Source organism: Molothrus aeneus, chromosome 18 (assembly GCF_037042795.1).
Source record: "Molothrus aeneus isolate 106 chromosome 18, BPBGC_Maene_1.0, whole genome shotgun sequence".
Taxonomy (NCBI): domain Eukaryota; kingdom Metazoa; phylum Chordata; class Aves; order Passeriformes; family Icteridae; genus Molothrus; species Molothrus aeneus.
In genome coordinates this window covers 5,638,245-5,781,883 of record NC_089663.1, presented here as the reverse complement: position 1 = coordinate 5,781,883, position 143,639 = coordinate 5,638,245, and the positions used below count along the sequence as shown (strand labels likewise).

The 143,639-nt window shown below is 41.5% G+C and overlaps 4 protein-coding genes across 6 annotated transcripts; 3 read left to right on the top strand and 1 right to left on the bottom strand.

Annotated features, from left to right (window-relative positions):
- Positions 1-30,227: 30,227 nt before the first annotated feature.
- Positions 30,228-84,687, bottom strand: PI4KA (phosphatidylinositol 4-kinase alpha). 2 transcript variants are annotated; one of them, XM_066562344.1, is made up of 55 exons: positions 84,466-84,687; positions 82,314-82,430; positions 81,124-81,217; positions 80,374-80,462; positions 79,824-79,896; positions 79,242-79,501; positions 78,509-78,578; positions 76,419-76,567; positions 75,766-75,831; positions 74,667-74,763; positions 74,038-74,229; positions 73,222-73,322; positions 72,334-72,463; positions 71,457-71,589; positions 70,675-70,770; positions 69,787-69,970; positions 68,925-69,028; positions 67,841-68,009; positions 65,858-65,908; positions 52,683-52,791; positions 52,074-52,210; positions 51,058-51,191; positions 50,808-50,890; positions 50,464-50,534; positions 50,222-50,346; positions 49,709-49,790; positions 49,012-49,095; positions 48,566-48,655; positions 47,968-48,087; positions 47,298-47,390; positions 46,773-46,929; positions 46,371-46,498; positions 45,005-45,163; positions 44,629-44,780; positions 44,019-44,126; positions 43,185-43,312; positions 42,989-43,108; positions 42,261-42,340; positions 41,930-42,123; positions 41,107-41,197; positions 40,144-40,311; positions 39,539-39,592; positions 38,211-38,331; positions 37,781-37,910; positions 37,593-37,663; positions 36,671-36,743; positions 36,435-36,505; positions 35,721-35,830; positions 35,017-35,121; positions 34,448-34,573; positions 34,010-34,130; positions 33,203-33,362; positions 32,286-32,375; positions 32,006-32,089; positions 30,228-30,929 (listed from the first exon to the last, which is right to left on the bottom strand). In XM_066562344.1, the coding sequence occupies exons 1-55, from the start codon at positions 84,685-84,687 to the stop codon at positions 30,878-30,880; spliced, it is 6,378 nt and encodes a 2,125-aa protein (XP_066418441.1). In that variant the 3' UTR covers positions 30,228-30,877. The 2 variants fall into 2 exon arrangements, with proteins under 2 accessions (XP_066418441.1, XP_066418442.1); XM_066562345.1 differs by having other exon boundaries at positions 71,457-71,586; positions 84,466-84,569.
- On the top strand, positions 54,189-62,917 carry SERPIND1 (serpin family D member 1). The gene is made up of 5 exons (XM_066562127.1): positions 54,189-54,282; positions 56,275-57,143; positions 60,706-60,979; positions 61,900-62,044; positions 62,413-62,917. The coding sequence occupies exons 2-5, from the start codon at positions 56,291-56,293 to the stop codon at positions 62,602-62,604; spliced, it is 1,464 nt and encodes a 487-aa protein (XP_066418224.1). The 5' UTR covers positions 54,189-54,282; positions 56,275-56,290; the 3' UTR covers positions 62,605-62,917.
- Positions 84,688-85,019: 332 nt separating the features above from the next.
- SNAP29 (synaptosome associated protein 29) lies at positions 85,020-93,393 on the top strand. The gene is made up of 5 exons (XM_066562346.1): positions 85,020-85,313; positions 86,720-86,916; positions 87,183-87,268; positions 88,226-88,330; positions 89,378-93,393. Exons 1-5 carry the CDS (start codon positions 85,104-85,106, stop codon positions 89,533-89,535), a joined length of 756 nt encoding a protein of 251 aa, XP_066418443.1. The 5' UTR covers positions 85,020-85,103; the 3' UTR covers positions 89,536-93,393.
- A 10,045-nt stretch (positions 93,394-103,438) lies between these two features.
- CLTCL1 (clathrin heavy chain like 1) lies at positions 103,439-138,110 on the top strand. 2 transcript variants are annotated; one of them, XM_066562524.1, is made up of 33 exons: positions 103,439-103,567; positions 111,818-112,025; positions 116,040-116,308; positions 116,576-116,737; positions 117,189-117,302; positions 118,437-118,610; positions 118,887-119,084; positions 119,400-119,600; positions 119,723-119,875; positions 120,415-120,537; positions 121,349-121,486; positions 121,687-121,851; positions 122,227-122,407; positions 122,799-122,962; positions 123,119-123,244; positions 123,515-123,657; positions 124,260-124,494; positions 126,315-126,437; positions 126,868-127,013; positions 127,405-127,588; positions 127,770-127,962; positions 128,457-128,614; positions 128,710-128,874; positions 129,010-129,117; positions 129,426-129,593; positions 129,676-129,825; positions 130,662-130,793; positions 131,136-131,246; positions 131,787-131,957; positions 132,522-132,743; positions 133,452-133,472; positions 135,690-135,765; positions 136,774-138,110. In XM_066562524.1, exons 1-33 carry the CDS (start codon positions 103,526-103,528, stop codon positions 136,887-136,889), a joined length of 5,040 nt encoding a protein of 1,679 aa, XP_066418621.1. In that variant the 5' UTR covers positions 103,439-103,525; the 3' UTR covers positions 136,890-138,110. The 2 variants fall into 2 exon arrangements, with proteins under 2 accessions (XP_066418621.1, XP_066418622.1); XM_066562525.1 differs by lacking the exon at positions 133,452-133,472.
- Positions 138,111-143,639: the final 5,529 nt, after the last annotated feature.

Sequence of the window (143,639 nt, the reverse complement as noted above, 5' to 3'; positions counted from 1 at the left end):
AGCCAAAACAAAATGGGAAATAATAACTAGTACTTCAAGAGCTGAATATGTAAATAAGTTTAGGGTCAGCAAAGAGGGCTTATGAAAATAACATGAAAGCAGCAAGACCACAAAAAAGTCTGTTAATACAAAAAGGCTGGCGTGTCAGAAAAGATCTCTAATGTTGGAGAAAACTATTTTTGTGATTGTTTCCAACTCCACACAACAAACACAAAACCCACAAACACTGGCTTTTATGGCTAAGTTAAATCAGAGATTGGTGCTATGGCTTGTTTCCTTTGTCTGTTAAATAAAGTACCAATAAAACCCTGTTTCTTGCTGATATCTCAAACTCAGGGAGCAGGAAAACATACTCCAAATGTGATGGGATTCTATATACTTACTTGGGTAGAACTTTATTTATCAAAGAGCAACCAGTTACATATGGATAAGGACAAGTCAGATCCTGCAAACTTCAGCAATATAAAGAATGTCTTCTGCAAAGTCTGTTGAAATCAAGAACAGCCAAAACCACTGGATGCAGTGTAGGATGATGCATTTGAAGAGACCGTGCTTTCATCAGCAATGAAACAAAGCAAGAAAGGGAAGAAAAACTGATTTTTCAAGAAGTCATGAAAATAAGAGAGGCCAGTTTATAAAACTGTGACATGCGAGACTCCAGCACTGGTACTAACACAAGCATCAGAGCTTGGTACTGGTACTAACACTTCTCACCAGATTTTAGTGCCTTGAGGTACTGATCTACATGGAAATGATTAGCCCTGATCATTGGTGTCATGCAGAGCACATCGGTATCATGAAGGAAGCAAATGCCCCAGCAGCTTGTGGTTCCCCATATCTCTAAAGCAAGTCACACCACGTCAAACAGGAACACGACAGCTCCTGTCTGGAGCTGTGCCTGGGGCTCAGTCTGTGCTGGAGAGCTGCACTTCTTTGTTATACCAAGATACATACAAAGCTCCCCAGCCAAGCAGACCTTGGCTTAAAGGCATTCTATGCAGATTTCCCTATTCCTTTAGGGAACATGGGACAGTCACCTCTTGCAGCACTGCCTAAAGCACAGTGATATGCAGAGGCAGGTTCCCCTTCCTTTTTCCCCCTTTGCAACATTGCTATGCCATCCCTCCCCTCTTTTTAGTCAGACAGCTGCATGTGAAATGCCTGGAAGGACCTCCCAGGGGCTGCAGTTTCACACAGAAGCAAAGCACCACCCATCAGCTGCAGGAAGTCAGAGCCCAGAGGCAGGAGCTGAGCAGCTGCTCATTGGAAGCAGCTGATGGCAAAATCCTGCCTCCCTGCAGGGCAATTCTTCCTGGCTCTTCTTGAGCTCAAGCAGGATCCTCACCTCCTTCTGCCTGGCTTGGAACACCATCCTGTTAATAACCATTGTCACTGTACCTGCTTTTGTGCTATGACTTCTTAGCACTGCAGTTGTACCTACTAAAAGTCATATTGCCTAAACACAATTAGTTAAATCATTAAAATTGCAAGCCCTTCAAGTTGAAACCATTTTAAAAACCCCCCAAAAATAACCAGAAACAGATACTTCCAATCATCATGTTTTAACAGTGTAACATAGCCTTATCTGATGATTTACACAAACACAATTCACACCAGAATACTTGCAATACTTCCTGGAATACCTTACTTATCTGGAATACTTGCCAACAACTTGCCACAACTTTCAGTGGTTTTTGTTGAATTTATTATCTGCCCAGTGTGACTAATCTGTACACCATGTTTCTGGAGTTCCTGCTTGACTAGTAACCCCCTAGAACCAAAATCAGTCTTCATAGTAGCTGTTAACCAGTTCAGTGTGAATATTTCTGTATGTCTGTAACTCTTGGAAGCACCTGCAAGGGTCTTCTTTTCCCAGCATCTCATGAACTAAACGATGTTGGTCAGAATAACCAGGGAAAGCCAGCAGAGGAAGCCAGCAATATCATGGGGATGATATTGTGATAATTCATACCAGATTATGTAATGAAACTGGGTCAGGACAATGAAAACCATCAATTATCCATCCGTGGCTATTGTCAGCAGCCATTTAAGCTCTATATGGCACAGGGCAGTGTCCCACCAGTTCTCTTAGGCTCCTTGTCCGATTCAAGCTCTGCACTAAAACTATGTTTTACATTGTTTAAACACAAACCAACATTTATACACTTGTATAAATGATACACAAGCAGCTCTGCCCCCTGCATCCTGGAAAAGGCAACCCTGAACATAACCACGAGACCTGAGAGCTATGAGGACCTGAGGCTAAAACCCAACTCTTGCTTTATACTTTTAATTGTCCAACAATATTCATTCATTGCAACAGTCTGCTGTCTCATGTATGCAAGACTGCAAGAGCTTCAGGGCAGAGGCCATCATCACTTTTTGTATGTTTGTACAGTGCCTACAACAACACAGTAGCAACCGGAAATCTAATAATTAAGTTATTATAGTAACAATGACAGAGCTGAGCAGCAGTCATTCTGGCTGTGTCAAAGCTGCATAAATCCATTTAATGCTCACACAGATATTCTAACCTCCCTGGCCTGTCACAGAGCCCAGCTCTTGAGAGCAGAAAATCGGGAGAGAAACGAATGCACTGAAGGTTAGCAGTCCTAGTACACAGCTGCTAGTCAGGGTAAAACAATGGGTCAGTCAAGGAAGTAAACGAGTCTGCTTCCAAATCCCTAATCTGAATGCTGTGGGTTAAATTCCTGTAGCCCACAGAGTGTAGAAATGAGAATGAGAAAGATGAATGGGATTTTCTTTTCATGAATGGAGGATCTAGTCACAGAAACTCCTCAGACCTGCAAGCAAAATCAGCCTTGGTACCTTCATCACTGCCATTGCACAACAGCTTTCCTCTCTATGATGTTAAAGCCTTAACACTTCCTTGGGGGGCTCCTTCTATTCTGTTAAAATCAATAGCATTGGGCTCCACATTGCTGTCCTCCAGAACCAGAGTGTAAACACAATTAATTTTCAGACCAAGTCAGTGAGGCAAACTCAGCCACATGGTTATCTCTGACTCTGACTGGTGCTTTAATAAAAGATCCTTCAGTCTAATGTACCACAAGTCTGTGACCCCATCACTCTCAGTGGGACTCAGGCCCGAGAGGACAGACCCTATAATCTATCTGCTCATAATTTTTAAGCAGAGCACAGCCCAGATTCATAGATAATGCAGAGATGAGAAGAGAGAGTAAAAACTTCTGTTGCTTCTTTTAGCTAGTATTGTCAATAAAAGTAGTAATATGCTGCCTGTTATGCCAGAAATTCTACAAACATTTATGTCTGCTTTTTAAACAACAACTGCTCTGAAGTGATGTACTCTCAGTTAATGACAGGCACAACAGTGGGTGGAACAGAAGGAGATAAACAATGACTAAAATAAGAACATTTTGCATTCTAAGCAGTTATCACATTTCTCTACCTCTCAAGAGTTAAGGCATCCTTTCTGCAGTGCTCCTCTGAGACCTGTTCATCATTTGTATGACAACACCTGCAGACATGTTAGAGAACTGCTTGCTGCAACATTTGGCACTGCAAGAGATATGGACTCACAGGATATGGTATTTTAAAACAAACCAGAGAGGGCACCAAACACTGGTCCCATTTGCACCTGACCTAAAAAGTCCAAAGACTAAAGCCCTACCTACCCCATTAGATGTCATACTATCCTGTTACTGTCTTTGGCTCTGAAATCTTAAAATGTCACTAGACAGGTAGGGAACAAGGCATACAATGGAGGAGTTAAGGCAATAGAACAGATGAAATATGTCTGGGAAAGAGCTTCAGCCTCCTTTGTTCTAGCTCAGGGTTTTGCCAAGACACCACACAAGGGTAAGATCATACTGTGCTTGCCTGCACTGTTTTCTCCAACCAGTCCAGTGTTTTGGCATTGAGTGCCTCTAGCAAATGGAAAAGAAGGCAAGTCTTCTCCTTTATGAAGCACCAGGGAACATTAAGCATAAATTATCAGGTCTGTGACTGTTGTTTCAATACTGGTCACCTATGGGAGGAGCAACTTCCCAGGAAGAATCAGCAACTTACACAATCCTGAAATTCAAAGACCAAAAGATCACAAAGCTCAAAGAAAGACTGTCTCCTGAAGGGGTCAGATACAGGGCCCAGTAGCCATCCAATTAAATTCTGGTACATTCATTATGGAATCATTAGTCAGTGGCTGTTGGCCAACCTGGCCTACCACAGTGCAAAAAAACCCAAGGCAGGATGCAGCCAGAGGTACAAAACCCATGTGCAAAAGTGCTTCTGGGCAGGTGACAGGACCCTGGATACAGGTTTACACCCTGGGCACCGGTTTAGACCCTGGACACAGGTTTAGCAGGGCCTTTACTTGTTCCTCTGTGTGCCCCAGCTTCCCACTCTGCCACCCACGCTGCCAGGGGGTGCCAAGAGAGGCACTGGTTCCTGGCTCCTTCCACTCAGGGAGGCAAAGCACTTAGCAGAGCTGGAGGACAACAGGGCAAAGGTTGCTCCCCCTTGCAACATCTGTCTGTTCCACACCCTTACCATGAGCCTCCCTGCAACATTTGCTGTGGAAGAGAACTGCAAGGTCAGGTGGAAGGTGTGAGAAGAAAATTGGCATTCCTCCTTGAATGAACAAGCATGAAAATCCTGCAGCCATCCAGAGTGGCTGCAGGTGAAGCTGGCATACCCCTGCCACTCAGAGCTGCTTTAGCAGCTGCAAATTTGACAAGAGTAGCATTAAAATAACCTTGCTCATTTATTTAAGCAGGCAGGCTGAGCGACATTTCTATTCCAGAGCACACAGCACCGGGAGATTCCCTGACGCTGCAGCACAGCAATGTCATGTGCATTACGATGCACTATTCTCTCTGCAGCACACACAGCCTGGCTGTGCTCTCCTCCTCTAGAGCTGGGGGAAGGTTTGTTACAGGCTTTGGTGGTAGTAAGATCAAGTACTAAATCCATGAGTAACCACTGATGTTACTTGTATTCACTACAGCCTATTAATCTTGAATAATCAGCATTATATATCTTGTGCATGATTCTGTCTCTGCAATCCTGCATCAGGCTCACAGCTCAGTCAGAAATGGGGGCATTTTCTCTCAATTATTCGATAAAATTGAATTATAACATCATTTTTACTTTACACTGTATGGCTGAGATGTTCAAACACTTGAACATGGGATAAGTAAAGTGAAGGAAAGGCTCACATTAGTTATTTGGACTCCTTCAAAAATCTTAGCAATGTATTGGAATCTCTTTTATAATTTCCTGTCCTACCCACTGCAAAGACTTCTGCTGTAAAGTATCGTGTGTATTAACAAACATAACAAAACAACGAGGTCAGATGCCCTTAATTACACCAGTTTAAATCCAGAGTTACTTTGATAAAATCAATTGGATTATTGATGTTTACAATGCTATACTGGGGAGCAGAATTTGACACTTAATCTCTCTCACATGGGTTGCTGCCCTGCAGCAAACTGCAGGTCCTAGTAATCTGTTCAGATGCCCTCAATGTAATCTGTAGCAACTGCTCTGCATCTAGCAAATTAGTATAATGATCTAACACTGAGCACTAACAACAATTAAGCCAAGGCATGCACTGTTCTCTATAGCAGTACAACATGCACAGATCCTCTGCAGTACATTGCACAAACCAGCTGTATACATCAACAGAAGCATCAAAAGCAAGATCCTGTCCCTGCAATCCCACTGGCTTTATTCTGCCTCCCAAGCATTCACTGGGCCTGATTCTGCCTGTCTCATCCAAGGTATGGCCATGATGATGCACTCACTTCTGTCCAGCTGGACAATCAGAGCTGTCCTGGAACACACTGCTACCCATGGCTGCAGAATCATGCACATGAATGGAAATTGTGAAATGCATTTATTCACCTTTCGTGTCCTTTTCTAGTAATGTCATTTACCAAACTTTCTGAAATGTTCCTTAAATGTACATAGGCTTCATCTGTACCAAAACTTCTTTTTTTCACAATGACTATAGATTTTGAAACATAACACTTTCTTGCCTTTTTCTAAAAACAAATTCTCAAAAACTCCAGTCTTTTCACTGTGATTCAAGAGAGAAAAAATTGTAAATCAAAGCCATAAAGAAAAAAAGTACATTCTAATAAAGACACTGAGTTCTACTTTAGATGCCTATGGCTTCTGATTGTCCCCATACCACTACAAAGATGGCAGCAACACGTGTTCAACCAGAGCATACTTTAAAGCCATTCTGTGCCACAGTAAAAAGGAATACATGGTGTAAATCATAATCCCAAAGACTGATGCTAAAATTGCCTCAGATGTCTCACAACTGGATATAGCTCAGCTATTACATATTAATTTGGCTAAAAAAGCCCTGCTTTTCTAGTATTCAAACTGCAGGCAAGATGCAGGGGGATGACTTTTATGCAGGTAGGTGGGCTCCTTTTTCATCCTGGACCTCTGCTGAGTTAAAGGTTTATAAGCCACAGCAAGCTTGCCACTATCACTATTCAAAACTGATGCCATCTAAAATAGCACAAAGGCAGATCTCAAAGAAAATAGCACTGTTTCCTTTCCTACAGTCAGCTGTGTATATGCCATCCTCATGTTACACAGATGGACTGAACAACGCTCTTGTCATTTCTCTACAGATACCAATGCTGTACCTAAGTGCTGTCACTGCTTGGCTGCAGTGCCTCCATCATAACAGTTATCTTTTCAGCCCTTACTCATCATAAATTACCTCCTAAATGAGAATATGTTTATTTAGCTTGTATGCAAGAGGCTTGTGCTTTGACTCTAAGATATTTAGGTACTGGAAAAGGCTGCTCCGGGTCAGTGCAGATCTGTTTCACTAACTATTGGAGAAGAAAAGCTTCCAGATATTCAAGTATTTATCACAAAACATAAAAAATTAACATCAACATTCTAGCAAGTTCAGAAAAATAATTTCTCCTTCAAGTACTCTCAGTTTTCCTTCCCATTCCAAATCCAAGTCAGAGTGCCAGGTGGGAGTGCCACAGACAGTGCAGCACAGCTCCACCTGCATGCACAGTGGTGCCTTTGCCACACTTCTGAACAAGTCAAATTCTGTTCAGCAGCCCAGGATTTCATTCATTCCAGGATTTCAGTGCCTCATAGACTGGATTTTTGTTTGTTTGCTTGTTTTCCTTTTTGCTAAACAATCCCTTGCAAAGCTGTAGATGTGTGGAGCTTCACAGTGGGCAAATTACAAACTCCTTGCTAGCAGGCACAAGGCAGAGGTTGATGCCTTGACATACGTGGTTCTTGTAGCTTTATCATTATATTTCACTTCGTCCTTTTTTATCCAGCTCTTGATGTTCCCAGCATTTAAAGACAACGAGCTGGTACCAAGTACTGCAGCTTCAACATTCAATTGACTTACACAGGGAATTTGATGCCCACCTTGGTTTTCCTGCCTTAGAAACTTCTCTTTACTTTGGATCCCGCTGAATTCCTTGCCAAGTGCTACATTTTGTCAAGATGTTCTGCAACACGTGACTCTAGAATATTTTCTTTAGCTGTTTTAAAGATGTTACCTATCAAACATAGGTTTATAATTAGCATTTCTAATTCATTATCTCCTTCCTCTTCTACTGTAAAGTGCAGAGAGGGGAGGTTCCTTACCATCACCATGCTAGTCCTCATTTCACATGCTTCTGGATTTTTTAAAAAATTCTCTGGAATTGAAGTAATTCTCCATTATTGCCCCCCTCTCCAACTTAAATAATCTTTTTTTAATGATTTTGTGAACACAGAATGACTGAGAACAGACCCAGAACCCCATGTGAAGGCTGGAGAGGAAATGTCCAGATCTTAACCAGGAGCAGCCCTGGCTGCTGAGACTGCTGACACTCTAAATCAACAGTTAGCAACCTTTTCCAGGTTGCAGATGCAAAGAAATTCCCATTGGCTGTCCTAGGCTTTTTATAGCAAATCTAAGCACACTGTCAACAGGCTCACTTTCCTTTTGGCGCTTTCAGAAGAACCTCTGGGAGCCTCCAGACCGCAGATTATAAATCATTAAATCAATTGTCTTAAAAAGAGGTGCAAATTTCTCATTCAGCTCAACAAGGTGTTAACAGCACGGTGCAGCAACAGCAACCCAGGTGTCAGCACTCCCAAACTGCCTGACAGAATGATGACCAACAGAGACATTAGATAATTCTGCCATTGTGCAAGGATTTGAGGAACACAGCTGGTATCAACATCTGTATTTTTCAGCCCAACATCTGACACTGGTGTCCTAATTCAAAGCAAAAAGTTTAGCGAAATTCTGTTTCTCTTCCTATGTCCCTGATTAGCATTAATATATGTAAATTTTTATGCAAATACATGACATTTAAAGGTAAAAAACTCTGCTCTATATAATAATTATATACACTTTTAAAAGAGGATTTAAAGACCTATAATTATGAGATAAAAGAGAGAGCATATAACTGTTATACTTACACGTCCTACATAAGTTCAAATGGATATTGTAGCTAAGATAAGAAAAGATTTATCTTCTTAAGTTCTGATTCAGCAAGACACTTTAACATGTAAGTAATTTTAAACACATAAATAAAACTGAGAAATACTGGTTCCTTTTCTAAAGAAATTTTTGGGGAAGTTTTTAATTTCCAATAAAAAACTTTATTTCACTAACGATAAATCAGATATTTAAACAAAGAATTTTCAAAACGATCAAATTTCTTTCCCCCAAAAGGAAATTTTTTTTCATTTTTTGCCTTCAAAAGGGAAGAGACAGATCAGAAAGTTTCAGCTAATAAAAATACAATACAAAATTCTACTTTTTCTATTTTCCCTCTGCAAGCACTGCAGTAAACGTGAAGCTTAACCATGCTTAAATGCTCTGCTGAAACAAAGGCTGGATGGGTTTCCTCAGATCGGCGTGTTCGGGCAGCTCCCCGCGGCCTCTGCTCTGACACTGCGGGCTGGCTCGCGGTCTGCAGCACAGCATCCCCGGGGCCCTCGGGGATTGCCGAGAGCTGCAGCGCAGCCCCTGCGCGGGGTCCCAGCTGTTCCCCTCCAATTCATTCGTGCCTGAGCGAACCCGCGCTGCCGAGCGGGGCTCGCTCCCTTCTCCGGGCCGTGCCGGAGCCAATGCCCCGTGCTTGGTGTCACACGGGTAACGGGGGCAGACACGGGGCGCACACCAGGCCCAGCCCAGCTGCAGATAACTTCTGTTTACCTAAAAGGATGAGTAAATCCATGGACAAATCACCAAATAATATCTGAACAAGAAGAGAATGATGATGAGATGGACGTGCTAAAGGCAGTGGAGAGTGTGACCGGCCTTGCCCCCATCGGCCCCAATGAGCCTCTGTCTATATTGGGGCACCACAGCTGGGGCAGCAGGCAGCCACAGAGCCGGCAGGCTGCAGAGGCTTCAGTCAGGTCGCTCATCTCCCCCCTTCCTGGTTTAACACCTACCAGGCTGCTCAGTTTTGCTTTAAACTTGAGCAGAGAATTAGGCCATCCTCTCCTCAAGAAACAGTGAGGGAAAGAATATGAAAAACGTACACAAAATTAATCCAGGCCAGTGACAACCTGAGGATGGGGGGGAGGGAGAAGGATTTATTTTCATGACAATAACCATAGAGAAAAGAAATGCTCTCTTGCCTCTCCCCAGGGACTTGAATTGAATTCCCAGGGCTGCCAATCAGATCAAGAATTTAACACGATTTATTCTGTGGGGAGCCTGTCTGGAGCCAGTGTGTCAGCATCTGGATGATGCCCTGAGCCTGCACAAGCAGAGCAGCCAGAATCATGGATCTGTCTGGCTTGACATACAGAGAGAGATTCTGGACACATGCACAGAGAAACAGCTTCTCCCTCATTTATGGCAACATAAAGCTGGAGAGTCAGGGAAGCCTGCATTATTTAATTAAAACTCAAACGGTAGAACACAAGTTTCAGACCAGAAATCATTGCTATTGCTGTAGATGACACTCCCACAACCCAGGATCTTGGCTCAGGCTCAATGACTGGCAATAGGCAATAGACTGCTCGAAGTGGTTCCCACTTGGAATAGTGGATTGGTACCAATGAGGGCAGGAGAAGAGACCCAGCACATTATGAGGCCGACTTTTCTTCTGGGACAGTTTGCAAAGAGTTAAACTGCAGCTTATGTGACTTTTAGCCACAGCTTGCAAAATTAATTCATGTTTAAGGCTGCAGAGCACCATGAACCACTCAGAGTGCCATGGGGATGATAAGCTCTTAGGTCAATTACTGCACAGATGTGCCCCAGTTTGGCTGTCTCTCATTTTAGTAATAATGCTACATATATATTCCTATATATTTAGCCTATACAGATTCATTGCAGAGAAAGCTGCAATCTATGACCCAAATATTCCCAAGTTTGTATATTTATTATACAAAGTTTGCATGGCTGTTTCTACAGAAACAAACAGGACCATATGGGTATTTCTGTCACTATCAGTTCAATCTTTCCCTCACTGCAGTTTCATTTCTTCTACTGTGGTTAAATGCTCAACAAGAAAACATAACACTGCAAAGAATGTCAAGTCCCCTTTTGTTCTTTCCTTGGGCATTTCTAACTGTGGCATTTTCAGATGTTCCTTAAAGCATGGCACAGCAAATGCAAGACAGTATATTCTACCAAAAATCCTGGAAGGACTTCCTGCCAGTAAGAGACTGTTCCAAATTTCCTCAGAAACTGAAGAGTTGTGGGAAAGGATCTCCCACTGCAAACATGGAACCCAGTCTTAGACTGAAAAACACTCAGCAGAATTTCAGAGACAATTGGTTATCAAGAACTGGCAACTACAGCACACAGTGAATGACAGATGTATCATGTGCAAAGGTACCATTGGTGCTGCCTCATCTTTCCAGTGCATCAACAAAAATATAAGAAGACTTTTTATAGACCTATTCTATCTGGTGCAGGAAACATTTCAGCTACTACCAAGGACTCCAGCGAGTAGCACAAATGATGAGAATAGATGCCATCACTTATGTTGCTCATTTGCCTATATTGAGCTCAAATTATTTTGATAACATCTATAAATGGATGCATACCATCCATTGGGAAATCCAAATCTTTCTTTTTTAAGAAAAGAATGTTTCTCTATAGAAATTAAGAGTTGGAGGGGCAATGTTTCATTGAAAGCACCATGGAAAAGATTATGCAAATAACTGCCAGAAAGGCAGGCTGTATTTTCCTTCAACTTACAGATTGATCCAAACTGAGAACTCTGTATTATTGTTATTCACCCATTTAAGGTCCTATTTTCACTTCAGTTTCCATAGAAACCTGTTGTCCTAAATCTGCAGCACTTATAGCCTTTTAGTGTCATGGTTTCTTTCTTTACAGCTCTAATTACACCATCATCCACAAGGGGAAATGGCTGGGATGCTTTTCCCACCACAGAAACATTCAGGAAGTGCTGCTCTGTAGACAGAGGGAATACAAAACCTAATCATAAACCTTCAGACATCGTCCTTTTTGGACAATTCCCCTATGTCACAGCTGTATGTTTTATTGTTTGGATTTTGAACATGGGCCATGGCAGAAATAAGAATTGAGTTGGCAGAGAAAAAAAAAGATTTGGGTTTTTGCCTTTTTTCTGTCTTTTCTGGTCTATATTAAAGTGCAATTATATACAACTGAAGAAAATGGGAAAAAAATACTTGTAAATTAACTACACTGGTGTCACATGGATATTAAATACATAAGGTTGAACAAAGCTGTCAAGGCATATGGTCCAGAAAGACCTCCCACTGCCAAAGGAATGAAGCTCTGCCCTTTTAATTTACTTCAGCTCTCAGGTCTGCATATAATTTTCTTCTCAGCATATGAGGGGTTAAGGTTCCCACCTATGCATTCCAGATAGACTCAATAAGAGTTTTTCACTGTGCTAATATAAAACACACAGAGACCTTTGTCTTCCTGCATGCTGGTAAAATGCCCGTTGTGCTATGCAGATTATTATTGTTATTATTATTTCTGGCACTGTCACTTCCAGCTATGGTGCTTCAAAGCAATGATATTAAAAACATAAAGGCAGGCAGCCCTTTGGAAATACGGAATTGCAACAGCAATGCAAAGAACTTTTTATAGCACCCCTTATTGAAACATCTGGAGGAAGTATCATCTAATGGTTAGTGAAGAGAGCTAAAGAGCCAGGACTCCTATGCTCTGTTTCTAGGTCTGACACTGTCACTGATTTCCCATAACCCTGGGCAGGAATCTTATAAAGTTCTATAAAAGTGGTATCTACCCAACCTTGCTCCTTTATGAGAGGTAAAGAAGTAATCCAAGATCTGCTGAAACTTTCCTTTATTAGCAGTAACAAAAGATGTGTCTACCTGCAGTCAGTTTTCTGCTATCACTGCAGTGGTGCTGCAGAGGACACAGCGGCCATCATCACCCAAAGCAGCTCTCACCTCCCACATCTGCTGCTTACTCCTCCCTTACTCTTCTGTCTTTACTGGGGCTGTGTTTACCTTAGTTTGCAAAAGGAACACTTCTTGTGAGCATTCCCCAGTTTTATCAAAGCCAACAATTTTGCTGTGACCAACAACTGAAACTGTTTAAACAGACACTCAGCTCAGCCTGGGGCTCTTCCAGTGACCAGTGTAGGGAGTAACATCAGTGGTGAGGTATTATCTTTTACTAGAACAGCTAAGTTTGGGGTTTTTTGTATTTAGGAGGTGCTCCATGCTCAGAGTGTGCCTACTTCAGGTGAAAAGCAGGAAAGAAAACAGTAGACAAAAAAAAAGACATCTGTGGCATTCCTGACATCAAAAATAGTAGCATCATGTATGGGGCAATTGCAGTTCTGTTCACTGGCTCCATAGCAATCAGAAAACTACCTAGATTTCCAAATCTCGTTCACATGGCATCTCAAATAAAATTGTTTTAAAATAGAAGCTGTTGAGACAAAGGTAATCCTAAGGTGGCAGGTGGAGAGGATACAAAACACAACCCTGGTTTTTTGCTCAATTCATAACACAGTGTGGTCCTCACTTACAGTTTATCACTATACAGAGCTCAAGGCAAAATAGCAGAAACACAAAAATCATGACATCCTGGCCATACACACACTGCTCCAAGCAAATGCAGCAAAAGAAACATCAGGAATATTTATTTGGCTCTTCTTGTCATTGCTGTGCTCTTGCCATAATTTCTGTGAATAATGAAGCTTCATGCTTTCCATGCTTGTCTACATCAGCAAAAAGCCACTTGCCTAAGATTTTTACAGAAACAGAACAACAAAACTAATCCCAGCAAAATCTGCACCACAACTATTTTCAGTGTTAGGGAATGTACAATGTACAACATTAGTCATTTAACCACAGTGGCTGCAGTTTACCAAGTGCAGGCAGCTGTTTAAAAGACAACCTACAACAAAACAAAAAAATCATTCCCTACCCTTCAAAATGGTACAGAAATTCAACTTTAGAAAAATGAGCAAATTCAAGAAATTTACATGGAATAGAGTTACATTTGTCAAGTAAATTATCTTTTTGTTTGGTATTCTACATCCTGACACTCTCCAGAAGCAAGGAGCTGCCATGTTTTACCAATATTTCCTGGACAAAAGGAGCTTCCAAGCCAAACCAGAGGTCATGCTGACCCCACTAGCTAAGGCTTTTAATCCTCATGAGCCGTGTGCAGTCTGATACAACTTTGCCCCCATCAAACTGTTACCTGTTCCAAGTGTTTGCAGATGTTTTCCAGCTGTGTCAGAGGCTACCATTATGACTTTGTTGTTAATGACACTTGAATGGTTTCTTTTAAAAATAGTTCAGGCCCACTTACACTCCAGCTCTGGGGGTGAAGCAGAATGCAGGCTCAGCGCTCCAAGCCTGCTCTGCCAGTTGTTGCCATGCAAAACAAGAGCAGGTCTCACATAGGATGAGCAGGATGTGGGAACCAAATCACTGCTTGGGCACTGGCAGCCCTTGCAAAGATATTTCCAAGCTATGCCTGGCAAGAAGAAGAGGCCACCAAATAGCTTGTTTCCAATCAGCTTATGCTTCAACACTGAAGCAGCCTGTGCTGTGGGGTACATGAGGATACATTTACAGGGATAAAACAATGGCTGGAAACCACTCAGGAACAAAAGAAGAAAACATGCCTGTTTTCTGTTGGGAAAAGCAAGAATACAGTAGTAACATTTAATGCAGGAGAGGTAATAAAGCAGGTACTACAGGTATAGGCAGTAGCTCATCCTATAGAGAAAGAAAGAGTGTGGGGGAACCCCTTGTTTCTTGTTGCTGGAGGGACAATTAACAAAACTGTTTTCCTTGGGGTCAATAAATTCTGGTTTTACCCATGCTGGGTGGGGACATTAATCCCAGAATTAACACAAGCATGGGAGAGTTCTCTCCACTTCCTTGGTCAACAAGTCAGACTGAGCCTGAGCTCTGCACTGTACTGCAGATCTTAGTACTGCATTCAGTGCCTGTGCTCAGGCAATAGGCAAAAGACCAGTCACAAAGACTCAGTCTTCCTTTCATTTGGTCCCATTTCCTGACATGACACACTGTGGAGAACATGGCCATGGACAGGGGTTAGAGCATACAGGAGGGGCTGTGCTGTGTGTTAGAAGTGTGTGTGAAAACATCTAAGCTCACAAGAGAAACTCAGCAGCACCAAGATGGAGTTTCTCCTCAGTATTCAAGTTAATTATGGCTTACCTCACTTCTCCCCTCAGAAATCCCCTTTGTCCTTTCCACTGCCATGCTATTAAGTGTATCGTGCTCAGCACTGACAGGTGACAAATGAAGCCTAAGTTGGTTCACCACACTGACCCTTCTTGGCAGGGTTTACCCAGCTGGGCCTGACCTTTTCTTGCCAGCTAAGCAAATTTCCCTTCTCTGAAATTCTGCTCACAGGGTGCTGCTTTGTGGCAAAGAACCAGAGTATAAGCTACTCACTTCCCACTATGGGGTTCAGAGGAGTCCTCTTCTAGCACCTCAGTTAAAATCATCAAGAAAGCAGATACAGCAGAATGTGAAGAATATTCTTTTGATAAATGAATTATAATGATAAGATTTCTTTCCAGGAGAAAGAGCCTGAGGGGAAAATGGACAATTGCTGCAATGCCATCCATCCCTCCAAGCAAAGGTAGTATGTCTCATTAAAATACTGAATTTTCTGTACAGCTGTCAGCAAGCACAAGTTTTCCAAATGAACTGGTCAGCAATAACCTGCTTTCATGACAATGTGCAAAGAAGGGAGCAGGAGGGGTGATTTGTGCCCAGTACAAAAATAAACCACAAAGACATCCCATGCAGCAGACACACAAAGCTGAGCTCTGCACATCAGAATGCTCCCCAGAGAAGGAGTCAAAGAATCAAAGCAAAGAAGCAGTGATACAAATAGCCTGACTTTTTCAAACACATCAAAGGCCAGAAAACAAGCCCCTCTCAACCCCAGGGACCAAGACAGAAAAGATCTAATAAAGAATTCAAATGCTATAATCACATAATCCAATAAGCTACAGTTAAACCAAAACACCTCTTTAGCAAACATCTGTAAGTGGGACAGGAAAGGCCCTGAAATGCTCGGCATGGATGGCTCCCTTCGCTTCTCCCTGTTAACACATCACCTCCTGTCACTGAGACAAATGCGAAAGGTTCATTCTTGGTTTCAAATCCCCACACAGGAAAATGGGAAAAGGGAGAAGATCATCTCAACAAAAACAGCCAGCACAGATTGACCAGTCACTGTGAGCAGAGCAGTATAGAATGTGTGCTGGACTGACTTGCCACGGTGAAAGATGGTTAAAACATCTGTGTGGGAAGGATGAGAAGGGGTAGAGGTTGAGACAGACTAAGAGGAAAAAAAACCATGCCCTCCAGATTTCTGGAGAGGTAAGTCCCTTTTCTCTATCTTCCAACATTATTCCACCCCTTGTTTTCATTTTATTCTGGATATGTTCCCTCCTCTCTTCCAGTCCCACATTGTATTTTCTTCCTTGTAATCTCTGAATATCTCTGAATCTCTCCCTCTTGTATTATCTAGGACTCCATCAGTCATTCAGCCCAAGTACCTGCTTCCCCAGGTGCATCTCTTCCATCACCTCCCTGCCAAGTCTGGCAAACAGGGAAATGGCTCACGTCACCATTGTACAGCAGTGGCAGCTGCACTGATTCTTGTGAGTGTCTGAGGCAGGCTGACTCTGATGCTCTCATACAGCAATCACACATCACAGAAAGAAGCTTTCCATTCCACTTTGACATCAGTCAGGAACTTTGTCCCTCCGCTGACATGCTGGGTAGGACTATCCCCTTCTCCTTCCACGCTCAACGTGTGGACAGGAGTAGACTTAGGGGACAATTCTGACCTCATCTGAATAAGCAGATCCAGACTTACAAACCTTCCTTTAACAGAAGGGCCATCCTTGGCCTGACTGGAGTAATCAGGAAGAACAAGTTTAGCTGACGTATGCATCCCTTAGGTATTTGCTCTTATACCAACTCCTGAGTACAGTCAGTGAGCAGAGAGCAGTAAATCTCTCTGAAACACAGCAGGGGATGGCAGCACCAGAAAGGGTCATTTCCTCTTGCAGAGACTAGAGCAGGCAAGTGCTGTTCAGTGGGGATAAAGGCAAAGGAAAGGGGCCCCCAGCTCCTCTGATACACTTGTATGTACGGATGCTTCTGCAGAATCCTAATATTGTCCGGTGAATCTGTACTTAAGTAGTAGAACTAACATTTGCAAACACATCAACCTTTTACTGGAAGAATTCCACTCTTAGGACTTTCTTTCCTGTGCAGCCTCCTGTCATTAGCCTCTCTTCTACTGCACAAGCCATGTGCTAATCCCTGTTTTTTCTGAGTACAGTATTCCTATGTGATACCTTACAAAGTGCTTTGCTGAAATCTAGCTAGATGATGTCTGCTGATAAATCAAGACAGTTAAGCTTTCTTATTAAAAAAATACATTAAATCAATTGTAGACATGTGAACAATATAGAACTGGTAGACTCAAATGTTGCTGTAGAGTCTTAGAACACAACATGTATGCTCATACCAGCAGCAGTTTTGGATATGATGCCTCAGGTTTCACAGCAAGTATAAAGTGGAGGCACCTACACAAAATTCTGGCAAGGCATGGGGAAGAATGCTGGAGTTCAGTGTAAAAGCACTTTTTCTTTTCTATAAGTAATCATTATGGAGAGGAGCACAACTCAATGTAGCCATTACAATTTGAAGAGTGGGAATTAACTTACTGGAAAAGGTTGGGCAGTAACCCAGACACGACTCCCATCTGGAACTAGGCCAAAAAGGGTCATCAGCTCTTCTGAACTCCTTGCTTTATGCTATATGAAATCACTTTTTGTTGATGCAAAACATAACAGGACTTGCTAGGGTATTCAAGAAAAATCCATTACTTTGATGTGCCACATACACATCTCTGCAACAGAGCAGAATGTGTGAGCACGCTCGCACCAATTGTACAGTGAATTTCAGAAAGAGGGTTGTAGCAGAAATGGGAGGGAAGTGCTGAATTGTTGTATATGATCTTTTACATGGTGAGTTATCAGTTGATTTATATAGCAAGCGCAACAGAATTAGTTCATGATAAATTCATGAGGCATGTGCTTTTGATCATGCTGTGCTCTTCTCATTGCCATTTTCAGCTCCCTCTATATTCACCTTCTGGAGACATTATTCTACCTCATGTGGTGAACTAGTGCTATAGACAATAAGGACTAGTCTGCATTGGTTGCCTCTGCTGAAATGTCACATTCTGGAAGGGAAGAGGTACTTTAAGGTCAGAAGTCCAGGAGATGTAAGTGCAAGCAGGCTGCTTGGAAGGGCTAAATCTCTCCTAACATGCTCAAGCATGTACATTCATACAAGGAAAAAAGAGCTGATGGGGACAAGTTTTCAATCAGCTGGCTTTAGTCAAAGGTGCTCTGTACTCTACATGCACAGAAGTACTCCCAGCTTCACAAGGCACTTCATGGACAGATGATCTTCCCTGCTAAACTGGGAGAACTCTTTCTTGAAAGAGAGAAGTCTATAGGTTTAAAAGCTCTTGTTTAAGCCTCAGATGCCATAAATTCTTCAATCTACATTCATTCCCAGTTCATAATTACTCTAAATAAGTATGGCTATACCTAAGGAGTAACCAGAGGCATTGCAGCCATGGCTTCCTGCACAGGTGAGCCACCAGATACCAACCAAACTTTGGAAAGGTTGTGCAGCCCACATACTGGTACTGTACTGCTTTGAATATACACCTTTGGATCAGCATTAAAGATTACTTGGAACACACTGGGGCATTCCCCATTCTCAGCCTTAGATCTGCTCCCACTGAAGCCAGCAGTAATTCTGGTGAACATGACATGTGAGCCCCATGGAAACAGGGAAGAAAACTCTATTCAAACCAAATAATGCTTTATAGTTTACAATTGCTCAGTATCCAGAAATAATGTTCCATAGCTGGTTTTAGGGCACAAATGCATCCTTGGGTTATTTTTATTGAGACAACTGCACAGTAGGAATAGTCAGGGTGGCATTACTACAGTGGCATGACAGTAACAGTTGCATGACAAAGCGATGCAACCTAGAGAGCAGCCCAAACCAGCATATCTACAAATCACAGTCTGCTTCTTCACCTCAGCAAATAGTGACCTCTGGGAAGATTGCTGCTTTTCAGCACAAACAGAACTCAAAAGGAAGAACAGAGTCATGGAAAGATCTCTGGCATCTGATCCAACTGCTGTGGTCTGAAGAACTGTCATGAGAGCATGTTTCAGAATCAAAAGGCTGTGTCCACTATGGGGTAAGGAGCACTGGCTTGGAGCAAGCAACCACACTGGAGCATGCATGCTTTAGTGAGAGTTCCCAGATCTGATATGTCACAGAAAGATCTATGTCTCATTTTCCCCATCTGTAAGACTAAACAGCTGAGACACATAGTCAGGCAAGGAATTGCATGAGCTAAGGATTGTGTGTTAAGCTTGCACATTCTTGCTGGAAGGGATATGCCAAACAGGAGGCATTTCCCGACATCAAATATATGGAACACCTCCATTTGGTAAAGTGAGTCCAGGTACTCAGGTCTGATTTAGTGTGCATAGTATAAGAATCCCTGTACTTTTAAACATCCTCAGTAACGAAGACACAATAATTAGCATAATTGTCAATTCAGCCTCTAATAATGTACAATGCGCTCATTAACCCAATTAACCCCACACAGCACAACAACCATCACAAACAACACAACTGATGCGGTGAAGGGGGATGGATGCTTGACAGCCCTGCCACATCCCAGCAGGTTGAGATGACAGTGGCAAGGGCTGAAGGCAACTCCCAGAGGCAGGACCCTCACCCAGCTTGGAGATGGGGCACGCTGCCACCTGAGCTGGTGCGTCAGCCATGTGCTCTGCTCCCTTCAGCCCTGTCCCAGGGCAATAGAGGAGTTTCTCCTCCCACAAGGTTTTTCCTGGTACATTTAATTAAGCACTATGTATCAACACCCACACATGCACACCCCACTTCTCAACCCCCCCTCTTGCTGAAAGAGTCTCAGGTGGGATTCACTCGCCTGCTTTTGCTGCTGCTTAATTCAGTCAGGTTGGTAAATAATTCAGCAAGCACTCAGCCAACAAACAAACAGGCAGGCAGCACAAATGGCCAGACAGGGAGATGAAAGAATGAGAGACAGAAAGAAAAACCAAATGGGAGAGTGACAGCTTTTGCTGGAGCTTCTTTTCTACAGGCAGTACTTCAAGCTGTGCCTACTTCATTCTCTGTGCTTACACTCTCATCCCATAAAGAATCAGGAAAGTTTGTCCAACAGACACTGCCATTACCTACTCACTGCTCACTGGTTGGGGCCCCACTAAATGACCACACAACCTTTTGATTAAAGTTCAGGAAAGGCTTCAGTACCTTGCTTATGCTCTTCAGCTTTGAAACCCTTCAAGAAGGGGACCAGCAGCTCTTGGGCTACAGCTGGGCATGTAGGAGTCTGCATCACTGATTCAAGAAAGACATTTTAGGCCTCTGTTTTCCCAGCTGTAGAAAAGAAGATGAAAATCCTTCCCTACTGGCATCCCAGCAGGCCTAACAAACAGCAGCAATGCTAGGGGCCTGAGAGTCCTTCAGATGAAATGCCAAGGCTTGGCAAAACCTTTAGAATTCTTTGACTGCATCAGTGAATATATCAAAAGACAGTATTATCAAGCACCAAAAATATTAATTCCAGCCTTTCATAAAAACTGATAACCATAAAATATATCCCAATCACAGCAAAGGTTTGGGATGATTCAAGGTAAACACTCCACTATCTGTCTATAAAAAACAAACAGTAAACCAAAACATTTGGAGTAGAATTTTCTGTGATGCTTAACCTTACAATAATAAGGAAGCTTTAACAAATGGTATTTTGAAAATGTTTTCTACACACATAATAAATTAGCATAAGACAACCTTATTAACACAGCTAGTTTGTTTGAGCTAGCTATGTGAGCATTCTGTGAGAAAATCATTTTATGAAGTGAATAAGGAAATGTCTATGCACCACAAGTTCACTAAAGCAGAATCCAAATCAGCAAGCACTATTGGGAGCCACAGTTATAACAAACCACCCGTCTCTCAAACTGCTGGGACACCTCTAGGCCAGGACTAGTAAGAGACACAATGACAACCAGGATTTAGGAGTAGCTTGCACACAATGTGCTCATTAGGTAAATGCCCTGAGTCTTGCTGACTCCTTGCTATAAGGTATTTAACAAGTTTGCATGTGAGGATTGTCCTGAAGTGGTAGTGGAAGGACATGAATTTCAAAGGAGACAAAGCATTGTACAAACATCTCTTAGATTATCAATTCCCTCAATCTATCCTTGGAGCCACATAATTACATGATAGTTGCCATATTTCAGTATGCAGAAATGCCCTTTGCAAGAGCATAAGACAAGCAGGTTGGTTTATTAACATGCTTCATGTGAACATACTCTGACTCTCATGGAAAGGGACAAAAAAGAGCAACAGAAGGATAACCTCAGTAGGTGTACATAGAAAATAATTACAGCAGAATGAAATTTTTTTCAGGCTGTGGAATAAAAAAGCACTTCCTCTGCCAAAACAGAGAATGAGGTAGCAAGCAAGAGCCACAGGTCAATGACCAGCTGCAGAGATTTACCTGCTAGACCCTGTGCAATTTAGGGTGAGAGCCCCGAAGGATGACCCAGAGAGAAACAGGTCCCTTCTGCTTGTGGGTAAGAGTAGTCAGTCAGATGGTCAGAAAGCCACATGCTCCTGGAAAGAAGGCTGCCCAAATAGTGGCTGAGCCACCATTACACTGTGGTGACTGTTAAGCCAGGTATGACAGCAGCATAGCAATGTGTGCCAGCCAGCTCCTTGGCAGCTCTTTAGTTACCTACCAGCCACAGAGAAAATGGGTTAAAAGAGAAGTGGGGCTGCTGCTGACCAGGTCTGGGTACTGTTCTGGAGTTCATGCCCAGATCCACTTGGGGTAAGCAGTGAAGTCATGTGAAACCTTCTTATAGCAGTTCTGCACAGGGTTAGGCAAACCCCTTCTGGTTTTGGCTCGAGGATGCTCCTATTGCCCAAATCTTGCTCTGACATTTTGTTTTAAATACATACAGGTCCACCAAGCGTAACCATGGTCAGCCTGGTTGCAAGTCAAATGTTCAGATGGTTTCCACCCAAATCATAAATCCCATCTGTGATCTGGAAATGAGCCCATTCTGCTCAAACCTCAGCTTGCAGGGAAAAGTTGACTCCAGTTCACGGAAAGGTTCACAAATCCAGCCGGTGTTCTGGGTTTGTAACAAACCCCCCAAAACAAGCAAAATGGCCTTGGCTTTAGGGCCCATCTGGACCTTGTTGCCAGAGTCATGGTGTCATCTAGTGGTGACAGCTTGTATGGGCACACACACGGTACCCACCTCCACAAACATCCCCACAGAGAGTAGTGCAATTGCAGGTCCGGTAAATGTCTTCCAAAGTACGCCACCTTTTTCAAAGGCAGAACAGCTCCATCACTTCAGTAAAAGCCATTCTCACCTCCAGGAGAGCTTTTTTGCAAAGGCTCCCAAATAAAGTGAAGGACAAACTTTGCATCACTTCTACACAACTAGAAGACAACCTCCTGGGTAAAGGTCAAGCTACAGTAACGTTGAGGGACAACAGTCAGCAGCAAACTCAGTTGTGAATATGTTTTATATTCAAAAGTCATTTTCGGTAGAGAACTTGAATCTCTTGAAATGCCCCTTTTACCTACATTGTAATAATGCTCAAAAATCATAGTAATAGATACAAGAGGAAAAAGGGCTCCAATTTCAATTTTTACTTTGAGAGCTCTCTTGCACAGGCACCCATACCCAGGTCTCAACAAAGGGCAGCTGATTTTTGGGCTCCAAGTTTATGTCATACTGGGGGCAAGCTCAAGAACAGTGCAGCTGAAGCAGCTCCCAAAGTCACAGAACATCTTTTGCAAGAGGTCAAGTGCCTTAGGTCTCACTTCAAGCATTTCTAGAGGGATTTGATCCACCATATATTCTGTGTGAGAATTCTGGCAACATGAGTTCCTTCTCCTTGGTGAAGCTTGGAATTGATGTACCTGCTCTTAAACATAGTCTTGTTTTAATTCAATGAAATTTAAGCTTAGGAGTTTTACCTTTCAGGTAAAACAAAGTAAGAACACAAACATGATTGGTTTTCCAGGCTCAGCTGATGAGTAGGAACAGAGACACCATCAGCCCCTGAGTTCCCATAACCTCAGGCACTGCACTGAGTCACCTGTCCCACAAGCTGATAAGAGCTGCATCTCAAAGGAAAGAAAGCTCTGTTCAAATTGGAAGAAGGATCACAGTGTCAGCAGAGAGGCAAGAAAAAATTGCCAATTTCAGCACTGTCCTGGAAATGAAGTGAGTTTTCAGGTTCCTGAGGTCTATCTGAGGTTTCATCATGGATCCAGCTCAAGTGCTTCCTTGGTATGTTTGTCTTCTTACCTAGAGCTTAATCCTTCCCTCTGATCTAGTCTTTCTGTCTGCAAGATAATGAGCTTGAATTTACTGTATATTTATGTGTCCCTCTGAGCTCTGATCTGTGACACAACCATAGCTACAGCTGGATTTGCTTCTTTCTTTATTGTCTAGAGTTGCAGCCTAAAGGACAGGCTTGATGCTAAAAACAATGACATTCAAATCACAGTTACATGTAGGGTAAGAGGGAGAAAGCACTTTTCAGAACCCTGGTTTCTTTTGGGATCTATCCTGAGACACTGAATTTTAAGCCTGGTAACAGCACAGACCAGGGCTATCTTCATGGCAGAGGATTCCACACACCCCATTCCACCTTGGTCACACACAGCACAGGGAAGAGTTTTAACTACTACTTGCCTGGACTCAAAATGACCACAGGAATTATCCAAAACCAATGAACTCTTTATAGCTGCACCAAAGTGCTTTCTTCTCTTGGATCTGTTTTCTTCCCCCATCCTATCACCTGTGTTCCACCTAATCTATGAAGCTGGAAGACTTCATTGTGCCATCTACCCACTAGGTCTACCATGAAGGTGAAGCCCAAGGCGAGTTTCTCAAAGGTAAGAGAGAATGCTCAGCTACTGTTATGTGGGGCAGGTTTTAATTTTTAGTAAGTACACAAACCTAGAAATAACATAATTTATATCACAGCCTGCATATAGAGTACCTTTCACCCCAGAGCTTTCCAAAATTGTGCATGCACAGCAACACAGAAATGTAGCCACCTCTGGAGCTGATTATAGCTGCTGCTCATCCGATACAGTGTGATAGCATCAAGGAGAGCTACCACAATAAACCACTGGGTTTTTGGTAAATATACTATGGATTTCTGCACACTTGCTAGACCAGAGGACACCCATATATTTAAAGGCTTCACCTGACAACAATGCAGAGCCAGCAAAACACGTTTCCTTTTTGTCCCTTGGAAGGTCAAAAACCTCCCCAGCAGAATATGCTGGAATACAAACAGCGAGGCTCTTGAGCAATTTCATATCTGATATTCAGGTACTCGCTAGCTCTACCACTCAGTGCGTGCCGTGACAGATATGTCACAAGGAAAGGTCACGGCAAGGTTTTTCCTGCCAGACTTGCCCGCTTTACAGGAACGGCAGATTTGTGCCTGCTCGGTTGCTCTGTCCTGTGTCCCAGGAACGGTGGCTTGTTTTGGAGTGCCCTCTGCCGCCCGGCCCGCAGACCTGCGAGCCTGCAGGGACCGTGAGCGGGATCTCGGCTAAGGACGGACAGCAGACAGCGCCATTCAGCTTCACGTGTGCCCAGCAGAGGCCCTCGCTAGAGCCGGGCCCTGAGTTCAGCATCTGGGTCTGACTGCCTGAGCTCTACAAGTTTGCAAAGCATTGTCACCCACCCGGGCTGCAGAGACAATTGATTTTTCAGGTCAACTCTACCTCAGCTCATCTCCCACACTTGACAAAGTTCTTGCCCAGTTCTTCTCATCTGGGATCTGAGGCAGAAAAAGCAGCATATGCCCCTTGCACTGGCAGTGCTGGGATTCTTCCTTTGCAGCCATGGAGGCAGCTTACTCTTCACTTCCACCCAGCCCACCTCATCTAAGTAACAGGTAACTCCTGTCTCCAAAGGAAAATAGGAAAGCTGACTAGTCCAAGATCTGGGGAGCCAGAAATCCATTTGGGGGTCAGCAGGCCTCTGAAAACTGCACAGGAGTTTCTAATTAAGTGGTAAGATATCAGGTATTCTAGAAGGTTCTATTAATTTACAACCAATAGTACCAGGCAAAATTCTTCAGTCACTCCATCATCCTCACAATTCCAAAAATCCTGATCCTACCCTTACCCCTTTCTGTTCAAGCTGGGGCAAGCAGCCAAACCTGGCACCAAGACTGAAGTTTCTGACTCCCAATGCCAGAACATAATGTGATTGTCTACTTACCTAGGTTAAACAGTTCTTTCAATAAAGTTCTTTGAAGCACAACACCCATAAATATCTTTATTAGATCACTCACTCATGTCTAATCAGCTGCCACACAGGCTCAAGGAATAACACTGCAGCATGTACAGGATCCTCTGTGCAGTGAGGGCAGGTACTGCAAAGCTCTTTGGTCTGTGCTCCAGAGTCCTGTGAAGTTCTCAGCAAGGGAATGGTTTGCAGGTGTGCATGCCAGGATGCACACATACAGCCTTCACCTGTGTGCTAACAGCAAGCATCTTAAAACTTTTGAGATGTTGCAGTCAAAATGTAACTTGCACTGGGGAAGAGAACTACACAGAAGTAATATATGGTTTTACCTCTTATTTTTGTCATCCAGAATCAGATTCTTCTGTGAGATACTGCTCCTATACCTCTACAAGGATAGAATTCCATAACTCTTCCCTTCTTACATCTGGATAGAAGTTATCACTCCAAGTTTTCACTCCTAATCAATACATACAGCTAGAATTGTCTCCTAGATTTGCTACAATTCAGACATTTTCTCCTCTCTAATAGCAGAGCACAATTTATTTTGTCAGGCTTGTCACTGCAAAGCTGGGACTATTTGCTTAAGAACAGACTAAGACAATCCTAGCTCTGCCTGTTACCCATGAAGGGTTTTTAATTCCAAAAGGTATGTGGACCATCAGGGTATGTAGCAGTCTTTGTGTGGGCACTTATTATTATAACTTCCAATTCCCTTCCCCTTTTGGCTGCCATGCTTTCCTTGGGAAGAGATACCCGAATACAGTCAGGTAACCTCTCCCTTCAGTGAACTGCCAGCCTTTGTTGTTTGCCTGTGTGATTACTGTGATTACTTATCTGTGTCACTGTGTCACCCTCCTGTTCTGCTCTCCCCTGTCAGACAGCAGAGCCACGTGGAACATTTCTCACTGCCACAGTAAGCACTGAGGCTTCCCATGGCTCTGCTGACCCTGGAGAGGTCTGTGTTAGAGTAACATGACTCCCAGCAACACTATCACTGCTATTAGGCCACTGATATTGTACCAGAAATAAACACAAAGGCATCACCTATAACTCCAAAGCTTTAGACACAGGGCTGCTGCAGTGGCAAGGGCCCAGCAGAAACCCAGTTCTTCTGGAGAGGCTGTGCTGGTTACTAAACCACCTGGTGCCAGGGCTGCAGGTTACCAGAGCTCATCTGCTCCTGCCAGCCTAGCAGCTTATCTAATAATTACACCATGTCACCTTACCCATCTTGCTTCTTTGGGAGTGTAACTGCTGTGGCCTCCCAAATGCAGAATCCTTACAGAAACAGATGAGGCACCAAAAAACTCAAACAAACCAACCCCCAAACTCTAGGTAACAGTGTGAGGCAGAGATCCTTTGCATCCTTTGCACATGTCAGTAACAAGGTTCTATCAGAGATCCTTTATCTGGAGCGGATATCTGTGCATGCTCTCATTTCAGCAGATTTTAGTCCTTGTTATATGAAACAAGCAAAACTGCCAGGTCCTAACACCAAATGGCACAGGCAAAATATTTTTCAAAAAGTCAAAGAATTAGTCATGCTTGAATCTGTATGTACATTCAGGACAAATTGTTTTGTTTGCTGCCATGTTTGTTTGGTTGGTTTGGTTTTTTGTTGGGTTTTTTGTTTGTTTGTTTTTGGTGGGGTTTGGTTTTTTTGGTTTTCATTTCTTTCTTTGTTTTGGATAGCATTCATGTGGAAGCAAAGGGAAAGATGGATATTTATGATACAAAGGAAAAAAAAAAGAAAACTCTCATCCAAACCATTCCGTTGGCCACAATCCCTTCCCCCCTCTCCAGCATTTTTCCAAAAAGAACTGTGGCTTCTCTTCCTCTGTTGACTCATTCCATTGGCTCCTCCACCGAGCTCCCATTCCCACATCAGCCCTGATGCTATGCAGCGTGTGCTGGGTGCCTGCAGGGGGTACCGCGACCCCGCGTACCAGCCAGAACATCACACAGGCACGTTGTGCTAACGGAGGTGGATTGCTGAGCTTCAGTCTCTAACACACATAATGAGATTAGCATTTGAATAGTGCTGATCAAGTTACCGGTGGCTCTGAACCCCGGGTCCATCAGATGCAAATGAATCACTATAAATTTTGCTCCTCTCTTAGAAGCTCTTTATATGCGTGGCCAATGCAGAAAGAACTGCAGTGGGTATTGGCCCAGGAAGCCTGTCTCCCACCATGAACGGGAATTTCTGAGAGTGGAGAAACCACAGGAGCATCTTTCCCTAGATATTAAAATATTCTTTTTTAATGAGCAGTTCCCCCCCGCCCCTTTTTTTTTTTTTATATGTCTTTTCTCCCAAGGCTGCACAGGCATCAGGACATATTCTGGCATAAAGTTCAGAGACAAAATCCTTCACAGTACCTTCATGTAGGTCTTAATTCTATCTGTTTTAATTACCTGAGTAACTTCTGAAAGTCCTTCCAGCCTCCATGTGTCAAGGACATATCCTTCCCTGGTGGGAGGATGAAGGTGAGGTAAGTCTGTGGTGTCTCCAACTGCATTGATTCAGTATCTCAGAAGCACTTGCAGTATTGTGGGGTGTCTCAGTATTCTCGCCTCCTCAGTCTCCCTGGAGGAAGATACAGCACACAACCCACTTAGGAGGAATCTTCAGGGTACTGCCTTGCATGATTAAATGTAAACAGCCAAATCCCCTCCATATCTCAGTGGACACTCAGTTACAGGGGAGTTCTCCCATGTCTGTGCTGCAGGAAGGAACCCTGAGGGGAGGGGAAGGGAAGAAGGCGCAGTCAAATTAAATCTGCCGATGTCAGGTGTGCACTTGACACTGCAGTGAGAACAGAAGTCACAGGAGCCTATAATTTCTGCTAATGCGGAGATTCAACACATTCACAACATTCTGCAAGATTCATAGCTGTACAAAATGATGCATCCATATCTCAAATGCAGCCATTTGAAGTTTTAGGACCATACTGCAAACAAGTTTGTACTTACAGTAACTATACTCAGTTGTCTTCAGTAGCTTTCATTTGTCTGAACAAACTTAAAAGAAACTAAGACAACATCAGCTTTCCAGACAGCCTGACTGAAGCAAGCAAGCACTGTGACGTATACTCAAACTCATTCACTTCCTGATACAAAACCCTGGATGGCTTTAATTGTATTCTGGCAAATTCTGGGCATTCTATGCTAGAATACACACAAATTGCTATGTGGTTTGAGATTTGCAGCTAGGAGTGACCTTCTGATTACCAAAGCTCCATTTATTATTTCTAATATTATTATTCACCAGCTAATTACTCACTTCTAGCCCTAGATATTTTTAACATGGTACATTGATTTTGAGGTACAGGAAAGTACATGTACATAAGCACTGACTTGAATTAACAAAATATTAGATCTCCTCACCACATCCCCTGAGAAGAAGCCTTCACATCTCCTCACTCCACCTGCTCCTCGTTAAAGAAAGGTGTGAGAAAGTTTAACACATTTGTAGTGTCAATCAGCTCCTTTCCTATGGAGCATAAATAGGTTCAAGTAGCCGCAGGCACAGAGCACCAAAATTACTCCATGTCCCAGTTGGTTATATAATAAATTTGAATTAAATCAATAATTAAAGCAGTCCTTGCATGCTACTTCTCCCTGATGAGCCTCCAAACCTTTTTAGAAAGCCAGTGGCACCTCCCCATAATGAGAAAAGGGGCTCAGAGCCCACTTTGCTGTGAGCCACCCATTGCACGGGCAAGAGACAAGACCCACTTTAACACCCATGGCAAAAGCAGGTGTAAATTTTGAATGCAGCCCTCAATGGAAAAGGGACAGGCCCTCCACTGCACACACACAGGATGCACCCTGAAGGCAGAGCAAAAACACTGCCCTGGCTGTCCCCTCTGAGGCTCGCTGAGCTGCGACTCAGTGACGCTCCCTTCTCTGTAGGGATCTCCTCAGTCACTCCGGCTTCGGACTGAGGAGTTCCCCACAGCAGCTCCTTCTGCCTGGGCCCCAGGGACACACCGGGAGACTAAAAGCTGACTTAGAGGTGCTCAGAAATGCACACTCCCAAGGGGAAGCCGTGGGCACAGCCATATCATTGACCTACCATCCCCTCAAACAGACACCACCCTGATCTGCCGCAACAGCCCAGCATCTGATGAATGGAACTGGGCGTTCCTCACACCACAGAACCTCATCTCAGGGCTGCGCCCACCCCAGGACAGAGCCCCGCCTCAGGGCTGGGCCCACCCCACTGCAAGGCCCCGCCTCAGGGCTGGGTCTCCCTCACGATACCTCCGCCCCTCAGCGCTGAGCCGTCCTCGGGGCGCTGACCCGTGACCCGCTTACACTTTGTGCTTCGGGACCGTGTGTCGCGTCCCCTTCAGCCCTCAGTGCTCGTTCTCCCTCGCGACGCCTCCATCCTTCACCCCTGGAGGCTGTGTCCCCCTCAGCCCTCGGGGCCATAGCCTGTGTCGCCCTCGCCCCTCAGGGGTGGGTACCCCTCAGGGCTGGCTGCCCCTCAGGGCCGGGTGCCCGTCAGGGCTGTGTCCCTCAGGGCTGGGTGTCCCTCAGGGCCGGGTTCCCCTCAGAGCTGTGCTCCTCAGGGCCGGGTTCCCCTCAGGGCTAGCGGTCCCTCAGGGCCAGGTTCCCCTCAGGGCCGGGTTCCCCTCAGGGCTGTGCTCCTCAGGGCCGGGTTCTCCTCAGGGCTGGCGGTCCCTCAGGGCCAGGTTCCCCTCAGGGCTGGCGGTCCCTCAGGGCTGTGTCCCCCTCAGAGCTGGCTGTCCCTCAGGGCTGTGTCCCTCAGGGCTGGCTGTCCCGTGCCCCCCGCGCCCCTCGCGCTGGTGCTCGCGCTCGCGCAGCGGCCACCAGGGGGCGCCCCGGGGCCCTGCCCAGGCTGGGCACCCCCTTCCTTCCCTTGAGGGCACGATCCGGACACTCGGGAAAAGCACCCAAAAGGGAAAAATCCCCCTAAAGAGAGGGAAAAAATCCCCTAAAGAGGGGACAGCCCCTGTGTTAAAGAGCCCATGTAGAAGGACAAGCATGTAGATAGGGAAAAAAAACCCAAAAGACCTATGTCCCAGCCCAGGACAGAGGCCCTTAGTCAGCAACACTGGGGAGCTTTACCTTAGTCCTACATTCCAGCTCTTGCACCAAACATTTATTTTACGAATAAAAAATGTCACTTGAGATGGACAAAGAGCTGAAGAATAAATTAGATTTCTCTATTAGAAAGAAACAGCGTAATATAATGAACAGTACACAAGCGTGCAGAGTGATGTATATACACTAAAAACAGCGCAGGGTAAAACATTTGCAACAGACACGAAGTCTAAGGTATTTTATTATATTTTATAGATTAAATATATCTTCAGTAGAGTCTCTTTTTAAAACACACAAAAGGAAAAAATACATTCTTCATGTACATATGAAATACTGACCATGTAGCAGGGACCATGTACAGTGCAAAATATGAACACAGCTACACAGACATCACCATCCTGGATGATTATCAAGCTCTTTCTACAGTAAAACTGGAACGAGTTAACATTTCTGTTTCCAAAAAGAAATCCATACCCTTCCCTTCCATGGCATTTTGTGCAATTGTGCAGGAAAGGGTTTAATTTACTTTTTAAAGACATTATAAAATCCTTGCATTGCTTGAAAAATTATTGAACTCCTCAAGCTTTACCACTTTCACACATTCACAACTGTAATACAATTTTTATTGTGATTGCAACCCAACTCCAAAAATCCAGGGAATAACAGTAATATGTATAACCTGGTATAGAGAAAGGAATGAATCAGAACTGATTGTTGCAATGGTCAGGATGTACCCAACATGTACACACACATACACAGAGGGTAGATAGCCAGGTGTGACAGAGCATCTCCTGTTTGTCACGAGTTTAGAGTGAGGGCACGGGGTTGCACGTTTCACTTGGGCAGTGGATCTCTAGTGTCTAGTAGGGGATGTCATTCTGGTAGTACTGGATCATGTCATATGTTCTACTCCTAGAGAAGGAAAGCAAACCAGAGGTAAGGAAAAGTTTAAAAAAACACTACACCCATTGTCAAGAAACATGCATCAGGATCTCACAGAGACAAAACACGGGTGAAGGAAATCAGCTGCTAATCAAAACTAGCTCTCCATTCTTTGAAGGCATTGTGAAGGCCCAGTTACTGTTATGGACAGCACAAAACATCCTGCTCTTGTTTAAACTAGTTTTAAAATGTATTTCCACACTTCCCAGTGTGGCAACAGCATCAGCAGCTTGGATCCTGTGTTTGGATAAGCCACAAGCACATTACATGGCATTTGCAGCTTGTTTTAGGAGAAGGAAATGCATAATGAATCAATCAAGATCATCAGGGCTGCATGGAGACAGGATTATATGGAAATAAAAGTCATCTTAATTAAGGAGAATGCTAATTAATGAAAATAAAAGTGCAGGGAAATAAGAGCATTAACAGCAGCATCTCTGATGAGTGACTGAGCAAACAGATCTCAGCTTGTTACAGATAACTCAATTATCCATGGGTAGAGCTTATTCAGGTCACAGATTAACCATGCCACAGGTAGAAAAGCTCAGGCTTGTCAGAACTAAGCTGGTTCTGGCCATTCACACACACCAGTGTCACTGCCTTCACCCCCCAATATTAATCTGAGATTCTGAGCAGGTGCACTAGGGAGCACTGGAACCTCCATTCTAATGGGGCTGTATCTGAGCCAGTGAGTGGCACTGGTCTCAATCTGACCCCATATGGAACGACACAAGAGTTTGTATTAGACTCTCCAATATATCCCACAAAGTCTGTATTATCTATCCTAATAAAACATGCATTTAAGATGTTTAATTATTACATTTATTCTTTAGTCTAACCAGCCATGCTATTTGACCACCCTAGGTCTTCCTTCCCAGCACAAAACAGAGGAAATGCAGCACATTCAGAAACAAAGCTGCTATCCTGCACTATCAATGACTCAAAAAATTTTGGCATCTGACTGATAAAACTCTACTTTTCAGCTCTGTTGAAAGCCTGATGGCCTTCCTTTAGCCATAGGGAGAAAACATGCATAGAAGCCAAACCTGTTGCTGAGGAAACAATTCTGGATGATCTTGATGATGAAAGTTGCAGCCTCCCTTTCAGTCATATTGGGGCTGAACCTATGTCTATATACAGAAAATCACAAATAAGAGAAAATTAGTGAGGTTTCCTTTGAACATGGTACAAATGTGTCTTTGCACAAGCTCAGCCAGGTGTGATTTCACTTCCTGCAAGTAGCTACTTCTTGTGAAACCGCTTGGTACAAATGACATAACATTTTAATAAAAATCATTTTCCAGTTCACACATATTGCTGACTTACTTCAACAGCTTGATTGTCTGCCCTCGGAAACAGGGCAGCCCCGTATCCAACATCAGGGTAACCAGTGAGACCACAGCATCCATGTAAGGCCTAGAGAAAAAGAGGACAAAACCAGAGCATTCAGACTCCTGCAGCCTTAGCAGGTAAAGCAGACAAGCTGAGGAGTTCAATGAGCTGGATCCCACCTTTTTCTGTAATTAAATCAACACAGATAATGCTCTTACATTTGCTGGTGAAGCTACACCATTGCTTGCAATCTGTCACTTTAATTAAATGTCACTCCTTTATGCTGGACTGTCAGAATGCTGCAAGATGAAGTCTCAAGAAGGATTATGCAAAGTAATGCTTTAGCAAACAACATTTCTTTGGCATCAGAAAGGTGAAGCAGTGCACCAAAACAGTTCAAAAGGCTGAAACCAGCAACACCACACAGAAACATACTATCTTTTAATCTTAATTACTCTGGGTAATTCTTTGCTACATCAGCCCAGTTTCCCTTCCCTTTCCTGTCCTCTTGCTCAGAACATTTATTATCTACCAGGCTATTATTCTGCTACTTGAGTGACACATTTGCTTTGTCACAAGAACTTTGTCCAGACTGTTTCCCCTCAAGGAACCAAAATGATCTTGATTCCAAGACAGTAGTTTCTAATTGTATTAACAGTGCACTAAATTGTGTGAGGAAATGTGTGAAACATCCCATTTATATATTGACTATATAAAATTTTAAAATATAACATAAGGACAGAAAAATACAACAAAGATAAGATGTAAAATAGCAGGATTATTACATTGTTTCAAAGTTTGCAAGACTACCCGGCACAGATTCCCTACAAATCATCATTTGTTATAATTTTTTTCTCATCTGGCTTTGGGCATGCAAGAACTTCCACTCTGAGCAGCTAAGAACACCTTACCTGACTGCCAGATAGCCTCTGACACACATCTCCATAAACCATTTGAATGGTGTTGCCTCCATTTTCCCTCCCATTATCATCACCATCTCATCAGTCAGTTTAATGTCAGGCTCCCAGCCCAGGTTTCCACCAGGTGAACTTTCAAACATGAATCCAAAATCTGTGCACAAAAGATAAACTGCCTCATAAACTTTGTTGGTTAATTCTGTACTCTTAAAGCTAACAGAAGCAGGAGATGTGGATTGCATGTATTAATGTAAACATTTTAACTGCAACTAGAAAAAAGCTTTGGTGAAGTGTAAGAATACCAACAAAAGCATCATCACCATGATATGAGAATAGATGTAAGAATGGTGATATCAAATAAACTGCTGAAATATTTGTGCAGTTCCAGAAAAGCAAAGCTAAAGCAGAGGTTACAACCTCACACAACTATATAAATCTACTTGTCAAGTTTAATTCATACTCTTTCAGTGATGAAAGGAATCCAAAGACACATTTCTATCATTAAACACATACACACAAGTATCCATGCATGAGTACATAAACGTGTCATCCATACATATGTGTGTATACACTCTCCTGAACCTGACAAAACTTTACAGAGCTAAATTGACACAGAATCAGCCAACACAAACACAAACCACTTGGCACGAAGGCATGAAAACCTGCCATGAATGTTTACAAACAATGAAACCAGTATACAGATGGATCTCAAAGGGGAAATGGCTTATTGTCTGTTATCAGCAGTACTTAAGAGCAGAAAGCAAAGGTAATAAATGACATTCAGAGGTGCGTATGACTGACCAATATGAATGATGTGTCCCTGTTTGTCCAGCATGATGTTGCCATTGTGCCTGTCTTTAATCTGGAGCAGGAACAGGAGCAGACTATAGGCAGCCATGCTGCGGATGAAATTATAGCGGGCCTGTACAAACAACAAGTTAAAACAAATCAGAACAACTGACAGAATTTAATAACTCCCCATCAGGAGATGAGAAAGACAAACAAAGCTTTTTTTCTTCCATTCATGATTAGTTTGAAGCAATATCCAATGACATTCTCCATACATCTATAGCTGCAATTACTTCCTTAGCTAACTCACTAATAGCTAAAAATGAATTATAAGCATCAGGAATTAGATACAGCATTCTAGTAATCATTATGCAATTATTTGTTATTATTCCTTAAAGGTAGAATGTTTCTCAGTTGATATTTTGCTGTGCTTGCCCACTGATATTTTACCTTCTGGAATGCAAGGGTAGACTCATCTCCATATTGCCTGGTAAAATAATCATACATCCCAAAGTCTGTCTGCCTGCCCAGCTGGTCACGGGACGTGCAGTCAGGAATGCACTCAATAACACCACACTGCAGGGGAAGAAGAGAAACAGGTTTGTGAAGCATGCTCCCAAATATATTTTGTTCATGGCTCTTGGCAGTCATACAGGTTCTCTAGGAAATGTGGGGAAGCCTATAGATCACCAAATAAAAATTTTCTAGTTTATTAATTTAAAAAAAAGTATATCCTCTCTTTTAGGATTTCCATGCAACTAAGCCAAACTCTGTGACTTTCCACTGCTTTGCACAACACAGTCCCAGAAATCAAACAACAGTGCAAGCAGCAAAATTTCAGAGCCAAAAGCTTTAGAAAGGCAGGAAGCAGGAGAGGAAAGACTCTTTCTATTGCTGGTACTCCAAATATTTGGCATAAGTGGTGTGAGCAGTACTCCCTTGTAGAATGGAATTTTTATGTATGCTGGAAGAAAGTATTTTTGAATTTTCTACAGCACAACAGTTAATTGCTCACTTACCCCAGGAGCTGTGGCCACCACTCTGTATGGAAACACAAAAAGATCCAGGCCTACAAGCTGAAATATATTCTTGAAGAGATCGATGATTTGTAAAGCTAACATGTCCTGTCAGACGAGAAAAAAAAAATTGCACAAACATTACAGGGGTTACAGGTCATAAACTGGATTATAAACATGCTCTGAAGAACTCTGAAGTGCACATTAAGTTAAGCAGGTGTGCAGATGTGTGCTTGTGTATGCACCAAGGGGGAAATCAAAACGGGAACTGATAAATGCTGTGTGAGTGGGCAGCAAGCAACACTGATGATTTAACTGCTGACCTAAGAATGAACTGCCTATCACCCTTTGATAAAAGGGCTATTAATAACTCCAGGGATAATAACCAGCATTCCCTCTTAATCAATCAAACTTCAATGTACAAGATCCCACCTTAGGAACTAAAGCTATATTGCCAATAGCTCAATTGAAAAATAAATTCTGTGAAAAAATTTTTAAGGCTTGGTAAACCTGTCTTGACAGAATGGCTTTTATTTCCAAACCAGAATTTCTCTAGGGGTACCACACAGTTCTCCCTCTCAGTCCATAACAAGCAGAGATTACCAAAGTTCCAAAGGAAAATATTTCTATATTAAAATTATTTCGTTTTTATGCATTATCACCTACAAATCTGCCTCCTCTAAGTGCAAAGCCCAAGAGCTTTGTACCTGTCTGCAGTCATCGCCCACTTTAAAGATTGCAGCCTGCCAGCAAACCTTCTGACTGTCCTCATCCTCCTCCTCGCTCTCATTGATGGAGTCAGAGCGACAACGCAGACCTGCAACAAGGGAACCAAGCAAAAAGCACACATGCAATTGAATTAGTCCATGGAATTTAAAAAATTTCAACTTTCTGTCACAACAAGCCCCCTGCACTCAAACCCACAGCATTGCACTGCAGGTGCACCACAGATATATCTGCTTTACAAGGTAATTATCATAAGACAGTTTCCTTTGTCTACTGGAATTAGAACATCTCAAACCAGTGTTTGTGATTTACCTGATAAATGCCTGCATTGCGTTGAGCTAGGCAGCTGGAAACTCCCACAAAATATCTTGTGAGAGAAAATCTGCCAAAATCTGGATTTTGCTACTGTCTAAAAACCCAGAAAAGGCCAGTGATTTCTGTTTTAGTCTAAAGTAACTGTTATAATTTCTTCAAGAGCCCTATGGGCTCTTGCTTCTTGGGACTTTAAAATATAAAAGTTTTCAGCATTTTCTTCTCTCTTCCTTTGATCCAGTTTAATTTCTCAGCTGAATCATGGCAGATAAAGTTCAACACAGAAATCCTTTTTCTGCAGTGGTACAGGTCACTAAAAGCAGGCAGTTTTAAAGGCATTGCTGACTATTAATTAGTAATATCAATGATTAAGTTGCAGTTACCTTCTTTTTCAAGCTCACTGACTCCACATCGTTTCACTTTGAATTTGGCAAGATAGGGTGCTTTTGCTGCACTAAATTGCAGAAGAAACAAAGATGATGATGAGTGCAATTAGCCAAACAAAATTTATAGAAAAATATTTGAATGTCATTAATTAATAAGCATATATATATATATATATATATATATATATATATATATATATATATAAAATAAAAATATAACAAGAGCCTGGTACCTCTGCATAGGAGTTCCTGATTTGTAATCAATATCCAGAACAATTGCTTCAGGATTGCTGGGCAAGTAACAGCCTGCAAAACAGCAGACAGCTGAGAACAAATCCACTGTGAGACAATGCAAGTTGGACAATAACTGATGTCAGTGTCTACAACTTCAATACATTGTTTTGAATTAGAGAGAAACTGGAGATTACAGTCTGTGAGCCATGAAGGATGTGGCATCCTTTGCATTAGTGAGAGATTTCCAGAAACTAATAAAATACAGTTTTGAGCCAATACTGCAGAACCTGTACCACAGAAAGGTACAGAGAGGACATCTCTTACAACAGTCCTGAATTAGATGTGGCAGCAGCCCCAGTGGGCAGTGCCCTCAGCCACCAACACATGGTACAAGGTGTGAGACCTGTTAGAGGTCAGGAAAAGCTTCCATTAAACTCCATTTTAAAGAGAAGATTCAGGCTGGGAAAAATATATGTTCAAGATTTGAGAGTATCCTCTGATAATGACATTTCAAGGGAATGCCTGATGGGAGAAAGGGGAGAAATTAAGGAACTGGACATGCTTCATTCTTGAGATAACAAAACCTCTCAAAAACACCATATATTTTAAAAATGGTGGTAGAAAGCAAAAGAGTTTATTTATCCTTCCTTTTCAGACACACGCTTCTACTTTTATCCACTATATGCATTATCTTACTTGCTTTTGGGTAAGTTTTGATGCACTATATAGATATTACTGGATGGACAAAAATATTTGAATTTTTTTCAAGAAAGAAATAATCAAACAAGAACAGCCACCAGCACCAAAACTGAAATCTCTACAAACTGCCACTCATAGGGGTTTCAAGATCTGCTTGCAGAAAATAAATAATCATGTTGAATGCAAAAGCCCACAATTTTATATGACTAAATGACATCTTACCAGGCTGCACTTTCACCTCAGACAGAGCACTCAAACAAGCTTTTTTTCTTTCATCTCCTTTAGGGAATGGCCTAGAAAGATGAATTACCTTTTAATTATCTGCATATTATACATTACTCTACACACTAGCCTCAAGTTTGTTTCAAACTTACACAAACTGAGCACAATTTCTGAAGTACAATTCTTACTTGATAATGGCTGAAACATTGGTGATTTTATTGAAGAAATCAAACTCCCGTTGGTAGAACTCCTTGGCTGGGCCAGACAATGAGCCAGTTATCTCCTCCACTAACTGCTCCAGAAGTTCCCCAATGTCAGCTGCAGGTGAAAAAAAGGATGCATCTGTGTCAGAAGCTTATTTCAGAAAGTAAAATGATATGGGTGATGGAAATCAGCACCTTTGGATATTATTCAGAAAAAGGTACTGAGGGAACCAGCACCCTGTCTCTCTTGACAGACTCTATCAGGCACTGATGCAGAATGGGCTCTACCTCTATAAGTAAAAGAGAATTTCCCAGCTAAAAGTATTCTTCCTGACAAGCAAGAAGCAGGAAGAAGATTTAGCTTGGACTGGGAAAAGGAAAGGAGCCAAGTCAAATTACATTTTAAAGCACTCACGATCTTTTTGATGTCCTTCTTCATCCAGGTAGATATTGGTTTTCATGTTCCAGATGAACTGGTGAGCCAGGAGCTGAGATTTGGAAGCTGCCCACAGGATGTATTCCCTAACGTAACCCATCTGCAACCACAGGCAGACCAGTAAGGATCAAAGTTCTACAACTCTTAGACTCACTATTACTGCTTCTAACAGCTATTCTTCAAACCCAGAAAGTTTAAATGGATGGAAAGAAGACCTCTGCACCCTCTCATTTTGCTAAAAAGATATGAATGACAGTGTATTTTAAAAGGTAGCAACCTGATCCTAAATTGTTTTCAGCTTTGTTACTGACCTATTCTGTTATTCTCATCAGCCTTTCCCCACCTCTAAGCCATTTTCCATCTGTTCTTTTTGGATTTCAAATCTCTTGGAGCTCAGAGCATCTTCTACTATGTCTACAAAGCACAGTGTAACAGGGACACTGGCGTTGCCTGGCATCACCACATGCTCCTGTAATACCAGCAATCTATACAGTGTCACAGGGACTGTACAGTTTGGTAAGAACTGCATGTGCTGGCACAGTTCCACTGAAACTCTGGAAAGTAAGAGGACACTTATGAAACTGAAGTGTCCAAGAAAATCCTACTCCTTCCAGCTGCCACATTCCCTTTCCTCTACCTGCAATTACTTTTGTAGTCTATAGGTGTTCCTAGAGGTGTTTGACTGATATTAACAGACAGGTGTCTGATGTTTGTGCTCTGCACTGCAGAGTTCTTAAAGAATAACTGCAGTCAGTCACCTACACTGTGGGATGGGAATATGTTCACCTGAAAATAAAGCACTGACCAGAGTTCACTGCCTCGCTGGCAGGTGGAATGATCTCACATTAATGAACTCTGAACTTGGCTGTCAAGCTTTACTTTGGCTTCTGCAAGATAAGGCTGAGATCTGATTTCATACATGTGATAAGCACAAGACACCCCGAGATGTCTTCTCTGGTTAACTCTACAGCAAAATGATTAAGGGTAATGATTTAACTTCATTTCTCGTTGTCTCATGCAGACCTCCAAAAGCTCTATTTAAACAGAGTCCTCACCTGGGGTTTCCCATAACAAAATCTCTTTCCTGACAGATGAGCTACACAGCCTTTGTCAAGTTTATGTGTTCATAAAAGAGGTGTATCCAAAACCAGCCAGCCCCTAGAGACAATTTTTCTTCTATGTATTAAAGATAGGATAATAATAAGCAGCATTAGATTATGCTTAATTTTTGGTTTATTTACTGTTTTAAATCTAAAAGCTGCATTAAAAATCTGTTTTCTTCACGTGCAGCTGATTCATAATCTCACCTTGTCATACCGCAGTGCCTGAACAATCTGTGGAATGTAGAATAAAATGGCATCCTGAAAGAGAAGGGATGGCAGGGCTTTACTGTTTTGTTTTAGTAGTCAGAAAGGAAGATGAGTCACATATACAGAGAAAAGCTCCTTTCAGTTAGGTGATAAACAAAATCCCACTGCCTCTTCATTTTAAACTATGCATGCAACTCTCTCAAATCTAAGTATTATTCTGTTTAGTTACTCCCTTCAAAAATATAATTAATAATCATGTACTTCATAGTCCTAATAGAAGTCTGACAAGTGCTAAAAAACAGCTTTCTGCTGCCTTAGAAGAAACAACTTTTTCTTTGAAAGAAGAGGCAAAAGAGATGATTTGAGAATGGCAGTCTGAAGAATTCAGCTTAGTGTCATTTACAACAAAGCTGCAAACACATGAGCCAGGTTTACATGTGAAAATCAACTTCAAGTTTCTATCCCACTGTGTGCACATTCTGCAGTGTGCTATGCCCATTTAGCACACGCCTCTCCATGGCATTAAAATGAAACTTGTGGCCACAGTGACCAGGGCCATAACTTCCCCTGGAGTGTTGAGGCTTTCCAGGGACTCTTCTTACCGGAGGGAAAGATCTCAGGACTTTAACTCCGTACTGGGCTGTCAGAGGATGGGGTGGATACATGCTGGAGAAGTAGGACAGGCCAGTTGGAGGATCTGTGGGTGCCCAGCACAGGACGTGGCTGAGCTCAGGTGCATCAGCATCGATGGTGTGCCAGGTAACCAGGTACTGAAAAAGCAGGTCAGACACATCAGGGGTTTGTAGCACTCCCTGATGTGTAGGTGCTACACATCAGACAGTAATGCTGTCATCTAGCTCCCTCCAGCAGGGCAAGTGAAATATAGAACATTCTTTTTTACAGAACTATAGCTGTTTTATCGAATGCATTTTTTTCCATGGAAACCTAGCTGTTGGAATCACCTCACCTCCCAAAACACCAAATGAAGTTACTAAAAGTACAATCCAGTTCTTGTACATGGAGAAAGAAGAAAGGATGAGCCATTTTGAAAGGGTCAAAAAAGGTTCAATTTTCTTGCCATCTATGTTACAGGTGATATAGACAGTTCTGACAAGACTGTCCCTCACAGGACTAAAGTGCTCTACAGCAGATCAGCATGATGAGCCTTCCTCACTTCCAGACCTTGGCCTCTGGATACACAGAAAAGGTTATGCTTAAAATAAGTTCAGCAGCACTCATCATGGCTTGGTCCATTGATCTTTTCACTTATTTTGCCAAAGGAACAGAACTGGTGGTTGTGCTGCAAGTGATGAGTTTTGAGCCATTTTGTGTACAGTGAGAATACCCAGAAGTAAAATGCAGCATTAGCTAACTGGCTACCTCCTCTTACTGCTGTGATTCTCCTCTCAGCATCCTATTTCCACAGCTATTCTGTTATTCTCTCCTATCAGAGATATGGGTAGCACTAGAACATACACCATAGTAAGTCAAGACTGTATTTTCCAATACATTTGAGTGAAATGGGCCTCCTGGGGCCCTGTAACAGTAAAAATATCCACAGGTACCTTTATTGCCTCAGGAACATCACTAACAGCTCCCGGGTCCAACCGGACCAGACGAGTCACTTCTGTTCCAATAGCTTCAGTGTTCTTAAACCTAAGTATAACCAGGAACACAATAACATTATTAGAAAATTTTGATGGCTTCTTCTATTTATGTGAAGATGAGAACAGCAGAAGGCAGAAAATTATATGCTCAATAAACATAGTCCAACTATGAAGTAACATACCCCAATATGCTTGTGGAAAGGGGATTCTGAAATAACTGGTCCTCATCCAGTGCTTTTGTATAAACCAGTTGTATTTCAGCCCACTTCCACTAGTGGATTCTTGGCTGAAATATTCTGTCTGGGATTCTACAGCAAGCAGTGTACAGAACTCTACTTGGCAAAAACTATCACTGTCGTAAGGGGGAAAGAATTTCCTTTCCCTTTCGGAGCCAACTATGCAAATTCTCCTATAATAGTAAAGGGCAAACCAATATCTAGCAAAAACACTGCATTCCAAGATACTTTTAGCACTGCTTAAATGCTATGCTTGCTAATGGGCTGAATGCTATTAAAAAACAAACCTGATTTCTTCTGAATCAAACACTGTCTAAGCACTGGCAAAGAGCAGATGGTAGGAAAGGCAGGTGGACTTCATTAGTGACTGAGCCAAATGAGTCTATTAAGTAATCTATTTCTTTTCAAAGGTCTCAAACAGTTGTGACAGTATGCAAGAGGCTGCAACCAGCAGCAAGTGCTATCAGTATTTACTGTAAATACTCATTCATTCAACTTCTAAGGCAGCAGTAATTGCATCAGTTGTTTCTTTTGAAATATCTCACCTGGTAGGCAGCTGCACAGCAAGATAAGGAGAAATGCTCCAAGCCAGATTCACATTATCCTTCCACTGCTTCTCACTGAGACTGATGTATTTAGACCTCCAGTTTGCCACACTGCTCTCTCCAGTTTGATCCAACTCTAGCTCAGGGGAAGACAGTGGATTGTACCATGTGATCAAGCGTTCGATCTCAGTAGCCTGAAGAAAACAAGAAAAATAAAGGGTTTTCTGGAAGAAGCAAAACACTCTCAATGTCATACTTTAGTTTATATATCCTGCAACAATAAGAGGGTCTTAGAAATTCATACAATTTGCCCATCCTTCTGATGACTCACCAGCAATGAGAGCAGCAATGTCCTGCGCTTCATGTAGTACTTGTGCAGCTGTGTCCCCCTGTTTGTTTTCTTGGACATTCCTGGAGAAAAGGATTTAAAAGTTTTCAGTGACTTTTGTTCAGCAGGTGAAACTGTACTTTCAAACTGTCCACAGCTGGAAACATGGACACAGAAGAACTGAATGACCACAGGACACCTGTAACTTAGATCAGAGTGGCAGAAGGAAGTCAGCATTGCAGCCACTCACCGTGCAAGTGTTCTTTGAATATATGGAGTACAACAGGCTACAGAGATATTATTGTAGCCAGCAGTGCATTCACTTTAGGAACACGACAGTCTTCTAAAAAGAAGAAGCACTAGCTTTAAAACTGTACAAAAATACAGTCCATGCTCTAATGTCACTCTGCCCCAAAAATCACTAGGGGCATGTTTCCATAAAGCAAAAAATTTCCTTACAGGATTTCAATACAACTTGATCTCTTCCAGTCTTATTTCTCCTACACAACAGAACTGAACAGTCTATCAAAAAACTCAGGTGATATCAGAACTTTCCTCCTTGTCACCGGTGAGACTTTTTCTGCCTTTGATTTTCAGAGTCTGGCACTGGTAGTTAAATAGCCTGCCAGAAGATGAGCCTGATGTTTAAAATAAATATTGACTTTAAATATCTGAACATAAACTATGCTGTAAAATTGGCTGTAATGAGCTGGTTACAATCAAAAAAATACCTGATTTTTTAGATATGGTTGACATGCCACTGGACAAAGGATAAGTATTTATCCATCCTTGTGTAGCCTGTTGCCGAGATCCAACATTGATATCCAGGTTGCTCCTGGTGTCTTGATTATCTAAGAACAGAGCACAGATCTGATGTAGAATCCAAAGAAACCAGACACTTTTAAAACAGCACTTAAAGGAACTCACCAGGTGGCACAAGTTGGCTGGCAGTCAGATACTTCTTGTCTGAGAACATTGCTGTCCAAAACTTGATCAATATGCTGATATCCTCACGGAGCCTCTTTTCTCCTTGTGTAGGGAACTTTGAAGGACAGCTTGAAGAAATCACACAAATAATGTAATATTGAATGCATTGGGGGAAAAAAACTCCCAGCAGTCAAAACCCCTCACCAGCCTAATCAAGTTGTACTTTTTATTCTGACTGAAATCTACAAGGATGAGACCTTCACTACATTTTATCCTCATGGCTTTATTATGTCTGACTGAAGAGCACAAACTTCCAATTGTTACTGAAAATTAGGGCAGCAGTCTGTCAGCATCCTAGATTCATTTGAAAGTTATTATTAGGATTGAGTGACCTCTGCACATTCAGACATTCCTATCAATTAAATTTTCTTTTGTGCCTGTGTCAAATGTTGAAATAATCAGATTCAGTGTGTCTGTACTTTGAAAACAATGAAACTGTATTTCAGCCACACATACTATAACAGCAATTCTTTAAACCATATAACTCTAGATACGATTCTGAGCATCGAATAAACTTAAATAAGAAAAAAGGGAAAAGAACAGAAACATTGCTGCTTTTTAAATCACACATAAAATCTGAAACTAATATCTAAGCCTCTTTGAGATAATTAATGAACCATACTTAAGCACAAGACAAGTTTCTGTTAAAGTGGATAAAAAGGAAAGGAAGAAAAATCACTAGAAGATAAAACCAGCTGCTGCTTTGAAGTATCACTGAAAGTCAAGGAAAAACACAAACACATTTTCAGTGAGTTGTTTCAAAATAAAGAGTACCTGAAATAATCAAAGGCAGTTGAATAAATTTTTTCTCTCAGAACATTTCGGATAGTTGCATTTGGAACCACATCAGCATGCAGCAAAGACAAACCCAGGGTCAGCAACCTAATAAGCAAAATAGAGAATGGAAATGTTGGCTCTCCTAAAATGGTGACCAATACCCCACCATGCAAACCACAACTACAGCTGTAAGTGCAGCCTTAGAAGTGTCTGTTTCAGAGCTCTTAGCAACCTGTTCACATTATCACCAGTCTGCTTTAAAGCTCTGACTGCTGAACCACAGAAAGTGAAAGCCTTCAAGTCACAAAAGCTGAAAATAACTGATGAAGCAAAGACTAGATTCATTACTAGATCCATGATGTGGACTATTCATTATATGAAATCATCTCATGAAATTTCCTGAAACACCAAAAAAAGTACTTTCAAGCTGAAGTGATCAACTTCTGCTTTGAAAACAGAGCTTAGACTGCATCACTGCAGGCTTTTAAAGCAATTCTCAGCACCTGAAGCCAAGTTAAACATGCAGTGTTTAGCTGTTTTCTTCCATCTCCCTATAACCTTATTTCTCATTTCTGTGATTGCAGAAGGAAAACCCAGGAGCACTCACTTGAATCGGGGCCCAATGGCTGCCACGTGCCGGTTCAAGCTGCCTTTGGCCCCCCCGATGTTCAGGGACAGGGAGCGCTGGAGGAGGCTGGAGAAGATCTCGATCTGGTCAGAACTGCAGTATTTGGCTATTTCAAACCTCTGCACCAAAAACTGAGAAAAAGAGACAGACATACCATGCCTCCTTTGACCTTTCTGAATTTCAAAGCCCACCCCTAGACTTCTCTGTTTCAAACGCCTTTCTCCCCCTCAATGTTTATGCTCATCTAAACAGAGTGGCTCTCCTGGCTGTGAGCACATGACTCCAGTCCTTCCCCAAATCACAGCAACAGGAAATACAGACTGCCACCGGTGGGACATTCAGAAAAAATACACACCTCTATCCAGATGTAATGTGGGGTCACCTCTGGTGGACAGGGCCTTGGCTGGCTCTCCTCTGAGGCTGCTAATGGATCTGCTTCTTTCTGCTCTGCAGAGAACAGCCCAACTTTCTGCTCCACTGTCATTTGCCAGGCTCCTGCCATTTCCCGCATGAACTGCAAAAAGGAAGGTGACAGAGCTTCTTGTTTCAAGAGCATCTTCTTACATGAAAAGCACAAACTTTCCCCACAGCACACACAAGAACCTACTACATCAATTAAAATTCACTGCAGACTGCAATGCTAACAGAGAGGCAGAGACAAGTCTATACATCCCATCTGAAAGAAAATGTTTCTTTCATATACTACATTACAAAAGGAAGAGAGACACTCCCAGAATCTCAGCTAGTAGCTGAGACTAAAGGCAGCAGCAGCCAGGCACTGCATTTTGTTGAGGACACTGAACTGTTAGATCAGCCCAAGCCATCCATCCTCCTGCTCCACTAAAGGTTGCTGCCTCCCACACGAGCCCAGCAGGGACAAGCACACACCAGGTTCCCGTGACCTGCAGGACATGGTTTGGGCCCTGTGAACACACTCTGGCTGATCAAGCACAACACAAGGATGGCACCTAATTCAGTTTTGCTGATCCTGCTCTCAGGAGCAGCATCCTTTGTAGTAAGGGGGCTGACAAACCAGGGGTGCTTCTCTCTTCTCCTCAACCAGATACAAAAAAAAAATGAAACTGATGCTTAAGAAGTCAACCACTGAAACCTGCAAGTAAACACAACTAAGTAAATTCAGATGGATGATTATCGCCAGCAAGTGAAACACTTGGTGCTCCCTAAGCAAAGCAATTACCAGAGGCAGCTTTCTCACAGCACCATGCTGAGTTGCTTTATTACCATTACATTGATCCCATCTCACAAAATACAGCCAGCTTAGCCTGTTACAGGATTAGGACATTTGCAAGCCTATGTTTTCATGTAATGGTGCAATACCAGATACCAGAGGGTGATTAATGAGCAGGGGCACTGATTTCTCTTTGTTTCAAAACACCAATTCTATAATTTGTGATAGTATAGAGTCAATTCATGAACAGTTCAGGCATCTCATCAGCAAAGTAAATTCTACAGCTGGGATTCTAACAGGTTTCTTTTGCTGTAACATTTATGTTGTTGAGAAAGGTCTGCTTCCCACAGTCCACCTCGTGGGGGTGCTCAGACTTCCAACAATACAGGAACAGAAACTTCCTGGCAGGCTACAGTGATTAACAGTGCATTTAAACATCCTGGACACAGATACACAGTATCTGTGAATCTCCCAAAATCTTCTCTCTTCCCTCTCACAGGGGCAGAGAATGAGTAATTAAATCACTTCCTACCGGCACTTCTATTCCATTCTTGGCAGCCAGCAGCCACTCCCAGCAAGCAATTGCTGTTTCCATGCCATGCTCATTGAACATTCGCAGGGGTCCCCAACACAGATGATGAAGGAGCTGGGGATCACAGTCTGAAAACAAGCATTCACTCAGATTTCTCCAACAGAACAACTGCTTTCCACATCAGCATGAAATTGGTGTGCACCATAGGTAATAATCAGTTCCTAATAATAAATAGCTTTTGGTTTAAGGAGGCTTTTCCCCAATATAAGCTTAATTGAAAAAATTCAAAACACAGTTTTGCTGCAAGTTGATACATACTGGGTTGGTATATGGATAGTTTTTGTAGTTTATTATTCTTGGCATTCACCATCAGAAAGCAGAACTCCATTTGGTTTTCATTACCTTTGCTGCTTATTAGCAGTGCAGTCAACTTAAACATGGCCTGGGTGTAGGATTCAGTATTGCTTGATTCAAGAGCAGCATTCAGGTCTTTGACCATAAGTTTATTCAGGTCAGATGTTCGTCCTGTGGCATTTGAGAACTGAATCATTCCAGAAACCTGTAAAATTGAGGGGGGTTTTCAACAAAGAACAGTATTTTTAGGCATCCAGTTAAGTATTGGTCACATGCTGTTTAGGGAACTCCACAAACAGAGGCATCTTTTATTACTACTTTACCAAATCTTTAGCTTTAACTGCAATCTAATCTTTAGCTTTATCTAATCTTTAGCTTTATCTGCAAGACTAACACTAAAATGATCTGTTTAATAAGCTAGGAAAACTATACTCTTTATCCTGAAAGGATTTATAGACTATGTTTCATGTAACATAGACCCATACTCCAGTATGGGTTGGAAGGACACCATCCTCTGAGAAGTGATGCCAGAGCTTCTGGACACCCCACATTCATAAGAAACTCTGTACTTACTTCTCCTGCGTAACGGTTGCGCAAGTTAAGAGAAGCCATGAAGTTGGAGTAGTCTTTCTTCACACAAGTTGGTCTTTCAGTTAGCTGGGTTGCCTATGGCCAGACCATAATAAGGTGTTTATACTGCTCATATCAAACCATTTGTCTCTTTATCTTTTTATTTCTTCACATACGTTTTAAATTTCCTTATGCTTATAATCATAGTAGTATCAGGACTGTTACATACAACAGCACCAGGACAGATCAAAATCAAGTAAGGACTATGTGTATTTCTTCCACAGATACAGGTTCACAGAATATCCTGAGTTGGAAGGGACCAATAAGGATCATTGAGCCCAACTGCGGGCCCTGCACAGGACAAACCCACTGGGAGCATTGTCCAAGCACCTCTTGAACTCTATCAGGCTTGGTGCTGTGACCACTCCCCTGGGAGGCCTGTGCCTGTGCCCAGCCATCCCCTGAATGAAAGAACCTTTTCCTAATACCCAGCCTTAAACCCCTCCCCTGCCATAGCTTCATGACATTGCCCCGTGTCACTGGTCCCCAGAGAGGAGATCAGTGCCTGCCCCTCTGCTGCCCCTTGGGAGGAAGTTGTAGGCAGCAATGAGGTTTCTCCTCAGCCCTCTAATTTGTCAAGGTCTCTCTGCACAAAGGAACAAACAATACTCACGCCCAGAGTGGTGTTCTGCCTGTTGTAGCCTGCAAAGTGCAAAACACTTTCTGTAGCCATGGCCAGCCCAGTGTGCTGCGACAACCCTGATACCCAGTTCTGGTGTTTGTTTAGGTACTCCTGAAAAAAAAAAACAAACCAAACTCCAGAATACTTCATTATCTTCAAAACAAGGCAGCTCATAAGCAAATGCTGCATCACTGCAAACCATGGGAAACTTAATTACACACAACTGTGACAAAAGACTGTCTCTACTCATCCCTTCCAGGCATTCTTCCCCTGGCAGTAAGATTTTCTGAATGTCCTCCTAATTATACAGAGTAAGACTCCTTCTATATTCAAAATGAATAAAGTTATCAAGATAAATGCTTGAAGGTTGTGATCTTCTCTTAAAAGAATCACTTCTGACAAAAAAAAACCCCTTATGAGATAAAGTGTTTTGGACTACATGGAAGAAGGGAAAGTAATTAGTTGTCCTTTCATACAAGGATAGAATCCCTTGAGGCTCCTTTTTTAGGAAAGGAAATATAAACCTCAGGTAGATTTGCAGTGTCCAAGATGTGCAAAAATCAAATTTTCACAGAAGCAGGCCCATTACCTGTAGATGAGATTTTGTAACAGAGGGAGCCCATTTCATTGCCTCTTGCAGAATCATCCCACAGCGTGCAGCAAAGTCCTTCACTATACTCTAGAATAAAAAGCATCAACACAATCAGTAAAATACAGGACACTTAACAAGAGGAACTGTTCTTAAGGGTGTAATAAGTAACATAGGGAGCAAGACAGTTGTAGCAACATGACATAGTTAGAATTTTCTGTAACAATTGAATGTGCCCTTGAATAAAAAAGAACTGTCATACTTTAAGTCAAGTAAAATAATTTTAATTTAGAAAAACATAAATACTGTGTCATACCCTATTAGAAAAATCTTACCTAGGGAAGTACTTTTACAAAATGACCATTCAGGGTAGCTCACTAATTTATCTCCAAGCTATGAAATGAGGGATTATTTCATTCTTTGATAAATCAGGGAGGGCCACCCACCTCTCTGGCTTCATGCGTGTCAGGGACTGTTATTCTGTAGGGAGCATCAGGAATGTCATAGTATGGTTGGTCCTTGTGAATGTCCTAAAAAGAAACAATTATCAACTCTCAGCAAGAGAAAATTCATCACCACCTGACATTAACACCACATTTAGCAAACAAGAGACCTGATTACCAAACCTTTTTTGCTGACATTTGCTCTCAATTCGAACATCTCTAAAAGAAACTGTTTGCATTCCACTTGATTTTTAGAATATATAATTTCAAAAATCCAAAGCACTTTCCTTAACATTTAGTATTAAAATAAAATTCTATAAAGCATTTCCATCTTCAAAAATTCTAGTATATAACAGATTCAGGAAATATGGATACACATACACAGACTGGAGAGAATACAATCTGAAAACCATAATTCACAGAAGACCAAACAAACCACAAACCAGAAAAACACCACCAAAATTTTATTTCAAATGAGACATTTCAACAATTGTAAACCACATCTGACAACAACTTTTTAGCACTGGTTTTACTACTTAAAATGAAATAGGGTTGCAAAGATAATTCTTGCTTCACAGAATTTAAAATGAAGATTTTATCAATCTTAGTAAAAGGAAAACCAAATTACAAACTCAATTAAGTATCAAATAAATGCAGAACAAAGTAAAAAAGAAAAGTTCTAGGAAAGAAAAGCACTTACTGCACTAAGAGACAGAGACAATGTCTGCAGAATATCTAGCATAGTCTTCAGCACAGTTCCACTCCACAGCAAGTGAGGAAATCTAGAGCAAGACAGAATTCAGAAACACAATAACCATGGAGAGCTGAAGAAGGCCATTATTCCATCAAGGGAGCTGCTCAAAGAGCCAGGTTATACATCCCTAGGTAAGCTCATACTCAACAGAAGCCACAGAGCCTCACAAGAGCCTGGCTTTATCCAGAGCCAAAAGCTGAGGAGAGCCATTGCACAGGAGCTGAGACTGCATTTCTATCATGGGCACTTTGCTTTGCTCCACCCATGGCAATACTAAGCAGACACACATTTTAACCAGGGGTTTCTGAGCTCAGGCTAAAAACACCACTGGATGTAATTTTTCAAGGAGATGTTTCAGCAGAAGAAGCAGCCAAGAAATCCACTTGACCAGTGTCACCAAGTGCCTAAGCAACCACTAAACAGTCATTGTGAAAAGAGAAACATGAAATCTATACTCACTTGTCTACCAGCCCAGATAAGTATTTGTCTGCAACTCTCCTGATCCTCTTGTGAATGTGGTTGAAATTCACCAGCAAGAACTGAGCATGTCTCTCCAGCTCTTCCTCATTCTCCTTAGTTTTAGGCTAAAAAACATGCCAAAGAGAAGTATGAAGCTCCTAAAGGAACAGACAAACTCACTTTCATAAACTGAAATGAGAACATTTATACAAATTCAAAATTTTAGCTGCCAGATAACCTACTTTATCAGCCATCATTGTCAGGAAAGCTTCAAAGACCTTATCAGCAACAGCTATCACACACTGCATCATGCCTGAGGAATGGAGAGAAGTGACAGGTTTCATGGTCAAAATTACATTTGTTTTATAAACCAGGCTTAACAGTTAAAAAGTGTTTATGTTTACTCAGCCAATATTGAACTTGTTTCAAAACAAAACCAGTGTTCTTGGCAAGAATAAAGCAGCAGCAATCTGGTGAACATGATTCATTTTGTTATATAGCTGCTTGATTTGTTTCAGCTTTGCAGGCCTGGAGATAATTGCCTCATACCTCAAGTTGAGAGGAAACCTAGACAGGTAAATCTTACCAGATTTGTCTTTCTGAATTGCTTTATCTTCAAAATAGCAAAACATGACTTGGAAGCGATCTTGGTCAGTTGAACGCAGCACCCTAGGGAAGGAGAGTTTTGTAAGTTGGCATGTTTGGGGTTTTGTTTATTTGTTTCAGGTTTTGTTCATTTCAGATTTTGTTTGTTTCAGGAACTTAATGATTGGGGTTTTTTTAGGGTTTTTTTGCTGTTTCATAAGTGAAAAAATGAAATATAGATAGACACAAACCTCATATACTCCAGGCGGTAAACAGAAAGGAGATAGGTGGACATGGCAAAATCCAATTTATTGATCAACGCTGACACCTCTGGAGGAGGATCCAAGAGATTGATGATGGTGCTCCGTAATTCATTCAATTCAGCCTAGAGATGAATACATGAACTTATGTGAAGTGGGAGTCTTCTATTAGAGTTTGTGTCCTCAAACATTCATTCACCTATTTGTTAACATTTCAACCTTCACAAACAATATGTCAGGATGCTTCTGCCTACAGACTCAGACCAACCTCCCCTGACTCAGCAAGTCACAATGCTCCAAATACAGAACAGAATTCAATCTGGAGTCAAGCTTCTGGCAGAAAAAAATGGTACTTCCCATGCAGTTATTCCAATGAAGAAATACAATTCCTACACTAAATGCATGCAAGTTTGACCAACATCAGCACTGTCCAGCTCCTGAAACTTCATGGACTTGTGCCAGTCTTTGGTGTCACAGAACTATGTATCCAGGCACAATGCAGATTTCTGTATTATTTGGGAGCCAAAGGGATTTTATAAGCCAAAAAGAGCCCTTGGGCAAAATCTGTCCTGTAAAATCTATCCTACAAATTCTAGGGAGAGAGAAGAATACCAGTATCAAGCCAGAGCAATCTCAACATTTCTTTGAAAGCCTGAATGTGTTTTTTCCTTTCAAACTTTGTTGATTTTCTTTTTTTAATCAATGCAAGTTTTGTCAGGTACAAAATGGATGAAAAAGCACTAAGAGGTTCCATCTCCACAAAAACTTGGTTTCTACACCTAATCAAGGTGGTGTGGCTACCCCTCTAAACACTTGTATTAATACTCCATAAAACTGACCCCAAGTCACTTATGCACCCTGATGTCAGAAGAATAGCATAACACAGCTGCTTTTCACTAATAGGAGGCAGGTTGAAGGGGTGTGCTATTTCAATATATCACAGGTACCATGTCATTTAACACTGGCAGACATAATGGAAGGAGGTAATAGAAGAAATGAATTCCTACAGAAGTCACGGTGTCATTCTTCATGGCAGAATTGTACTGCAGAACAGATCGGAGTGGCTCTTTGCTGGGAAAGGTGAGTAATGGAGACTTGGTGGCAATTTCACACACACCTTCATACCACTCTTCTGGCCAAAGACCTGGAACAGAAGTAGAAAGGTGGAATGAGGCATTAAAAAAAAATCAAGTTTCACAAAGTTACCTTTATCAAGCTTTGCACTACTTCTAGGGCAGATTTTTCATGCTCTTAAGCACAGACACTCAATGCACATGATCCATGTTCCAAACTTAGTAAGTGTACTTAGGTGAAGTTTCTACTTAATTAACATTGTACCCCATGTGTCTTATCTTCCATTTCAGGAATCTGGCTATCAAAACTCAGAACTAAGGCTATTAGGAATAAAACTAAGTACAAGTTGTACTGTGCTGAATCTGACAAAAAAAAACCACCTGCAGAGATTTAAAGAAATCCCACCAGAGAACTGTCATGTAAGTTGTTTCCTTTGAAGTCTCTATATGCCTGTAATTTTTCTTCCAGCTACTGGGAATGGTTTGCACAGAGTTGTACTTAGTTTCATCAAAAGTTGAAATGTGAGCAGCAATGCAGAGTACCTGATCCTTCCACAGCAAATCCCATCAGCACCGAATACAACCAGAAATCACGGAACAGCTTCTGCAGCCTGGGCTTGGCCTCCTTGATGGGTGGCAAGCGTCTAGTGAGCTACCAAAGAGATAAAAATTAACATCAGAAAATGCTGGGAGTTTGAATAAATTAACTCCACACTAAGAAATCAACTCATGTACCTTCTCTACTATGATTTACAAAGGTAATATTCTTTGTCACCTATGAAAACTAGCATTATATTGCTATTGTTATATTATAGAAATTAAGTTCCTTTTGGAGAGCTGAAAGGCTAACTTTGAGATGCCTGAAGTAAGAATTTCCTTTGTTTTACACAGGAATAACACCATGCTGATACAGGAACCTCTGAGGAGAATACATAATACTAGTATACTATCCACTGCAGGGAGGAAGAGACCACATGGTCCTTTAAACTGTCCCGAAGACAATGGCACGCAGCTTTGCTTTAGTGTAAAGGAACTCCAAACCAAATAAATATCAGTCAAAACCACTTCTGGTTGCTATTGTTTATCAGCTTTGTGGAAATACATTGAGGCACCAATTGGGGATCTTTCATTGTTTGCACCCACGCACAGAATGACATCAGTTCTGAAGAATTTACTATCTAAACAAGCAAGTAAAAGAGCATTATTTTCAACACACTTATTAAAATTCTCCGGTTCTTTTTGCACAACAGCTGCTACCATTGGAGGAGCAGTATATCCTCTCAGCCAATATGATTTACAATTTTAGATAAATTTATATAACAAAGATCATAGTGTGTTATCCTAAAAAGAGTTAAAGCACAGGCAGTGTAAAAAAAGTAAAAGAAATTGTCCATTAAACCACAAGCTTTATTCAATATGACTGTATATTACTACTGTAAACTTTATTAACAAAATGTTACATTCTAACCTAACTTGAAGAAGTTTTCTCTAACCACAATAATTCTCTCAAGATATGAGTGCCAGCAGTACTTCAGTGAAACCTTACATAAAGCCAACTTCAGATGCATTTGTAAATCATGAGGGAGATTAGTCATTTAAAAAGGAAAAGCATTAAAAAATCTCTCTATTATAATAAAATCAGTCTGAGTTTAAGCTGGTGAACAACACTATGGTAAAAAGCTGTTTGTGCAATGGAAATCTTTGCACCAATACAACACCAGCTGAAGAAACCCCATCACAACCAGAGAGGCCTCAAACACATTTGCACTAAGATGCTCCCCCCGTCCCCCATTTCAGCACAAACAGCAGCTACATGGCTTTTCCTGTCATTAACAGTCAAGTTTATGTGCATGCTTGACTTTGAAACTTTACATACACACTGATTTTTGCTCAAAGACCTTCCTCAAAAGGGAACAAGTACCTGCAAAGCTATAAAAGTAGTTCAACAAACAACAGAGAATTCAGCAGAGATCACTAAGCAAGGGAGGGATTTTGGCTGACGAAGTAAGTTTAGCAGTGTTTGGTTTAGAGAATGTTTACTTTGGGAGATACACAAAAAAGCAGCGTCAAAGTTCAGATTTAAACCCTGCTGTTCCCTTTACTTGAGCTTTTCAACACATCCTTCCCGTACAGTGGCTTAAAGGTAAGCTTCATTTACCTCTCCTGTGATTTTGGGTAGATCTCACCAAAGACATATATATTGCAGAGAAGGGAGAAGTTTTGCCTGTGTAAGTGCAGCTGAGCAATAACTGAAGTTTGGTGAAGATGAGAATGTAAAGTTGGGAATACAGACAGCAAATTCTGCTGTGCCAAGAGAGAAAATGTTTATCAATGGTTACTGGACAGAGTATCTCAGCCCTAAGGGCCTGACTTCTGGGGGCGGGGAAAAAACAAATGAATTTATGGAGAAACAATAAGAAAAAGACTGACTTGAGATGCTCAGTCACAGTGTAAAACAAATTCTTATTTGGATACTTTCTGCAAAACAATGTATTCTTTTATATGGGAGGATCACCTTAAATGGTTTTAGGATTTAAAGCAAATTAGTCTGGGGGAGAGTTTCAAAAACTAATCTGTCAGCTCAGTTATTTCAAGCCTGTTACAACATGTTTGAAAATATTTTCCTTCAAGGTTTTATTCACTGATATACAGGTCAGTGAACAGGTACAGGTATGTGAACCTTTATACTTTGCACAACAACTCTCTTTCCTAATTTAAAAAGCATTTTAATCAACACCTTAGTGAGATTTTAACTGTATTCAGTATTTTGTCCTGTATTATATTGTAAATAACTGTCTTTTACTCAAGAAAGTGTATCAATTGAGATTAACTTTATAAATTCATGAAAAAACTTTTTAGTTAAGTCTGAGCAAAACCCCTGGCCTGTCATTCAGACACCCATTCAGTTTCAGGTAACAGATCTATTGAACACCTGCATTTTGATCTCTGACTGTTGCAGAAGGCAATTACACTTTTTCATATATTTTTAAGATCACTTTACTGCACTCAATATTATTGTGAAAAGTCTCTCAGACCTACTTCTTGGTGGAGGGTTTTACAGCTGAGTAAGTCTGATGGAGTCTCTTAAAATATATACTGAAGAAAATTCTTGATTTAAAAAATAATTTTAAAATGCAGTAGTCAATCTCTTCAGTAGATGAAGAGATTGATTAAGTTTCCCTTAGAAAAATGCAGGTTCTACTTAAATGTATTCTCAAACAAAAAAAGTGAGGTTACAAATCTGCAACTGGGATCATAGTAACCCTAGAGAAACAAAGCTCTGAAGGGAGCCCAGAGAGACTTCACACCATGAAGAAAACAGAGAGCACTACGAGTTCTGCAGTGCTACAGAAAAGTGAAACAAAACATAACTAAGCCAAAAGCAGAATCAAGCCAATCCATTACAAAAGTGGCAGATGAGGACAGAGAGCTGCAGAAAGGGAGCACAGACATTGAGTAACCCGCCCCAGTAAGGCCCTGAGCAGGCCAGGAGAGACGTTTATGCCCAACTCTCCCCCCAGTGCAGTCCCACTAATGGTGCTCAGTGCAAACTCACATCTTTCTACATGCCCAGATCGCCCTTATTCACCAGATTGCTGCCTTGCTTTTCCAAAATACTCCCACAAAACTTCCATTTTTGTTGTAGCTACAGGATGTTTGTTTTTCAAATTTTTCAGTACATCTCAGCCTTCTGGTATGTTTCTGCAGGGGATTTGATCAGGAGTCCCTGTTCTTCCTACCAAGCTCAAATCTTCAAACTTAACTTCACATTGTATTTTCAGCACACACTACTCACACAGTTAGTGCACAGTTCAAGTGTAACAGTTTAAAATAAAGGGTCCCACATATTCTGGGTAATGAGTTTGTAACTGTTGAAATATGCCAGTAATGACCATTTGTATGGGAGGAGGTCAACCAATTCTTTGGCAGGCTGGAGGCATTGTGTAAGCAAAACCAATTACCAGTAAAACAGACTTACCCATCTAATTGACATCTGTTCCACTAAAATACAGTGCTGTCAAATAGGGTAACTATAGATCTGCTGCTGCCACAGAAATCAGCATGAACCTAAAATCAGGGAATAGATAACTAAAATTCAATTACCCTTGACTCTCTCAACTGTGTTGTTTTCCAGGCTTTCACCAGTCAGAATGAAGTTCCTATTTCAATTGCTTGCCTTCGCTCTCATCATAACCTCCACATTTTGTGGAGTCAAGGACGTCACTGAGCACTTTGAAAGCCTTAAAGGTGCACAGCCACATGAAAATGGGACTTACATGCCAAACCTACCACTCGAGTTCCACAGAGAAAACACCATCACTAATGACTTGATTCCTGAAGAGGAGGAGGAAGAGGACTACCTAGACCTTGACAGGATACTGAGTGAAGATGACTACAGTGATATTATTGATGCTGCCCCACACATGGTTTCTGAAGTTCAACAAGGAAATATTCTTGAACTATTCCAAGGCAAAACCAGAATCCAGCGCCTCAATATCCTCAATGCAAACTTTGGCTTCAACCTTTACCGCAGCGTGGCAGACAAGGCCAGCTCCTCAGACAATATTATCATGGCTCCTGTTGGTATTTCCACTGCAATGGCTATGATTTCCCTGGGCCTGAAGGATCAAACCCAGCAGGAAGTGTTATCAGTTCTCGGCTTTCAAGACTTCATTAATGCCAGCAGCAAATACGAGCTCATGACCGTTCACAACCTCTTCCGCAAACTCACCCATCGGCTCTTCAGGCGCAACTTCGGCTTCACGCTGAGGTCTGTCAATGACCTTTATATCCATAAAGACTTTTCTGTCCTCAGTGATTTCAAAACCAACATGAAAACATACTACTTTGCTGATGCCCAAGCAGCTGATTTCTCAGATCCCAGTTTCATAGCCAAAACCAACGAACGCATCTTGAAGCTGACCAAGGGATTAATAAAGGAAGCTCTTGTGAATATAAACCCTACAACACTGATGATGATTCTTAATTGTCTTTACTTTAAAGGTAAGACTCTATTATTTCATTCTCAGTGATGGATTTTCTCAGTTTGCAATGCACTGCCATATGTCATTAGAAATCCCAGACAGAATTAAAGTCTAATGTACACTACAAAAAACCTACAGACTCTCTCATTAGGAATCTGTATTATTACCCCAATTTTGCCTGTTTCTGTAGCACAACAATGCTCTGAAGTTATTGCATACATACAGCAAATGCTTACTACTTCCAAAACCTTAATGATTCACAGTGAGACAGAAAGACAACATATGAATGCAGAATAGCCCCAGAAAGCATAAGCTTGGTAGAAGTACCAGATGGGGAGGTATAGATGCATATGCAAGTCATTAGTCACATTTAGTCTTGGTGTCACTGGAATGCTACAGGTCGATTTCAGTTAAAGCACTTAACATCTCTGAAGCATTCAGGACTCATACAAATGACTACAAAGAATTTCAGCTTGAAGGAAGCAATTTTTTAATATGATCAGAGCGCGATCCTTGTTAACAAGTCCATACAGGGGACCTAAGAGAATAACCAAAACACTGCTCTTCTACAACTAAAACCAAAAAACATTCACTACATGGAATATCTCAGTTAATTCAGCACGAATGGTCTGCTGATATGGGCTCCTCCATGCATTAGTAAAGGCTGAAAAGTTAAAGAGGCTTAAAGTAGACTCTACAATATATTCTTATTATAAACCCTTATTTTCCGTGTCTTTACATTTAAACTAAGAGCCTGTGGTGAGATTTTCAAGCTAAGTTATCTGCCTCAGGTTGAAAGTCTGTTAGTTTTTCAACCAACTTTTAAAATTACATTAAATGAGCCAGAGGTGGGAGGTGTCAATGAAAGAAGAACTGAGGATAAAAGGAAATCTGTTTCTGACTGTTTAAGATGAAAATCAAGTGACTTAAAACACAGGTAAGAAAAGACAAATTAGCCCAAAAGGTAACAGTGTTTGCAAGTACAACACACTCCTTTCCATAATTCATAAAGGAGTTTATTTTTCCCCAGTTATGTTCCTGCTTCCAGGAAACAAAGGCCTCTCTTACACCTGCCATCTCAGCAGGTTATAGAAGCAACGTTCCTATAAATGTACCTTTTCCCACTCACTTGCAAGGAATTACATCCTAGAATAATGCCACTTAGCCCTAAAAGAATCTGAAGCAGTCATTAGCATTAAATCCAGTAATCTCCTATTCTCAGGTACCATCCAACAGGCACTCACTTGTATCCTTGATGACATCCCTGGTGATCATATCATATTAAATACAGGGCTTTACTGCTTGTTAAACCTTCCTAAGAAAAGGACTATACAAATTGAAAGAGATAGGTTTTTTTCATAATTAGGTGAAATTTGAAATACCCTTTTGTTTAATTCTGAAATTTTTACTTGTGCCATCTCAAAATAACAAAAAACCTCACAAAAATAGACAGTTATGTCATTGGAACTCTTGAGCCATCAAGATTAAAAAAAACTTCAGGGTTTTTCTTCTGTCCTTAGTCCAAATTACTGTGGTGCCATCTGCTGAAGGCTGTAATTTCTAACCCTCAAAATAGAGATCAATTCTGCTCCCATTCTTTTGTCTTACAGTGACAGTCACTTGGGAATTCTGCTTTGAGTGGAACTGAACTTTTTAAAAGCAAGTTCTGCTTCTAGGTTTCTTAGTTTCCACAATACTCCTTCTAACATGCCAAATTTTGTCGACACCTTTCCATTTGCACTGTTTGTACCACTGCAGAAAAGTTCTGTTAAGCCCTCAGGACTCACCTGTAAGCATTTCCAGATATACAGAGATGCTCAGTACAAGTGAGATTGAGTACTGGGATACTTGACAAACACTGTGAGGTTTCCATCTCCTTTTATATTAAAGACCATCAAGAAACTATTGGAAATTATTTATCTTGGTAAGAAGCACATTTTATCTTGTACAGATGTCCAGCCTGCTCCCCATCTGCACAGTTCTGAGTAATCATTTGAGATTCCTACCAAGTAGGACTTGGTTATTTTAGCCATGACAGTTCTGGTAACTGACAAATGGAGACAACAATGGACACAACATCTCAATGGAGACAACATCTGCCACCACAGATGGATCCAAAAGACATCTAGGGGGAAGATTCAAAACAGAAAGTCACAGAAGTCATGAAGTGCCAGCTGGTTTCAGCTGGCCACACAGCTCCTGCTAGAGATCAGTATTCTACCCCAAGACAAACACATTTGCAAAACTGAATCCAAGAAAAATGTTCCCCAGCTCCTCTCTTTCATCAGGAAGAGCTGAACATGTCTCCCACCCCTCAGTGGATGGCAGAGCTGCTGAGGCTTCCCTGGCCCACAGCAGCCCCATGTCTTTGGACAGCTGGAGTCCTTCACCTGTGACTTCTGCTCCCTGAAAAACAGCCAGATACTGGTTTGGGTTTTCCTTGGGTTTTCCTTGGAAGTGAGACTATTTGTTTGGGAATAGCATAATCCATTTTATACCCCATACCTTTCAGACTACTAACCACAGTCTGATCACTCCTCAAACTGGTCCCTATCAGCCTGACCTGTGCAGGAACTGTTCGAATGAAAGATAGACTTAAGGCTTTTCTTTTCTTATTCACAGTAAATCTGGCAAATTCAGACTAAGGAATCAATTAAGGTTATATTGCAGGCTCTCCACACAGCCACAGTCACATTGCTCACATGCTTGCCAATGATGATCTAAATTCCTGAGTTTTTACAGGAAATACTGGTAACCCTACTTCCACTATAATCTTCCAGCTTTGTCTCCCCCTTAAGAAATGATGTTTATTCCAGAGCCACAGTTCTATCAAACGACCAATAGAACACTGCATTTAAAAAACCTTCTTTCCAACAGTTAATAAATACTTCTGGTATCCAGAGTATGTCCACATAAATAGCTTAAAACCCCGATGGCAAAGCTTTCTGGGCTGCAAAATGTGTTGGACTGCATTATTTGGGCATAAACTTGTCAGATTTCAGCACATCTACAGGAGCCTGTTATCCCATCCAACTGGACCGTAGAATTGAGCAGTCAACACCCCAATTCTTCAGGTTAAGACAGAAAATGAACCATTCTGAATGGACTAAGGTAACATAATGCCTTTAGCATAGCATCTTTATGCAAAACAAATACAGCCCTTGCTTAGCTTGATACAGCACTAACATTCTCCAAAGAGGTGCCTTCAGAAATGGATTCCAGCATCACAACTCTCAGAAAACTCAGCTGGTCAGCTGTTCTGCTAGAGGCAAACCCATCTGTTTAAATTTCAAGGTTCCTCACAGGGAAAAATAATACACACCAATCAAATTCTTATTTCTGGTTTGTGTTCACCTGCTTTTGTAATTCAGAACACTCAAATCAGCCCAATGGTAAGTTGAAAGCCAGGAATTTCAAAGTCACTTTAAAACTTGTCTTCTAATTCAGGCTCCACTGAAATCAATAATCTCCTACAGTAAATCCCAATCCAACTGACTTAAAGCTTAGTGTAAATCTATTCTGGGAACATTTCATTAAACAGCCACCTAGGGGTTTATCTGTCTTCTGCCTTGTATGAACAGGAACTTGGGAGAACAAGTTTCCAGTGGAGATGACCATGAAGCGAAGTTTCCGGCTGAACGAGAAGCAGACGGTGAAGGTGCCCATGATGCAGACCAAGGGCACCTTCCTGGCTGCTGCCGACCCCGAGCTGGACTGCAGCATCATCCAGCTGCCCTTCGTGGGCAACATCAGCATGCTCGTGGTGCTCCCACACAAACTGGCTGGAATGAAAGCCCTCGAGAAGCAGATCACACCTCAAGTGGTAGAAAAGTGGCAGAAGAGCATGACAAACAGGTATCTGCTGAAAAGCACATCTTGGTAAAGTCTTTATGTATTTTCTTGATGAGACTCATGAGGGTAAGTAAAGCATGCAGAGGATAACATATTTTGATAAAAAATATGGAAAGAAACCCTCCAAAAATGGATTTATTGAATTAAAAAACAGGACTGGTGATCTCTGAAAAATAAAATACCATCAAGAAATCAAGGATGACTGAGGTAGAAAATTGTAATGAAGTTTCAAAATTCTTTCTATTAAGTATTTAATGATGTAGATTCAAAGAAAACATTCTTACTGATTAAGTTTACAATAAGGAAAAACAAGACTGTGAAAATAACATTATTCTGCACCAATAATCTCGGTCACATCAGCTTATGTTCCATTCAGCACGGAGCATTTCAACAGAGCTGGGTGTAAAAGGAACACATTCCATAATCAAAGGACATTGCAATTATGGGAGAGGAAAAACAATAAAGCCTCCCTTGAGAAAGATGACAGGTGTATCTGCCTTCAGACTTGATAAAAGGAGATTATTTGATGTGCTATCCAGGAATTCAACCTATTTCTGTTGTACACAATAAGTGACAAATCTCCAGTTTAGTACTTCAGAAAATCTGACAGCTCCACACTTGTTACAAGCATGCACTGAACTGCTCAAAGTCACATACCTTATACACATAAATAATGCAAATCATTATTAATGAAGTATCAAATTGGCAAACAAACAGTTTTCACAGGGGAATTAATTTGTTAAAGCACAGTTTAAAAAGTCATGATGCTGAAGTTTTGAAAGCAAAAGTATAGTTCTGTATATCTGTGTCCTGCTTGCTGAAAACAGCAAAAAATCCAAACCATACAAGGTCTGTAGAGCAAAGGAGTCATGCACATAAATATCTGCTAAGTGATTTTTCCTTTTTGTGTTTATTTTTACTAGAACAAGAGAAGTGGTTCTGCCTAAATTTAAGCTGGAGAAGACTTATAACTTGATTGATTATCTGAGATCCATGGGAATAGAAGAACTGTTCAATGGAAAAGGAGACTACTCTGGCATATCAGATGAGAAGATCACCATTGACAGGGTATTTACTCCTCACTTCACCTCCTCTCTGATTAAGCCCTATCTATGGCAGCTCAGTAATAATATTACACAGTAAGCTAAACCAAGATTTTTTTCCTCATCCTTTCTGGAGGATATAGCAGGGAGGATTGTGGGTTTGCCCTTGTCTATTTACATAATGAAGCACATGTTTAATCAGATGCAAAGGCACTAAGAGTGTTGTGGTCAGTCAGGAACAGGCTTCTCCCCAGAACAAACCACAAAGGTCTTGGTGCTGTGTAGGGTGACCAGGAGGGGTGTGGAGCAGGGAAGGCTGTGAGCACATCATTCATTTACTTAGGAGAGCCTCAATTTCTCTGATTTGTTTTCCTGTTTTGTTTGTCTGAACAGTTCAATCACCAAGGCACAATCACAGTGAATGAGGAGGGCACAGAGGCTGCAGCAATAACCACGGTGGGGTTCATGCCTCTCTCCACCCAGATCCGCTTTGTGGTGGATCGCCCGTTCCTGTTCCTGATCTACGAGCACCGCACCAGCTGCCTCCTGTTCATGGGCAGAGTGGCCAACCCAGCCACGTCTTAAAAACAGAGAACATCCTCCAACACTCTGTTACACATGGGCTGTGTAATTAATTATATGTTAAAATACCAGTATCATAAAGGAAAATTTATTGTCGCATTAGCCAATACAAAAGTCACTGGTATAAAAAGAAAACGTATTATCTACAGGTAGTTTCTCATGAGTGGACTCACAGCAGCAGATAATTTGTCTGCAATTAGTGCCATGTACTGATACAAGTGTATTACTAGCAAAAAAAATAAATCACAAAGTACCTTACACTTTGTGTTTTGCAAGTGTATAAAATGTAATCAATAAAGTGTTTAGACTATCTGGAGTCTTGAAATCTAGCTCTAAATTTGTGCTAGGATGTCTGTTTATAAATAGGAGTAAGGAAATCCTGAATACCTGACCAGCCATAGACACCTAATTCTCTCCTGGGCATTTTACACAACCTAACTTGAAACAGATCAAATTTCAGTCTCCATTCTTTCTTTTGCTTGCATCGTTTAATGTTCAGTGAATACATACAATGTGTATTAACATTCAGACTGATGCACACAGTGAGCCTCATGGACCAGTGTATGAAGTATGAGGAGACAGAAATGTCTTGGAGGAATGAAATACTAAGGGACCCACTGCTTTTCCCTGATCTAACTTGTATTGCTTCAATACTTCCTCTGATCTTCATTGGTTCAAGAGGTATCAGAATTATGCCAGCCTGATAAATGATATAAATATCTTCAGAATAGCCTTTAGAGGGAAAGCAGCCAGCAAAATGCTCTTTTCACTGGCTCAGTATCACCTAATCCTCTCTAGAAAAAAAGCCATTTATAGAAATCACTCTGTAAATATTCCAGTGCACTCTCCATGCTTGATTTAATGGACAAAATCTTTCAAGTCACTGCAAACTTTCTGAATTGTTCTGGTAACAACATAAATTCTGTTCAAATGTGTCACATTTGAAAATGAGAAGATTTACCTACACTCTGTAGAATATCACTGTCTACCTGGTACAAGGAACAGAGCTGCACCATACATTCAAATTATTAAAGACAATGAACATACTCACCTCTGCATACCTTACTTTACATCCTACCTTTTAAAAAATGTGTCTCATAATCCAGTGAGAGTATTTTTATTAGTTTCTGCAATATCAAATACTGTACCAATCTATCCATGTACATTATAAGTTTGTCTTATGTTAGCAAAAACACACAAGTAACCTTTAAACCAACCATTATTTTAAGAATTAGGAATTTTCTTAAAAAGGTGTTTTTCCAGTATTAAGTTTAACTTGTTGATTTAATATTGCTTTTATATATTGCTGTTTGTAATTTTGCATCTACTCCAGTTATATGCTCCATGCACAAAGCTTTTCAAGCTGCCAGCCAGTGAAATACTGGTATTTGACGATTATGAATGACAAAGAGCTGACACTGAACAGGAAACTCAGATGTTTTACCCTATTCCTGTCTTTTAAGTCCATCAGGTGATAGACAATTTTCAGTACTGGAAGGACACAACAGAAATTAACATTCATATACACATTTTATTGTTTTATCTGTATGCAAAAAGGAAAGCATATACAAAAAGAAAAGCATATGCAAAAGCTTAAATATTCATGCCCTAGGTTTAATTAGTCTCTCAATTATTGAATGAGCTGAAGCATCTGCAATATGGGTTTTGGGGGACTTAATTATTCAAGGCAAAGAGGTCAAGCAGAAAAGCAAATCAGCTACTGCTCAAAACTCATGATCTTCATACATTGTGCAAGAAAGTCAAATATTTGCTTCAACAACCATAATGTAACCATTAACTCTTGCTTCAGATTCTGGCACTATCTGACTGCATTTAAAGGTCACATTGGTTAAGAAAAATGCAGTTATCCCCAGCTATTCAGAACAAATATACCATCAACAAAAATTTGAAACAGAAAAGTAATTCCGTAAGTTACACATTAAGTCTCTAATAAGCACTAATCTTCTCTCAATATGCAGGGAATGGTCCTGCTTGCACTCAAATCAGCATCACTGACAGCTGAAAAATGCCACCCACGAGAACATCTCAATGCAGGACTAGCTGGCTCATGCAAAACCTGAGCAACTATTGAATAAGAGTGATCCAAGACATTTCTTTAAAGTTAGGAACTGGTCCTTGTGGTCACTGCTGAATTTGGGGAGGGCTGATGTACAAAACCAGTGGAAGAGATATGGGAAGGAAAGGAACAGTCCTCTGATCTTTAACTAGTGCTAATTTTAGACTCATCTCATTGACAAACTTCAGTGAAGGGGTTTGAGGGGGCAGAGTATGAAATTAATTCTTTTTTCCTGCCTGTTAATGGATGTGCAGTATGAACAAACTACAAGCAGACATCCCTACTGCAAGCATGGGATATGTTTTTCCCTTTTGTCCCAGCAGCTGTGCAGGAAAAGTTCCAGAGAATAATTCAGCTTCAAGAGGGAAACAAGCAGCATGATGCCTTTTGTCCTTCAGGAAGTTTGTCTATGGATCTTTCAGATGTGACTGTTTTTTGTAAAAGCTACAGCAGTTAGGCAAATAGACCAACTGACCTGGTAACAAGCCCTGGATGTATCAAATTTTCCATTGGAGATCCAGATCTACAATTTTTTCCTGAATTAGCACTTGCACTTTGTTAAAAGAAATGTTTTTTTCCCCAGAAAAAAATTATATCCAAGAGTGAACACAGATATGCTTTAGAATAAATGAGTCTGGCATGGACATCAGTGTCCTTGCACATTTCCTAAAATTCTTTCAGCCTGACAGTCAATTCTCATTTCAGAAGATGTGGGACACTTACCCCCTTCTTTATCAATGATTTTTTTTTTCCTTTTAAGAAGCAGAATTCACTTTGGTGCCAAATTATTATTTATTTTTTACTTTGTTTCTGTTAATTCTTGCTTTTCACTTCTCCTCAGGCTGCAGATATGTGCTATTTATTACACTGCAGGCCAAATATTAATCAAAGTAATATTCCCTGCAGTATTATTTAGCTCAAGAATCTCCTGAATTCATGGCTTGAAACAATCTAACCCTGAATCACAAAAGATTCTTTATTTTCAAGAGATTTGTCAGTATTAAATGAATGCTCCCCCCCCTTAGAGCTAGGTGTATTATTTTACAGTAGTACTACATTTCTCCTGGATGGTAACCTCTGCACTACAGTCAATCAAAGCATTTTGCTTGAAATAGGAGCAGTATTTCATAAATGCAAAAAAAATTATTGTTTGCAACAACTGATCCATTGGATACTCACCACAGCAATGACAGGAATAAGCACACCCAGGTTCCCTGCACTACTGGAGGCCTGAGAAGAAAAAGGAAATGCTCAAAACATCTACAAAAGCATTTCTAAAGTATTTGCTAAAAGACGTATTTCAAGCATCAAACATTGCAATTACAACTCTGTATCTTGCAAATAGATGTGCACAGGGTGGTCAGGAGAGCACCCATGAAATCCACAGGACTCAAAACACCCTGGAATCTTTTAACAAAGCTTTTCAGGTTTTCCTCATGGACTACTGAAGGGATTTTTTTTCCCCTGTTAGCACACAGTCTGCAGATATTCAATAACTGCTAGAAAAATGATCACATTAAATGGGTGGCCACAAACAAGTAATAAATGTTTACCAGAAGTTTCATTTTACTATCAAAATGAAGCCAAAAATAACAAGCCTGTAAAAAGACATAATTTTCAAGAATTTATTTAAGCAGGAGGAGCAGCCTTCTCCATTGAAACATAAGAAGCATACGGAAAACACCAATTTCCTTTGGCTTTTTAGGACTTTTTAAACTGCAGCTATACAAGTGTGTTTGCTCTTGGCCAAGTAGAGTATTAAATAATTGAAAACATTCACTGAGCACAGCACATCATTTCTCACCTTTTCTGATCAGGCAAACAGTGATGGCACAGACACCACACTGAGACATCTCTCTGAGGTATTTCCCACCTCCCATATCCCTCCACACTAGATTTGGGAAAGAGGGAATGCTCCAGTTCCCTCCTTACAAGAGAGCGCTGGCCCCACACAGATGAGGCAGGGAAGATGTGCTAACAGGGTACAGCTTTGCATGAAGTGGAATAAACCAAAAGGAAGCAATTTAAAAAAGCAAAAACAAATAAGAAAAGAAGAGAGCAATAGAGAAACAAAGCCAAATAGTCTTCAGATGAAACAATAACGGTACAACCCAACCAAAACATATTTCAGTTATCTTTCCTGGAGAGTCAAGATAAAGCAAACAAAAGATGGGTCTTAAAATATTTTTGAAGGGAATAAAATAATAGCACAGAAGATACTCTAAGGGGTAGGGACAACTGGGAAAAGTCACCATGGTTTTTTGTTAACTTCAGGACAATCCACTGCATGTGACTCACTGCTTCAGAGTCAGAGCAGAGACACAAACTAACTGCAATAGCCAGAACCCAGCAGAACTACACAGTTTCTGTAGAAAACCCACTTTTCTAGTAGCACTTTTTGTTAAAAAAATATCAGCAGATCAGCTTCTTTATGATAATACATGGCACTGAGGCTGAAAAAGATGGACTGACTTCCATTCTTGGGCATACTCAGAGAAATCCATGTCAACTATCAGCAATAGCAGAAGAAAAATAAGATTTTTTTTCTTCTTCTCACAGAAATCACTTTTGAGTGGTTGAAAATAGAACAAAAAATCACTGAACATTTTAATGGTTATCAAGCAATTTTTAGTGTGTTGAGAAGAAGAGACAAAGGCAAACTAATGAAGAAAACCTTGCTTTTGTTTGGGGAGCACAGCATGGGCAGTGTTTTACCCTCTTTACCTCTTCTTGAAAATGAAGTCTTCAGAATACCTTTCATAACTTGTACTCTGCATTGAGTAGAATGTTCTAGTGAGTACTGCTCTCAGGATCTTCACACTAAAGAAACAGTGCCTCCTAGCTCAATCCATTTGCACTCTGTCATTTCTCCATGGGCAGAGTTGCAGAGCTTTCAGTCAGTGCAGCAGGTTGTCTCCCATACTGACTCCAGAGCATCCCATGTTTCCCTTTGCAGCTCTGACACTCAGGCAGTCTCAGCTGAACTGCAGCTATTCCCTGTTTTATCTGGGACACTCCACACAGTCAGTCAGGCACCCCAGACCTGCACTCACACTCCACCACCAGAATGCACCCTCAGGCTTAGCACAGCCAGGGTGTGTTCAGCAGTGCCACCCACATAAAGCACAGCTGCACACAATTAAAAACCAGTGCATTTCTGACCTTCAGTGCTGGTCCTTTTTCACTTGCTCTCTCACTAGCTCTCTTTCCTTCCAGCCCGAGCTGAACAAAGAGCTCCAGCAAGTTCATCAGCAGCTCATCCACAAGGTGCTCCACCTGGATGTTGGCAGCGATGTTGGCCAGGGCATTAATGACTGCTAAGGAGCAGTGCCTGGGGAGAAAGAACAGTTATGAACAAGCAATTCCTCAGGTTTTATATTGTCAGTGTTTTCTTCATAATACTGACAGTAATTCTTGTAATAAGGCTACTGACATATTTCCACCCAGTTTTTTTTTGCTGTTTTTATGAGCAGCATATCATTTTACTGACAATTGAAATGCAATTGGTATTTAAGTGAAAAACTATTTTTAAGTTGTGCCTTTGGAAGATGTTCCATTTACGATGCTGTCATGGCCACAAGGAAAGGACTTTAAGTACTTTCCTGTAGCAGACAAAAAGCAGCCAAGGGCAGTGTTTCTGGTTTGGGAAAGCTCTTGAGCAGAAGAATCACAACTCATATCAGTTGCTGAAGCTGAGACTGCATTGTTAAAACACACTGACAGGAACAGTCCTCTCAGCTGCTCCCATTCTGCATTGAGAGGTATCCAGCCCATCCCAAGTACCAACCCAGCCAGTGATAATCTTTACTTCCAGTGGGGACAACAATGCATAACTTGCATACAAAGAATTAAATTGTTAATGGTTTGCATTTAATCCGTAACAAGCACCAGGATCACGTTAAAAAGAAAACAAACCACACTCTCAGCTTTTCTGGGCTAAGAGATTTAGTAATTAATTACTGTAATTACAGATAATGTAAGTCATCAATTATCTTTCACATTCACCAACTCCTCACAGAGATAAAAGTTATCAATGCTACCTGTAATGAAAAGCATTTTCAGGAAACCCTGCCTTTTGAAGGGCTATTATTTCTAAATTAATGTATTTCTTTTTAACATCAAAGAACAGTACAATTTACAACCTTGTAATAAAACTTGATAGTGGGAAAAAGCGAAAAACCCCAAAGCAGCACAAAGAATACTTGATATAGTTTTCACACATTTAAGGGACACAGCTAAGTGTTACCTGTATCCATGGTCCTTATAGTCTTTTGTGGCAGAGTAAACAACTGAGCTTGCTTTAACACTGATTTGCTGAAATAGATTCCACACCTCACCATAAATGTATTGCTGCAAAAAACCAAAACCAAATCATTAAGTAAAGCTTATTGAATACAATCTCTCTAAAGATCAGCCCTGTAAAATACTCCAAATAGTACCAAGTTCTTCAGATAGATGTGCAGCCACAGCCTGACAATGGTTTCAGCTTCCATGAAGCAAACAGTACAAGGGCTTTTGTGAATATTTTAATTTGATCAAATTTTAGCAAATTTATTATGTTCTTTAATTCTGCCTTCCTGATGGAAACCATTCTTTCAGGCTTCTGAGTTCTGGCAATTAATTTCTTGTTCAGATGCACAAATAACATTTGGAAAAAGTAAGTTAATCTTTATATGAGTAGAGAAGACAATCTTCCATACTTCTAAATGTATGAACCGACAAGACTTTGAAAGTTATTTACTGATACAAAAAGAAAATACCCTCCACTAATTTGTGATAGGCCAAGTTTAAAAAATTTGTGACAGGCCAAGATTTTTTTCTTAATAACCTTTGAAAACATTGAGTTTGGTGGGCTTTATAGTCTTTTTTTTATATAAAAGACTTATTTTCTATGGGGACTCATCTTCTTTACAGGGACAGCACTTTACACATTATCACAGCTTTTGTTGTCTGATATCACAAAGACTACAAAGAACAAGCGTCTACCTGTAGTGCAGAAAAGAGAAGCCTTAAAGGCCTTCTGCACATGCACTTCCTAAAATATATTTCCATTTAACTAAAGGAAAGGAATCATGAACTGGCATTCCATTGACCAATTCTTTTCTTACATTTCCAGTGATGACCAAACAGCCAAGCTGATCAATGATGAGTACATCAAGATGAGAAGGTGGCTGGCAAAACTTCTGCTGTAAGATTTGCAGGATGGGTTCCATCATTTTTGGGGTGTCCCTCAGTGCCACTGCAATGTGCCCTAGAGCACGAATTGTGTGGTCAGGAATTAAATGAGCTTCCCTGTTAGGAAAACAGACAAAAATCCCAACTTGATAAATGGAACTGTTCAACAAGTTATCAAGACCTCAGTTACATTTCAGATAAGTAACAGTTCCTATACTAAATTTAAACATCACCAGCAGCTTTAATACTGCCACTCTATACATCCCCAACATTAGAGGATATACTTGCACAAGCTGATTTTCAAAATAAAAAATAACCCCTCCCAAACTCATTATTGAGGAAGTCCACACTAACCCATGAACAAACTGTTCTAAAAACAACATTATAAAAGGCAAAAATGATGGGCAAAGTACTAAGACAGTCAGACCAGCAACTACAGAACCTCTCCAATAAGACTTCTTGGTTAGTGAGGCTCTTAAAAGCAGAGCAAAATGCCACAAAGTGACAAGATGTGTCTAGCCAAAAAGGACAGCTGAAGCTTGAAGAGAAAGCATCACTCAGCTGAGCACTCAAAATTGGGTAACATTCACCAAAGATTTGCTGATTCAATCAGCTAAAACTGAATATACCTCTCAATATGAAAACGGGCTCAGCTCTGCAAAGACTTGGCATGGGAAGATCTTGACCCCATGCACAAGCCCATTAATCTCAAGAGACATTTAATTCTAAAATAATGAATGCTGCCAGTACTTGTATCTTAGAAAAGTCTCAGATTCACTGAGTGAAGGAAAAATTGTTTTTATGACTGACTGACAACTCACTTATCATTCTCCTGAGAGATGTACAGACGGTTGGATAAACTGGCCAGAAAGGCCTCAACAATCACTGAATCTATGGTCAGGCCAGCTTTCAAGCACCTGCAGTAACAATGGACAGAAAAAACACAATGCATCAATAAAACATATCACTTTAACTACTGTAAATTCATGCTATCTATAAATGAGGGAAGCAGGTTTATACTGAAGAATAAGAACTGATTGCCAAGGAACACTATAGATACATTTTAAAAAATGAGCCGAGTTTCTTCTTCTGCATTCTCCAGAAACAATAATGATGGGAATATCCAATAAGGAAAATTCAGAATCCACTGGTTTGAAACTTTAATTCCTTGTCTCTAGTCACTAACTATGTCTTCCCTCTAGGTCTCTGCAGCTGTCTAAAAGGGAAGAATAATCACTGCCCACACGAGTGTGTGACAATCCTTCTGTTACATGAGGCTCAGTCAATGTGACAACCTAAGCTAAAAACAAAAAAAACCTATTGAGTATCTACAAAAGCACCTACCCACTGAAAATGGTGACTAGCAGACATGAGAAGCAAAACAGTAAGACTGAACAATAATTTTACAGTTAGGACATAGACAGAACCAAGAGATGCCTGAAGGGAAACAAAGTCCTGACCAAACAAGGCACAAAGACTTCATGGCAGCACAGAGCAGAACCTTCTAAATGGGCACTGTGCTTTTCTGCCAGGGAGACAGCACATGTCCAGCATGGTGCCAGGGAGACAGCACATGTCCAGCATGGTGCCAGCCCCCTCTTACCTGCAGATGTTGTCTATGGCAATGTCACGCAGCTGCTCATACATGGATGGCTGACCCTTCTTGCTAGACATTACATTTAGAGTGGACTCTGAATGCTCGTTGGTGACACTAATCTTAATGTCATTCCCACCTACTAAGAACACAGGAGTACAGAAATCAGCACCACTTGATGAGCTATACAAGCCATTATTGCATTTGACTGTTCCTAAATTATTATTCCTAAATTTAGCCACTTACTACTTTACTGTTTTGCTCTAGCATTACAATACTGCTTTTGCATCAGCAAGTGATTTGAATTGAACATTTTTCTTCAGGAAACTATCCCTCAATATTAAAATCTAAAAACAACAACAAAAACCTGCCAAATGCCAAGACAGTCACATGGCTGGAGCAGAGGATGGGTATGGGGAGTGTGAGGAACGTGACCTCGTTCACTCTGGAGAAGAAGCAGCTTTGGACAGAGTCAGTGGCTGCCTCCCAGGCTGCAAAGTAGGCTACAGGGCAGACAAGCAGCCTTTGAGGAGAATTAGACACAACAGCCTCAGCTCCAAACAAGGGAGGTTCCAACTGGGTATGTGATTCTTTTCCCTCACTATGAGGATAATTATGCACTGGCTCTGGCTGCAGAGTCCTACTCAAGACAGAAGTGCTCAGTGTCAGCAGAAGAGACACAGCAGTTCTGCTGCTTACCCTTAGATATACTTCTACCAGTTTCTACCAATTTCATTTGTTTCCCTCCTCCCCATCTCCAAAAAAATGTACACAATTCCATCTCCATTTCCACCTACAGCTGCATCACCAGAAAATTCCAAAATGTATGAAAAAGCCACAAAAGTTGGAAAACAATCATTCTGGAGCATAAACTTTTTTCCTTTACCTGTGTGATACTGGCTGTGATATTTGTAAAGTTTCACAAGCACTGGGGAAGGTATCACAAGAAAGTCTCTCAGTGATGGATTGACAGAATGAACTACAACAGGGAACCTCTCACACAAACGACCCAGACCCTAAAAAGGGGAAAAAAAAAACCAAAAACCAAGACAAAACCAACAAAACATAGCTTTAGAATAAAACAGCACTATTTTTACTTCAGCTGCAAGCTTGTAACTTCAGCTCAATACAAACAAACAGAAAACAAAACAAATCCTACACAGTTTTGCGAGGTTCATTTTTTAGTAGAAGATTTAGATACTTTAAGCCTCTAACTGTTTCAGGTTATTCCAGAGTGTGTCATATACCACTCAAGCCTTGCTGCTCTCTTCCTGGGTGTTTTCACAGGAGTTGCATGGAATGAACTGCATTCTCCAAAAATAAAGTTACTGTACAAGTGCCAACATTTAGAGGAACCTGATAACTTACAACTTATGTGGTGAAAAACACCACATTTGTAAGACTGGATAAGTGCCCAATAAGAAGACAAAAATTAGAATAACCAAGGCTTAATCTAAAACCTCAGTCACCTGCCAGTCCCAACATTTTAATTATTTGTGTAATGGACTAATAAGCTAAATAGTTCAAAAACTAAATCCTGGTTAAAAACCCCTCATGAATATTATTCTTCAAGAAGTAGCTGAGCTAAGAAAATTCTAAAAGCAGTTCCTAATTTTCACACCAAATCTCTGAAATCCAAATATAGAACACAGTGATGGAAAGTAATAAAAAGAGCAGATAAAGTGTTCTAGCAACCTGCAAAAATCCCCAAACTCTCATTCACTGATACAGTGAGCAACTGCAGTAATTCATGACAAATACTGTAAAGACATACCTGCAAACAGCAAATTAGCAGTGGCAAGTGAGCAATTATGACTTTGCTTGAGGTTTTTGATTGGAGCTTCTCTGACAACTTGATGCACAGGTTTTCTGCACCTTAAATAAAAAAAAAAAACAACAGAAAAAATTATTTTTGATTTGTTATTAGGCCACACACACCCCAATCCTTACTGGAATTTCTAAAATAATGGAGACAATTTATAAGCTTCAATCCTGTGGTATAAGATTTAGTGCTGCTTCTGCAAAAACAGTTTTAGAAACTTAGCACCTGCAGCAAACAGCTCTGTCAAACACTGTGACGGAGAGAATGACAGCACTTAAAGCTGATTTTGAACATACTTCACACTGAACAGAAATTAAATACTGCAATGTCCAAAGGGAAAAAATACTCCACATATTTCAGCAGATGTAAGATTTATACAACAAGAAAGAAAATAGAGAAGTAAGAGAGAGCTTCCCAGTCCTGCTAGCAACGAAGCACTTTAGAAGAACCACTGAGAAATATTTATGACATTAAGAGCAATAAATAAAAGAGAAACTAGAAAATAAATATGCATGCAATCCAGCATTTATAGCATCCCCCAGAGATAAGTAATAGGAAGCTTCTGTTTCCATTTCTATAAAGAGATGTTTAACTACCCAGCCAACTAATCTGCCAACCTTTTGATGGAAGTTTTACCCTTGTATTCTAAAAGTACAAAGTACTCCACTGAAATTTAATATTTCTCTGAGTACCATCTACTCCATAAGTATTTCTACAACTTAGAACACAACAACCAGACACTGCAGAGACCAAAGAGCATTTTTTTACTTTGCTCATCTTTCACAGCCCACACCATGAGATCCACACAGGCAGCATTGGCCTGACAGCGCAGTTTTAACGGGCTCAGCTCGTTGTGCAGTCGATCCACATCATGGAGGATTTTCTGGAGTTCTGACTGGCTGCTGTTGAACTGCTCCAGCACAAAATCATGGATTTCCTTCACAAATGAGGTGGGAAGGTCTAAAGAAAGAAAAGGAACAATATTATACTGTTTGACCACAGCATATCCCAGAAAACTTACTTCGTCTCAAACCACGACATACTGGAAGGATGAAAGTCAGTGTATCAGAATAACAGCATATATAACAGTCATTGCTACATTATAAATTGTATTATTTAATCAAGTTTATGTCCTGGCTAAAAGATAAATATCATAAGTCCAGCAGTGAACAGACAATTCAAATGCCACCTATTAATCCTTGGGTGGGTGGCCAAAATATTTTTTTCTACTTTCTTAGCTCCTTTGTAATACGGAAACATTTCAAAATACAAATTTATTGCCCTAAGTAGAGTTCCCAGCAAATGCAAACCCAACGCTCAAGCACTCAATACAAAGCAGATGATGCTTGTGATCCTAAATATAATTAAAGATAAATAAAAATAAATAAATACTATACCTTTCATATAGTATAGTGTGTCTCTCAGCATTTTAAACTGAGCAAGGTAAAGAGGGTCACTGAAGGTTTTATAATAGAGATCTGCACTACAACAGGTCTGAAAGACAAAAGAAGCAATTTGCTGGATTCAAAAGGAAGTATTTTCCATTATACAAATAAGTAAATCTCACTCCACCTCCACAGAGTAAACAAGCATATAAAACAGGTACAAGAAATAACCTCACAGCTTTTCCCCCCTCTACTTTTAATAAAAGTACAGCCATTCAATGCATTTAACAAAATTCAGTCACTGTTTGATTTGAAGAGTGTGTCTGTTTCTCTAACAATGGGGCTAAAAACAAAAAAAAAAAAAGGGGGGGGTCTCAAAGCTCTCACTTTACTGAGATGGCAAAAAGAGAGGCTGAACTTGTCTCCACTCAGGCCTACATTTTGAACAGGGCAGTGCTCAATGGGAGGCTGACAGCAAAGCAGAGTCATTTCTGCACATATTTCAGCACACACCCCTTTCACCACAGCTTTATGCCCTGAGGAAATGAGGCAAACTCCATAAAATGTGTGGAGGCTGTGACAGAACTGCACCCAGGGGAGGGGAGAAGAAGAAATAAATCCTTGTTCTGAAACGAGGACTCACAGACCTAAAGAACCAAATCTGCCACCTCTGAGAGTCCATGAGCTGCAGCACTGACAAACTCATAGAAATGGCACCTAACAGAGCAGCAGTGATTTCCAAGCCACAAACTGAAAACAACCAATGCATTCCATATATGTGAAAAAAGACAATGTCATTGCAATATGCAAGAAAGACCTTTGTCTACAGTAAACCAGTTTTGGGCAGCCAATGCTGTAATTTATTAAGACAACAGAGCTAATGTAGGAAAATAACTACTTCCTCCTATGTTAGTGAAAAATACCATCCCCCTTCACCCCTTTTACACAGTCCAAGGCTACATCTAAACCTCTGAAAGAACTGTTCAGAAAGGAAATTAGTATCATTTGGCAAAGAGGAGGCATACCTCACATAGGTAAAACACTAATTTTGCAAGTAATAGGGCAAAAAATGAAGTATTAAAGTCATCAAAGGAGGAAGGTAAAACCGTACCTCTGAAACTTCAGCTATAACTGCATCTAAGGTCTTCAGAAGAGAATCCTCAACTATCTGCTTTACCTATGGAGAAAAAAAAAAAACAAACTAAAACAGGATGTTTCCTGTTAGTGACTCTAGATAGGAGCAGAATATCATTTAATAAAATTTTGCTTATGTGCAGAAAATACAAGTCACTTCACTCTGAAGCCTCAGATGAAATTAAGGCTGCACCAAGAACATTTGAGCCTCTCTGCTGCTCCAGAATAGCTGATGCCAGAAGCAGACAGGGCCTGCAGCTTCTGTCACTTCTGTGAATTCCCAGCAAACCCTTCAGGAAGTCTCACTCTCACAGCAAAACCCAATCTTCTATTTCAGCAACTAGCAGTATGCAGGTTACACCAGAACCAGTGGTCTGCAAGACTCAAGCAGGAAGCAATTGACATAAACTTATTTAATTTTCCAAATTCTGCGTGGTTATTATGGGAGCTTTCCAGAATGCTATTGAAGCATGACACTAAATGCCATAAAAATAAAATTACACAAAGCTTGAGAGACAAAGGCTGTTGTTTTACCTGCAATACTAAAAGCTTAAATTTAAACTGCATCTATTTCTAGCACATATCTAGAACACAGTGTCACTGCAATCTTCAGAAGGAGCCATCACACACCATGTTCAACAGCTGCCGGAGCATTTCCAGTGGGATGTTAAACTCTTTATTGTTAATACCATTGAAGAGAGGAGAAACTGAAAAGCTGGAGCTGATTGTGGAGAAGTAATAATCAGGATCCAGTGCACTCCCATCAGGAAGATATGAACCTGATCAGAAAAAAAATAATAGAAATAGAAGTTTGAGGAGAGAAAGAATATTAACTGTCTTTAATGGAAGCATTTAGCCACTACAAAAGAATTCTTTCTAACACAGTCTTTACCTTGCCAGAGGTGCATTTCAGCTCATCTACTGGTAAATTAATACAGAAAACTAGAATACAATTGTCATTAGAAGTTTACTATCACAACAGAGAAATCATTACAATAACTTGTGTCCATGTTAGAGATACTTCTGACAAGCCTTTCCACGCTACTGATGTGCCTCTACCTGAAAACATTTGTGAATGCCCCTTAAATCAGAAGCACAGAGATGCAAAGAACAGGTTAAATCAAAACTATCTTGCAAGGTTTTCCCCTGTATTAGATGAAACAAAGACATAGCACAGTGTTCATCTTAGAATAGGCATCAATTCACCACAGCATTTTGAAAGCAAAGAGAATCAAATTATTTTTCAGATTCAAGTACTCTATTAAGCAAACAACTTGCTCAGCAAACTGCTCTTGGCTCTGTTTCCTCGAGAAATTACATCTCATGCCTTTCTGAAGTGCTCAGCTGGCTGTGCTAGAGTAATGTTCTTGTGATTAACAGGCTTTTAAGCAAGACTATTTTTTGATGACAAAAAAAAAAGGTCCTCAGTTCTTTTTTTTTTTTAAGCTGTTAGCCTTGGCCAGAATAAAATCAAGGTCACTACCATCTTCTTCAGAAGGCAAGACTATCACAAACTCTATCAACAGAAGTAATACAATAACTGACTGCAGCTGAAATATTTGGTAGAAGTTAGTACAGAAAATAAAATCCTGACTGCAATAATCATAACCCTACCAGAGAGAGAACTAAATAATCCAAAAGATTTTACAAAGTTGTCCGCCTAAAGATTTAAGATTATTTCTGTTCTACTACAATAGTAACTCTCTAACCCACAATCTTTGGGTTTTGTTTATTTTTTTAAATTCAAACTATACAGACCACAACACTGAAGAACACATTGGTTCAACACAGTAGACAGAAGATAAACAGGTCTGTTCCTACTTGGCAACTTAAGAATTACTCTGTATGACTGAGGAAAAGATGCCTCTAGAAATAGCAATGTGAAGAAAAAAGAAAAGCAATGTGGAAGAAATTAATTTAAGCTAGGGCTTGAGAGAGGAGAATAGCCCAGAAACAGAGAAAGCCCAAATTGTTAAAAACCTGAAAAGGCCAGACAAAACCAGAGACACAAAACAGCTCAGATGCAGAGACAGTCCTCCATGTGATTCATGAAGGAGAGTTTATTTTTAAGCCCTCCTTTGATTTAGAACTCACAGATGGAGCTCTACCACAGCTCAGGAGTTAGGAGTTTGCATGTTAATTCATGAAACTTTCTCAGGTTTTGGCCTTTCATGATACAGTAACCAATGCACATTAGTGAACAATGTGAACACTCCACTTCAGTGTCTTTAGTATTTCTGCCTTCAGAAAATTACTGGGTCTTCCACAATGGCCCACATCACACTCACTCCAAATGGAGCAGTTGTTTTGGATTTATGTGCCAATGTGCCACAAGCCTCAAAATTCCAGACCCTAGATCAACAATGTAGTTGTCTACTGAAGCACAATATTAACTCTTGTTCCTCAAAGTTACTCAGCCTAATCTCCTGAAATCTTTCTGGCCTAGCTGAATTAAGCTCTTCAGTACTAGGCACTGCCTAGCAGGAAGGGAATCAAGAAACAAGTAAAAAACAACCGAGCCTGGAAATTACTGCTGTTCATAATTACTTCCTACTGTCTTTAAACCACAATTTTTAAAAAAATCCTATCCAGTATGTGCCACTGAATTCCCATAAGAATTCTAAAAAGCAGAGGAAGGAGTCAAAAGGTTTTTTTGTTTTAAATTTTCTATAAATAGCAACAAAACCCCAAACCACAGACTGTTCCTTAAGGTAATCTACCTTCAAAGTAATGAATTGCAGCAGGTCCTCCAGGAGAGCTGGGAGCGGGAAGCCCACGTTCAGGACTAACCTGAAACATTGCGTAAAAGCTGTATTTTAGAAAATATTTATAAAACATTTAAAAACTTGTCAGGGAATAGATTGTACACTTTAAAATGAAACACAGCTTCAAGCAAAATTAACAGGAACTACATAGTGCTGGGTCTGACAGCTCAATTCCAGCCAAAAATGGGAAGTTAAAAAAAGCCAGTTCAGTGCTTTTGGCTAAAGGGAAGAGATTAGTGATGACTCCTCTACTATGAAACTGTAGTTTCAAACCACAATCTGAATCCAGTCTTCCCCCAAGACAATGAACATCTACAGCTCCTGGTGAAACCAGGAAGAGCTCCTGTATCCTCTTATGAAAGCTTCAGCCATTAAGTGCCAGCTTCTCGATTTTACAGATGTACATTACAATGCCTTTTAATGATAATAACACAAGGAATGGGATTTGCCAAATGCTCCATGTAAAGATTTACTAGTACAGCTCCTACTTGAACTGTCACTGCTTGTTCTGTAATTCCAGAAACTACAGAACTATTTTGAAACTCAGCTGTAGAACCATAATAAAAACATTTGTATCTGCTCAAACAATGTGTTAAGAGATGCTGCACATCCAGGCTTAAGTCTTAATTCCACTGAGACCGAGAAATCATCTCAGTGCTGACTCCAACACAGAGCAAGTCATACACACCTGGGTGATGCTGCAAACACTGCTAGCCTTTCTCTTCAGCGTTCCTTCCTGGCAAACAGTGAGCAGAGAACTGGGAAGAATTGATCTGAAATCATTGAAGGATCGACGGCGAATTCCTTCGAGCTCTTCTGGAACTCTCAGGGAATGTGGGGGAATTTTAGGAAAAAGCTTTGAAAGGAGAGCCTCCTCTGAATTGCTGTAGCGACCAAAGGCTCGAGAAATTCCTATCAGGCAGGGCACTGCATACTTGCATAAATATTCTGGAAAAGAAAAACACATATAACAGCAATTAACAGTAGAACTTCCTCTTCATGGTTTTGCTACTGCTTCACTAAACTGTTTTTGCCTAAACTGTTTTACAACAATTGATTTGTACAAGCAGAGGAAAAACCATGAAAGCATCACAAATGACTACAATTCTGCTTCTGTATTTTCCAGTCAGCAACAAACAGAACAGAGAAGTGCTAAGGGAAGTTGAAAGACAAAACTCACTTCTCAGGATTGATCCTGATAACCAGCAAACACACACAAGAGAAGTTCAGAGGACAGGAATTACAAATACAGTAACAATTTTATCACTACCTTTATCATGCATTTGTGGTGTCTGGCACATTCCCAACAGGAACTGCATTACTTGTAGGACTGTATCCACGATCTAAAGTCATCAAGACAGACATACAAAAATATCTTTTGGTAAGGAGATATCATTATCTTACACCAGATCATTCTAACAAATGAAACTTGTAAACATTAACGTAAACACCTCTGTGACGATTTCTTAATGTTGTGTGACTAAAAGATTACATTGCCTTCACTCAGGCTACAGAGCTTCTCCTGTAAAATCTGCAGTGAGCTGCAAGTACTATACCATGAAACTGCAGCACTCCCAACCTCAGTATCAAAACTGGAATTTTAAACTCTGGGCTCAGCAAGTGACACCCAAAAGTAACTGCAGACCTATGAATATCCTGTAGGTACTTGACTATTAACACAAGCAAATTAATGCATCAGTGCACACGCTAAGGCAATCAGCCCCTTGCTGACAGGGAGCAGCTGTGCTCTTCTCCAGACATTGGTGAGGATTGCAGCACTGGAGATCGGGGAAATACAACAGCACAAACTCCAACTCCACCTGCTCTCGGAAAGATGCATCCCTGTAAGCCACGTCAGATAACAAGGTCACTAAGCAGAAGCTGAAGTTTTCTGCCACTGGAAGCAAACCTGCAAAGTAATCGAGAGAAAATCAGCCACTTTAAGCCTTGTTAGAGAGAGCCAACATAGAAAGAGCAAACTATAACAAAGCAAGAAGACACAAGTGACTCTCATGTCAAAGCTCTGAGGCAGACTGTAGACAAAAACAGTATTACATACAAAATTTAGAAGCACTCTAAACCATCCTAATTTCAGCATAAATGTTAAAAGAAAAAATCAGAATTAAAAACCGTCCCAGGCTTTCAACTTATCGGAAAGAAACCTTAATTATGTAATACTGTGTGAAAGTATTCTTACATTTAGGAAGCAAAGAATGAAGTGGTTTAAACAGCAACTAAGCATCAAAGCTAAAAGTAGAGCAACAAATCTCATGTTCTACTCTCCTACTGTGGCTACTACACAATCTTCTCCAGTTTAGTAACAAAATAAATTGAACACAGAACTATTTGGAAACTGCAATTCATCAAAAGCAGCAAAGCAGGAAAACAGGGATCTATTCAACTTCCTTTGGCTTCTAAAGAAAATCAATATTAAAAGACATCAAGCCAGGAACTAAGTAAGAACATAGCAGGACTTCTCCCCTCCCCTTGAGTCATGTCCTGAACAACCTTTGCTATGTCTATCTCCTGGCTGGCATTCCATGACAAAGATCAAACACTCCAAACATCACCTCTGCCTTTCCGTGCATTGCTTTCTTCTATCCACTGCACTTTGGGAAGGCCCTTCAGGAGTCGCAGAAGGTAAGGAACCACATGATCCTTGTGCTAAAGAAAAAATATTCTATTTAAAAAGGGGAAAAAAAGCTGAACCACATAATCTCAAGATATTTTAGAGGTACGGTAAAATTACATTGACACACAGAACTTGCTTCTAATGATTACTCCACAGGCTTCTTGACTATTGCAAAACTGATTTCAAAACAAGGAAATTAAAGTAACCCAATTCAGTGCCTTAAATCCAAGCCTTTCACTCCAGGCAACAGTTCATTCTCTGTAAAAGCTGGAGAAGAAAGTTCAGAACAGTATCTAACCCCAAACACTTTATTAACCGACAGTAAGCTCCCAAAATAAATTTAAGACAGCTAAAATTCAGAGTGCCAGTACCAATTCAGTACATGTGACACATCCCAGGGCCTTACACAAGCCACTTAACACATCCATGTAACACTTCAGCTCTCTCACCTGCAAATCAAAGCACAGCACAGCTGCCTTATATAAAAAACCCAACCAAACACAAAAAGGAAAAAGAACAAGGTCAAAAATATCCATGCAACCATAGCACATGGGTACTAAATAGGAGGCAGTTCAGGCTTGATGCAAACCTTAGCAATATAAAAGAATTTAAAGTGAGGTCTAACAGCATTGGACCTGGAACTCTGTCCATGCTTCCCCTCCTCTACATAGAACAATACCAGGCCCAGCAGTCAAAGGGAAGAGAAGCAGCTTGTGCTGGCCCTGCTGGCAGACACAGAAGGGATGCTTGTGTACAATGCAGCCTGTGTGCCCTGTCTGTCTGTCTGTTTATCCTGGCATGAAAGGGCCTATTGCAAACCTGGCGTTCAGGAGTGCATCCCTGTCAGTCAGGAGCATGTGGGAAGAACGTGCCATGACACACCTGGTTTGAGTAAATCCTGCTGGATACTCTTTCCTTTCTCTGCTTAAGGCATGATGACCAGATAACACAGCAGCTGTTTGGCTGTGGCAGTGCCATGGCTCTCCTGACATGCATCCATCTCTTCTCTCTGATCTTTTTATCTACTTTTATGAAGACCAAATACCAACTTTTCATTCATTGAACAGCTAAACTTGAATTAATCCAAGATCTTTGAAGGTAAATAGGTAGCCTAAGTGGGAAAAATACCTGAAGGTCAGATTCAATTAGGAAGATTCCTAAAGCAATAACAGCATCCCTGCGACGTTCATCCAACTGGAAAATCCCATGGAAATCCACTGGACACATACAGAGCAGCTTTTGTACCTGAAAAACAGCAGAGGGAAAGAACAGTGGAACAAGATTGGAAACCAAATTGAAGCTTGTTTGAAGTGCACAGTGGTCTCTCCACCTTCTGGGATACATTTGGCAATGTTACCCTCTTTCAGTCATCAATCTCAGAGAGAATATCCAAGGGCCAGGAAAGAGTGAAGAATGACAGAAACCAGAAAAAGGCAGAAAAATCTCAAGCAGATATCAAACATTTTTACTACAATGTGGGTCAATTTAAAGGTTTTCTTCAACACTTGATCAAAGTGCTGAAGTATGATAAAGCCTTCGTTCCACTACTTCACTTTCAGATGTGCAGGAAATGTACAGCAGGCACTTTTCTTATATTTACTCAATTCCTGTAAGCAAAAAATAGGGGGATGGAGCCTTGATACAGCTGCACCAATGCCTCCTACATATACAGCATTGAACAATTAACTGTTATCAACCTGTGTATGACTCCTGCTCAAATCCTTTCAACATAACAGATTAAGTATTCAGAATTAATATTTTCCCACTATTCACCTATTACTTTACTCCATAATTAACAAACACACATTTAAAGAATACATCAAACCTCCCAAATACTTTGTTATTCTACGGAATTGTTAACAAATGGGAAAATGCAACAAGCATCTTGTCTTTTTACAAATTTCCTTGATGTTAATATTCCTTAATGTTAATAAACACTATCTAGAAAGGCCCTTCATAATAAATAACTATGATTGACTCACCTATGTTTGAATGCCAAGTCACTTCCTATTTAGATAACTCTCTGAACATCCCACCTCAAAACTTCTCAAGCAAGAAACAAAGTCCCTAGAGGATCAGAAAAATTGACGGGATGCTCAGTGGAATTCAAGGTTTTGGTCCTTCAGCTGCCAGACCTCCTAATTTCAAGACCTGTAGCACAACACAGATAATCCTCTTGCTCACTATAAAATACAGTGGAGGAAATATGAACTTTGGAAGATGACTGCTGATACATGTGTTCCACATCAGGTTACATTTACAATAACATGAGTGAGCAACTCTGGCTAGATATGAGCTGTTACTGTAATTGAACCGTTGTATTCTGTCAAATTGGGAAAAAAAAAATCCCTGGATATTTGTGAACCAACAGCAGGGCACAGAAAAATTACTCACCATTGGCTGCCACACCAGTGGAACATTGCCAGAACAAGAAATAAGAAAAGAAGGCTGCAACAGCTGGCCCAGAACAAGCACTATAGTTTTCATCAGCACAGAGCTTTTTTCAGCTATTTAGTCACGACTGCTGCCTGATGCAATTCGGACATGCTGTCACTTGGTGTGCAGACCCAGCACACCAGGCTGTCCATCCCTGCGGTGGGCAGCACCTGCCCGGGGAGCGGGGCAGCCCCTCGGGGGGAGGACACTGCCCTCACACGGATCCCCGCGGTTCTCCCCTCAGCACAGCTTTATCTCACCCACATTTCACCCGGCACTGATTGCGTCGCCTGGATTTAACCAGATACGTGGAGGAAAGCCACCAGCCCTAATTAGGTTGAGACTAATCATTCCCACAAGACTATATTCTACAAATTTGGGGGGCACGCAGCAAGATCCAGTTCCTTGCCCCGAGGGTGCGCTGCTGACCCAAATTTTTGGGTAAAGCTGGCCCACACGAGCATCCCTGAGGCCCAGCTGCCCCGAAGGCAGGGACGGACGAAGCGGGGCTGACAGAACCCCCTCAGAGCCCACAAACAGCCCCGCCCAGGCAGGGCAGAGCCCTCGGGGCATCTCCCGGCCCGCGGGCACGTTCACTGCCCCCAGCCCGCTTCCCACGCGTGACAGTGCCGGGGGGGGCCGGACACCCCTCACGGCACGAACAGTGCTCAGAAGGGGCCACGAACGGCACCGGGCGGGCTGCCCGGGACTCCTGTGCGCACAGGGGCCACTCCTCCCGCGCACGGCCCCCCCGCCACACGCGGCTTCCACGCGTGACAGCCCCGCAACCAGCACACACGCAGCGCCCCACGCGTGACGGCCGCTCCCCACAAACGCCCCTCACCTTCTCCAGAGGCGCCGGGTTCTGCACCGCCAGCGACCGCGCCAGCGACAGCACCGTGTTGAAGTAGAAGCCGCGCGCAGTGGCCGGGCTGCTCCCGCGCCCCGCAGGGCCCGCGGAGGGAGCCGCGGCGGTCCCGGCCGTGGCAGCCGCCGTCCCGGCCGCCGCCGCCGTGGCCGCCGTGGCCGCAGCCGCCGCTGCCGCCGCCACCGCCGCGGCCGCCATGTTGTGCGGGAACGGCGCCGGCCAGCTCGCCCCGCCCCCGCCCGCGAGAACAGCGGCTCCCGCGAGAGCACGACGCACCAATCACGCTGCAAAGATGGCAGCGCCCGGCGCGGCTTCACTTCCGCCCGGTGGCCCGCCCTCCCTGCCCGCGCCCCTCCCTGCGCAGCCATCCCTCCACGTATTTCCCTCCCCCTACCCCCCGCCACAATAGTTCCGCCCAGCAGCCGCCTGTCCACCAGCGGCACTGCGGCGCGCTCACCCCGCCCCGCGGGGGGGAGGCGCTCGGTGGCTGCGCCCAGCGCTTCCGCCCGGCGCTCGGTGCCGCAGGCGGAAGCAGTGGAGCGGCCGTGGCCCGAGGTGGGGGCTCGGGGGTTCCGTGAGGACTCCCCGCGGACACTCTCGCGGTCGGTGGCGCCATGTCGGCGCTCCCGAGGAGCTACAACCCGTTCGCGGAGGACGAGGAGGAGGATGTGGCGCCGGCGGGTCCCGGCGGGGCGGGCGGCGCGGAGCGGCAGCGGTACCTGCAGCAGGAGGTGCTGCGCCGCACCGCCGCCACCGCCGACAGCACCACCCGCTCCCTGTCGCTGCTCTATGAGTCCGAGCGCATCGGCGTGGCCACCTCCGAGGTGGGTCGGGCCGGGAGCGGCCGCGGGGCCCGAGCGCTGCCCCTGCGCTCCCCCCTCCGCGAGGGGAGTCTTGTTCTCCCCGTCCCCCGGACAGATTCCTGAAATGCCTCTTTACTCGGGGTTTTCCAGCCAACCTGTCCCTGTGTTTTCTGGGCGGTGGCGTTTGGGTTTTGAGGGAAAAATCCCGGTTACAGCCTGTGTGTCTGGGCAGTGCTGAGGCTGGGGCTCGGCTGTGTTTTCAGCTGCTTTCAGCAGTTCTTACTGATTTTTAGCTGACAAAAAGTTTTTAGCAGTTCTCTTGGGTAGATGAAGGGCCTTCCCTGTTAGTTGTTTGTGATGTGCTTCAGTTCACCCTGATTAATCATTTCCTTCATTCCTCGGGCCCTGTTTCAGCACTTTGTGCTCGGGCTCAGCTCCTGTCCATTGTGTCACCTGCTATAATGGGATGTTCCTTGGGTGATGTGGTTGCCTAAATTAACCCCAGAGCATCCCCAAGCTGCAGCCAGTCCTTATCCTCAGAGGGCTCTTGGTGGGACTTCTGTGAACTTTCAGACTCGTGATTTGTTTGCCCAGGAAATCACAAATGAGGAATCAAGAATTCAGGCTTGACACAGGGCCTGTGGTAAAACTTGAAGTCTGTGTGTTTGTGCTTTATTGAGAGGGGGAAAAAGAGAATATTCAACTAAAATTTTCCAGACTTTAGCAAGAATATGAACACAAGTTCTTTGTTTTGCACTGCTGGTAGCTGCAGGCAACTTTCCTGCCAGCATTAATCTTTGGATTACTTTGGAATAGCGCTTGTGCTGCTGAATTAGAAAATAATGTACTTCTATATAGGAGAATTCCTAAATCCTACACTGCTCAAATTAACTAAAATATTCCTGAAGTCTGAAGAAATTCTGTTTGTGTTTATTTCCCTTGTTTATTCTATTTCTAAGTTATCAGAAACAAGGTGAAAATAGAATCCTTTCCCAGTTAAGGTGCCATTCATAACTAGAAATTTTCCTGCTTGCTCATTCCCCTGCCATAAACCTGTGCATTTCCACCACATCACCCATCTGGTGGTCAGCCATAGATGAAAATATCAGCTTGACAAAAGACTAGTACAGAAAACTCCTGGATTGTTTGTGGTAGGTGCCAGGAACCCAGCATGTCACAGGGATGAGGATTTTACAGCTGCTTAATGCAGTGCCTGACAAGCAACTGTTGATGAACTGAAGGAAGGGGAGCGAGGGAGAAAGCTGTTTGCCCTCAGAAATAATCTGCACAGATGAAGGAATGCTGTTATTTTCCTTCAGAGTGTCACCTTTAGTGTTAATTGTTTGGTGTCTCAGTTTATCCTGGCTCTATGGTCTGTTCTCTCTGTCAATGTCAAATGTCAAATCTGTTTCTGTCAATGCCCTCAGGAGCTCGTCCGGCAGGGAGAGGCTCTGAAGCGCACGGAGCAGATGGTTGATAAAATGGACCAGGACTTGAAAACGAGTCAAAGGCACATCAACAGCATCAAGAGTGTCTGGGGGGGCTTGGTAAACTACTTCAAAGCCAAACCACCAGAGAGCAAGCCAGAGCAGAATGGAACCCCTGAATATTATGCTAACAGCAGGTAAGTGACATAAACTTTTTATCTGGGACTTGTCTCCCTTAGCATCTCTGAAATGTCACCAGAAAATCAGAAAATAAAACATCTGTTGGTTCTTTCAAACTCCTGTAAACTCCTGACAAATCTCCTGGAGATTTGTATCCCAGCCTTTATGCTTTGAATTCTAGGGAATTGTTTTCATTGTTTCCTGAGGTGATCTAGCTGCCTTTTTTCTTTATGCCAAGGTCAATAGTAAGGCTTTCTTTTTTTTTCTTTTTTTTTTTTAACAGGTTAAAAGAAGCAATGATGTCTAGTAAAGAACAAGAGTCAAAATACCAGGAAAGCCATCCAAATTTAAGGAAGCTAGATAATTCAGGTTTGTTGTTAACTTTATTTTGCACTGAATACCTGTCATCTATGTGGGGCAAACTTGGAGAGTGATGACAACAGAGACCCTTCAGCCTGCCCAGATGCTGATTTACCTTGCTGCCTACCTAACATCTGGAGATTGTATCCCAGCCTTCATGCTTTGAATTCTAGGGAATTGTTTCCATTCAAATCTTTATCTCCAAAGTGAAGATGTTATACCTGCTAGAGGCTAAAAGCACCCGGTGCTTATATTTGCAGAGAATGCACAGGGTGTCCAGACAGGGTTTCCCTAAGTTTGCCAAAATGTTGCACACTCAGAGGTTCTCCTTTTAACCATTGTTTGTCATAGTTTTCAGATACTTTGTCATTGTTATTTTAGACATGGATTCTAACCCTTCATACAGAAGCTATTTCTTGATTCTCAGAGGGTGGTGTATGGAGTTTGGCCTCATTCCTCCTCCTCTTAATCTGTTAACTTCTGTGAGGGCTTTTCCCAACCAAATAACTGTTTCTTTATCAAGTGAGCCTGGGTTATTTCACGCAGTAAGAGTGGGAAAGCAGCCAGGATATCGATGATGATGATGATGATGATGTGTGAGTAAGGGAATGGAGGCTTCCCAGTCCGTGCAGTGCCGAGCTCTGTCCAGCAGAGGGCAGAGCGGCTCCGGCCGCCTCAGCCCTTGGTGCCGGTGACCGTCCCAGCCCTTGGTCCCGCCCTGGTGGGCGCAGGGGGCTCGGTTTGCTTTTCTCTCCCAACTCCCTGCCAGAACTACAAGTGGCAACCCAGAAGAGAATAATTGTAGCTTAAGTGTTCATTTTGAGCTGGCCTATAGACAGCCGGTACTCTGGTTGTGTGATTACCTGGTAGCTGTGTGCAAACTAATTTTTAACAGCCTTGCTAAAACTTCAAAACCTCTTCTTTTTTTTTCATTATATAATATTCTGTACCCTATACTTTTAACAGACAATGACTTCAACAAAGCAGATTTAGTTTCTTCAGTGCAAAGTGATGCCTACCCAAAGAACCAACAACTGCGAGCTTACCACCAGAAAATTGATACCAACTTAGGTGAGTGAGGAAACTGAAGCTGTTTGATGTCATACAACTGGGAATTTTTGATTCCTAAGTTAGATAGAATTATTAAGTGATATATTGCCCACACTTTTTTGTTTAGTTAATGTGTAAAATTTGATGATAATTAAAAAATCATTTGCTTGTATTAGCATTTCAAAACTATATACATGGTTCATCAGTTTAGACCCAAATAATTTAAAGCAATGCACAGCTCTTGAAGTACATGTTTTGTTAAAAGTTGGTAAGAACCGAAAGACACTAAATATTAAATTTGTGGATTTGCTGCATTTCTTTTATTACTTCTCAAAACCATCCAACTGAGTTTGCCTTCCTTTGTTGTGTAGCATGTAGAAAAAGTGCCTGTTTGCTTACATGTGTCACTGTGTAGCTGACCTAGAAAGAAGAGGTTGAGGAAAAATCAGAAAGGAATAAATCAAAGAGAAATAATTGGTCATAAGAGCTAGTGGAAGCCCATTTTTTCTGTTCACAAGCTGTGGCAAACTTACTAACTTCAAGAAGCATTTATACCAATCAATCATACAATGAAATTCTCACCTTGTGAGAATTAGAAAATCTAGAAATGGAAGTTTTTAATCTGTAATAGATAACTGCTTAAATCTTCAGTGCACTGGTCTCATCTCTGAATGAATTCTAAAGAAAAACAATTGAGGTAGTGAGCATACTGTGTATGCTGAGCAGAGAATATATGGACCAAATTTTTTAAGAGATACATTTTTTTAAAAAAGGTAAAAACTACATTACAGGGTATGTCTTGTGATAAAGATCCAGTTTGGTGTTAAGCATTTGCTTAACAGCAAATGTAAGATGTAAAAAAGGAGGAAGTGACCATTTCTGGTAGTAACAGTACAACTATGAACACACCAGTGCTTCCTCTATTTCAGGGAAACACTCACACTTGAGGAATTGTATCTAACGTTTTCTAACCCAGGCTTTTGGAGAAGAAGGAATCCTGATAGTGTCCATGTAGATAATCTGTGTTTCAGCACTTTGATTCCTGATGGTCCCTCTCTACCCTGACAGATGAGATGTCTTCTGGGCTGAGTCGCCTGAAAAGCCTTGCTCTTGGCCTGCAGACGGAGATAGAAGAGCAGGATGATATGTTGGATCGGCTCACAAAGAAAGTAGAGACGCTGGATGTCAACATTAAAAACACTGATAGGAAAGTCCGACAGCTTTAAAGGATTTTTAGAATTTCTTTTGTTCAGTGTTGGTTCATCCTGAATGCCTCATCTCAACCGATCTCTTAAAAAAATCTTGGGCAGTATCTGTTTATCTCTTTTTTCTGCTCTGTTCCTGGTTCTTTTGTCATTAAAATTACATAGCCTTAAGTCAGCACAATATTTTACATTTCCTCTTAGTCTATATGGGAAAAGTGCATGTGGAGTGGAATCCCCCAGCACTGGGTCAGGTGCCCCCCTCAGTTGTGTAACCACGTTGTGTGCGTGGAGGGATTCACACTCCACAGAGCTGCAGTGTCCTTAGCTGGGAGTGTGATGAGAAAAGGAACTGCATTTTTGCCTCTGTTTTGGGCAGGGGGCAGGGGGAACAGAAAGTGCTGCTTTGTTCAGAAGAAATGTTGCTAATTCTGTTTACCTACGGATATGTTAAATTCAGAAAAAATGCTGATTTCCAGCTGTAAAAATATTTTTAAGTGACTGTTCTGCAGCATTTCTGGGGCTTAAGGAATGAACTGTTCTGTGGAAATTGTAAAATACCAAGGGTGTCATGCAGTAATGGTAATATCCTGTGTGTGTTCCCTTTCTTAAGATGATTTTGCCCAAATGGTGCATCCACAGATTGTGGTTTTTATGTTTGGGTAACTAAATACTTTTGCTTTTACAGTCTTGTCAGTAAAGATCTCTAAGGGTATCTTCTGGTCTGCAAGAAATGTTCATTGACAGTGACCCAAAATGTTTGGGTAACAAAATCAGGACTTAAATGTGTGTGCTCCTAAAAATTCTTTTGCAGAAATGGTCACCATCTGTTTTTAATTTTCTGCTCTTTCTCACCTTATTCATTTAGGTGGCTATTTGAAAAATCAGCTTCCATTTTAGAAATGGAGAGTTGATCTGATAGCACAAGCAGATTGTAGAAGACTGTTCTTTAGCATTTGTTTCAGATGTGATTAAAGCTAGAGCAGATGCTGGGCTTAGCTAATTAATGTGACTGTTAAGAAACTCCACTATGGTTCACATTGGCTCAGCAGGTATGAATAATTCCTGCAAATGAAGAAAAACCCAAAACCATTTTTGAGTCTTCCAGATAGAATTTGGGCTTTCACTTTGTTTTGTTTTTTTGTAAGGGTCACTGTAGAACAAAATCACAATTCTGCTCCAGCCTGAAGGCATGACAGTGAGAACTTGCTGTCTGTCTTGAAAACAAGCAAGGAACTCCTGTTTGGAGAGGCCAAGGGAACATCACAGGTGACAGTGTGTGGCTAGGAAGAGATTGTTTCTTCTTTTGAACTAGTGCCACATTGCCTTATGAATTAAAGAAAGACTTTGGTGTTCAGGGCTGTCAAGCTTGTCCCCCTCACAGATGTCACATTCACACCCCACTCATTCCTTTTTCAACGGATGTGTTTCCTTGAGCTCACTTGCCATAAGGTGCATCCAATTGTTAAGGAGATAAGAGAAACTGAGCCTTTCTTGTTTTACTGTGTCTCCAGAAAGTTCACTCGTAGAAAAATAAATCACTAAAAAAGCTGCACTTATTGGGCCTAGTATTATGGAAAAAATACTATTTCTGGCATACAGGCAGGGTTGAGTTGTGAATTAGATTTAAGGTGAGCCTCTGTTCCCTTTGTTACTGATGGCATTGATTTCAGTCCCCCCCACAAAACATCTCTTTTGGAGGGTCATAAAACTTCAAGAGCAATTGAGTACCTTTAATTGCTTTTTAATTTTTCAGTTTGTATCATTTATGCACATAAAGAATTATAAATAGCCTATTAATATTAATATATCATTTTACTATTTGGGTTTATACCATGATTAATTATCTTACTCTCTTAGAATATTTATTAATTATATAATTTGATGTCTCAAGATAGCTGATACATTTATTTTGTAAATTATATAGTTGCTAGTGTTCATATGTTAAGTACCTCAGTGAAGGAAGATCAAAATTTTGATTATACCTGGTTTAGTATCTTGTTTGTTTAATTAACACTCCTTTTAGTGTGAAATCTGCCTTCACCTGTAAGCAACTGGGTCACAACTCAGTGTTTGCTCTGATAACAAGGGTGGACACTGAGTGAGACTTTCTTGACTAAGTTATGGCATATGAAGGAAAAATGTCACTGAAGGATCTGGTTGTGTTATGTGTGGTAAGAAATCTGAACCTTGAATCCAAGCAAAAATCTTTGATTTAAGGGTGAACTGTGCTGCCTTTCTGATGTAAGCTATTCCATTTTTAGTCTAAATTACTTCACAGGATTAACTCAAGGTTTTGAGCAAATGTTTGGTTGTATTGGCCTTATGAAATAACCAATGCATCCTGGATATCTTTGATGCCTTTAAAGACACAGGCAGGGAAGGGAAATAAAAAATAAATCCCTGTTTGTGCTTTGAGAATGCCCTGATCCAAGCAGAGCAGAAACCCAGGATCTCAGCCATGTGGAATCTATTCAGAGGTCTAACTCCTCCTAACAATCCCATCCACTGCCTCAGTAATGTATGCCTGCCTTTCCTTAGGTTTTCTTGCTCTATTGAATATTTTGGTTTGCTTTTAATAGCCTTGTTTTAAAGGATCATTTCCCACACTGGGTTTTTTTTTGCAGGGGAAAAAATGGTGCATGGATATAAAAGAATTTCTGCTACAAACTGAATTGCTTGTCTCTGCTTTCATATTGATTTTTGCTGATAACAAACTTTAGTCCAACTGACATGAGGAGACACCACTATTTTATAATAGTGATGATGTTTTTTATCTCTTGGAATAATTTCCATCCTACAGGAAAAGGAAAATAACCACATGATTTTTGTTTTTCCAGGAAATGCCATTTTGCATGTATAGTGAAGGATTTACTTCAGTAGCTTTTCTCACTGTTTCCTCAGATGGACTTTTATTTCTTCTTGGATACTGTTCAAAAACTTAAACTGTGTAGAGTCCAGGACTTTCAGAAGTTTTATTTGCACTCATGTGCTAATTTTTGATAAAATAAATTATTTTGCCTGCATATTCATGTTGGCATATAAGCTGGTGTTCTTGCAGCAAAATAGCTCGGGTTAATTTTATTGGCTTGGGTAGAAGTTTAATAAGGTCAGAAGAAGATGTCAGAAAAAAAAAAATTTAAGTATTTTTTATAAAAAGCAAATTTCCAGTTTCTCAAAAAGTTTGCTAATTAATTTTGAAGAGATCTTAAACACTGGGAAGTAGCATATGCCCTTCATAACTCGGATATAAAATTCTAAAAGCAGCAAGGAAAAAGAATGGGAATAACCAGTATCTGATGACTAGACTCCTAGGTGTATTTGATTTTTAAATTTCCTGAGCACTGAATTAAATCTTGTAACAAATGATATGTAGCTGAATTTTAGACTGTACTACACAGATTTTTTTGCGGTGCTGAGCTGTACGGCCCCTACTGAAGTCATTGGGATATGATGATGTCGGGGGTTCTTCTAATGTGTGAAATTCACCTGAAATATTTTGCTGCCTAGTAGTTCTTGTGAAGTGATGTCATTTGTTAAATGGTGAAATAGAAAATACTTTCCAACCAGTCTGCCTTCTGAACAAACATTTTTGTAGGCATTTTTACAAGCATAACATCATATGGAGGATATGTGTTAATTTTTATTTTGAAACACATAGGACTTAATTTTCAAATCACAGGTAGTGATTATTTGTGTCTAAGGCTTTTTTAAATAGAACTTTAATTCTGTGCCACCCAGGTATAACACTTTTTGTACAAGTCAAATTGCATTATCTTTTATTTAAATGCTAAACTGGACTGTAGTTCAGCAGTTGAAGAGATTGAATGGAATGAGTGTTGAATGGCAAGACAGTCAATAAAGGTGCTTATTGTTCATGAAGAGTTGTTGCATTTATTCCCCAAATTTTTTTTATTACAACTTCATTGATGCTCTTCCCCCTTAATATCTGTTCAAACACAGGACCTACTTGTTTAATTTGTACCAGCATGGACATAATTTTGCAGCTGGTGGGTTTTGTTTTCTGAGAACAAAAGAGGGCATGACATTTCTATGTTATTTGTAAACAAGCATTTATTTTTGCAAAAGAATTTATTGGTGATGATAAAATAATTCCAGATGTTGCTTAAAAAGTAACCTTGCCACAGTATTTGGTATTATCAGGAATATCAATAACTGGATGTATGCATGAACATGGGACAGGTGAAACAGGAGTAAGGCAAAAAAAGATACAAACCTTTTTGAAAACTTTCTTGTGGTATTTGTGTGGTCCCAAATTTGGTGATGGTAGAAAACCTGTGAATGTCTTGACCTTCAGGTAGGTTCTTACTCGGATGTGAAGGGAGGAACTTGGCTTCTGAATTTTTTTGCAGTAGAGTTTAATTGTACCAGTACTATTTCAGTACCATACCAGTTCTATTTTCAGAAGTCCATTTAAGTTGTGGTCCTGCTCATCCATCTGATCTTTCGTCACTGACTTTGGAAAGTTATTTTCCTTAAGCCATATCCCTCAGCAATTTTCCATGCCATCCAAGCAATACATTCATTACTGAAACTTGTGTGATTTAATAATTTCCTGGCACAATAATTCCAAAACATGTGGGAGGAAAAATGGAGAAAGATTTTTCCATCTCCAGGTATTTATTTTACTGCATGAATCCTCTCTCTTGACCCTTTTGAATGGCTTTCTTTGAGCTGGATTTCAGGTGCTTGTTGAGCACTTGTCTGAGAAAGACTTTCATCCTTGCAGCCAAAGCTGGAGGGAGGGAAGCTCATTCAGAGGAATCCCATGTACCCAACTGCTGTAGCATTTCCAGCTTTGGATTCCTGGAGCTGTTTTCTTTTCCAATCCCCATAAGCTAAACAAACACCTTTTTTTTTCAATCACCTGCTTTACTAATCAGTGTTTGAAATGCAATATTGAGGCCTTACTCTCCACTCAAGCCAGCTGTGCTGGGTTTACAGTGGCAGCCTGCCAGGAGCCCGAGGGCTTCACCTGTGCCCAAGTGAGGCAGGGTGAAGAGCACAACCACAGCAGCTCTTCTGTGGGACACAGCCCCCCCTTGCTGGTTTCCACGTGTTACTGGACACCATCAGCTACTGGCAATGACAGAGCAGTGGGGTCTGGCTGCATTAAACAGCAAGACACTGGAGCCTTAAATTAAGAATGTACTGATTTAGGAAATAGGTGTGTATTTATGTTGAGCACCACAGTAAAACCATTAAGGTTCCTTGTATCTTTGCAGTTGGGCACATGCAGATGTACTACTGAGTCAGCCTGGCTGTGCTAATGACCCAGGAGATCTCCAGGGAATGTCTCTGCTTCCCCACGTGTCTCAAGTGTCAGGGTTATGGAGCTGATTCCTGTGAGAACAATTTTCGTTTGTTATTTGAGAGAATCATTAATTCCAACATGCTCTTCCCTGGAGTAGTGATAAATAAAGGCATTAGATAACATTTCAAGATACATTTGTTAAGCCTCTACCACCTTTTTTTGTACCTGCCTGAAAGTATAAAATGAGAAATCAAGAGAAGAGAATTTCTGCTGAGTCTCAGATGCTCTGTTGCCCAATTGCTCAGTCAGCTGTAGGCCATGTAGTACAACATAATGCAGTTTTATTTTAACTCTCATCAACTGCTCTGCTGTTTTAGTACCTCTGTAGTACGGAATGACTGGAAGATTGCCAAGTAAGGGGAAGTCTGTGTGTGAACAGCCGGGAGGGATAATACATAAATCTGCTGGAAAGAGGCAATTAAAGGCAGCATTGAGATAGAATGAAAAATAGACAATATTGAGCCTCATCAGAAATAGCAACATAAACAGCAGCTACTGTACTGTGAAGTGACCTTTGCTGTAAATAACTGCATTTTACAGAAACCAGATGGATTATGAAGTCTGTGAGCAGACTTACAGAAAGCAGTTTGGTCTTCAGGAACACATCCACATTGATGTTTGGCATGTCCTCCTGGCCCAAAGGGACAAGAGGTGGCTTCTTCCTGCTGTTGTATCTACAGAGTCCAGAGGGGAGCTGCAAAGCTGGTTTACATTCAAGCCAAGCAGAGCTGAAAATAATTCTGCATGTCATATGTAACTATGAATGGAGATGACAGAGGAAGTGATATCTGAGATCAGCAGTGTCATAGATGCTGCCTTGTTGTTTTGTAACCCAGCAGCTGAGGAGGTAACACACTTGTGAAAAGGTCTAACACACAGGTCTCTGGTTAGGCAGGACCTCAGAAAGCTCTGCCTAACCAGACCTTGCCCAGAGCTGACCATGACCTTGGCATCATCAGCACATCCAACCACATCATTTTTTGACATGAGTGGGTGGACTGGGAAAGGACAGACCATTCCAAAATGTTTATGTCACAAATGAAAGTGGATTCAGGCTGTGTTTTAATCCTATGGCCTAGATTTGACTACCCTTGTTCTAGAATTGATCAAAAAGCTCAAGACTTCCCTGTATTCTACTATGTATTCTGCTATTTTGCTGCCTTTATGAAGGAGTAAGACCAGTCACAGCCCAGACATAGCAAATCAAGCTCCTGTTTGCAGACACAGACTTGGCAATATGCATTCTTGCATCAGGCAACATATCATGTGCTATCTCAGTCACATTCTGAGCTAGGAGAGAAATATGCACATATTTAAAGATCTTTGGGGCCTGTGAAAGTGCTTATTTCTTAACACTAAACATGTTTCTTTCAATTCTTTAGTTTGCCTCTTCCAGCATGACCAAAGAAACAGAAGAAGAGCTGCTTGTTATTAACACGTTTCAGTCCTCGTTATATGGGTAGAAACATACAAAGATTACCCACTTTTGATGTGCTGTAGCTCCAGCCTTACTCCATCTAGAATTTAAGCACTGGACTCTGGTTGAGTTGGAGCAAATGACTTGTGGAGAGCTAAGATGAAAGAGGGAAAATTCTGGCACTGGGGGTAGAAATCATCCCTTTGCTTCCTGGATGCAGTATGGCTTGGTATAGAAAGCAGGAGGCAACTAAAAGCTACTCCATAAGAATCTTCATATATTCTTTTTGAAATTAGTACTTAATTAGATCACATTTTTTTCCATTATAAGGACCAAAAATCTGCAAAGAAACATGACAACAAAATGCTAAATAAATGATTTAGCTAGCACTTTGTATGCTTCCCCTTTCATTTTTTGTGTTAGCTTAAGAAACACTACATATCTGGAACAGCACAGTTTGCCAAAAATATGATGTAATTTTTTATGTTTCAGGGCATCCCTTGGGCCTTTAGAAAAGTAGAAAGTACCAAATACTCTTCAAATTCAGGAAGATCTTTCTAAAAAGATTAATTATATTCTAAAAAGACAGCATTGTAAATTCCCTCTGGTGCTTGTTAACGCCTCTGCACAGGTTTTCTCCCTTTTTTCAACATCCCTCACAAAGTAGCATCAGTTACACTGAAAGATCTGGCAGAAAGGGGCATGTCTGCCTTCATCTTGTGTCATCTAAATTCATTCTAGTGACAGGGTTGCAAAGTGCTGATGTATTCTTCTGCCTTTTAGGCACTGAGCACTAGTAGGATTTTTTTTTAGGTAGACATTTCATTATGAGGACTTCCAGTTTGTAAGCCTGTGCTTGCCTACATTTTATTCCAGCTCAGCCATCTTGTTTGTTGTCCATAATCTAAAATGTAGTAAATGTGTGATTTTCCAACCTCTCTGGGAAATATCTTTGTGTTATGCTTGTATCTTGAATATTCTAGTTAAGACTGAAGTTCCAGAAAAGCCAGTCTGCTACATTCAGGTCGTACATGTCATTAAGAAACAAGAAATGCAGAGAATGTCCATTAAAACCTGTACCATAAAGAACTCCAGACAGAGAAAGCCAGGAGTGAATAAAAAAATGAGAGTGACTTTTATCTTCAGCATCCTGAAGTTCTATAAGCTGATAGAAGAAAAAAAAATACCCAGGGCCTTTGTGTTACATAAAACAGCATTGCATGGTCTAACAAAAACCTGTTTTTGAAGGGGAGAACACAGTTCAGAAAATAATGGTGGTTTTGGGAGAGGATTTTTGAACCTATATTTAAAGCTAATGCAAAGGTACAGATTCATATAAAAACAGGAATTTGGGCATAAGAAAAGGGAACAAAAATATTTTATGAACAATAAAACTAACTCAAGAAGGTACTGTCCTTGGTCAAAGATTTTTTTTTTCATGATTTGCACTGACTGCTTCATAAATTTGCCAATAAAAGCTGAATTCCCACTTCAGCCATTCCTTCTAAATAAAAGTCTCTCCATTCTGGCTGCCTGTTTTCATGAAACTTGCTGGAATCCAGTACCTTTTGAGCTCATTCCTCTGTATCACATATGATTGAATTTGGCCAATGATCTCAAAACTGCCTGTGTTGGGGAAAAGGACACAGGTAAACATAGCAAAAGCACACTCATAAAGACTTCTTCCTTCTGAAGATGGGGGAAATTCTCAGATGATGAATTTAGAGAGTACTTCTTTCCAGGAGTAGGAGAATGGGAAATATACTGTAAATACCCTTTAGAAAATAAAAGGTCTGTTTACCATCCCTATGGTTTACCAGTAACTGCTTTTCTTGGCTTCATTCTCTTTCCTGGATAATATAATAATGTTAAGAAAATGAGCACTGAGGTTTTCCCTCTCAAGGGTCTATTTCAAAGGAAATAGCTAAAAGGCCCTAACAGCCAATATATTAAGCATTTCTCAAATCACCCTATTAATCTGCAATTGGACAATATTGGCCAGGCTGTAGGACACTCGTGATAACCAGAAGACCCCTCCAGGGCCTTTCCAGCCCTTTCTCATCCCCTGTTTATGCACACTGACTAGTTCAGCTCCTAAATGTTAATTAAGAATCAGATACTTTAGGCTAAAATTTTACTTGGTCTATATACAAACATAGCTTGGATTCTGTTGTTCCAAACCTAGTGAAATTAGCAAGAGATGCATGCTGGATTTATATGGGCTACCTCATCTCTTGCCATTGCTCATACTTCCAAAGAACACATTCACTCTCTACCTGCTTGATGAATGAGCTGCCAGAGAAAACACTCTGGAGGAATTCAGCTTCTAAAAAGGTTGATGTAGAATGCAGCCCTGATGCATTTGTCAGGATTTTGAAGACAGATGTTGACTCTCCTGCCCTTTATCCAGCTTTGCATCACTGACCACTACATCCCTGTTTTTACAAGGCTGGGCTGGAGGAGTTGCAATTTCAGCTAAGAAACTGCCATGCAAGGAATTCAGCACCTGTGCTGCAAAGCCTGAAGAACAGCAGTGCAGGGAGGAGCAAACAACTCTACAAATGCACAGAGAGCATCGATGCTGGTGTTCTGCTCATGAACAGAAACAGCTCCTTGAAATGGAAATGCTCCTGGAAGGCAAGAGAAACATATTGTTTGCACATTGCAGGTAAATTGTGTATCACTATGGCATTCTCTGTGGGGAACCTGAAGGCCTCCAGTCTGCAGTGCTTTAGACACTCCTGTTCATTCTGACATTAAATGCTATCAGATTCTGCTGATGGAGATGACAATCTCCAGCAGAGCTTTCATGTGCAGAGAATACAGGATGGAGTCTCACATACTGAAGGAAATTCATAAAGTGATATGTCAAGAGTAAAATCCACCATAACAGGACTGTCTTGAAATGCTAAGTGTGTATAACACCATTCTCTTGTCAAAGAATAAATTAGACATTAAATAATTACATATTAAACAATTCCACAACAATCTTTACATTTCAAATAACTACTTCAAAAACATCACAATTTTTACCAGCTTGCTCTCAGGAGCTTGCACAATGACTTCCAAAAACCACAGAAGAAACTCATCCAGAGCCTCAGAGTGCTTTGTATGACCCAGAGTTATGCATTCAGTAAGAACAGATGGAAAAGGATAATTGAATTCCAGGCCAAAAGAGCATGATTTGAATGGAGCTTTGCAGTGAAATGAAGGACTGTGGGATATGTACAAGGAGTCAGTTCTGGAAGGGAGACAGTGATAGAAGACAGTTCTTGACTCAGCAGCAAGAAGTTTGCTGGAAGGAGAGACAACAGAGAGAGGGAAGGAAAGGGGCAGGCTCTGCCGTCTCCAGGAGACAGCTGGAAAGGAGTCCAAGGAGCGAGGGTGTGGTTTGAAAAACAAGGAGTACAATTTCAAACTGGATTCTCAAGCAAACAGGGCAGTCAGATAGGGCATTGAGATGCATGAAATGCAAATTTTCTCCACAAGAGACCAAATCAGAACTTTATGAGTTGTTGTGACACGCTATCATTGCTGCACCAAAACATCTTTGTGCTGACCCAGCATTCCCAAGGTTTGCATTTATCTGATAGGCAAAACGCTGATGCTCTGACAGTGCCAGGCAGCACTCATCAGCTGAGAACAGATGTGGATCAACATCCTGTGTTCGGTGCTGTGCCACACACAGCAGCTCTCCAGCAGTTTGCAGTGATCGTGCACAAGGATGTGCAAGTCCAACCCACAGATTCCTTGTTTCCTGGAGCTGCAATTTGAGGAACACTCCAAGTGTTTGGGTGTTCCCACTCATGCAGGTCTCCTGTAGTGGATCCTTTCTCATGCAGGCCAGAAGATGTGCCAGTGACTTTTTTACCTTCTTGAATCAAAAGAGGAAAGTGGCCAAACATTTGGAAATTGAACACTTGTGTAGTTAAGCAGTGATTTGAACGGATGTTGTTGAGCAAGAACCTGAGAGAAACATTTAAGAGAAATGCACATTGCTTTTTTCAGTGAGACTTCCTTGGCTGATTCTGTGGGAAGAAGACTGGGAACGTACATACAACATTTTTCCATGTAAATAACAGCCCCTCCAAGACAAGAATGTAGCTCTTCTCAAACACTGGAAAAAGAGCATCAGGCTGCCATCCATAGGATGAGCCAGAAACCCAAATATTTGGATGAGAGCAACTTCTGAAAAAAATAGAGAAACATTTACCAGGAGCTTTTCCATTTGCATTGTTAAAGGATTGCTAGGGATTACACCCTTCTCAGCTGCTGGCTGCTGTGGCTCTGCCTTGGATGAAGGAGCAGGGGAGTAGCAGTCAGCTAATCACAGGGGCACCAACACAGCAAACCATTAGAGACCTTTTACATTCCCTTTTAACAGACTATAGACTGTAGGAAAAATACCTTAAATAAGGCCAGTAGTGCCTTTTTATTGAGAGACCCCAAACTAAATATAGAAAACAAGGTTAAAAGGCTCAGTTAAAACATCCGTGCACACAGCTGACAGTACAGAGGTCAGTTTCTTTAGCTGTGGAAGCTCAGCAGGCTGCAGAATAGAGAAAATATGGCAAAATACTTTTCCTGGTTTTTTGATTTGTGCCAAAATGTCCAACACGTTCAGCTCACTCTTCAGAGCCAATCACACTTGCAAAGAATCCAACCTTTGGGATCAGCAAAGCCAGGTCTTATAAAGGACAGATATTTAAACACAGCAGTGCAAAGAAAGTACAAATGAGAAAGACATCAGCAGACAGAAGTGTGGCAAAGCACTTTTACATAAAGTGAGATTTTTTTTTACTACAGAATTTATGGGATGCTGTAATTAGGATTTGGCCAGCTGGGAGTGGGCATGAAAGATTATATTATTAAAATTGGAGTGAAGAAATATAACAGACCTTTAATTTTAATTATACTTTAAAAGAGCCTTGGTTTCCTTAGCCAGTGATCTTTCCAGTTCATGGCAGCAGCCTAGTGCCAGACTACTAAGATTGCACACAGTACACAGTGACTTCTGTGCTTTTGTAATTCTTAATAATAAAAATATTTCAGAGACAAATATGCTACCTCTTTGTCATAATTTTCTTTAAAATATTAATGATATAAAAATATATCTCTTATAACTATGTACACTACTTAAGAATCACTACTTAATTTGTACAATAAGTGATGAAAATATGTGGTTTGTTTTTTGGGGGTTTTTTTGGTTTTTTTAAGCAATAGATATAAATTAGCAAAAATAGGAGCTCTAGATGTAATTAATTAGCATCCATAAAGTGAATGTGAGGGAGAGAAGTTGACAGACACACTCACCGTACCAAAATGGGCTGGTGACGAATATGTCCTGATGTCCCACTGGTAGTCTGTCTCTGCAGCACTGCTCACTTGCCCTCATTTAGAACTCATAACCACCAAAATTAAACTGCAACGTACAAACCTACAGAGCAGATGCTACTCAAACCCCTTTAGACCACACAAAGGTTGTCTCCACTTTACCTCCAGTTTTTCTTCATTCTTTTGAGAGACCAGACTGTGGTGCATAACCCAGATCCTGAGTCCTCTGGGGAGAGCTACAGATCCCAGATTTCTGCAGGGATGGGGCTTTAGCAGCCTCTCATTCCTACCTTCCTGTTCAGTGTTTCCTCAGTCCACTGTAGACCATTCTTCACCAAGGGATCCCCATGGCTGCAGCCTGTGACTCTGTGTGCCAGTAGGAACCCAGGTGTCTCAGCAAGCCATGCCTATTATCCCTTTGGAAACTTAACCCAGTTTTATGAATTCCCATGTATTAAAATGAATGAGGTTAAGTGAAAATAATGAGGTTTAAATTGTAATGTATATGAAATTGTTTTAATCTGCCTCTGGTTTTGAGTCTTCAGGGGTCCTTTGTTCAGCTTAATATTAGAGATTCTCCTATAATCTTGTGTTTCCCAGAGCTGAGCTCTCTGGGAAAATGTGAACAATACAATGCTCTGGATAAAAGTGCTGGAGCCAGTACCACTGCAGCTGTTTCCACCTCAAAGGATTACTGTAATTTAGGAGAAGTATAATAGCACTAACATTAACTTCACCTTCCTCATCTAATGCTAATGGGCTGACTAGGAGGGAGAGTAAAAAAAAAAAAAAAAAAAACTGCTGATGAATCTCTTACATGTTGGACCCTTCACTTCTCGGTTATTGAAGAGCTTCCAACTCACAACGTCAACTCTTGGGGAAGGAGCCCTATTTCTATTTAGAAATTGAACAGGGCAGAACAGTTGGGTGGTTTTCATGGCTGATAACTGGTCATAAACGCCTTGAACCTACCTTTGGGCATGACTGCAAGGAGCAAAGCCCGCATGGTACTAGGATAAGTCGGTGGGTGGTGGGCCAAGAGCAACCATCTGACCCAGCCAGAACCCAGTGCCTTTGGGGGTTCTGGGGCTGTCAAGGAGGAGAAGTGTCGCACTTCGGCACAGGCAGCCACTACGACAGATGCCAGGCAGGCGGCTCCCGGCTTCCAGTGCCCACCTGGCAGATCCCGGCTGTTCCCCGTCTTAGTCCTCACCTCTGGGGCGCTGAGGGGAGCATTGCCCCGGCACCGCCGCGCGGCTGTGGGGAAGACAAGGGAGAAGCCTCGAGGGCTGGTATGAGGGGGAGCCCCGCAGGGACCCCGGGGGGCCGGTGTGAGGGTGGGTCAGGAGGAGCGCCGGGGGACCGGGTGGGTCAGGGGGCAGCCCCGGGGGATTGGGGTGAGGAGGGGTCAGGAGGAGCCCCGGCCCGGGGTGAGGGTCGGCCAGGGGCAGCGCCGGAGGGAGCCGGGGAGGGGGCCGCGTCACGTGAGCGTGTGTGGCAGCAGCGGAGGGATACCTGCACTCTGACAACCCCTCCCGCCCCTCTCCGCTGGCCGTAGCCGCGGCGGGGACCACCCGCTCCTCACAGCCCCATCCCCAGCCCGCGCCCTCAGCGGGAGTGAGAGATAGCGGGGCAGAGTCAGGCGGGAGGGTGAGGGCGGGAGAGAGGCGGCGGCGATGGGCGGAGGAAGAAGCGCGGCAGGGAGGGACTATTTGAGGAGACCCTGGCAGGCTGAGGTGCGGAGTGATCCCGGCGAGTGAGCGGCCCCGCACTGAGGCCGAGGAGAGCGGCGGGCGCGCCGGGCGCCATCCCTGCGAGGGCTCCGCGCCTGCGCCGCTTCCGCCGCCGTGAGGGGAGCACCGGCGGCCGCCCCGTTTCACCGCCCGCTCCTGCCCCGCACCCCTACACCGGGGAGCTCGCCCCCAGCCATGGCCCAGATACTGCCCATTCGCTTCCAGGAGCACTTCCAGGTGAGCGCAGGGGGGCAGCAGAAAAGGCACGGGGTTGGGGTCCCCCTCTTCTGCCTCACCCCGTTTTTAGGAGAGGGGGGGAGGGCTGCGGCCTAGGCGGGCCGGGGGAGCGCTGAGGGCGGGGAGAGGGGGCCAGCCTGCGGGGGGATCTTCTCTGTCCCCTCCTTCCTTCCCTGCGGAGCGCGGCCGCCGTCCCGCTGCGCGCCGCGGGAAGGAGTGCGGGGCCGAGCCCGCCCCCGGTGCGGACTCTGAGCTGCCGCTTTTGCTCATCCATCCATCCGTCCGTCCGTCTATCCTTCGATCCCCGGAGCTGCGTCCCCGCGGCGTGCGGAGCGGCCGCGATTTGTGCAGAGTCACTCGTCGCCTGAGGGACCTCCCGCTCCGGGGAGGGGGCGGCGCCGCGCCGGAGCCGCGCTGCTCGCCCCGGGCACCGCGGGCGCTCCCCCGCCTCAGCTTGGGTGGACGCCGCAGTCTTGCAGGCGGGTTGTGGTTTTTCCCTTTCACCTAAACGACCATCAGCCTCTGGATCGCGAAGGTTCCTGGGAACCTCTTTTTCTGCAGCTGTGAGGAAATTGGTGAGATGAGGTGCAAGAAACCATTTGGACTTGGAAGCTGCACAGCTGCTGTCCCTCTTTCCAAACATAACAATATTAAAAAAATCCTCCCTCGGAATGACATGGTTCTGTTCTTAATATCCTGTGAAAACCATAACGCCAGCACTGGAAAAGATCCCTAGCCAATGGATGCAGCACAGACAAACCGGTTTATGTGTTTCCTTGTGACCTGGTGGTGAGGGAGGGTTGTAAATGGAGTGAGAGAACAGCAGTCTCTGAACGTGCAGTTTGAGGCAGGAATTAAAGGAATTTGCTAAATGAATGAGAGAACAGGAAGTGGACTTGGCAAGTCATCCTTCTGTCGCTGCACCGCCCCTTTCTGTCAAATCAGGCATCCATTTCAAAATACGAACTAGGTATCATCCCCCAGTGTGGACTGCATGCCACTCTGGGCATTTCAGGTTGGGAAATGGTTATGGCCACTTCCAGCTCCCTTTGGTATGTATTTTTTTGCTTAACTGGAAGAACTGTCCTGGTGACCCTAGAAGGAGCTCTAGCCAGAAAAAAACAGTAGAGTGAATTCCAGAAATATCAAATGTCTCCGTCCAAGGGAGGAGACAAACCTGTGTCCTCTGAGTTTTCATGGGTTGGGAGCATTTAACATGGTGAAGAATTCTCCCACCCCCTCCCTGCCAGTGTCCACTCTAGCAGTGATTATAGTAACCTCAAATAGGTTCGTAAGAGCTGCGGAACAGCTGGCTGGGTAAGAAACTTGGGATCAAAGTGATTTTGTTGTCAGACTCTTTTTAGAGAGCATATAGTTCTTACCATTTAAAACTGGCAAGCATAACCAATCCTGCTGATTGTGTTTGATCTATACAATAGCAATGTGAGGACATCCCACTTAATATGCAGGAGGTGTCCTGTGCTGCTTTGCATGTAAAATGACTGTTTCTGTGATTACCAGTGTTGTGTGTCTTGCAGCACTGCCAATATCAGCATTGTGCTACCTCAGGTTTGGGTGAGGGGCTGGCCCACCTGCTTTTCAAGGGTTTTGTACTGAAGTCATACTCTATTTTTTGCTCTTAAGCAATTTGATCTTATTGAAAAGGCTAAACCTGTGCTTGAGTTACTTTTTCTCAGCAGGAAAGCTGCATGGAGGAGCAGGGAGAACCCTGGGGTGTCCGTTGCTAGCATGTAGGAGCAAACTTCTTCAGCATTCACTCTTTCCTGTGTATTCCTTTGCCTCTCCCCCAGGCTGAGTGCAGAAGCCCTAAAGCAATACTCTGCTAAAGTCAGACTGAAATCAGTAGTAGCTGGGAATAGGCATGCAGTAGCCTCCTCATGCTGCTTCTGCAGTTGTCCCTACATGGTGGGATAAATAGGGAGGGAAAATGGAAGGAATGTAGGAACTCCTAGTGTTTGCTCTGGCTGGATATCTGCAGTACGGTTATATCAGCTCTAACTCACTGGATGTTGTAAACTAGAATCAAAAGTCATGAATTAATGTTACGTGGTGCTTGTTGTCTGGTAGAATTTGTGAAGACATTAGGCCTTCTCTTGATAATACTACACTGCCATACATATTTAGCCTTATCAGATTGATCTCTCTCCCCCCCTCACATTCCTTTCAAGTAATTGTCTTGACTATGGTTAAATTATCATATTTAAAATTAATATGGTAAATCTACTGTGCTGCTTTATGATAAAGCCAAAAAAGTTAAAATTCCATGTAATTGTTGTGTGTTCCAGTGATCCTGAGCTGTAAAATCGTTCTGTGCCTTAATTCAATCTGTGTACTGTTTCTACCTGTAGCCTTTTTAATTAATCCAGCTGTAAGTGATTAGAATATCAGTTAGTGCTATAATTAATTCCAAGTTCAGCCTGTTGCTGATGAAACATTATTTCCCTTAAGTTCGGTGTCTTCCCGAGGTAGTTGTCTGTACTTTACTAAAAGAAGAACTGAACCGTGCAGAAAGGGCTCTCCAGAGAAGCTAAACATAAGTTGCAGTGCTAAATACTGAATGCTTCTCTCCCACTCTCTCTTGCTGGAAGTGGATAAATGGTAGTGTGAAGTGAAACAGTGATCTTGGTCCATGTAGAATTGGAGGAGTGCTAGGGATCAAGCAGAATGAGCTGCACAAAGAATGTAAACATTTTGTCTTACATTGATCATCCTTCTAATTGTAGTAGTTCCAAGCCTGTGCAGGAGGAGTGACTGCCAGTCACAGGGCATGTTAAATTTGAAGTTGTTACACCTTGTGTGTTCAAGTCGTGTGTGAGCTGAAGGACAGAGAATGGTTGCAGTGAAAAAAAGATAGCAGGTCTTGATGTGGTAGAAGGAATTCAGTCTGTTTGTTTAGCTCCATTTAATGCAATTGAACAGTTATTTTTAGATAAGAACTCTGTCACTATGAGTCTTCACAAATTCATTAAGAACTTTCATCTTGCTCATTTTTTCCCCAGAGAATATTGGAGTTTTAAGTTCCATAGCAAGGGAGGGGAATAAGACAAGGACTTAGTTTTTATCTGTCTGGTGACTGCCCAGCTGCAGCAGTGCAAACTATGCCAAGTCCTGCTGCGCTGAGTTACTCGTGCATACTACTTAAGCTAATGTGATTTAATCAGGTTCTTAACTCCAGCATTTCTGTTGGAGCAGTGAATTATGAATTATTTACCAGATTGAACTCTTCCAAGGGAATTGCAGTTTACAATGGAAGTGCAGTAAAAGACCAAATGTACTGGTAGATAGAGTGGAATCCAGTGTACAAAGTGTTCCTGATCTAAAATTAAACTTTTCCTTCACTTAGTCATTGCTTTTGTCTCCTTGTGCCTCTGAGCTTTTTTCTCACTAGCAAAAATCTTTGCTTGTCTACGGGGAAAACTGTTGCTTAAGCAAGATTTTGGGTTCCAAGATTGGAACCTTCGATGCACAGACACATCGTTCTGCTGCCTGTTCAGTAACTGATCCAGCCTCTTGAGCACAGCCAGCTACTGTGAGAAAACTTGGGTGCGTGACATGATCTCAGTATGCAAGTGCTGCACATCTTGGTGCAGCACTGACAAGCTAAAATATCCTGGTTTAAGCATAAAGGATGTAGATTGATTTCCATCATTTTCAAGACAAAACCACTTTGTTTGGATAGTCTGACTTGTCTTATTAAGAATTACTATCTGTTGTGCAATAGGCATGACTGAGCTGGATGGTTTTCATAAGTTTGCTTTGGTTGGACGTGTGCACTTAAGAAGCACTCAGGAATATTTGCAAGCTGTAAGTGACTTTTTAGATTTGTTTTCAAAAGGTAGGGCTAAATATTATGACTTGATTCAGCTATTCAGTGATGAAGAGCCTCAGTTTGCTCATTGGATTCAGAAGTGCCCCTCACATGGTAGTGATAACTCATTTGATAGATGATCCAATCCTCATCACAAACATACAGAAATAGATTTTTGTGTAGGGAGTAAATGTCACTTTAGATGAAAGCCTGATTGCAACTGCAGCTCCGACCAGTGGTCTTGCATGTTTTAGGTCTTACGTACTTCCTTGGTGTCCCTCAGCTGTCAAAATGGGAACTATAGCAGGAGATGAGGTGAGGGTGAGCAGTTGAGCAGGAATGTCCAACAATCACATGGATATCCTTACTGGGGATGATTAGAGCTTTATGTAGTTACATGAGTTATGGGAAGCTATTACTGCATTCTTGGTTTGCATTACATTTAAAAAGATGTGTGCTTACAGAGCTTTTAGCAGGCAGTTTTTATTTGGGTGCATACAGCCTCTGTCCAAGCCTTACTCTTTTCTAATGGCCTTAGAAACAATAGTTGATCACCTCTAGCAAGCATTTATGCTAGAATTATGTAGCATGAAGCTGAAATGGGATACTCACACTAAACTCTGAAGAGATACTAAATTCACAGAGTTCTGACTCCTTTTAACTGATGGTAGGTCCCAATTACTGGAGTGTCAGTATTAGACAGTAAGGCTTAATTATTTCTCATTAGAGAAATAGGCTTAGTTTGAAGACTAGAGGTGTCAGTATCTGAGTTGGTCTGTGCTGGCTCAGCCTGGATTGCTGCACTTCACAGTAAGGGAAATGCATTTGAAAGCTCAATATTTAGTAAAGCTCTTGTGTAAAAGACATCTTGACTTAATTTCTTAGCAAATGGTACAATGCTGGTAAAGAACAGAGAAAGACTAAATATCATATTAATAATGGTCTTTCATCCTCAATATCTTTGTGTCTTCATTCATGTTGAGAAACAAATAATACATCTTAGTTTAATCTTTACCATGTCAGTAAGTTCTCAATATCTGTAAAATGCTTGAAGGTCTTATGGTGTCTAATGCACTCTGTAGTAGTACTGGATATCTATGAAGCAAAAGTCCTTGTTTATCTGCTTCATTCAGCCTGATAATGAAAATGGTTCTATGCTCTGTGTGTGGCTAATGGGTGTTAGGGCAGGAGAGGCATTAGGGTGTTACCTGTGGAACAGAATGTCACCCTTTCCCCTACAGCAAGGCTTGCTGTAACCTACATGGGGCTGCTTGGTAGGGCTTAACTGGATTACCCAAAAGTAAGGTGTGGGTGAAATAATGAAATTATGGTAAATGGAATAATGGAAATCATAATAAATACCTCTGGAATGACTGTGTAGTGGTGAATCTTTATTTTCAGAAGAAAACAGCCTTAGTTTGAGAGAGGGTACTGCTTGACTAAGAAGCATAATAAAAAAATGAAAAATCAGTAGTAGTTGAGAGGCCTGTTATTCACTTCTTTATGAAAATAAACTGAAAAATCACTAATTAATATATATATATATACACCTCAGTAATGATCTGTAGCATCTTCACCTGAGGCCTTTTAATCTGCATGGCTAAGTGCTTGCTACTTTCTGTAATAAAGTTATGCTGATTTTATTCATGAGGAAGGGGGGAAGGTGCTTTAGAACAATATTTTTCAGATCATCTTGGAAGATTTGTCCCATCCAGGGTAAAAGTGATGCTGGCTGATAGACGTTATTTGATGGTAGAGGGATTCTGCTCATATTCTTCTGTATAGTCAGTAAGAAATATGCCTCTTACAGTGCCTCACATATCTCAGGAGGATACAGGCCATTCCCCTAACAGTAGGAACAGTCTTCAGTGTTTTCAGACTGTTAAACTGTGAAGTGTTGGCGTCATTGACTGAGGCTTGCAGTATTCACATGACCGTCCTTTAGGGAGTACTGGCATTTAGCCTTTAAAAGATGTGATGGGTTTCCCTAATAATGATGGCAGTGATACTCAAGCAGAATTTAGCATTACGTTTCTGAAGCCTTTGCTTGATTTTATCATGTGTTAAAGCAGGAAATTTTAATACCAGAGTGTGATGCAAAATCATACTTGTCTTAGTAAAGATACCCAAAATGTTTTCTTAAACAGGGACCAGACTTTGAAGTGAATAATGGTGGGTTTAAAGCTGAACTTCAAGGAAATGCCTCAAGGTTCTCACTTTGCAAAATGAGTGTCCAGGGGCTGTTTCTTGAAGAGTAGGTCAGACTGAAGCACACTAATTGAGAGGAGACCTTGAAAAAGCTGTGTTTCTGCTTCTATACTCTGGAAATATATCTGAATTTGGATTAATTAAATCAAGTTAGGAACTTAGCTGTGCTGCAGTTGAATTTCTTGACTACTCTTGTGACTCTTAATGAGTCTCTTATAATGGACTGTACTCTGTTGGCAGATGAACTCGGAACATACTCAACATCAAAGTACATAAGTGTCGAATACGTGAACATGTAATTTGTGGCAATATGTGGACATTGTCTGGTGTAGAGCAAGCAAGCAAGAACAGTGGAATTAAGAGCCTGTCATTTATTCTTCTGTTGTTCAAGATCACAGAAGTTGGTGGGACTACAACTTGCCTGTTTATTGGGTGCTAAAACATTGTGTGTTAAATATGAAAGGTACACAAGTTGTCTTGGTATGAAAACTTCTTTCCTTCCTGACACAGAAGCATGTATTAGCCACCTACCTGTTAGATTTGTTTTCAAAACTCTGGGTGTAAGTGTTATCTGATGACCTTGTGCCTAAACCTTGATTTTCTTTTGGAATGAATTGGCACCTGCTGAAGTTTACTGTTGTGTATTAAGTATTTACCCCTGAAGTGAGATGTTAGCTGAATGGCTCTCAGTTCTGCTGAGAAACACTAATGGCAATGAGTAAATGTCTTTTTATGCATTCATACATTTAGCTGATACTACATTACTGAAAGTTGAGTCTGTTGAGATTAGCAATTACTGAACTGAATAGCTCTTCATTAGTCAGCTCAACAGGAAACAAACAATTCCTGAGGCATTCTTGGGCACAGTCCCGACACATCACACTGAGAGGTATCTCTGTTACATCCCCAGTTTACGATTTAGTGAGTAGCATTACAGAACCTGTAACAAGCCATGGTCAGCTGGCTGAAACACACTAAGACAGTGTTTGTGATGCCATCATGGGACTTCTTGCCCAAGGGATTGAGTCTATTGTGTGAGGCTCCTGGTGCTATGTATCAAAGGAGTGTAATGACTCAGTGATGCTGGTGGTAGACTCTATTCTGTCTCCTTGAGGGCAGTAATTTTTCACTTGCAGTGCCCTGAAAAGCAGTATAGGTTAATCCTTTGAGAAGCTTCAGTGAAGCTGATGCAGTTCCTGTGCTTGAAAAGCATTGCTTTGGGGCATAAAGCAGGTGCTCAGGCTTGTTACAGTTATATAAGATGCAGCTTACAGACGTACCAAACCAGGCTGTGCTGCATAGATAAATCTGATTTACTGTGGACCAATGGAACAGTGATATTTGTTCACTACCACCTCCTCCTGTTGACTGAAATTGAGAGTGAATGGAAATAAAGTTAACACAAAAGGATGAAAATTATATATATACATAGGTGTCTTGTAGGGGAGTCTGTTTGGCAGCTCAGAATGACTCCAGGTTACATTTAGAGTAACTACTTTGTTTTTACTGTTGTGTGGTTGAGCACAAGTTATGTTTTTAGAGCTGGACGTACAGCTGGAAGGGGCCTGCATCACAACCCTTGCCTTTGTTGCTGAGCCTAAGGCACGACATCTTGGGCAAGGAGAGATGAAATGATTGTTTATTTTAACACATCTTTCTTACCTTTCGCTGGTAAGAATTAGGTATTCTGTGAAGTAAGATGAGCAAGTCCACTTGTAGGCCAATTGAGATCTGCTGTGTAGACTTCCTTCTACACTGTTGCTAGGAGGGGGTTGCATAAGGGTAATTGATTCTTTCTGTACTACCCTCTGATGCTGAACATCATCATTCTGAATGACATTCAACACCTAAGTTTTGAACATCAAATTTACCAGCCTTGCTAAAACTGGAATAGTGATCTTACTGCTGGTGTAGTCTTTAGTACATTACTAGAACCAGGTTAAGTAATAAACACATAAGTTAAAACTCCTTTTAGTTTGCATCAATAATACAACTTCAGAATGTTTTTAGGACCTGAATACTGACAGTTGTGTAGTTCTTTGCATGTGGAACAAAGAGGCTCAGAAGATAAATCAGAGTTCAATAGTGTACACTCTAGTCAGAGAAACTTGTCAGTCTTGCATTTCCTTCTGGAGGAGATTTAGGACATAGAGGCTTGAGTTAGACCTTCAACATGGGAAGGATAATAAAGTACTGTTTTCTTGTCTTTCTAGCTCCAAAATTTGGGCATTAATCCAGCAAACATTGGATTCAGCACCCTAACAATGGAGTCTGACAAGTTCATCTGCATAAGGGAGAAAGTAGGAGAGCAGGCACAAGTAGTGATAATTGACATGAGTGATCCAACAACACCCATCAGACGTCCAATTTCTGCAGAAAGTGCCATCATGAATCCAGCCTCTAAAGTAATAGCGCTCAAAGGTGAGTCACCCTTTATGACTGCAGTATGAAAACTACTGTTTAGCTGTACTATTTATTAATGCTTTTAAAAATTATCTAAACTTTCTAAGAAGAATGTATATGAGGATAAGAATTCTCGCCTGAACTTGCATGCTGTATTTTTGGTAGTAGATCTTTCAGTAATCTATGGATGATTTGCCTCCAAGTGGATATGAGTTGCTTGGACCTGGCACTGCAGCCTCCTATCCTCACTGAGGACCAGGTCAGCATCTGGTATACTTTCCCTTTAAACAGGTATTGTAAACATAATGGACACTTGTATAGATGAATAGGGATGTAAAGCCATATTTTCTGCCCTGTTCCAGTCCTTTCTTGTAGCTCTGAAGTTTTTACTAGATATCATAATGTCATAAGGATGGCCAGTAAGTGTAAAAGTTTGAACATAACAAACATGTTAAGTTTGACAATCATGAGGTCTTGCAGCTAGAAGACCTTTGCTTACTGCTACCTGTGGTGTTGTTACTGCCTTTAAGTAGCACTCTGAGCTCAAAGAAGTAATTTTAAATTCATGTCTGGCTCTTTTCTCAAATGACCAACATCTGGTATTTAATCTCAATAACTGTTACTGACTATGTACTTTTCTTCCTGCATCTTATCTAAACAGATGGTGAGTGAACTTTGTCCTGACATTGTATGTTTGGTAGTACAGAATGGTCCCATCTCATAAAAAGAACTGAACTTTAAGGTAGCCATTTGACAGTTCACTTCATGGCCAGGTGGGGGAATCTTAATCCTCAACTGGTATTACAATGATCATGTTCTCCATTGGCTTGTTTCTAACCATTTGGCTGTTTTGACTATTGACTGTACCGAGTGAAGGAGGAGAGTGTGCTTTAGTGTTTGTGTGTATATGTGATGGAAGTACAGTTGATAGACAAAATGAAGTTGCAATATTTTTATGAGAGACCTGCTAGCATGTCCTGTGTGCTATTCATTTCTGCTTAAGTGTGGTTTTTATTGTCAAAAATCATGGTGAAATTACTTGGGGGTCCAAGAAACTGTCCTCAGAACTGGTGCGAAACCTTCAACTTCTCTTCTTTGATCTCAGGCTCATACTGACATCAGGTGAGAACTAAAGTGAATATTGACTTCACTTATAGTCATAGTTATGCATCTTCCAAAGGACTGCCTTACCCTGGGTATGGGTAAAGGTAGTAATGAAAAAAAATTCAGATCTGTTATGAGGTTACTGTCCTTTATCTTGGACCCCTTTAAACAGACTGTATTGGCAAGGAAAGTGCCTTCTCTACACTAGCAGAGCTTCATCTACCTCTTAAAAGGAAACTACATAATCAGGTTTGAAAACTAATATACTAACTAAATGGATTATCAACAGCTTCAAAGAATATAGCTTTATTCTTGCCAGTTAGGACTTGTTCAAAAGGAGTATTGTTCTGTCCATTCAGAGTGAGTAAATCTGTCCTCTGAACCGACAAGGTTGAATTAATGATGTTATGTTGACGTGCAAAGTTGTGTTGTCAAGTGTTGCAAACTTAATGATCTCTTCTATAAATAATCTAGTGATCAAAAGGTTGGGTTAATAGAGCTACCTAACCAGTATGTTATCCATGATAACGCGTGGATTAAGTCAGTCTGTCACTCCAGACTTTTCCCTGCTGATCGAGTGAGGCTTCAATAGTCAAAATGGTTAGATAATGTGACTCAGTGTGCCATGATGGGCAGTTGCTCGTAATCCCAGGATTATTGAGCAATAAATGTAGAAATCCACCCTCAGAAAAAGAAATGAAATGGTTCTTGATTTTAGCTGATGTACAGTATGCACAATTTCATTTCTGGATTGCATGTGGCATTCTCCTGGTGTACCAAGATTTATGCATTGTCCTTGTGTTCTTGGTCCTCTTGCACTGCTCTGTACTGGGAGTGCTCAGCAGTGGGTGTAAGTGGAGAATGCAGCATTCGAGGGTGCTTCCATTCTTTGTGTAATGGAGAAATGTCATGCTCCAGTCAACTGTAATGTAAGTTCTTGTGCTGATATTCAAAAATCGAATCTGCTTACTTGATTGCACCTGTATAGTCTAAATAGATTCACCAGTTTGGTAGTTTGATCAGAAAAACTTTTAAGTCTTTTTGTCTCGAATCTTGGCGTAATAAAGTATTCAAGTAGACGTAAGACTCAAGTGCACACATGCCCTCACTATGACTGTATAGCAGATCCTGCTTTCTCAATCCAAATAACATAATTCTTTAATAGTTTAGTTACTATGAATTTTAGTTACTGTGAAGTTTGAATATATGTTGCCACATTTAGGGAGTTGTAAAGCAGTAGTTTCTGCAGCTCCCAACATCCAGGGCTAAACTGCCTAGTGAAGCTTGTAGAAGCCATTTCCAACTGTGACATAACAGTCAAATTCAGTCTAGAAAAGAGACAAGCATGAGCTCTTAGCTGTTTATCACATTCTCCTATGTTCTTAAACCTAGGAAAGGCATAATGCTTCCTGTTCAGGAAGTCTGTCTTGAAGAGCAGTTTTTCTATATGGGTATTCTGGGATTGTTGTTTAGATGGTGACCAGAGCCCTTCCAGAACTCCTTGTCTACTGGCTGCATGTGAGGCTGCACACCGTGGGTGTTGAAAATCCATCTTTTGATAGCACCAGGCCATTGCTGGACAAATAGTTGTCCAAGAGAGTAAATACACTGTTTCCAGCTATCAGTTTACTAGGCTTACTGCATCTGTCTAACACAGTAAGTGCATGTGCAGAGCAAAGTGTTCATTAGCAGGCTGCTTTTGGTCCCAGGGAAGCCAACGAGCTCTCCTAGGATGTTGTTGATCAGGTTGACAGTTCTCAATGCTGTTAAACCAGGCAGCAAATGCTGCATGTGATAGCTCTTAAGTCTTGCATTGTCTCTTGGCATTGCATTAAACTAACATGATCAATTTATGTATAGATTATGCTAAAACATTACAGAGCAGTTCAAGATACATATTAACTTGGGATTAGTAACTCCTGAATACAATTTCTCCATGGCCAGCAGCCTTTATCTATCAGCGAACTCCCAGTTTGGCAGTCACAAGTGTTACTAGCAGGAAACAATTCTGAAATGGGGATAGAAATAATGGCATTACAAGCCAATATTCCAGCAGTCTGAGTGGGTGTCTTGTGAACAGAAAAGAATATTCCTGGAGCTGAGTTATCTCCTCTTCAGTAAAATAAAACATCACTTTGACTTCATGAAAGGAGTGGATTCCCTTATTCTTTATAATTTGGTTCGGTTAGTTTTAAGCCTACTTAGCAGGATAGGGCTTCTGGTTGTTTAAAAGGACTACTGAAATCAAGCCTAAACCTGCAGTGTAGTTTCCTAAATCATGAAGACGTAATCTTAACTGGACCTAAAGCTCCAAACCTTCCTATAGTCTTTCTGAGCGTTTGACTGTCCTCTCCAGTAGATACTTGTTGTACGAAGCCCATCTAGTTCAGTGTGCAGTTCATCCAACAGGAAAACAAAATGGGAGCTATGATCTTTGGCTGTCTGAAGCTGTTTCAAGTCTCATGACCTTGACTCAGTCCAGGTCATCTACAGCAGCTACTAAATTGACATAAAGTGGAGCCATTCTTTCTATTAATTATACTGAGTGACATCTACTAGACATCTGTAACTTGGCATACCAGTGCCGCCAACTGGCAGCACGAGAGTTTACACAAGCTCTGTAGTTTAGACTGTCTTTTTTACTGCAGCTTACAGTAAATTGAAGTGTCCATGCTTGTCAGTTGTTGGAATGTCTGTGTGAGTGTCCATAAGGAGATTGTGTTGGTTTTGGGATGGTACAAGTGTTGGGGTGGAGAGGGGATTCTGTTAAGAGTCAGGTGTCAAAGGAGACTAAGATGTGACAGACACTAACCCTGTCTGTAGCACCACTGGAACAGTGGCTTAAACTGGGTGCTTGTAAATGGGCAAACTACAGGATGGCCATTGTGGTAATTGATCTGTGATGTTTCTTGGATTTTGTCGTACTAGCTGGGAAAACACTTCAGATCTTTAACATTGAGATGAAAAGTAAAATGAAAGCCCACACAATGGCTGAGGAAGTGATCTTCTGGAAATGGATATCTGTGAATACGGTTGCCTTGGTGACAGAGACAGCAGTGTACCACTGGAGCATGGAGGGAGAATCACAACCCCAAAAGATGTTTGATAGACATGCTAGTCTTGCAGGCTGCCAAATCATCAATTACAGAACAGATGAACACCAAAAATGGCTGCTGCTGATAGGAATTTCAGCACAGGTAAGTTCCCTGGCAGCAGTACGTTATGAAGGTAATTGGGAGAGCCTTGGCCCCACTTCACTTAATAGCTGCTGTAGTTTAACTCTGGTTTCTGTAAATAAAAAATTCAGAACTATCTTTTGTGTACAAATAGCCTGACTTCTAGTTTGGTTCAAGTGTTGGAGGAGGGGATGAGAGTCATTTGCTGCTTTTGAGCTTACTGTCCCAAGGGTCTTGCTACAAACATTTGAAATCTTTTCTCTAAAAGCTGACCTTTCTTTTTTCTAGCAAAATCGTGTGGTTGGTGCAATGCAGCTGTACTCGGTTGACAGAAAAGTCTCCCAACCTATAGAAGGCCATGCAGCAGCTTTTGCAGAATTCAAAATAGAGGGAAATGCCAAACCTTCTACCCTCTTCTGTTTTGCTGTGAGGAGTCCTGCAGGAGGCAAGGTAAAGTCTACAGCTACGTTCCTGTAGTGCCATAGGTAGGTTGTTTGCATCAAACTGAATGTGGAATTCAGTAGCATTGGATATGCCACAGCTGCTGAGCAGTCTGTGCAGGGCTGAGGTAACACCACAGTAAATGCCTTGGCTTAACTAGTCTTGTCCTCCAAAACTGATGAATTGACAAGTGTGACTCAAAATATCGTGAATGGGTTGTCTTGAATAGGAATAGTCACTTTCATAAAAAGAGTGGTTGTTTGGGGGTTTTTTTATTCTTCTCCCAGGTTTTAATTTATCAGGTTCCAGAAAATTTAACATTCTGAATATGTGGAGCACAGCTCCCCAGACTGTTGGCCAAATGTGGCAGATGACTTCAGTAGCATATCTGAGGAAAGGAACTTCTTTCATGTGGCTGCACTTGCAGGCAATCTTGTGACATGAACTCTTTTCTTCCTAGCTGCACATAATCGAAGTAGGTCAGCCAGCTACTGGAAATCAGCCATTTGTTAAGAAGGCTGTTGATGTGTTTTTCCCACCTGAGGCACAGACAGACTTTCCTGTGGCAATGCAGGTAAATGTTTGACCCTCCCCTAAAAATGAGCTTTATAGCCTGGCAAGGAGCTGACATCTGCTGCAAAGATTGCTTTCTATAGTGCTTTGCTGTCATTCTTCCTAGTTCTGGGAGAGGTGTTAATGGGTTTGTGGGAGGTAGCATGGACATTAAAACAATAACTTAAATACATAGACCGCTCCTGTATTTAAAAAATTAATAAACAAAAAACCCCCAAAAATTCTACCAAAAAACCTCCAAACCAATGAAACAGACCACAAAAAAACCCCTTGAGAGTATGTTCAGGGAGAATGTATCCAACATCACTTCGGCTGTTCAGCTTCCTACTAATGTTCCAAGTTCTAGATAAGAATATTAGCATACTTCCTGTAGTAGCAGCAGTACAGAAAAGGCAATTTGGGCCATAAGTGGGAGATTCTTCAGGAAAGAACAGAGCTGGTTGCTATCACAGATCACATTTCACTTAGCATGTTTCTAGGACTAGAAATGTGTCATAAAATCAGACTATTTTGGAGCATAAGACCAGCTTCATAAATAGACCAAGAGATGCCCATAACTAAGGTGCATGTGTGGCAGGATTCATGTGGCTCTATACTTCAGCTTAAGGCTTAATTAATAAAACATCCAAAGACTTCCAAGGGGAGAATACTTTTATATCTGAAGACCCTTTTGCCTTGAAAGCGTCCCCAGTTTCAGTGACTTGACAGATAAACTGGAATACTCAGTAGATGAGCTTGGTTTAGATTCTGCTGGTGCTTTGGGTAGGCTTTGTTGGAAGAGAATGGGATTATCTCATTAGTATTTCTGAACTAGAATGCTAATTCTAGACTAGAATGCTAATTATGCCCAAACTTTTCTCCTCAGCTTGGCTTATTAGGATGAGGAGTATGTTCTTTGCTGCAGATGAATTTTAATTTCCCTTCAACCTCTCTTCACTGGAGCTGTGCCTGCAAATGGCCAGCAAAGCTGTTCATTGCTTTTGAGTCTGAAAGGAAGAAGCCTGAAGCTATATTTGTTCTTAATGTCAGTACAAAGGCATGTCACTGCAGTGCTTTCTTGTGACTAGGCTAAAGGCAGCTGTCTTAAGTGTTACAATCTTACTAGTTTTTACTAATAAAACCCTGTCTTTGGCAGATTGGAATTAAGCATGGTGTGATTTATCTGATCACGAAGTATGGATATATCCACATGTATGATTTGGAGTCTGGAGTGTGCATCTACATGAACCGTATTAGTGCTGACACTATATTTGTCACAGCTCCTCATGAACCTACCTCAGGCATTATTGGTGTGAACAAAAAAGGACAGGTAACAAATCCACCAGGCTGTTTCTGAGCCTTCTAAAGTTCAAATGGAATGTAACAAACTTAAGGAGTGACTTGATGCAACCAATGTCATGGAAGAGCAAGTGACTATTCGATTAATCAGTTTTTTATGTCTACCAGTGTAGAGCTACTTGAAGAAGAACTTGTTTTTTTACTAATCTGCTCCTTCACTGATGAGCTACATAGCCATTTTATAGTTGTATTTCATAGTAGTTGTGGAAAGGACAGTACTCCTCAATATGCCTCTTGTCCTTTCCAGGTGCTTTCTGTATGTGTTGAGGAAGACAACATTGTGAACTATGCTACAAATGTTCTCCAGAATCCTGACTTGGGACTGCGAATGGCTATACGGAGTAACCTAGCCGGGGCAGAGGAGTTATTTGCCAGAAAGTTCAACACACTGTTTGCTCAAGGAAACTATGCAGATGCTGCTAAAGTAGCTGCATCTGCACCAAAGGTAAGTAACTCCAAAGGTAAAGCTTAGAAATCATGGAAACTTGCCTAAGCTTAGTGGATTGCTTAGGTCACTTACATTTCAGAGCTTGGCATTCAAAACATAAAGAAGCTGTAAGGAGTGTCTGCTATCCATTTCTAACCAGACTGGACTTTTTGTGGCCACTGACTTCCTGCTAGAAAGTCATTGATTTGATGGTCTCTGTCCTGAAGGTTTAACAGTAGATGCTTCAGTTTATCCTTCAACCTGCTTTTTTTACTAATGCTATTCAGTCTTCACTAATTAAACACTGCTTCTCTCTATCTTGTGCCTGTTCAGGGAATTCTACGTACCAGTGATACAATTAGGAAGTTCCAGAGTGTACCAGCTCAGCCTGGGCAGGCCTCTCCCCTGCTCCAGTACTTTGGAATATTGCTCGACCAGGGACAGCTGAACAAGTTTGAATCTCTGGAGCTCTGTCGCCCTGTACTGCAGCAGGGCCGCAAACAGCTTCTGGAGAAGTGGCTGAAGGAAGACAAGGTAGGCTCAATTGTGACATTAGCCTACTTCTGTTGCCTTCTAACAGTTGAGTGTGAACAACACTTTGTTGGTGCTACAACTCTGAATTCTTCTGCTTGACAAAATACCACTTCTGACTTCAGCTGGAGTGCTCGGAGGAGCTGGGAGACTTGGTGAAGACGGCTGACCCAACCCTTGCACTCAGCGTCTACCTTCGAGCTAATGTGCCAAACAAAGTGATCCAGTGCTTTGCTGAAACTGGCCAATTCCAGAAAATAGTGCTGTATGCTAAGAAGGTAAATAATTTATTACAAACTGCAGGCTTCGTCTTATGTTTGATGTGTCCGTTGTGCAAATCATAGTATATTACTAAATATACTAAAAAGTCTGCAAAAAAATAAACTTCAAAGCATCCAGAATTTTATGAAGTATTAATTTAATGGACTGGCTTAAGCTTATTCTATAGAATAAAAATAAGATACTTCCAGAATTCCTCAGACTTTGTTTTGTAATCCATAAAAAAAGAAAAATTGCTTAATGCCTACTTTTAAGTTTAGGACTTGATAACTACACCTTTAGGACGATTGAACAATTTATTCCAGGCAATTTTCTTACATAGCCAGAGAATTGCCCTGGCACAAGTTCAGTTACTAAGTAGGTGAATACTGAATTTCTGTGTCAACAGACTAGAAATGCTTTTGTCTGAGAATTCCTGGAAGATGGGGGATGGGCACTGCAAGCTCACAACAGTTTATAGTCCCTATGCTAAAGGATCTGAAGGCTTAACAGAAGTGTGAAGCTTCTAAATATGTATGACTGTTTCTGAAATCTCTAGGTTGGCTATACCCCTGACTGGATCTTCCTACTGAGAAGTGTGATGAGAGTCAGTCCAGAACAAGGCCTGCAGTTCTCTCAGATGCTGGTACAGGATGAGGAGCCACTGGCTAACATTAACCAGGTGATGCCCACAACAAGAGTACTGGTCTCTTTCTAGGCAGAGGGAATCGTGTAGTACTATTCTGGGGACTGGTAAGGCTGGTTCACATCTCTTGTCATCTTGATCAGAGGAGTGACTAAATCGTCTAGTTAAGTTTGGTTTCATTGAGTCTTTAGAGGCACGTGTATTCTCAAGTTCTTGTGGAAGCTTTCTGGTTTATTGATAGTAAACCTACCACAATCTTAGTCTAAGCAATAAAGTGTTACTATCCTAGTGTTGACTTTAATGGAGCATGTATCTCCTCATGCAGAGAATTTACAGGAAGATGAACAAATAAACCTAAGTTCAGTTCTGGCTGCCATTGGCCACTTCTTGTTAAATGGATGGAGAAATAAGGGAAGATTTTGCATTATTAAAAAATGAAGCTACTTGGAAAAAGTCCTGGCTTTATTTCTAGCAACCATCCCAGCAGGAGAAGGGATGAACTTTGTATGTTGTGTTAGAACTAAATAACAGTGGGTGGTAAAGTCTGGCATAATAGCTCAGAGTAATGCACTTCTTCCATTCTAGAGACAAAGGAAATGTGAAACTTGTCTCTCTATTACCATGATAGTAATACTATGAAAACAAGGGAATGCAGCATGGTAGGTGCTGTGATAGCCTGTTCTCTCAGTTTGAGACAGGTTAGGATCTTTGCACAAAGCTGACAATAGGGGATGCAGTATCATAACATCACCCCAGGACACCTGTCTAGCCAGGCTTTTTGTATGCACAGAAAAATGTACATGTGTGTATATAGACCCCTCTTCTGTAACTTGTCCAATCTCAACAGATTGTGGATGTGTTCATGGAGCACAGTCTTCTGCAGCAGTGCACATCCTTTTTGTTGGATGCCCTGAAAAATAACCGCCCTGCAGAAGGCCACCTTCAGACCCGTCTCCTGGAAATGAATTTGATTCATGCCCCACAGGTACGACCCAGTTCCTCCAAAAAGGGAGAGACAGTACTGGACTTGCACAGAATAGGATGTCTGATACTGCTATCTATAAGTCTTTTAGTAACATGAAAGTTTACTTAGTCGCTGCTGTGACTTCTCAACAACTTGTAGCTGCTGTGATTCTCTTGGCAGTTTTGATTTCTTGACAGTGAATATGAAATGTAACCTCCTAGGTTGCAGATGCCATTCTCGGAAACCAAATGTTTACGCACTATGATCGTGCTCATGTTGCCCAGCTGTGTGAAAAGGCAGGCTTGCTCCAGCGAGCTTTGGAACACTACACAGATCTCTACGATATTAAACGTGCAGTTGTTCATACTCACCTCTTGAATCCTGAGGTAAGTGTTGTCCAGAGTAAGAAAGTGACGTGAACAGTCTTCAGCACTTCTGCAGCTGCCATAAAATGGGTTGTAGGTACTGAAGTAGCAGAGTAGCTGTGATTCAAGAACATTTGTCCAGTTAATGATTAAATTGTAATCTGTACTTTCAGTGGCTTAAATCTGACCTCAGTTCCCCAGGTGGGCTTTTCAAATATTATTTCCGAATGCATTTTTGTGATTGTAAATACAGTGAGTGTTTGTTTTTATATCTTTGGTCTTAATTCATGGAAGACTTCTCTCTAGTGGCTGGGGTAGTAACTGTCTAGTTGGCCCATCTTAGACATCAGTCAAATCCTGTGTGAGTTACTGAGTAAAATTTCTTTCTCTTTGCAGTGGCTTGTGAACTTCTTTGGCTCCCTCTCAGTTGAGGACTCTGTGGAGTGTTTGCGTGCCATGCTGTCAGCCAACATTCGGCAAAACCTACAGCTCTGTGTGCAAGTTGCTTCTAAATACCATGAACAGCTTGGCACCCAGTCTCTTGTGGAGCTTTTTGAATCTTTCAAAAGCTATGAAGGTACAGTATTAGAGGGAAGCAGCTTACTTGGAAGCGCTGCTGATTGAAGCTAATAGTAAGGATTGTAGCTTTTATGGGACAGGTACTTTTCACATGGCTGGATCTTAGGATACATTTATGAAAGTGAGCTCATCACAATTTATGAAAGTGAGCTCATCACAGTGAGTTCTAGGGCTAGTTTTGTTCTAGATGGTTTCTTAACTCTCTTGAGTAAAGATCAGAAAGCAAGATGAAATCTGAAAGAAGGGAAAAGAATCTTTCTGATACTCCCTGCAGTTGACTGAAAGCTGCTCTGTCAGCCAAGCTGAACTCTTTAAGTCACAAGCTGAGGCCCATACAGCCTTCACTTGCTTCACTTCTAACAATGTTAAACACATGTGACTCTTTCCAGGACTGTTCTATTTCTTGGGTTCCATTGTAAACTTTAGCCAGGATCCAGATGTTCACTTCAAGTACATCCAGGCAGCTTGCAAGACTGGTCAGATAAAGGAAGTGGAAAGAATCTGTCGTGAAAGTAACTGCTATAACCCAGAACGAGTAAAGAACTTCCTGAAGGTAAATATTCTGCCCAGGGGATTGAAGGGTCTTCTGTATATTTTGCTTAGCAGCAGAACTATAGCTTTCTAATGGAGGGAAACACCAAGAAAGTTTAGTTGGCATGGCTGCGAAAATAATCTTTTGTTGTTTTTTTCTCTTTCACACAAAATACAGGAGGCAAAGCTCACAGATCAGCTTCCTCTCATCATTGTCTGCGATCGGTTTGACTTTGTTCATGACCTGGTGCTCTATTTATATCGCAATAATCTGCAGAAGTATATCGAGATCTATGTACAGAAGGTAAGGACTTGCTCTTTACTTCATTATAAGGAAATACAGCATAAGCTGCTGCCTCTTTTTTCTCACTCTCCCAGTGCAGAGGCTCTTCATTAACCTTTTGTCTATCACAAAAACATTATTCCTGGAATGTATATTCAAATGTTAGTTACTCAAAGTTCTCTGCTCTGAAGCATAATTGTAATTGTTAACTAGAGCTTCCACGTATGGAAGACTGGGGGTGCATTATTAGTAATGCTAATAACTAATTTCAATGATGGTGGCTTATTCTAGGTGAATCCTAGCCGGATACCAGCAGTGGTTGGAGGGCTTCTTGATGTAGATTGTTCTGAAGATGTCATCAAGAACTTGATCATGGTGGTGAGAGGGCAGTTCTCCACAGATGAGCTGGTGGCTGAAGTGGAAAAAAGAAATCGGTAATGAAAATGCATCTGTAGGCACCAGTGTCGGGCTTCCCTGACCCTGCTATACACAAATGGAATTGCATGCAGTTTTATTGAATGATAAAGTACTGATACTGTTCAGTGTTTCTCTGTAGAAAAGCAGTTCAAATTTACTGGTCGGTCTTTTGTTTGATTGGGTCATGTAGAAATGCCTGACAGCAGTGCATCATGTATAACATGGCTTTTGAACACTGCCATACAGCCAGCCATGGGATGTGCCTTCCGAGTAAATTTGGATCCAACTGTCTTGACAGTCAGCTGCAGGCCCACAGCAGCTTCTGTAATTAATTTCTAACTATCTGTAAAATGAACAAATGGCTTGAAGCATGAGCTGCCAGCTAATACAACAGGAGTTGAGAGATTGTAAAACTGGGGGTATCTGCAACATTCCCTGATGTTAAGCTGCAGATCTGTCTTCCACTCATTTAAGACTCATTAAAAAATAACTGCCTAGTCTGTTTTTGCTTTTAAGTTTGACCAGCAGACTTGTTTGAAGGGAAGGCCAGGTACTGAGTGGTAGCTGTAAAACATACCTCAGTCTGACTTATAAACCTAAAATGTTTGCTTCTTCAAAGGCTTAAGTTGCTGTTGCCATGGCTTGAATCAAGGATTCATGAAGGCTGTGAAGAACCTGCAACTCATAATGCTTTGGCCAAAATCTACATTGACAGTAATAATAATCCAGAGCGCTTCCTTCGTGAGAATCCTTACTATGACAGCCGTGTAGTTGGCAAATATTGTGAAAAGAGGGACCCTCATCTGGCCTGCGTTGCTTATGAGAGGGGGCAGTGTGATCTGGAACTCATAAAGGTTAGCAAAATTGCATTTTTAAGCATGCTTTACAGAACTACTTGCTGCCTGAAGTGGAAGCCTGTCTGGCTATTAGTCTAACACTTGCAGAATCCTGTCTTGCAGTCTCACTCAGGAGTTGAGGCAGGTGGGATTCTTCTATGTGGAGACAGTAATTTTTATGCTGATGAGAAGAACTTATGCTATATGTCCAAACTAGAATTGTATAACTGGAACTTTGAAGTACAATCCATGTCTTTCATCCACTGATTCTGCTTGAAATTCACTTGTTTATTAGGCCCAGGTAATGAATATGCCTACCATTAAAGCTTTGTTTAATTTGATTTTTTTGAACCTTGATGGCTCAGCAGGAGGAGCAGGCTGTCATCTAGCCTGACCCTACAGTGAAAGAAAAGTTTCCCTGAAACTAAAACAGGGCTTGTAATTTTCCTTTGTTGTGATTGACCCATAGACTTGCTCCAATACTTAACCAGAAATGAGGAAAATAAATGTTGACAGTTTAACTACAAGGACTTACTCCAATAGCATTCCTCTCCTATCTTTAAGCTTGTTGTTCTTAGAACATCCATCAGAATTTCAAGGGCAGGTGAAATTCTCAGGGTTCTCAGATACTTTCTGGTCTCAATGTGAACACCAGAGCTTAATGTCAGATTAAGCCAGTAGTGCTTGTGGTTGCTGAGAAAAACATTCTCCTCCTACCTGCACTTCCATATTGGTATATGCAGAGAATGTCAGCTATGAGCATTAGAATGGTAGTATAATCCAGGCTTGCTGCTGGATTAAAGTGAATGACTTTCCAGCCTGAAGTATTTAATTTTTAAGTAATATCATCTAGCTGTTAAAAAAGGGCTGGCTACATTTGTCTCCTTTATTTCAGGATATGAAGGTGGCTTTGAGTTGTTGTTTGCTAGGAGGCTGCTAGGATAAACTTTACCATTTGAGTTAGCCATTAAAGCCTGTCTGTACCAGTTTCTTCCCTGAGCTGATGTTCTGTGAAGGTGTTTCTGGTTGTGGAATAAAGATCATCTTCCTGTAAGAAGGAAGAGATTAATTCATTCTCATTCTTGAGATGTTGTTGTCTCCTGGAAGAAGGGTCAACTCCTGCAATTGATAAAAGTAAAATATAAAGCAAAATTGTGTTAGTACTGATTTGCTTACAGCACAGTAATTGAGATTCCATGGGCTTATTTGGATACTAGCAATGTGAGCTGTTGCTGTAAGATGACTTAGGCCTTCAGCTTCCTACTCTTCAAGCTGGAAGTTGGGAGCTAGTGGTACAAATAGGATCACAACTGGTAACTCTCCCGTGGTGCACTTCTATAAGGAATTTCACATTTATTCTGTACCCTTAACACCTTAACAAGAGAATCCAAGCCACTTGCTATTCTGAACACTTGTAAACATGTGTAAAGCTAATGACACCAAATACATAACCTACTTCTAGCTTTAAACAGCTGCACCATTCCTCAGTTCACTACTTAGCACTGCCCAGGCAAGTGGCTCCCCTTTCTAGATTTAAAACTTAAGTTCTTCAGGCTTCTGCAGGTCTTCACTTCAACCAGAAGCAAATAGTTACTGTGAAGCCACAGTCAGAGTGTTTGTGTTGGGCAAAACCAAGAGAAGCTATAGAAATTCTGCTGGAGATCTTCTCCATGAGCCTTCCAGATCAGAGGTTGGGTAAGAACTTGTCTGTGGCATTTAGCATTGGTCAGAAATTAGTTCTAGTCAGTCTTCTAGAGTGTCTGGTTCATAGCTAGCTAAACCTGTCTTGTGGTACTGGCCCTTAACAGTAATGCCAATAATTGTAACTTCTCCTTCAGGTGTGCAATGAGAACTCCCTGTTTAAGAGCGAGGCTCGCTACCTGGTGCGCAGGAAGGACCCTGAGCTCTGGGCAAATGTACTGGAAGAAAACAACCCATTCAGGCGGCAGCTTATTGACCAGGTACAGCAAAAAGGCTCAACTTCCAGTCTGTGAAGACCTCAGGATGTCTCAGAAACATTATGGAGCATTTAAGTAGCATTCTTCCCCCACAAGACCCCTTAAAGCCTCATCTCACCATACAGAAGTTTGTAAAAGTTGGAGTAACGGGTATTAATTCTGACCTTCATGGTCAGAAGATGTAGCTACCAGTAAGATACTTTTTCTATCCTGGAGAATGACCTTCCTCTAGGAAATTTGTTTCCCATATAGATGTAAGATGTGATTTTACTTCTGTATAAAATACAGCTAATAGCTGTTTCTTGCTGTTTTTATCAAAATGCTCTCAAAATTCTGAAGCTTTAATTTGTACTTCACTGGACAAATAACTTGACAAATGGACAAATATTTAATTTGGGGAAAACACTTAATAGTTTCCTGCCTTTGAATCTAGGTTGTCCAAACAGCTTTATCAGAGACACAGGATCCAGAGGAAGTTTCTGTAACTGTGAAAGCTTTCATGACTGCTGATCTGCCAAATGAACTGATTGAGTTATTGGAAAAAATTGTCTTGGATAATTCTGTATTCAGTGAACACAGGTAAGAGGAGAGCTTTGTCCTCAAGTTTAGCCCATTCAGAACCTTTGTTTAGGTTGTGAATGATCCAGGTTATCATGGGCCTCTTGGTTGCAAGACCTAAACACTCTTCAGTGTTTATAATAAGGTGAAAAGCTAGAATTTGGAGTCCTTTGTACTTGAAGAACAGAGCTAGTTCACACTGTGTAATTTGCAGTGATGTGTTGAGGCCAGAGAACACTAATACTGGTAAGCCAGTTCTTTTTGAAGCTAAATGTCAGTGGTTCTCAATCTGGTGGTGAAATGTTATTTCTAGTGACAGTAAGTGGGTTTATTTTTTCACGTGTACAATCCATGTCACTTAAGCAGGTGTTGCTGTGCACTGCTTATAGCCTATGCCTTCTGTTAACCAAAGGAATCTGCAGAATCTGCTGATCCTGACTGCCATTAAGGCCGACCGCACCCGAGTGATGGAATACATCAATCGGCTGGATAACTATGATGCCCCAGATATTGCCAACATTGCCATCAGTAATGAGCTATATGAGGAAGCCTTTGCTATATTCAGAAAATTTGATGTCAATACTTCAGCAATTCAGGTGAGGTGTGGTTCCTGCATGGTGGTGTAGAATGCTTCCCTGGACAGAAATGGCTGTTCTATGAGCAGTTAACTTCATACTGCTTACACAGAGCAGTGTATACACTTGAAGAAAGATTTGTGTTAGAAGGGACAGTGTTACAAAACTTAGATTTTTAACTTGGAACTTCAATTTCAAACAGGTGCTGATTGAGCACATTGGCAACTTAGACCGTGCTTATGAATTTGCAGAGAGATGTAATGAACCAGCAGTGTGGAGCCAACTGGCCAGAGCACAGCTCCAGAAGGACTTGGTGAAGGAAGCCATTGACTCCTATATAAAGGCAGATGATCCATCTGCCTACATGGAAGTCGTTCAGGCAGCTAATAGGAATGGTAAGGCAAAGCATCTTCAACTTCAGATTGCTTGGATGTGAGCTAGGTTATTGCATTTACATTAGGAACTATTGAGACTTAGGAATTCTGTTTCAGAGAAAATGGGAACAGTCAGTACATGGAATGAATGAGTCAATGTTAAGTGAGATTCCTGTCACCAAGATTGATTGTCTGTCTTGCTACACCAAACATAGACCTCTCCATGGAGATCATTTGGACTGTTATCTAAAGTATCACTAAGTATAATGTATTTATTTAGCTGTATGTGGCGGAATTGCTTGCCAGTTGGATTGCAGAATGGTAGCAAGAAGTCCAGTCTTACCTGGAGGTGACTTGGTGTTGACAGGGAATTCCATAAGTCAAGTGCTAATGGGCTTATTATCATGGTAGAGGAGAGGTTTGAGCCTCCTTGTGAAAACTGTCCCTAAGGTGGGCAAGGTAAACAATACAGAATGACTAAACATAGGATCTTGCATATCTCTGCTCTCTTCCAGATAATTGGGAGGACCTAGTCAAGTTCTTACAGATGGCCAGGAAGAAGGCTAGAGAGTCTTACGTAGAGACAGAACTTATTTTTGCTTTGGCAAAAACTAATCGTCTGTCAGAACTGGAGGAGTTTATTAGTGGCCCTAATAATGCCCATATACAACAGGTATGTCTTTGTCCAAAGTTTCCAAGTGTGACTTTCTGCTTAGCTGACCCCTCATTCTTACTGCTACTTTTGTTTACCTTGGACTCCTCATTCAGGTCGGTGATCGCTGTTACGAAGAGGGGATGTACGAAGCAGCAAAACTTCTCTATAACAACGTATCCAACTTTGCTCGCCTGGCATCTACCTTGGTGCACCTTGGGGAGTATCAGGCAGCAGTGGACAGTGGCCGCAAAGCCAATAGCACAAGGACTTGGAAGGAGGTAACTTAAACTTGTGGGTTTTAATAGATTTTAATTCTAGAACAAGTATTATGGAAATACTTATTTGGAGCTCTTAGTAGACCTCAAATTTGGTAAAGCTTTGTCCTGTTAACTATTTGCTGACTGTCATGACAGGTCTGCTTTGCCTGTGTGGATGGAAAAGAATTCCGCTTGGCACAGATCTGTGGCTTACACATAGTCATCCATGCTGATGAACTTGAGGAGCTGATCAGTTACTATCAGGTAACTTAATATTCTAGAAGACTTGTACAGCATACTTGTATCTGCTAATAAAGTGGTCACAGAAAAAAAAGATACCCTGGGAGCTAATAGTTGAATTCATTTTTCTTCTCTCTTATTTCTTAGTGGTGATGTGCATTTTTTCTGTAGTAAATGGAGAGATAATAGTTTCCATTGTGCCTTCTTTTATAATTCTCTCACCTCATTGGAATCAAAAATCCAACCAGTTCAATGGAAAGTCAAAGCATGTTGTATTTAAGTAAATATGCATTTTAGCAAGCTTTATTAATCCTTATTTTCATAACATCCAGGATCGTGGCTACTTTGAAGACCTCATTGCCCTTTTGGAAGCTGCTCTGGGCCTAGAGCGTGCTCACATGGGGATGTTTACTGAACTTGCCATCTTATACTCCAAATTCAAACCTCAGAAAATGAGGGAACATCTGGAACTTTTCTGGTCTAGAGTTAATATTCCAAAGGTATGCAGTAAGGTAGCTGCAAGTGAAGGTGGGAAGCTGCCAGTGAATCAGACCTGGTGCATTTTTTTGTTTTTCTTGTTAGGTGCTCAGAGCTGCAGAACAGGCTCATCTCTGGGCAGAACTTGTATTCCTGTATGACAAGTATGAGGAGTATGACAATGCAATAATTACTATGATGAATCATCCCACTGATGCCTGGAAAGAAGGCCAGTTTAAAGACATAATTGCCAAGGTAAGTAACTTGGTAACTGAAGCAAAGTGCTGAAAGCTTCTTTCAGGACAAGAGACAAAAATGCACAACAGAATTGCTGTTTAGAAAACAGTTTGGTTAAGTTACTACTCAGTTTCTCTGCTGTACTTAAAACAACTTCCAATTAGTTTAACACAAAGAGTTAATCTGATCTTAGACTATTTCTTTTTTGCTGTGCAGCACATTCTGTTGAGTGGCAGCAGCTAGCACAGAATGTTTTTAGAGGCTGCACAGGATCATAGGTCACAAGCAAGAGGCCTAACCTCCTTAATACCTTTGAGCTGACTGCTGTTTTAGTCTGAGGCTGTAGCTGTTCTTGAAAAATTTCTGCATATGTTTCCAGCTGTTTTGGTGTGAGAAGTGCAGTGGGCAGTCCCATGAGTACAGCAGAGAATAGTGATTTGAGAAGTAGTTTAAACAAGATTTAAGACTGAGTACACTCTTACTGCTCTTGGGGGTTTCAAGGAAGCAATTTAAAGACTTTTTAAGGCTACAGTCTTCAGTGACTTCAGAAGTTGACAAATGGTCATATTAACTGTAATGGCTGCCTGTGCCAGGACCCCTTCAGTGGATGGATTAGAATTGGTTCATAATGCCCCTGGTAGCCTGTGGTTTCACTGTCTGGAAGCAGATGGTACAGGAAGCAATCATAAGATTGAACAAGAATTCTGCATCAGTGTAAAACTTCTGACCTCTGGAAGGAAACTTAAGCTGTTGTTTAGTAGGAGTCAAATAAACTTTGTGCTGAGTTAGTGGTCTGAACTAAGCACCTTGGGCTGACTTCTGTTTAAAGTACTAACTAGTATCTGATCATGCAGGTGGCCAATGTGGAGCTGTACTACAAAGCTTTGCAGTTCTACTTAGACTACAAACCTCTGCTGATCAATGATCTCCTGCTTGTATTGTCTCCACGACTGGATCACACCAGGACAGTCAATTTTTTCTCAAAGGTGAGTTTGGGAGAGTGTAGGTCAACAAAAAGTCCTCTTGCTCAAGTTAAGATACTCCAGGCTCTGGCTGGAAAACAGAGTTGACATCTGTTGAGTAGCTTTGCCACCGATATAAAGGACCAAGAAGCAGCCCAGTCCTGGCTTGATAGGGGAAATGCAGAAGAGTTGCATAACTGGCCTTGGAAACTGTTTTATTTTACTCCTTGTAATACAGGATGCCTTGTCTGAAGGGTTTTAACAATAAGCACAAATTCTTGTAATAAAAAATGGGAACTTGTTTCAGGAGAATGCAGTGTCAGGATTGCTGTACTTAATCTTGTATTGGAAACATCTTCTTTCCAGGTTAATCAGCTATTTCTAGTAAAGCCTTACCTGCGTTCAGTCCAGAACCACAACAACAAAGGAGTTAACGAAGCTCTAAACAACCTTTTAACAGAAGAGGAAGATTTCCAGGTGAGCCCCAAAAAACAGATTGTTAAGCCTGAGGGATGGTTCTCTGGCAAAAAAAGCTGCTGACACAGTAATGTCCTTGAGTAGAAGATAACACTTCTCCAGTGCAACAGAGAGAGGGTGTGCAGTCAGGTCCTTAGCAGGCAGGAGTCTTGAGATGTCAATGATTTGCAAAAAAGCAGGTGCCACAGATGTTTTTCTCAGAGCAGACCTCTGAAAGGTCAGTATCAGGTATGTACTCAGTGGGACAGCATTTCAGTAAATAAACTTGCTTCTGGCCCCATTGGCTGCTATTCGAAGACAAGCTTTGTCTTTTTATGGTAACTTGCTCTTCTAGTTTGGAGTGGGTATGACCAAGTTAGCATCTTGCTTTGTTAGAAAGTATCCTTTGGAAAGGTGCGCTCGGGTAAATCAGTAGTAGCCACAGTATCAACATCCAGCTGGCAGAACTGAAGCACTTGTACACTAGGAATAGATGCTTCTCTACTCTAGTTCTCACCTACTGCCATCTGGAAGCACGTGTAACAACTCTCTCTCAAACAGGGTTTGAGAGCTTCCATTGATGCCTATGACAACTTTGATAACATAACATTGGCTCAGCGTCTGGAAAAGCATGAACTAATTGAATTTAGGCGTATTGCAGCGTACTTGTACAAGGGTAACAACCGCTGGAAACAGAGCGTGGAGCTGTGCAAGAAAGACCGTCTGTATAAGGTGAGTTAATGACACTGCAGAAATCTCCTGGATACTGAATGTTTTTGTTAGTTTCAAATCTAGAGTTTTAATTTGTAATCCTTCACTAGAATGAAAGACTCTTAAAGCAGAAGTGGTTGCAGTTTCAAATGCATGTCTTAAATCTAATTTCATCATGTTGTCCTGTATCTGGGGATGTGTCTCTATCAATCATTGGCATCTGTACAGTATGTACCTGTATCAGTATGGAGCATTCTCCAATAGGCCTCAAGTCACAGGCTCTTGTAAGGGTGCAGATGAAATGCAATTATAGTGGTATGCTCTTCAAACCTGTAGTGAGTTCTCACAGGCCAATTTGTGCATAGTCTCTAGGAATCTTGTTGGATGATGTTAATAAAGTATTTGGCTTACCTCAGAGTTGTTGTGTGTGGTATCTTGCCTCCTACAGAACATGCCTGGTGTTGTTAAAGACTAACTTCATGGTATGCCAAGTACTCAGCTTATCTGGCTCGCAATAATGTGGATTTAAGATGTAGGGCAAGATGTTGACAGGCAAGGGTCAAGCTTAACTGTTCTTTTCTTTAGGATGCTATGCAGTATGCTGCAGAGTCCAAAGATGCAGAGCTGGCTGAGAAGCTGCTCCAGTGGTTCTTGGAAGAAGGCAAGCAGGAGTGCTTTGCAGCCTGCCTTTTCACATGCTATGACTTGCTGCACCCAGATGTAGTCCTTGAGTTGGCATGGAGACATAACATCATGGACTTTGCAATGCCTTATTTCATCCAAGTGATGAGAGAGTACCTTACCAAAGTGAGTATTGCATAGGCTAAAAAGCTAAGACTTTAGTCTGCTGTATGATTAGCATTATGTAAACCAGAGCTCTTTGCATATATTTGGAATATTACCATTCCTCATAGAGGAAGTCTTCTTGAAGTTCTGTAGGTTTCATCACTCCAGGCTAGCTAGCAAAGTTAATGAATAGATGCCTTGGCACTTGAAGAGGTCTAGTTAAACTTCTGCTTTTACCGGTAGACATAAGCAAATGTGCTTCTCACAGCAGCTCCATAGCTGATGAACTGAAAACTTGGTGAGGACAACACATATATCACTTTTATCTTTGTGTAACTATGAAAGTAAAGTCCCCTTATTTCCTAGAGTAAAAAGAGCATAGGGCTTTTGAGTGCACATTTTTCCTATATCAGCCATAGGAGTAGACTGCTGAAGGTGTTTGGTTTTTTAAATGGAAAACAGAACTTTAGATTCATAGTCTGGTTGCACAATACTGATATTAAGAGCTGGTCCTCAACTGAGGGAAAAGAGATTCTGATCATGTGTGGTCCTGAAATGCTTGTCTCAAACAGCTCTAAGATACTAAGCTAAGATTCTGCCTTGGAAGGCTGTAGGATTGCATAGGGCATCACAGTAAAGAACTTCATTAAAATGAGGAATGTAAAAGTGACTGCTTCAGGTTGCTGCTAATAAGTCATGTTAAGTATTCCCCTCTGAATTTTCTTGCAGGTTGATGGACTATTCTATAAGGTGACACTCTGATTTCAAACTCTTTGTGTTTATTTGTGTCCCTCAATATCCTAGGTTTCTTTTACAGGAATCTAGCTGTAGCTTCTGCCAGAAGAGCAGTGTAATTTAGCTCTAACTCATTTCCTGTTCACTTTCTAATGCTAAAAGGATAACTATTCACAAGCAACTTGAAAATCCAACCAGACTCTTCTCCTCTTCATGGGACACAAAAACAAGTGTTTGAGGAGGGCTTTACTTTGGGCTCCTTTTCATTGTATTACATGTTTTGTGGCAGGGAGGATGCTGTTCATAACCAAATAAAAGCAATTGCCATGTAACAGGATGTGTTCCAAGGGCAAATTGCTTTTTACACTGTAAATTACCAAAGTGTGCAATAATTCAGGCATGATGGTGAGTTTGTATAGTGCCATGAAGCTTCTGTAAACTTCTTGCCTGTTGGTATGATGAAAGTACTTGCACAGATCTTAAACATCTCCTACTCATATTTCACTCAGGAGAAACTTGCCACACAAGTTTACCTGAACTCTTCCATGTGAGGTTTAGGTCTAAAATCATTTATCTTAAATGGCTGGTTGGATTTACAAGTAATCATGTGTACTAAATATGGGATAACTTGCCAGAAGGAAAATCTGCATGGTGAAAGTGGTTTACAGTGAAACTAATTTAGTCTGTTGAATTAACTGCAAAACATGAAATTGGAGAATGGGCTTTTTAAATGTGGTATGTCTAAAATTGTCATGTAACTAACTTCAAAAGCACAAAGGAATAGATTAGTTTTGGTGGGGTATGTACATCTTCCAGAGCTTATCTGTCTTTTCTGCATAAAAAAATGTTAAAGCACAGAGTAGCCTCTGTCCCAGGAGTCAGGCGCATGGAGTATAATGACACTCACCTGGAAACCTTTTGAACCAGTTCTAGGCAGCAGAGCCAATGTGATCTGTCTTTCCTAGAGCTGCTCGTCCCTTGTTGGGGATGGCTGCTCTCGGCATTCCTGCTGTTTGCCCAGCTGAGGGCAGGACTGTGCTGCTGGCCAGAGCCACTGTAGGACAGCTCCAGGGAAAGGCAAACCCAAGAGAGCTGAGGCTGGGGATAAGCAGAGCAGGACAGGTAGTTGGAAATGGGTACCTGTCAGTTGCTTTGATCCATGGTAATTTGGATAGCATTATATTTGGTGTTACTCTGGAGAGCTCTTAGGCTGACACCTATAAATGAACCAGTAAAGACCTGCTGCCACTCAGGTTGTCAGTTTGAGTGGCAAACTTCAAAACGTTGAGGAAACTGCTAAACACCATATCTGGATAACATCTCTAAAGTTTAACAGAGATCCCTCTTGAAGCAGTTCTCAGACCAGATGTGATCCTTGCAGTGGGAAAGGAGGAGAGGAACAGCTGAAATATAGCATTGAGCTAAATGTAGGTTTGCCCACAATGTTAGTACTGCCTGTACCAGGATGTGAAGTTGTGTGACTTTTATGCCTTGTAGACTTCAGTCTCAGTGGTTCTCTTCTGAAAGATACAGCTGGTTAAACCTGAGAAGGAAAGTACTGTTGCTCTTCAGATTGCCCTCCACACCCACAATCTAAAGTTGTGTTTAGGGCTCCTGCATTACTGTAGTGCTTCCACAAATTTGTTTAGCATGAACAGAGTTTTATGTGGCACAGCACTGAGATCTGTATAAAGCTGATACTACTAGGCCACTTTCCATGATGGTTCTAGAGTTTCCCCTAGAATAAGTCTCTTGTGAATACCAGTATAGTTAAACCAGTACCTTGCAGCCAGCTTAGACTGTAGTCCTAGATTAGATCAAACTTCATGGGCCTGGAATATTTGCAAATATCTGTGAGGTGTCACTGAAAGGGAGAAGAATTGTAGGTTAATAGGTAAATGTAGATTAGGCCCATTTGAGATGATGGACGCTCTGTTGGGTTTGAGTTCTGGATCATAGTTAGCAGTGACTAGAATAAGGCCCCAAAAATGCTTCCTTTGAAGGTAATGAGTTCCTCATCTGCATTTGAGAGCTGCTGCTTATTGCTACACCTAAAAGAATTGGGAAGTCAGTTTTACAGCAAAGCTTGCTGGGAATAGGCAGACTTCAGTAGTCTCCAACTTGGACTAAAAAGGAGCACTTGATAGCTGAAGTACCAGGCATGAAAAGCTTCACACAATGGTGCAATTCCTAGACAAGGCCTTCATAAATCTCCTGTTCACTTCAATGTAGGTGGATAAACTTGATGCTTCTGAAAGCCTAAGAAAAGAAGAGGAACAAGTAGCTGAACCCACTCCAATAGTATTTGGTAGGTTTTAATTGATTACCTGTTGTCACTCTGGTCTCTGTTTGTGGAGGCAGCTTACATGATTACATTGTATCCAAGAAAACTGGTTTCAACTAGATAGTAATTGAAATGGTTGTCTCTGCTCAATGAATTGTGTAAATTGTTGAAGTGACATCTGACTCTTACAGTACTTCTACTCTTCAGATTAAAGTATTGCTCCTCTTACATGGCTCAGATCTCTACTTTAGGAATCGTGTTTCAGTATGGTAATAGGACAGGGGATACCAGGGTGTTGCCAACCCCAGGAATAACTTAGAGAGCATGAAAATTCCTCTTCTTATTCCTGTCTGAGGAATGTGTCTGCTTTCTGCTCTTCCAAGTAGAAAGGCAGACTGTCTTTTTAGCTCACGCATTTTAAGACATGTGCAGCCACCATGGCTGTCTTCAAGTGTGGTGCTATTTTAGAAGCCCTTCTGAAGAGGCATTCTGCTAACAAGCACCTAGAAGTGGCTGGTAAGGGAAGGATGTGACTGGTTCACTGTCTGATATAAATGTTAACCTGAATTTAACAGATGCATGAGGCATGTGTGGGCCTAGTGATGAAAACAAATCTGTCAAGGTGTGTTCAGACCCTTTGCAGCACCCTCCAGACTGTGAGACCTAACAGACCTAACTATTTGCTTGACTTGCTTTATTCTCTAGATCTGACCATGCATGGGTTAAATAGTACCAGTTTGGCTTTCAGTATGGTCTCTTCAAAACAAGCCATGTTTATTATGACCTCAAGATCAGTGGATATTCATCTTCCCTCTGCATCCTGCCTTGCTCTTTTGTAGCTTCCTGGTAGCAAGAGCAGATGGCATGGGTGCCTTCTCCATGGAATATGTTGGAATAGTGTGACTTGCTGGTGTGTGCTTGCACAGGGGCTGATTTTTAGCTAAAGCCTAGTAGTCCTATCACACTGTACAGCTAGCATTAGGGAAGGTTGGGATCTTTAACTAACTTTCTTTTTGTCTCATACTTTCCTAGGCCAGCAGTTGATGTTAACAGCAGGCCCCAGTGCAGTACCTCCCCAGGCAAACTTCCCATATGGATACACAGCACCAGGATTCACCCAGCCGCCTGTTTATGGTTTCAATATGTAACTAGCTCTCTGACAGACCTTCACTGTCTCTGTTCTCTTCCTTCCCATCCCTTTTTAACTTCTCCAAAAAGTGTACAAGGCACAGATGACCTTCTGTTGGCTGAACACACTTGCTGCCCAGCTCAGTGTGGAGACTTCAGCAGGATGCCTGTTACTGTTATTTATTGATTATTGTCCGGTTACATTTCAACCTCTGAAAGGCAGCTTTTGTTAATGACATTGTGAGACTCTTGTCTGAAGTTAAGGCACTATTTCACTAACTCATATAGCAATAACTACTTGAGGCCAGGAGGAAGAGAGCATAATTTTCTTTCTTTGGAAAAGCCCATTGAAGGCAGCTGGGAAATTGCCTGGCACCAAGTTGTTAAAGCTTTAGCTGAAGCTACTGATGTAGCAGGGTTGTTAACAATTCAATGAAACATCTCTTTAATAATGAATTGTTGAAAGCTTGTGTACATCTGACCACCCCATTTTATTTGCATTCTTATGTGCAAAAGAAAATGGGCTTTTCTAATACTTGTGCTCTGAATGTTTAGAGGAATATTGGGAAAGTTTCCTTTTCTGGACAATAATGCTGTTGGAGTTCAATACTGTTGGGGTTCAATACTGTTGGAGTCTGTTCTCTATTTTCTGGAGTAGATCTGAGACTTGAAGAAAATAAATCTTCTCATGCCAGAGAGCAAACACTTCCCAGATCCTTTTTGTTTAACAAGAAGAGAGCATGTTACTTATTGACGTTAAATGGTACTAAAAAAAACCTCAGCTGTGTGTGGCAAGAGAACATGGGAGTGTGCATGGGCTGCCAAAGCACTGGAGATGCAAGAGCACAGCGTCAGGGTTGGGGACGTACTGCTACCATCTTGAGGCAGTAGGGAGGGCCATAATCCTGACTTTTTATTTGCACCTTTAACTGATTCTGGCATTGGCTTCCTGCCACACCATGTTCTGACCCTGTCTGGTGGGCAGAGTCAGCACCACCTGAGTGACCAGGGTGCACTGACTCAGTTCTGCTATGCTGCAGTAGGATCAACAGCGTGTCCATCACCCACCTCTTCCTTTGAGAATGCCAACAGGGATATATTATTATTTTGTGCCACTTCAAATACATGTATCATTAACGTTTTATGTACTTAGATAACAATGTATAATTTATGGTTATGAATCTTGTGCTAATCTTGAATATTATAAAAGTTCAATTATAAATGTAAAACTGCAGTATTCACCGTGTGGTTCTAGTCTTACTGTCTTGGGTGTGGGGACTGACTGGTAGTAATACACTGCCACTCATAGCATCAGGTTTCTTAAGCTGATAACTGAGGATGCCAGGCAGGAAAAGGGAGATTTGTGCCAAGGCACGGAACAGGGGAGGCCTAGTAAGGAACTTAAGGGAGTTGTGGTCTCTTCACCAGACACATCAGCGCAGGCTGTCACATGGGGAGGGTGTGCTGCAGGAGGCAGTCACATGTTCTCATGCTTTGATTCATGGGCCTGGGAAAGCTTCAGTCCTGTGTGGAGGGAGATGCTGCAATGAGAGAGAGTCTTCTCTGCTGAGATACATCAGCATAGCAGTGGTTTTGGTAAGCTGCACCCTTTCATACTGAGTCCCACTTTGAACAGGGCAAAACACCTTTTAAAGCAAACCAGTGGAGGTTGTCAGGGTTGTGGAATCAGTAGCAGCAGACTGTGCTTTGGCACAATTTTAATTGTGTGTGTTTAATTTTAATTGAGTGTATTGTCTCCTTGGTCACCACACCATGACAGCATTGGCAAGGGGATGCAGCCCTCCTTCATGGTGGATGCCAGAATACCCCAAGTGTTGTGGTAATGTACTAACCTCAACTTTGTACTGATCAGCACTCACAGCTCAGCTTGAAATGCTGAGCAGGTAATTAGTTCAGGAAAATCTCCACTCTGTCCAGACTTACTCACTGCAGGAATTAGCCAGGTAGCTTGCCATTTTCCAGGAAAATAGTACTTCTATTTTGTAACCAGTTCCTTGTCAGTTGAAATAAATTGGGGTAAGTCAGCTAGAACTAAGACCAGCTGTAAGATTAGTATCACTGTAGGACTTTCCAACATACTAACTTAAAAACGGGCTCTGACTTTATAGCAGCAAGTGCAAGCCAATGATGGAACACAGTGAAGTGCTAGATCAAATGCTGGAACAGCTCCTGGCTGTAAGAGAATTGAGGTAGCCTGGGGATCCTTAATAGCCTCAGTCTAGAAATCTAATTACAGGAGTGACTGAGCTCTCAAGGAAAGCAAAGCTGCCAGCTCTGATCAACAGTCTTGCTTTAGTTACTCTCCTGGTATTTAAGCTCTTGCTAAGTAAAATGGCTTTTATAAATTTTGTGATCTTGCATTCTGACATGCATTCAAAACAGACTCCCTGCCAATACAGTGCAGCTGTACCTAAAATGTGGAACAAACTCTTGTTTGTTACCAAGGTACTTCACTGCTTCTCTGAAAGTGAAGTCATTCACAGCAGGAAATAACTTCTCTTTTAGGGGTTAGGTGAAGGATTTACTTCATTTCATGAATTTGTGATGTCCAAGTTTTTGAAAACTTGGATAAGATTGTTTTGCTGAGAATCTGCTTTAAAGCTAAGCTTCTTGCTAATTCTCACCCCAGTGACACAAGGGCTGGTGCTGGCCTGTAGAATGATGTGGTCATGCAGAACCTGCTGCAGCCTGCAGCATCTGGAGACCAACTTCCAGACTTATGTCAGAGGATGAGTTGCCTGAGACTACATACAGGCTTTTACTGCCTCTTGTCTTCACTGTGAGAAACAGAGTATGGATCTCCTTCTGTGTAATGGCTCTTGCTATTTGTCAGACCTTAGGGGAATCTTCCCTGGTCTGTCAAACTCTGGGTGTGTATGTACAGATCTGGCATCAGAGAAGACAAGCAATTCACAAGGGGAATTCAGGAGGAATGCATTGCTGGGGTAAGTCCTGTTTCTTATTTCATGTAATGGTGTGGTATTTTACAAGACTTCATTTCCCTTCCTCCTTTTTAAGGACTCTATAATTAAATTATAGCATAGCAGAAGGAAATGATCTGGAGTATATTGGCTCCTTAAAAAAATAAAAATTCTAGGCAGATGAAATCTGTTGAAGTTTGTGCAAATAATAGGCATGATACAGTAAAGACAGTAGTAACTGTAGGGTCAAAAACCTAATTCTGATTTAAGAGTCTTTTAGCAGCTGCCGTGCTGAGAGTTGGCACTTCCAGCACAACATGGATCTTTAATTGGGCTGTGGGAAACAAGGAACAACTTTTTTTTTTTTTTTTTCCCCCTAGCAAATTCAGCAGCAGTTACTCAAAAGCCCAAGAAATTTCCTTGATTTATTGAACTCTAAAACTGAAAAACAAACCTCAGATGCCTACTCAAATGAGTGTGAGTAACTTTAGTACTTTGGCAAAGCTGACTGTCAACTGCTTGTAATTAATGCTTATGCCTGGATGTGTGATATCCTAATTGGCAGGCTAGGACTTGGCCTCTGAGAAATTCTTAGTGTGACTGAATCAGCATGACAGTTTTTCAATCTGCTGAAAAAAAATGAGGCGAGAACTCTTGCAGATCTCGGTACAGGTAGCACTGTATGTACCAGGTTCTCATTACAAGCAGTTTATCAAGTGTATGCATTACCTTATGACAGTGTTATTTCTCATCTTTAAAGCTTCTTGCAGTCTTTCTGGGTCCCTTCTGTTCTGCTGTAAATGGTTTGCTTTTGCACTTGGTTCCAAGCTGACTGGTTTCCTTTTTTGCTTTACAGGGTACCCCAAGACTGCTTCAATCTCATTTGTTTCCAGATAAGGACATAAGGCTGGAAAATGCTTGACAATACCAAAGTGCTTTGTGACACTGGTGTGTAATTAGGCTGGGGTTTGCAACTGAATGAGGGTTTGCTATAGCAACCTGCAGGTGCACCAGTCCAGTTTAATGCATCTGGAGCCATTATTGTGCACCTTCAGCAGGTGTCCAGCCTCCAGCAAGTTGTCACTAGTCTAGCTTTCTCATTTTTCAATGTTGTGCATTTTCTGTGGGCACCTTTCCAAAGGTAATGACAGATCCTGACTCATGTTTTACTAATATATCACTGCAAAATTCTTAGCATAGATGTGTGTTTCAGTTTGTCTGGAGCCTTTGCAATCTTTCTAAAAGGCAACAACATCCATCTGTTTTCTTCCAAGCTAATATACAGTTGACAGCTTTTAAGCTTAAGATGAATTTGAAATACAGGCAGTGAAGTCCTGTCTTCTATGTGTCAGAATTTAAAGTCCTGAGTCAGGTTCTGAGCTTATTCAGTTACGCATTTCCTGTGTAGTTCAATGACTCATGATTTTTTTTTCTTGTCTGTTGTTTTTAATCAAGATTGTAAAATTTGTTTGTCTAAAAATCTCCATTTCTCCTTTCCCCCCAGTGGTTATGAAAGGAAGGAATTACGAAGTCTTCTGGTATGTTGTTTTCCACAGCACTAAGTTCTCCAACATTATGCAGAGCAAAAATTCCCCAAGCAGTGGTTATTCAGATGGGGAGCTAGGGAGTGAGTTTGGGTGGGAAATGGTGCTTAATAAATCTTTGAATTGCTCTCCTTTTGTAAGGTACTTTTTTTTTCCACTTAGGGGGTGGGGAAATGGCCTTATCAACTGCTAATAGAGTTTGTCAACTGGAGTTGCTCTGCTGAGTAATACATCGTGCTGTGAGGGATTCACGCCATGGCAGGGTAGCAGAATGATAATCGGTACATGCTGTACATGGGCTTACTCTTGAGCTGAGTAAGGCCCACACAGAACATAACAAGGACTTCTGTGGTGCTTATGAGAGGCTCAGTCCTGGTAATCTCAGTGAATAATCTTGTGTAGCAACAGGAGCTCTTTCTGCATGTATGCTCTGCTCAAGTGGGAATCGTGTTCGTTGTTTGGAATAGCATCATCTTGCTTATAATCACAGCAGCTCCTGCAGCACACACTTCAAAGCTGGGGAAATGATGACTCAAATCGGCAGTATTTTCATTTCTTGAAGCCAGTTATATGCAGGATCTGTTTTGCATAAAGGAATTGTTTTGCCTCAACAGAGAACCTGAGAGAAAATGAGTCTTCTTATTTTATCATAAGACCACAAGTGATGGGGATTAATAATGCATGGAAAGGTTTGTAGTAGTTGATGAGTTGTAACAATTGTGATAATACATCTGTTAACTTAGTGAAGAGGTTCTTTGATCCCAGGATATATAATAGGAAGTTATGTGCCCCATTCTGACCTCTCATGGTCTCTGAAACCATGGTGTGCTGTCTAGTACCAATTAAATAAAAGTAATAATAATAATTTTAGGGAGGGGCAAGGGAGGAATAAGTTGGAACTAAGTGTCAACATGTAAGTATGTGCTTCTGAGGATCCAGAAAACTGTCTGCAATTGCTGTTTGTGTTTGAAAAAATAAATTGTGCAAGTTGCTTTCATTTTCAGTAGCTCTTTTAAATTCTGATTATTAGGGCTTGGAGAGGTGCCATGAGGCACACAGGCTGCAGCAGCACCTAAGAATTTCACAAGTCTTTGTATGCCAGCAGAAACAAGCACCAGCCACCAGCAAGGGAAATGAGTTCAGATTGTCAGAGGGTTGTTTCCATGAAAATTCCTAAAGCGAGAGCAGTAACTTGGTGGGTTTGATGTTGCTTTTCTATGCTTTGACCATGCATTTCTTTGGAGATGCTCTTGACTACGTAAGCCTGGTTAAGTATTTACTTTCACACAACTAATGGGATTTAAAACATCCTCTTGCAGCCCCTGGTATTTCAGGGATTGTTTATTATGTTTCACTGTTTCTCCTTCAGGCTTTCTGCTGACAAGTGGTGTTAGCAGCTTCTTGGAGGTCAGGTCCTTGCAGGAGATGGCTTGCAATCTGCATGTGATTAAATATGAATAATCCTTTCCCTGTTCAGCAAGGTAAGCACTGCTGAGAATCCCATTGAGTCTGATGTGAATTAAGCATGTGGTGTGGTATTTTCTTGGACAGGATGAGGTTGTGCACTGGCCTTGGTGATTGGGGAATCTGTAAGAGCCAGTGTTTGTTGTGAAGGTAATCGTGGCCTCACAGCACAGGGCATACGTGTCTGCAGGCAGATGTGAAAGCCATGATGATTTGATGGAAAGGTATGAGGAGTTGCAGAGGTTAATCAGAAATCCAAATGCATTTGTTTGTTTGCCGTGTTTGAAAGAATTTATCTTATCTTTACCATTCTAATAATGCTAACCTGAACATGAGTAGCTGCTCTGCAGTTGTGACCAGGACTAGGACTGTTCCTCCCGTTCATTTGGTAATTCCTCCCCCTCCTTTACTGCCCTGTGTTAAAGGAGGGGGGGCCTTAGACTTGGCATGAGACCACTCCATGCCTATTTTAACTCTGTTGTGAAACCACATACAGTTCTGATCTCACCTGGGGGTGAGTTTTGCAATGCAAGTATGTTTGCTTTTAAGCCTGGCAGAATAAAGATGCTTCAGTTTCCCAAAGGCTTCTTCTGCCGGCGGTTTAGCCATGAAGCCAGGGCTGTGTAGCAGCAGAGTGAGCTTTTGGATGGGGCTGCCAGCTGCCAGATTGCTGAGTTTTGTTAAGCAAAAACCATGTCACAAAGCACACAGAGAGCAAGTCTGGACAGAAGCACGTTTTATGCATAGCTGAAGGTGACTTCTTGCACAAAATGTTCACTCTTTTGAGTAATGTGGCTGCTCCAGGTGTAAAGGAGAGCAT

Excerpts from the sequence above, each read along its gene's own strand:
- SERPIND1 (XM_066562127.1), top strand. The coding sequence starts at position 56,291 with ATGAAGTTCCTATTTCAATTGCTTGCCTTCGCTCTCATCATAACCTCC. Across the intron at positions 57,144-60,705 it reads TAATTGTCTTTACTTTAAAG|GAACTTGGGAGAACAAGTTT; the intron begins GTAAGACTCTAT and ends TTGTATGAACAG. Across the intron at positions 60,980-61,899 it reads CAGAAGAGCATGACAAACAG|AACAAGAGAAGTGGTTCTGC; the intron begins GTATCTGCTGAA and ends TATTTTTACTAG.
- CLTCL1 (XM_066562524.1), top strand. The coding sequence starts at position 103,526 with ATGGCCCAGATACTGCCCATTCGCTTCCAGGAGCACTTCCAG. Across the intron at positions 122,963-123,118 it reads GAGTAAAGAACTTCCTGAAG|GAGGCAAAGCTCACAGATCA; the intron begins GTAAATATTCTG and ends CACAAAATACAG. Across the intron at positions 132,744-133,451 it reads TGAGAGAGTACCTTACCAAA|GTTGATGGACTATTCTATAA; the intron begins GTGAGTATTGCA and ends ATTTTCTTGCAG.
- PI4KA (XM_066562344.1), bottom strand. The coding sequence starts at position 84,687 with ATGGCGGCCGCGGCGGTGGCGGCGGCAGCGGCGGCTGCGGCCACGGCG. Across the intron at positions 51,192-52,073 it reads AGAATGACACCGTGACTTCT|GCTGAATTGAATGAATTACG; the intron begins GTAGGAATTCAT and ends ATTCATCTCTAG. Across the intron at positions 32,376-33,202 it reads AGAGGCTATCTGGCAGTCAG|GCCTTACATGGATGCTGTGG; the intron begins GTAAGGTGTTCT and ends CTTTTTCTCTAG.
- SNAP29 (XM_066562346.1), top strand. The coding sequence starts at position 85,104 with ATGTCGGCGCTCCCGAGGAGCTACAACCCGTTCGCGGAGGACGAGGAG. Across the intron at positions 86,917-87,182 it reads GAATATTATGCTAACAGCAG|GTTAAAAGAAGCAATGATGT; the intron begins GTAAGTGACATA and ends TTTTTTTAACAG. Across the intron at positions 88,331-89,377 it reads GAAAATTGATACCAACTTAG|ATGAGATGTCTTCTGGGCTG; the intron begins GTGAGTGAGGAA and ends CTACCCTGACAG.